The sequence below is a fragment of the Engystomops pustulosus genome, chromosome 6 (assembly GCF_040894005.1).
Source record: "Engystomops pustulosus chromosome 6, aEngPut4.maternal, whole genome shotgun sequence".
Lineage (NCBI taxonomy): Eukaryota > Metazoa > Chordata > Amphibia > Anura > Leptodactylidae > Engystomops > Engystomops pustulosus.
Genome location: NC_092416.1, coordinates 21,823,121 through 21,967,299, shown reverse-complemented (window position 1 = coordinate 21,967,299; position 144,179 = coordinate 21,823,121). Strand labels below are relative to the sequence as shown.

The 144,179-nt window shown below is 43.0% G+C and overlaps 2 protein-coding genes across 2 annotated transcripts; both read left to right on the top strand.

Moving 5' to 3' along the window:
- The first annotated feature begins 30,148 nt into the window (after nucleotides 1–30,148).
- Nucleotides 30,149–98,443, top strand: LOC140134649 (IgGFc-binding protein-like). The gene is made up of 38 exons (XM_072155112.1): nucleotides 30,149–30,236; nucleotides 36,062–36,115; nucleotides 42,433–43,656; nucleotides 43,752–44,098; nucleotides 44,552–44,821; nucleotides 46,012–46,309; nucleotides 46,390–46,985; nucleotides 48,108–48,675; nucleotides 49,580–50,181; nucleotides 51,050–51,620; nucleotides 56,929–57,128; nucleotides 57,228–57,369; nucleotides 58,602–58,960; nucleotides 61,160–61,730; nucleotides 62,442–63,016; nucleotides 63,143–63,707; nucleotides 63,843–64,423; nucleotides 64,547–65,117; nucleotides 65,528–65,727; nucleotides 66,196–66,337; nucleotides 67,403–67,725; nucleotides 68,032–68,602; nucleotides 69,093–69,691; nucleotides 70,484–71,045; nucleotides 71,140–71,720; nucleotides 71,835–72,405; nucleotides 81,845–82,044; nucleotides 82,362–82,503; nucleotides 82,674–83,002; nucleotides 84,869–85,439; nucleotides 85,661–86,259; nucleotides 86,369–86,942; nucleotides 87,040–87,620; nucleotides 87,738–88,308; nucleotides 89,476–89,675; nucleotides 96,070–96,441; nucleotides 96,576–96,865; nucleotides 98,384–98,443. The coding sequence occupies exons 2-38, from the start codon at nucleotides 36,064–36,066 to the stop codon at nucleotides 98,391–98,393; spliced, it is 16,080 nt and encodes a 5,359-aa protein (XP_072011213.1). The 5' UTR covers nucleotides 30,149–30,236; nucleotides 36,062–36,063; the 3' UTR covers nucleotides 98,394–98,443.
- A 3,865-nt stretch (nucleotides 98,444–102,308) lies between these two features.
- On the top strand, nucleotides 102,309–143,925 carry LOC140134651 (IgGFc-binding protein-like). The gene is made up of 12 exons (XM_072155114.1): nucleotides 102,309–102,362; nucleotides 102,817–102,876; nucleotides 111,731–112,957; nucleotides 114,236–114,585; nucleotides 114,670–115,046; nucleotides 115,507–115,697; nucleotides 117,940–118,532; nucleotides 120,378–120,942; nucleotides 121,101–121,675; nucleotides 122,855–123,422; nucleotides 124,108–124,307; nucleotides 143,642–143,925. Exons 2-12 carry the CDS (start codon nucleotides 102,831–102,833, stop codon nucleotides 143,783–143,785), a joined length of 4,836 nt encoding a protein of 1,611 aa, XP_072011215.1. The 5' UTR covers nucleotides 102,309–102,362; nucleotides 102,817–102,830; the 3' UTR covers nucleotides 143,786–143,925.
- The last annotated feature ends 254 nt before the right edge of the window (nucleotides 143,926–144,179 follow it).

Genomic DNA, 144,179 nt, shown 5'->3' with positions numbered 1-144,179 from the left:
GAAAATGCAGCCGCGGGACCCTTAGTAAATAAGCCCCAATTAGTTACTCAGATAACAAGCCCTCATACACTTCTGGAAACGTAAAAATAAAAAAGTTTAGAAGTTTTTAGAAAGAGTAAAAAACAGAAACACAAAAAACATTAAGGGCTGCGTCCTGTAAGGTTAAATCATTCTCGGATCGCAATTATGATGCGATTTGAAGTGACGGGATATCTTCTTCAACTGATCAGTTTCTTGTATTATCTCTGTATTTGAGCATTTATTAATTTGAGCATTAATGATGTCCCTCACATGTTCTCATGTGCTTATCCGTAATTCCCTGGTCGTCCGACCTACATAAATTAAGGGACACCCACAAGTTGCATAGTAAATCACCACAGGCTTCTATCAATTTGCTCACTTGCAGTTATAGACAAATTTCAAAGCATTATCATAGGTGCAAAATTGTAGCTTTCCCCAAGAAATCAAAATTAGTGTCCACACTATACAAATTTCTTCTAACAGAACTCTCTAATTCCCCTCCACATTTCCTAAAGGTGATGGAAAAGGACTTCGGGTATCAGATACGAAACAATACTATATAGTACTTATTTGATCCCCTGTGCACTGTATCGGCCCATAAGGTGCAGAATTTGGGGGCGATGGAGTGTATTTTGGGACTATCCCTCTTTGTTTGTATTGTGTGTCTTACAATTTGGTGCTGGAAGTGAATGTTGTCCAGTTGTCTCCTACCGACTAGTGAAGTTAGGGAAATTAGGCAGGGAAAGCTGGGAAGGGGGTTTAGGCTCAGTGCCCACTTTCTTTGTCTGGCCATTCCCATACCATGCATAACACAAGCAATTAAAGGAGGAAAGAAGGACAGAAGCAATAAAAAATGAAGGAATTAAGTAATAAAAGAAGTAACGGTAGAAAGAATTAGGAAAGCTGCTCTGTTGTTGAAATAATGGAGAGAAATATGGAACGGAAGCAGGTTAAAGTCTTGTAATCTAATTTATTGAATAGGAATATAGAGAGGAGGTGTTATTCATTTTAGTGAAGTTTACTGTATTGCATTAATCGGAAGTACTGATGAGCAAACCTGAACTTTTATGGGTCAACTCCTTACTAAACCTAAGAAGGTGATTGTACTGTATATAGTGTAGATATCCCTCTGTCTGGTCTTTATAAGGTGGTGCTATATGATTTGGATACTGCCTATATATACGGTAGTGTAGATGAGGTGATGCTTGCTGTGCAGCCTCTATGTAAAGAAGACTGTGCCTAACTATCATGTAGATGAGATGAAACCTCGGAAGATGTTATTGTTAGAGAATCATAAACTCATCATGTCCTCATTCCCCGTAATTGGTGTTATTACAGTGCGGTGTCTCTGTGTTATTCTTCGGCATTTCCCCTTCTTGTTCACGGCTTCACAGAGGATTAAAAAGAGGAAAGAAACATGACATGAACAATGTTAGTGTGAAGGATCTGTATACAATCTGTCATTTTGATATACCTCACCTTACCAGAGACTGTGTATACAAGGAAGGTTCAGTCTTAAAGGGAATCTGTCATCAGATAGGTAATTTCAGCGTCTCATAGCTTATGGCAATTTCATTTCAAAAATTCATTTTCATTAATTACTTTACATTACCTGGCTCCCTGCCAGTAGCGCATTGTGAGTCCTGGAGGAGGGCACTGCATGAGCCCTTTTCTTCTTAATCTGTTCTGTGGGATGGCCGTGAGTGATGAATAGTGGGAAAGAGGGATTAAGGAGAAGACAATTTGTGCCTTTTGAACTAACTGCCCCTCCCCTGGGACACTGACCATATCCTGCTGGCAGGGAGCCAGGTAATGTACAATAATCCGCATTGGATTTATCCATATTGCTGACATTAAATGAACATGCCAGAGGCTATGGTAACCTGGCTGCAGGTGAAAATTATTGGTCCTTATGGGGTAATTCTTCATCAGATTGTAAAGTTTAGTGAGCTCTATATAATCGGAGTTATCCAGGAACATTGTAACATGGTATTATTGTTCAGAGAAGAATGGATTTAGATTTTTCACGGTAAAAGCAGCAGTAGTTGTTATGGGTTCAGATGTTAAAGAAGGCAAAATCAAGGGTAACTTGTCTGAACGGAGAACAATCAACTAGCAACTGGTGGGAAACTTGATACAGGCAGTCCCCGGGTTACGTACAAGATAGGGTCCGGAGATTTGTTCTTAAGTTGAATTTGTATGTAAGTCGAAACTGTATATTTTATAATTGAAGTTCTAGACAAATTTATTTCTTTTGTCCCAGCAACAATTGGAGTTTCAATTGTTCAGTTTTTGCTGTAATTGGACCTAGGATTATCAATAAAGCTTCAGTACAGACACCTTACAGCTGATCATTGCAGTCTGGGACTATAGTAATGTAGCCAGAGAGCTTCACCAGAGGTCACAGTGGGCAGAGGGGTCTGTCTGTAACTATGGGTTGTCTGTAAGTCGGGTGTCCTTAAGTAGGGGACCGCCTGTATAACATATATAATCTGGGGTCAATAGTGCAGAATACAAAACAGTACAATAATTGTGCAGTATCAACATCAAGCAACAGAGCAGAGGTCAAAACACTGGAATAATCCTTTGCACAGGACATTATGGAACCTTAATGCTTAGTCACCTCCAAAGGGGTTGAAGATGTTCCTTTAACAACCAGGAATTTGTATAGATTATCCTTACTGCCCAAGAGCTTCTGGCCTGCATTATCAGGAAGGAAGAGGAACCAGACCAAGGAGCAGCAGAGATGGACGGTCAGAAGGAATTTTAATAAATTCCCCTTATACTGTCCTGGGCGAAAGGTATAAGTACCATATTTTTCGGTGCGCCTTATATATGAACTTATACAGAAATGTACTACAGACAAGATGTACTGTACATTTACCAGTGTTTAATAGCTCCATCCCCAGAAATGTCCTGCACCTTCCCACACAGTACACAGGGTCCCTAGCTCCTGAAGTGCCCTGGCAACACAACTAACATTGTGCCCATCCTGCCCTCCCCTAGCACGGAGAGACCGGGGCCGCCATGGTGCCGACCATGAGGCAATCATCATCATCAGTAACCAATCCCCCATACCTGCCAGCCCTGTAACAGGGGAAAGAGAAGGAGCCACAGGGAACCACACAGGAATAACACCCTGGCTGAGGAGGGAAGGAGAAGGGGCAGAGGGAGACCGCTTAACCCCTGCTGCATCACCCTGCATTAACCCCCAGCAGCCCATACCTCTGAGATCGGAGCTCTCTGACACGCTGAAGACAAGTTTCCCGGGAAGTGTAGCTGCTTGAACTGTGCACAGGCCACCTGCTGGTCATTTTTAGGTACTGCATTTGATCCTGCGCCTTATACTCCAGTGCGCCCTTTATATGAACCTAGATGTCTTAGCAGGCCTTTATTAGAGGTGCGCCTTATACTCCGGTGCGCCTTATAGGCCGAAAAGTACGGTAAAGAAGTTTTAGGGTCCACGGATAGAATCGTTAACCAACAAAGTTCTTAATAGAGAAGATGATGTAAAAATGCTGAAAACACCCTACTTACAGACGACCCCTGGTTATAAACGGACCTCTGGATGTTGGTAATTTACTGTACTTAAGCCCCAAGCTATAATAAAAAGCTATAATCGTTATCAAAGGTGTCAGCAGTTAAGCCTTATTATTAATTTTGGTTATTATGACAATCCAACATTTTAAAAATTCAATTGTCACAGAAACCAAAAAAGTCTGGCTGGGATTTCAATTCTAAAATATACAGTTCCGACTTACATACAAATTCAACATAAGAACAAACCTACAGAACCGATCTTGTACGTAACCCAGGGACTGCCTGTATAAATGTTTGATGGAACATCTCTTAGGACATCAAAAAAAGGGATAAGGAAGACAATGGTCTCAAAAGCAAAGAAAGAGTTTTGAAGGAGAAGCGTAGAGTAATGTTATTTTGCATTAGTTGTTAGAAGATCTTTACCACCTTAAGCGACAGCAGGTTTGAGAGTATAGCCGGGGGAAAGCAGCTGCGAGTTTGTTGAAAAGATTATTGGTTAGGAGCTGGGATGACCAATTGTAGTACCAAAAGGACTTTATTGACTTCAGAAATCCATAGTTTATTATGTGGATGGTCTTCTATTAAAATAATAATTCCTTTACTTGAGTAGTGCAAACAGATAATGTAGCGCTGCAGAAAGCTTGCCAGGTCAGTCCCCGTCCCCAATGGAGCTCACGATCTTATCAACCAACCAGTATGATTTTTTTTGTAGTGTGGGAGGAAACTGGAGGACCTGGAGGAAAACCATGCAAACACAGCGAGAACATACAAACGCTTTGTTAATCCCAGGACCCCAGGAGTGCAAGGCTGTAGTGCTAACCACTCAGCCACAGTGCCGCCCTGTATGTTTAAAAGTAGAGGCAGACACTGTGGCGTTATTTTAAGACCAAATTGGAACCATTATTAAGGCCAGCTGCCATGTTTTACTTCCCTATTAAGTGTTTGACCTGAATTATATTGGTGGAAGACAATATTATTGTAAAACCTTTGAACTCCATCCAATTTTGCGTAAAACAAGCAAACAAGTCATTTTCTCTTTCTCAACATCTTGTGGCCGGAAGCAGGAGCACGGGACAGGTGTAGGTGTTATTCATGGTCAACACACCGGGCCTGGAAGTTAGCGGCAACGTCATATTAAATACATTATAGAGATCTCATCTTGTATCTCACATGTCGGGATTTGAAAACATTGGGGCACATTTACTTACCCGGTCTTGTGGCGATCCTGCGGTGCATTGTCCAACGCTGATTCAGGTCTGCCGGGATTCACTAAGGTCCGTGCGGCCGATATCCAGCAGGTGTCGCTGCTGCTCCAAGGTCCGCCGGAGTTCACCTTCTTCGTCCCGGTGCATGTGAGTGCTGATCTTGTTACACAAATTATTTTTTAAATTTCACGTTTTTTCTGAATCCGTCGGGTAGGCCGACGGCCACGCCCCCTGATTTCTGTCCCGTGAAGGCCGGCGCCGATGCAACACAATACGATTGCATGCGGCAAAATCCCGGGGCAATTCGGCGCAAATCAGAAGTATTCGGGAAACCCGACGAAAGTGCGGCGTTCGGACCCTTAGTAAATGAGCCCTAATGGGAAGGGATGAGTAATCTGTAATATTTCAAGAAACATAAAACAGTTATGTTACAAAGGTGGATTTTAAAGTGTAACTGTAAATTTGATAACATTTTTCTTCTAAAGCTGCAGTAGCTAGAAACTAACATTTTTCCAACACACTTTCACCGCCTTATTGGCTGCTAATCCTCTGTTATCATCCTGTCTCAGCCCTCTCCCTTCAGCCTGGTATTCTGGTTGCTAAGGATGATCTGTAGAGTTAAAGTGGAGGGAACAGGAGATGCATCCTACGGACTGAGGGGCCACAGACGGAGGTGGATGTAGGGTTATGAACTTGTGAACAGAATCCAGATATACTTGTTGCTAGTCAGTAGCTGCAGATGCACTCCAGTCAGCTTAAGGTATTAGTAGGCCCCTGGGCGACAGAGCCTTAGTAGGCCCCTTTGCAGTGAACTTACATGGCGGTATTAAAGATACAGACACTAAAATAGTCTACTGTTCCCTAAAATATTCCCTAGCTTACCATACAAAACAGCCCCTCAAGGTGATTTTACATAAATCCCCTCTCATTCCCTATGGATTCAATAATTTGATGAAAAGGCAGCACAAATTAATAAAGTTGAAAAACTGTGTTTTTTTAATCCATAGGTGGCAAAGTATCCACTCTTACAATTACTGAGCCTTTCTCAAGTGAGGTTACAAGTGCTCTGTACTAGTACTATGGATTCATTAGATAAAACCCCCTCGCCCCCATGGATTTTTTTGTGGTCCCCTCCGGCAGCTCTGGGCACAGAATACATTTGGGTCCCAGAGCGAATTAAATTTTTAATGGTTTGACATTCTCTGTCACAAAGGTCCTAAAAGGGCTGTTGAGATCTGGCACATTTATATATGAGAATTATAGTATCAGACTTGGTGGGTGCCGCGCAAACTATCCGTAGAGTAATGGGTAATGAAGAAAGCGTTTCTAAAGGGGTATTCCCATGAAGACAAAATTCCAAAATATACTCAGGATAACAAAATAACAGCAGCAGCCTGATAATCTAAGCACATTGTCAGCACACAGCATCTCAAAGCATCTCACAGTGTTTGCTCAGAGAGTCCCCGCCCACACTCTGGAATTTTACACTCACCATCACTGAATGATAGGACCAAAAGGAGCAACTGAGTACAATTGCAAAGTAAGGGGTTAAATATTATCTTTATTGTTTAAACATCACTAAGATTTGGGCAAACCCCTTTAAGGAAGACGGATTTCTTTTCTTTAGCCATTTCTATTTATAATGATTAGGAAATTTTGCTGGGACCCCCAACAATCAGGAGATAAAGGGGATAATAGTCTATTTGAAAGCATTAAATTGGCAAAAAAAACATGTAGTAGCCACCTCTACCTAATTTTTTTCCAATTTGTTCCCAAAAATAATAATTAAAAATCTGACTGTTTTTAGTTTTCCATTTTGCAGGAAGATGGGTCCTCACACCCTGCCATACAGGTGAAGTGAGTGCCCCTCACATACAGTTTTGCTACTATCGCAATGAGTGCCAGGCCTCAGTGTTGAAAATTTCATTTCATTTTAATAGAAAAAAATTATTTGTCATATTTACATAAAAACCCACTCACGAGGAAGTTACATGCAGCGAAAGACGGAATTACTTCCTCGGAATTGTTTTCTTTCTTCTTTCATAGAATATAATAATCTTGAAAGTGTTTATTTTAATTAACTTGCACTTTTACTTGGCCGACAAATCAGGAATAGACATGAGCGGGTTAGTTGAAATATGGTTTTGATGGGCTCGTCCAAGTTTTGCTACAAAATGCCTTACTTTCCCCCGAACATGAACCCCATGTGGACCTGGATTTTTAACACCCACAAATATCTATAAAATCCGGCTAGTAAGGCCTAGAGGGCTGGAAAATTGTGGAAGTGACAGGGTAATTGTCCTGCCCACAATGGGCTCATGCAAGAACTTGAAATAATAATATAAAAATAATAATAAAAAAATGAACAGGAATCATACAAAAATATGCACTGGGTGTTCAGACCCAGTTAATCATTCTCATAGCGATAAAACAAGCAATGGGAAAACCACACAGCCCTCCCCTCCCTGAGGATAAAGGCGCTTTGGATGTTCAGACCCAGTTATTCAGATTTAATCAATTTTCGAATTTGAAGTTCCATTAATATGGAATTGAAAATATTTTTACATTTTAAGTTTCATTATTTTTAAATCCCATTAATTTGGAATTTAAAACTGTTTGAATTCAAGTTCGATTAATATAGAATTTTAAGATGTTTTCATATTAACACTTCATGGGATCTTCATAGAGGAGTCCCAACCACACCAGAGAAGAATCGGTCTACAATGCTTCTCCCTCTCTGTATTGGGGATTAAGCTCGAATGTTTGGCCGTGTAATAACCAAAAGCAATCTATTTGACAAACTTACTACGGAACTTAATGAATATAATCGGTCACCGATTAATAAAATTCTGACACAGAAAATGGCATGAAAACGTTTGATCCAGGTATTATTCAGCGCTATTCAACGACAACATTGCTTTTCTGATGCACATATTTATATGCAGTCTTCAGAGACAACATTACTTTTCTAATAGTCTATTCATGGACCGGAAGAATTCTGCAGTCTAGGTACGATTGATGATGATTTTGCTGAAGCTGAATACTACACAGGTACAGGACTTTCAAGATTCTGCTCGATGATGTAGGAAATGCTGTCAGGGTCAGTGGTAGTGGATGACATAAGCTAACAACTGGGACCGGAGTCTAAGTGGCACCCGGTTTTCACCAGAGCCCGTCGCAAAGCGGGTTGGATTTGCTGTGGCATGGTACCACCAGGTTGTTCCACAGGAGCGACTTTGTCCTTGCTGGAGGTCAAGGCTTGGTACAGAATCGTAGTCAGAAGGGTGGTCGGGGACAGGGAGAAGGTCGAACCAGGCAGCACAGGATCAGAGATGGGGAGCACAGGAGCGAGGTCAGGAACGAAATCAAAGAAACAACGGGAAATCAGGATAATTGCACAGGGCATCAGGAAAACTTTCTCTAAGGCATTGAGGCACAAAGATCTGGCAGGGGACACAGGAAGAGACTGGAATTTATCACGGCAGGAGGCTGGCCAGTGCCAATTATCGGCACACTGGCCCTTTAAATTTTACGGAGCCGGCGTGCACACTCCCTAGGAAATGGGAAAGTGCCGGGAAAGGTGAGTTGCATGCTGGGGCACACGGAGGTACATTGGTGTGCCTGCGACCCAGGATATGGCAAGGGCAAGTGCCCTTGTCATGCCAATTGCTGCTGTTTCAAAAGTTTCTGGCTGATTAACCCAATAACAAGTAGTAAGCTCTCCCTAGCATTACGTGCTATGTGTAAAGGCGCCTGAAAATGTTGCTAAGCAGTATTGCATTTTTTCCAAACACAGACCTAGATCCCGTTAGTGATGCATGTTTTGATCTACCGGTCCATAGATGCCAAACAAGATGCCAAAATCAGAAATCATGACTGTGAGGATCCCTAACAATCCTAAGAATCATGTGAAGAAGAAGAGAGGAGCATGGCTCTAAGTTCTAGCAAGATTCTAAGATTATAATGAAAATGTGTCAAGCTCCTCCCTTCAGGCCCTGAATCTTGCATTATTCAATGAATTAGCTTTGATTGGAATGTTCTTTTAACTGGGATCATATGAGACATTGGGGAAGATTTACTTACCCGGCCCATTCGCGATCCAGCGGCGCGTTCTCTGCGGTGGATTCGGGTCTTCCGGCGATTCACTAAGGCAGTTCCTCCGATGTCCACCAGGTGTCGCTGCTGCGCTGAAGTTCCCCGAGGTCCGCCGGAATGCACCATCCTATACCTGGTGAAGGTAAGCGTGTGTCCTGCGACACATTTTTGTTTAAATGCGGCGGTTTTTCCGAATCCGTCAGGTTTTTGTTCGGCCACGCCCCCCAATTTCCGTCGCATGCATGCCGGCGCCGATGCGCCACAATCCGATCGAGTGCGCCAAAAACCCAGGGCAATATAGGGAAAATCGGTGCAAATCGGAAATATTCGGGTAACACGTCGGGAAAACGCAAATCGGGCCCTTAGTAAAAGACCCCCATTGCATAAAAGCTTAATGTATAGAAAATTACGGAAGAATGGCCAAGTATGGTGGGCACAGGTGAGCTTCCTGTATTGTAAAATTTTACCTAAGAACCTGATTCTTATGGTATTGTCTCATTTAGATAGTTTCATTATATAGTGTGTATTTATAGTATTAGTGGGGAGATCAATACGTTAATTGAATAAGAAATAATAATAATAATAATAATAATAATAATAATAATAATGCACCCATAATGTTGGATTTGTTGGATTGGTGTAAAACTTACATTATTTTTAGTTCACATGGAGTTAAATGACCTAAATGATAGACACACAGTGATGGATATCTTAGTATAATATATTCAGGCATTAATTACATATTTTAATGTAAATGACTAGGGCCAGATAAGGTATGTACTATGATCTCAATGTAGACTCTCATCATTTGTACGATATGCGCATAACTCTATAATGGGTTGACCTAATTTATGGAGTAAATATTAATTAGTTATATGTTTTAAGGCTTATAAGGCTTTGCTAATGTCTAGGATAGGAAAGGAAGACAACTCTGAGGTGTGAAAATTTGTGCTTATGATATAATGGAGTATTAACACTTATGTCAATGTATACAGTTCATGCAGGACTAATGTACTGTATATAGCAATGTCAGCCTTGTCGTTTCCATACAGCTGAGCCAACCCTTGGTAGTTCGCATGGAGCAATGTCCATTCAGTAATGTTCAGTAGTGGATTATAACCTGGGCGATTTGGGCTGTAGCCTGAGGCCCAAGCCTTCTAGGGGGCCCATGACCACTCTGACCACCCAATGAATTTAAAAATTGAGAAGGGCCTTCACCAATGAAATCCTTGTACACCTGTTCCTGCTCTCAACACACATGTACACAAGAGCCATTTCAGTACTTATGGGGCCCACACAGCTGAATCTAAGCCTGGCAGCATCTGGTGAGGGAAGGGGGGGTCTGTATATAATAGAACAATGAGGGTGCTTTATATAATTAAACTATGAATGGTCTGTATATAATTTAATAGTTTATGAATTTTTATGCTGCCACATGAGTTCACTGCAAAGGGGCCCAATAAGGCTCTGTTGTCCAGGGGCCTACTGAAACCTGGAACCGACCCTGATTGTCTGATCAAGGGGCATAGCAGCCTACTTGTGCACCCATACCGCCAACATTGAGTGACGTGTATTACTTTTACTACCCTGATTGTTTGGACTATAATATTCATACGGCACAGGGTCCATGGCAGTCTTAATCCACCCCTGGTAGTTCTTGTATTATCTATATATTAAAGTGCAGGCTCTGACTGTCCCACAGATGTACAGTTGAATCCACCAGTGGGCCCCTGAGCTCGGCAGACCTGAAGCCCTTGGAGGTCTATTACTTTTACTCCTCAAGGCAAGAGCAAGTGAGCAGCTTACTGGCAGGGTTCCCAGAACAACAACACTTTTGTAGATTACATAGAGCAGTCCAAATCCTAGTAGCGATTATACAGAAGTGCCAGGCCATGCTTTGATTACTATACAGAAGTGTTGGTTCCTATAATGCTCCAGCAGCGTATATCTCTATAGTGCTTATGCAGTAGTGTCAGCTACATTTTCTTATAGCAGTGTCATTACTTGCAGTTTCCATAGAGAAAAATCAGTCACTGTACTTGTACTTGTAGTGCCAGTTCTTGTGGTGACAGCCACTGTAGTGAACGCACTGGAGTTCACCGAGCCGGGCTGAGTGAAGGTACGTGCAAGCTCAGCGACAGATTTTTTTTTCCGATGCACCACAATCTGATTGCGTGCATCAAAATCCCAGGGCAATTCAGGGGAAATCGGCACAAATCGGAAATATTCGGGTAACACGTCGGGAAAACGCGAATCGGGCCCTTAGTAAATGACCCCCAATGTCTAAGATAAGAAAAAAACACCATGTGGTTGTGGTTACAGCTCCATATATAAAGTCAGCCACTGATAGGATACAAATAAATAATCAATAGCAATTTACGGTCCAATACCTCCAAAATATCAATATATACCCCCAGAAAGTTCCATTATATTAACCAGTAAGGGGGGATAAAATACACAATGACCACCACAACAGCATACCGACACGTGTTTCCCTGATGCTTATTGAATTGTATAAACCATTTTTTGAGCATTGGTGGTACCTGTATACTTATATTGGTTGCCAGGCTCATGGTGTAGTGGACCTACTGGACCACCGCAGATGATGACGTAAGCCAACACCTGGGACAGGAGTGTAAGTGGCGCCGGGTTTTCACCACAGTCAGCCGCAAAGGAGTTTGGATTTGTTGCGGCGTGGTACCACCAGGTCGTTCCACAGGTGCGACAGTGTCTACAGTGGCAGCCAAGGTGATGTAAATAGACTTTAGACAGAATAGTAGTCAGGCACTGGCTGGAAGTCAGGACGGGTAGCACAGGATCAGAGTAGGGGACGTAGCAACTGGTCAAGGCAGACGGAACAGGGGTCACAACAATAAAGGCACTAGCCGTGGGTAAAAGCTTTTTCAATGGCTTAGAGCATGAAGATCCAGCAGGGAATGCTGGGAGGGGCCGGCTTTTAACCATATCCTGGAAGGACTAGCACCAGTCAGCAGTGTGCTGGCCCCTTAAATCTTCTGAAGCCGGCGAGCACGCCCTAGGAGACCGGGACACACGCGCATGGTCACAGAGCTGGGAACAGGAACGCGGACAGGTGAGTGAATGCTGCAGGGTGCTGGGGCAAATGGAGGTCCACGGGTGAGCCTGAGGCCCGAGACCAGGGTCGTGGAGCATGCGTGACATTGGTATAGACCATACAGTCCTTGTAGTGCCAGTCCTTGTGGTGACAGTTATTGTAGTGCCCATACAGTACTGTAAGTTCTTGTGGTGCCAGAATCACCCTTTGTAGAACATTACAACAGATCATTCTTGTTCTCTATGTTTGAAAATATTTACAAAAACAAGATACTGGTATAATCTCCGCTTTAATAGTTATGCCACAGGCAGAGTACATAACTAATTTAATTGTCTATCTAACACCCAGGAGGATCTCCGAGATAAAGGGCTGAGGTGTGTACCAGAAGGAAATCCACTTACCATACAATGCCGAGGATCAGATAATATGGAATATTTCTGGGTCACATGGAAAATATAAGACTTATTACCTGGAAGAAATAATAGGGAGGGGTCATCCTGTAAAAAAGCCTCATTAGAAAACAATAGGATTCCTCATTCGTGTACGGTCATCGACCTCGATAATAGCCGAATCAATTACCGAATTAATTACCCATGTCCTGATTTTACATTAGCCAAAACGATCCATTCCAAAAGATCTCTCACTCACCAAACTGGTGCCATGAGGAACAACCTCCTACTATGAGTATTTGTTTTATGGCTGCAAAAGGCAGGGATTAGAGACAATAGGACATTGGTTGTTTGCCCCTAACCACAGAATAGTTGCAGGACACATGCTGAGGCACAAACTCTTGTATGTTGCAAAGATTTTAATCTCAAGTAGGTTGTCCAATTAATTACTTTTAAGCCATTTGGTATAAAATTTAGGAAAGTAATACCCAATTCTTTAAACCTGCCTATTCCTGTTCCACCATTGCCTGGTCTCTTTCTGGTTGGCTTTCTTGTTCCTCTTACATTTTTGTCCCAGGGAGAAGATTTAAGTGGAGAAGTTGTTGGCCATGATATGTTTTTTGTTGATAGTAGTGGGTTACCTGAGAAGGAAGTGGAGATACTGGATACAGGACAAGGACGAGTCAGAATCAGGTAATTACCAAAGGGGTCCTGGGGGTGCTTGGCAGAAGATCTTCTGATACTCACACTGCCCAGAGCATCAGTACAGCTATACCATGATAGTCTCTGATCCCAATCGCACTATGTGCTAGCTGCATGAGTCTCATTCTGAAGCAAATTGACAGGAAAACCTGCACATATTAAGTCTCAGAGGGAATGTTTAGACCAAAAAAATGCATAAAATGCATACAGCAAGTGTGATATTAATCCCACCGATCAACACATTTCGGGGCAACCCATCTTGGTTGTGATCATGAATAAGACACATTGGGGGTCATTTATTAAGGGCCCGAAACGCTTTGCCCGGGTTGCCCGAATATTTCCAATTTGCGCTGAATTCCGCCATGTTTTTGGTGCACGCAATCGGATTGTGTCACATCGGCGCCAGAATGCACTCAACAGAAATTGGGGGCCGTGGCCATCGGAAAACCCGACGGATTCGGAAAAAACTGACGTATTTTAAAAAAAAAAAATGTGTCACATGATACGCACTTACCTGCACCCGACCTAGCTTCGTGAACTACGGCGGACTTCAGTGCAGCAGCGACACCTGGTGGACATTGGGCGCATTGCCTTAGCGAATCGGAGCAAGACCTGAATGACGTCAGAGAACCCACTGCTGGATCGCAAATAAACCGGGTAAGTAAATCTGCCCCATTGTGCTGAAATACATTGATATTTGGGCTTTGCATCTGACTTGCTGTCTGGATTTTAAGCTGAAATAAAGAAGACCTGTAAATGCTCTCTCCGAGACTCAAGTTGTGCCAATCATTATTTTGTGTTATTGAGTACAGCTATACTGGTATTATGAGCAGTGGGATGTGTGAGAGGTAGAAGCACCATGCTTGGGCACCTCCACACCTTTTGGAAGTCGTTACACCTGTAGCCCTGGACCAACCATCCAGGCATTGTGCCTTGGCTCTGTGGTCAGGAAATTCTGCTGTTAAAAAAAAAAAAAAGTAGTTCCCAAAACAGATTCCCCATGTCTCCAGCAGCTGTGTCCCATTTGTCCCCAACTCTGGGATGCAGCTTCTGTAGAATTAATAAAAATGATGCTAATAAATTTCAGAAGCTTCTAGGGGCGTGTAGTAGCCTCAAAGCACTCCAGGGTCGCACGTTACTCCACTCCCCCAGTAGCCATTTCATACCCACCTGCCCCCTCATCATTTAGTTATTTTTGCATATCTTCAGCATCAATCGACCTCTGCAGAAGCAAAATAGCTCTGGTCCTGCTGCCGGAAACGCGCCTGCTGATCATGAACACTGCGCATGCACAGCTGCTCATACATGGCTTCCAGCGGTGCGGCAGCAGTGTGGGAAGTTCTGTGCATGCGCAGTAACTCACACGCAGCAGTCAGATATCCGGCAGCTGGGTAGGAGCTACTGCGCTTATGGAAAGCTCAATTGATGCCACAGATATGCACGAATAACTAACTGAAAAGGGGTAGGCGGGTCTGGAATGGCTACTGGGGGAGTGAAGTAACATGCGGCCCCTGTAGTGCTCTTTGGCTACTACACGCCCCCAGAAGCCTCTGAAATTAATGAGCCTAATCTTCAAATAAAGTTTACTTATGTAGCAGCAGCTGCATCCCACAATTAGGAAAAGGCGGGAAGCAGCTGCTGCAGGCATTGGGGAATCTGCATCAGGAACAATTTCAGAAAGTAGCTTCCTGGTGGTAGATATATAGAGACTGGTGGGACCTGGTAGAATCAGTATCGAAATGCGAGTAGAGAGGGGTATACAAGGTAAGGTAAATGTTCCTGATTGTGAGTTGGGTTAGAAGAATTTATTGACATGGACAATCCCTTAAATTATTTATTGCTGGATAATTAGTGGTGATGACTGGACAATTAGAAAGACCTGTCAGGAGTCTTTCCTTACGTTGTGGGAAATTGTGTGGGTTGGTCTGTCTCTTAGCTCAGGCTCAAAATGTTGGAGTTGGTTAAGATGGTGGAAGGTCATCTTTAAGTGTCTGGTGTTCACTTAATGTGATATTTGTGAGAATAACTTCTTCAGTATTGGTAGATATATTGTGATATGGTGTAATAGAAGTGTCCTACAGTGTTGGGTGTACAATGAGTTAAAGGAAGTGACCTGACCAGAGGTTGCAACATCTACGTTGTGGAGATGAAGGGAGTGAGGACTTAGATCACCACAAAGTGATGACAATAGTATTATAAAGGGTTTTCAAGGTCACTGAGAAATCCTAAGGATTTATGACCACAGTTCAAAGGATATTTTGTGGCCATTGCAACTTTTTGAAAGTTTTTGGACATTGCATTACATTATAGACTCTACTTTTACACCCGGCTAGCTAGGGTCTGCACAGTCACGTCATAATATCTGCTCTACCATAATTCATTCCATGGGCTGGCAGAATCAAATGGAATTCCACCCTTGACTTCAATTACAATAATTGAAATCTATAAATAATAGTAATAAAATCTATTAACATACCTAATTAGTAAATTAGTATGTGGCTTAGTGTTATGTAACATCTAAATGATCAATGTATTGTGTAGAGAGAATTCCTATGGGATACATAGAGAGTAGCTTCATATACATTCATTATGGATGGAAATCGTAGGATGTTCACAAATATAGTAATATCCATGCGGTAAAGTTTTCTGTTTGTCAATGAAGATTTAATACCCAGTACAAAGCTACAGGGTAGGCCATTCTCTCTGAGGAAAAACTCTATGGGGCTCATTTACTTACCTGTCCCGACACGTTCCCCGAAGGTCATGCACCTCATCTTGTGCATGTGTCACTTCCCCGCTCAGGTCCTACAGAGTTCACTTTCTTGTTCCCGGTGCATGTAAGTGCTTGATCTTGCTACGCAATTTGTAGGTTAAATCTCGCCCTCAATCCGAATCCGTCGGATGTTCCGACAGCCCAACCCCCCATTTCTGTCGCATGAAAGCAGCGCAGCAGCGCCACAATCCGATCGTGTGCGACACAATCCCCAGTTAAATATACATAATAGGAGTAGAAGTAATGTGATGTGTCCATATATACAGGATAGGAGTAGTAGTACTGAGCTGTGTCCTTAAATACGGGATATGAGTAGTACTATTGTACTATTGTGCTGAAGTAGTAGTACTGTGCTAACATCCAGGAGGATCTCCAAGATAAAGGGCTGAGGTGTGTACAAGAAGGACATCCACTTACCATACAATGCGGAGGATCAGATAATATGCAATATTTCTGGGTCACATGGAAAATATAAGAATGATGACCGGGAATAAATAATAGGGAGGGGCCATCCTATACAAAAGCCTCATTAGAATACAATAGGATTTCTTATTCATGTAAGGTCACCAGCCTCGATAATAGCTGAAACAGCATTTAATTACCCATGTCCTCATTGTAGCCAAAACGATCAATTCCAAAAGATCTCTCACTCACCAAACTGGTGCCATGAGGAACAACCTCCTACTATGAGTATTTGTTTCATGGCTGTAAAAGGCAGGGATAAGAGACAATAGGACATTGGTTGTTTGCCCCCAACCACAGAAAGGACACATTCTGAGGCACAAACTCAAATAGATTGGTCCATTGAATTACTGTTAAGCCATTTGGTATACAATTTAGAAATGGCATAACCAATTCTTCAACCCCGCCTACTCTTGTTCCACCATTGCCTGGTCTCTTTCTGATTGGCTTTTTGTGCTGCGTCCATACTTAGAGGATAGGAGTAGTAGTATTGTGCTGTACTCATATATACAGAAATGTGTTGTACCCATTTATACAGAATAGAAGTAGTAGTACTGTGCTTTGTCCATATATACAGGATGGGAGTTGTAGTACTGTGCTGTGACTGGCATCTCCTCTTACTGTTGGCCACAGAAACAACTCCACTACATTGCCACAGATTTTTGGGATGCTTTTTTTCATGCTTTCAAGTTACCATGGGGAAACCCTATAGTACAGCCAGAGTCAACAGGAGGCTTGTTGAGAGGGGCTGCAGGACCTGTAATGACTCATCACATGCTTCAAGTTGGCCAATTGCAAACAGGCTGCCCTGCATCATTTGAAAGTACTTAGTTTGATGCAAAGGACCTTCATTGATGTCACAAACATGCTTCATGTCGGCCAATTAAAAACATGCTCTCATCTTCTGGCTTTAGTGGGGTGATCTGGTGTCACAACCAGGAAGTGCCCACCCACATCAGCAATAACTGAATCTGAATCTAATCTTATATGTACCCAATATTTCAGGCTAGGAAGAAGCCAGCAGCATGATACAGGTATCATTGGAATTGCTGTCTCCAGCTGTGCTAACAAACTATTTTTTTCAGTAATTTTACATTTATGCTTCGAACCATATTTAGAGGACAAGGGTCATACAAGAGCCCTCTAGTCTACATTGTCAGAAAGTCTCATCTCTCTCATTAAATCTAACCTATTAGATCACTGGAAAGAGGACAATATATGTTTGTAGCTTATCCTTTGGTTTTTCAAAGGATATTACTATTGGACTATTAATATTGGACCAAAAAATGGTTAAGGGAAGACAGAATTCCTTCAGATTTCAATGGTCATAAATAATGGAAGCTTTATCTTCTCTGGGATAGGCATGTCTAGCAGTGGTCTTCTCTCCTTACCCTACTACCTGGGAGAGTTGGACCATCTCAGGGCTGTATTATTGATGTCTTTTTGCAAGTTGGTCTTCACCACAGTTGACCCATATAAATGTATTGAAACATAAAATATAACAATGGCTTTTGTCACAGCTACAATACATTGAATACAATGGGGTCTACTGAACAGTGGAAGTTGAAGTGCAAGAATCAATTCTAGAAATACAAGTAATGTTGAGTGATGTCTGATACAAATGTAGGTAATCTAGATTAATGGTAAGGGATGGCAATACAGTGAGTAATCTTTAATCTTAATAAATACTCAGCCATTGGGTAATCTCAGTTTATTTCTATTTGTCCTCAGAGTTTAAAGTTCAGAGTCAGAAACTTTAATATCTGGTTCTAAAGCAGACATGTACTTTTGTCTCTCGTCAAGACTTTCAGTAGCCAAATTAATGCCAAGAGGTTGTCTTTTTTATGACAGATCTGTGTGGGAGACATTGGAATACTATCGCATCGCGATCGGATTTTGGCCCATCGGTGCCGGCTTTCACGTGAGAGAAATCGGGGGGCGTGGCCGTCAAACAACCCGACGGATTCGGAAAAACTGTGCAATTTGAAAAAGGATTTATGTTGCAAGATCAGCACTCACAAGCATCAGGAAGAAGAAGGTGAACTCCGGTGGACCTCGGTGGAGTAGCGACTCCTGGTGGATATCGGGCGCACGACCTTAGTGAATCCCGGCAGACCCCAATCAGCGTCGGAGAAGGCGCCGCTGGATCGCGACTGGACCGGGTAAGTAAATGTGCCCCAATGTTAAATCAGTTAAATCGAAAGAGGAAACGGAATGTTGATAAAATGAATACAATTGCTATGTGGTATACAACTAGGGATATTGGAAGAAATAAGACTTGGGTATTCCAGTTAAACTAACAAGCTGTAACACTCTATGTCAAGCCGTAGCTGTAATGCAAGTCATCAGATTATTGACTTTGGCATCTGTTCTTGGTTCACCACATCGGTGAAAGAAAAACACACACCGGATTAACGACTGCTGTATTACATGACAGAGAATGTTTACTTGTGGCTTATTATCGGATCATCTCTTTCCAGTTTATCCAGTTTTTCAACAAACTCTGCAGGATCTAGTATAATACAACTTCAGATCCATAATGAGAAATTCAACCAAGTCCTTTATATACACTCACCGGCCACTTTATTAGGTACACCATGCTAGTAACGAGTTGGACCCCCTTTTGCCTTCAGAACTGCCTCAATTCTTCGTGGCATAGATTCAACAAGGTGCTGGAAGCATTCCTCAGAGATTTTGGTCCATATTGACATGATGGCATCACACAGTTGCCGCAGATTTGTCGGCTGCACATCCATGATGCGAATCTCCCGTTCCACCACATCCCAAAGATGCTCTATTGGATTGAGATCTGGTGACTGTGGAGGCCATTTGAGTACAGTGACCTCATTGTCATGTTCAAGAAACCAGTCTGAGATGATTCCAGCTTTATGACATGGCGCATTATCCTGCTGAAAGTAGCCATCAGATGTTGGGTACATTGTGGTCATAAAGGGATGGACATGGTCAGCAACAATACTCAGGTAGGCTGTGGCGTTGCAACGATGCTCAATTGGTACCAAGGACCCCAAAGAGTGCCAAGAAAATATTCCCCACACCATGACACCACCACCACCAGCCTGAACCGTTGATACAAGGCAGGATGGATCCATGCTTTCATGTTGTTGACGCCAAATTCTGACCCTACCATCCGAATGTCGCAGCAGAAATCGAGACTCATCAGACCAGGCAACGTTTTTCCAATCTTCTACTGTCCAATTTCGATGAGCTTGTGCAAATTGTAGCCTCAGTTTCCTGTTCTTAGTTGAAAGGAGTGGCACCCGGTGTGGTCTTCTGCTGCTGTAGCCCATATGCCTCAAAGTTCGACGTACTGTGCATTCAGAGATGCTCTTCTGCCTACCTTGGTTGTGATGGGTGGCGATTTGAGTCACTGTTGCCTTTCTATCAGCTCGAACCAGTCTGCCCACTCTCCTCTGACCTCTGGCATCAACAAGGCATTTCCGCCCACAGAACTGCCGCTCACTGGATGTTTTTTCTTTTTCGGACCATTCTCTGTAAACCCTAGAGATGGTTGTGCGTGAAAATCCCAGTAGATCAGCAGTTTCTGAAATACTCAGACCAGCCCTTCTGGCACCAACAACCATGCCACGTTCAAAGGCCTCAAATCACCTTTCTTCCCCATACTGATGCTCGGTTTGAACTGCAGGAGATTGTCTTGACCATATCTACATGCCTAAATGCACTGAGTTGCCGCCATGTGATTGGCTGATTAGAAATTAAGTGTTAACGAGCAGTTGGACAGGTGTACCTAATAAAGTTGCCGGTGAGTGTACATCTCTACATTGACTCAGATTTTGCTAATTAAATGCAATTTTAATGTATGGTCATATAATTCTCCACAGATGCCAGCACAAGGTTATACCTAGGTGTGTTTTTTCCACCTCATTGATTATAAGTTCTTGTGAGTGTGGCCCTCGCTCCTATTGTTTTCTATGGCAATGTTAATGTTCTTAATGTGAATGGAAAATAGGTGAAATATGTATATTAAAAGCGAGTGTGCTCCAATTTACAACTTTATTTGATGTACAAAACACAGGCATTAAAAAACATTTTTGGCATTTTTGTATGGTTTCCCCGTCTTTACGGGGATTTCACCGGGGAATGCGTGGCACATGACCGTTTTCACGCAACACAAATTGGGGGTTGGGCCGTCGGACGATGCGACGGATTCGGACGGATTCAAATTGTGTCACAAGACATGCACTTACATACACAGGGAGGAAGATGGTGAACTTCGGCAGACATCAGCGGAAAAGCGACACATGCAGGATATCGGGCGCACGATCTTGGTGAATCGCGCCGGACTTCATCCTTGTCGGACATTCCGGATCGGGGATCGCGACAGGACCGGGTAAGTAAATGTACCCCATAAAGTCATGTGCGAAACACAATGCATGATGACAGTGAAATTCATGCATTTGCTACTTAACCCCTTTGGTCTGAGTGAGACCTGGACTTGGTGTGTGAAAATCTAACAAAAATGAAATGTTGGACTATAGAAGTATATAGTCTATATACCTTATTCTTGATTTGGTGGAATAAAAATAATGTATAGTATATTAGTCACCTACCACAAGCATTTGCAGAGACAGCTACAAGTAATTACATAATAATATCCATGAAAAATGATACCCCTGAGGAGGCCACAATCAAGGCTAATGCGTTGGGTGTAGAGATGAGCGAGCACTAAAATGCTCGGGTACTCGTTATTCGAGACGAACTTTTCCCGATGCTCGAGTGCTCGTTTCGAGTAACGAGCCCCATTGAAGTCAATGGGAGACTCGAGCATTTTTCAAGGGGACCAAGGCTCTGCACAGGGAAGCTTGGCCAAACACCTGGGAACCTCAGAAAAGGATGGAAACACCACGGAAATGGACAGGAAACAGCAGGGGCAGCATGCATGGATGCCTCTGAGGCTGCTTAATCGCACCATTATGCCAAAATTATGGGCAACAGCATGGCCATGACAGAGTGACAGAATGAAGCTAGATAGCATCTAAAACATCCAATAATTGACCCTGACACTATAGGGGACGGCATGCAGAGGCAGCGGCAGCAGCGGAAGGCTAGAGAGTGGCATGGCGACATACCCTAAATGGACTCAGGCTTCAAACCAATGGGTAGCAGAGAGGAACCAAAGAAGGTGAGCAAGAAGCGCTCAAATAATATTGGTACATGATAAAAGTTTGCCAGTATATTTTGTGGATTACACAGCAGGGTGGCGACAAAGTTAACATGGAAGCCATGAAAACAATCCAAAATTCTGCCTGACACAGCTCGTTTGATAAGGGGACGATGTATGGAGGCAGTGAACTAGTAGTAGATTAAAGGTACTGCAGTTAAAACTATGTTAGTTGGTTCTTGGCATGGAGCTGGCGCTCCGCTGCCAGGCGAGCTTTCGCCAATCCAAGCCCCTGTCTCTAGGCTACTCCCCAAACAGCACTTCTAAGAACCTTTCGGATAAGATCAAGTGTAGTAGCGTTCTTATAAGTTTGGGATATGGCGGGTGAGGGGAATGTAAACATCTGCGCAAGAAGCGCTGAAATAATATCCGTAAATGAAAAAAGTTTTCCAGTATATTTTGTGGCTTACACAGCAGGGTGGCGACAAAGTTAACAAGTTTGATGTGGAATGCCCTGCAATAGCTCTTGGGCTTTGTGCCTTTTATCACCTAGGCTCAGCAGTTTGAGCACCGCCTGCTGTCGCTTAGCAACGGCACTGCTGCTGTGCCTAGAGCTACCGACTGATGGCGCCATGCCCACGGATGGTAATTCGGAGGAGGAGGAGGTGGAGGAGGGGTGGGAGGATTTGGAGGTATAGTAGGCCTTTGAGACCTGGACCGAGGTAGGCCCCGCAATCCTCTGCGTCGGCAGTATATGACCAGCCCCAGGGTCAGACTCGGTCCCAGCCTGCACCAAGTTAAGTGTAGTAGCGTTCTTATAAGTTTGGGATATGGCGGGTGAGGGGAATGTAAACAGATGCGCAAGAAGCGCATGATGCGCATGGAGCTGGCGCTCCGCTGCTAGGCGAGCTTTCGCCAATCCAAGCCCCTGTCTCTAGGCTACTCCCCAAACAGCACTTCTAAGAACCTTTTGTATAAGATCAAGTGTAGTAGCGTTCTTATAAGTTTAGGATATGGCGGGTGAGGGGAATGTAAACAGATGCGCAAGAAGCGCTGAAATAATATCCGTAAATGGTAAAAGTTTGCCAGTGTATTTTGTGGATAACACAGCAGGGTGGCGACAAAGTTAACAACTTTGATGTGGAATCCATGAAAACAACCCAAATTTCGGCCTGACAAACCTCGTTTGATAAAGGGACGATGTATGGAGGCAGCTATATGGACGACTTTTGGAGGTAGCAATGGAGACAACGTGTGGAGGCTGCTATGGAGACAATTCAATTTGGATAGTGCCTGTATGTGGCAGTCCAAAAAATTTTTCAAACCAGAGGAGCAGGTAGGTGGCCCTCCAGAAAAATGGAATAGATTGAGTGCCTGTATGTGGCAGTCCAAAAAATTTTTCAAACCAGAGGAGCAGGTAGGTGGCCCTCCAGAAAAATGGAATAGATTGAGTGCCTGTATGTGGCAGTCCAAAAAAGTTTTTAAACCAGAGGAGCAGGTAGGTGGCCCTCCAGAAAAATGGAATAGATTGAGTGCCTGTATGTGGCAGTCCAAAAAATTTTTCAAACCAGAGGAGCAGGTAGGTGGCCCTCCAGAAAAATGGAATAGATTGAGTGCCTGTATGTGGCAGTCCCAAAAAATTGTTTAAAACAGAGGACCGGAAAGGTGGCCCTCCAGAAAAATTGAATAGATTGAGTGCCTGTATGTGGCACTCCCAAAAATTGTTTAAAACAGAGGACCGTGTCGGTGGCCCTCCAGAAAAATTAAATGCATAAAGTACTATACCTAGAGCCAGTGGGCCCTGTCAAAAAACAGCCAGTTTCCTCTGCTTTACTGTAGAAAGAGGAGGAGAAGGAGGAAAATGAGGAGGAGGAGGAGTGGATAAATTATTCAGGTTGAGCTTCCTTCACCTGCTGGAGATTTGAAATTAGGAGAAATCCATGCTTTATTCATCTTGATAAGCGTCAGCCTGTCAGCGCTGTCAGTCGACAGGCGTGTACGCTTATCGGTGATGATGCCACCAGCTGCACTGAAAACCCGCTCTGACAAGATGCTAGCGGCAGGGCAGGCAAGAACCTCCAAGGCGTAGAGCGCCAGTTCGTGCCACATGTCCAGCTTTGAAACCCAGTAGTTGTAGGGAGCTGTGTGATCATTTAGGACGATGGTATGGTCAGCTACGTACTCCCTCACCATCTTTCTGTAAAGATCAGCCCTACTCTGCCGAGACTGGGGACAGGTGACAGTGTCTTGCTGGGGTGACATAAAGCTGGCAAAAGCCTTGTAAAGCGTACCCTTGCCAGTGCTGGACAAGCTGCCTGCTCGCCTACTCTCCCTCGCTACTTGTCCCGCAGAACTACGCACTCTGCCGCTAGCGCTGTCAGAAGGGAAATACTGTTTCAGCTTGTGCACCAGGGCCTGCTGGTATTCATGCATTCTCACACTCCTTTCCTCTCCAGGGATGAGAGTGGAAAGATTTTGCTTGTACCGTGGGTCCAGGAGAGTGAACACCCAGTAATCGGTGCTGGAATAAATTCTTTGAACGCGAGGGTCACGGGATAGGCAGCCTAGCATGAAATCTGCCATATGCGCCAGAGTACCAACGCGTAAGAATTCACTCCCCTCACTGGCCTGACTGTCCATTTCCTCCTCCTCCAACTCCTCCAACTCCTCTTCTTCTGCCCATACACGCTCAACAGTGTAGGACTCAACAATGGTCCCCTCTTGTGTCTCGCCAACATTCTCCTCCTCTTCCTCCTCATCCTCCTCCACCTCCACCTCCTCCGATATGCGCTGAGAAACAGACCTAAGGGTGCTTTGGCTATCAACAAGGGAATCTTCTTCCCCTGTCTCTTGTGAGGAGCGCAAAGCTTCCGATTTCATGCTGACCAGAGAGTTTTTCAACAGGCCAAGCAGCGGGATGGTGAGGCTGATGATGGCGGCATCGCCACTGACCATCTGTGTTGACTCCTCAAAGTTACTCAGCACCTGACAGATATCAGACATCCACGTCCACTCCTCATTGTAGACTTGAGGAAGCTGACTGACCTGACTACCAGTTCTGGTGGAAGTTGACATCTGGCAGTCTACAATCGCTCGGCGCTGCTGGTAAACTCTGGATAACATGGTCAGTGTTGAATTCCACCTCGTGGGCACGTCGCACAACAGTCGGTGAGCGGGCAGTTGGAGGCGGCGCTGCGCTGCCCTGAGAGTGGCAGCATCTGTGCTGGACTTCCTGAAATGCGCACAGATGCGGCGCACCTTCGTGAGCAAATCAGACAGATTGGGGTATGTCTTGAGGAAACGCTGAACTATCAGATTTAACACATGGGCCAGGCATGGCACATGTGTCAGTCTGCCGAGTTGCAGAGCCGCCACCAGGTTACGGCCGTTGTCACACACAACCATGCCTGGCTTCAGGTTCAGCGGTGCCAGCCACAGATCAGTCTGCGCCGTGATGCCCTGTAATAGTTCTTGGGCGGTGTGCCTTTTATCGCCTAGGCTCAGCAGTTTGAGCACCGCCTGCTGTCGCTTAGCGACGGCACTGCTGCTGTGCCTAGAGCTACCGACTGATGGCGCCATGCCCACGGATGGTCGTTCGGAGGAGGAGGTGGAGGAGGGGTGGGAGGAGGAGGAGGCAGTATTCAGGGGATGCAGGATATGTCATAAACACTCTAAGGGTGAGAATATAACGCATGGCCAGGACATAGCGAAGATCCGATGTGATGCAGAGTGCCGCATCAATTAATGGATTGTGTCAATAACTCATAACAGAAATATTAAGTAATATTAAGAAATATTAAATAATAACATAATATTAATGTTAACAGAACATGAAACAGTTACTAAATAATAATGTGGTTATAGGTTATCGGCACAATCCATTAATTCATGTGGCCGGCTGCATCACATCGCATCTCTGCTGTGTCCTGGCAATGGGGCATAGTTTCACCTTAAAAGGGTTTTCCCACAAAATAAAATTTCACATTTCAATCCCCTAGTGATGTTTACACAAAAAAGATCATTTTTAACCCATTACTTTACAATGTTACTCAGTGTTATTGCTGCTATCACTCAGTGATGGTCAGTGTAAGATTCCAGAGTGTGAGCGGGGACTCTCTAAGCAGACACTTCGTGATCCCTCTGAGATGCTGTGTGCTGACAATGTGCTTAGATTATCAGGGTACAAGGTTTATCTACACTTTCATTTATCTTCTTAACATTCACTAGTATCTGACACATAGAAAGAGAAATGAGACAGATCAGAGAAGATGAGATCCATGATGATGGATATAACACACAATGAAACTTTTCAGCTCTTTCTACATCTCTGCTCTCACACTATCAGAGCTGATGTTCCTGCCCCCCCCCCCTCCCCTCCCTGGAAATAGAACTTATCTTCCTGTAGCTTGTATTTCTCCTCTCGCTGCTGCTGTTGTATACCGGCAGGAAGTCAGTGTGTATCAGTGTGAGCTCCCCCTAGAATGCAGGGGTATGGGCCGCTGCACTGAACAGCTCAGCTCCACAGCATCAGACATGATAGTTGCCGACCCGAAAGTCAGAAGATAAAGGATCAGAAACCAGGGGAAACTGAAATTTTCTTGTAGAACATATGCAGCGTCATACAGTATCAGTTAATGGGATTTGGTAAAAGTCACGTAGATGATGCGTTATTTTCCCCCCAAAAAATCTTTTTTTTTAAATTGAAATATACAAAATAGTGAACATCTGTAACAAATCTGAGTCAAGTCCACACCATGCTTCGGAATGTGATGCAGATTCTTTCTTGAAATTACATCAGATCAGGTGAAACTGATCGGGTGGAAAATCTGCATGAAATCTGCAACATGTACAGTGGGGTCTCTCTTTTTCAAGTCAGGTGTATGGCCTTCCTCTGGTCTTGTATACATGAGAATACTCCAATGTTAGGGGCAGAAAGATGGGCAATAGTGGTGGTGTTGGCATTATTGTCAGTTCACAAAAGGGCATTTTACAGTACAAGGTAGAATAGGGGGCATTTTAGAGTATTGTTTGTGTAGTTATCTCTGAATAGCCGTGTTTGGGGGAGCTGTATTAGGGGTAGCAGCAAGATGACAATGTTAAGGGACCACGGTAGAGGGTAGAATGAGAAAATTAAGTGGGCCTGATGGAGAAAGCAGAGAACAACCACAATCCAAGAACACGTCACCTGCTGTCACTTATGAAACAAGTAGGTATTTTATATTATTAGTACTACTGTTGTAAACATGTGCATTTGGGCGTAGAGCACGTAGGTGGACACTACTGAGAATTTGGTAGATATACACTGGGGCCCGTGCCCTGGAGCTTTTGTGTAGCTAGCAACGCCCCTGTATATACGTATATGTGGTGGTGCTCAAACTTAGTAAAAAAATCGCTTTTTCATCATTGAAGAAGAAAGAAAAAGTTGGCCCTCACCACGTCTTTAAAACATCATCTTCTTTATTCTTTACCTCTTAAAAAATAGCATGCGTTACAGGATGAGGAACATTGTTACACAGGAGCGTTATAGGGACGATTCGTTTTGCGCATATCCTAGCGCTTTATCTTGCCTCAAGCGTATCCTAGCGCTTCATCTTGCCTCAAGCCTATCCTAGCGCTTCATCTTGCACTATCTATTCGCTAAACGATTCGTCCCTATAACTCTCCTGTGTAACATTGTTCCTCTCCCTCTAACGCATGCTATTTTTTAAGATGTAAAGGATAAAGAAGATGATGGGGCACATTTACTAAGGGTCCGAACAGTGCATTTTCATTGGGTTTCCCGACTTTTTACAGTTTTGCCCTGAATTGCCCCAGGTTTTTGGCGCATGCGATCGTATTGGGGCGCATCAGCGCCGGCTTGAATACGACACAAATTGGGGGGCATGGACGTCGGAAAACCTGAACAAACATTTGAATTTTCAAACGAAATTGTGTCACAAGATAAACACTCATATGCACCAGCAAGAAGAAGGTGAACTCCGGCGGACTTCAGCAGGGGAAGTGACGGATACAGGAAATCGGGCACACAAGCTATGTGAATCATGGAAGATCCAAATCCTTGTCAGACAACGCACAGTGTGGATCGCGACAGGACGGGTAAGTAAATGTTCCCCAATGTTTTAAAGACGTGGTGAGTGCCAACCTTTTTTTTCTTCTTCAATGATGAGAAAGTGATTTATTAATAAAGATTTGATCTTTTGCTACTTTTTGTACATTTTTTATCAATTTGAATTCTAAGTCTTTCTTACTAACTAAGAAGTTACCATTTATAGTAGGCTGTAGTCATGAATTTAGAGTATGTTCCACTGTGACCAACTAATTTACTAAGTATTAAACTACAATCACTGGAACTGGCAAAAGTAGTAACCAGATGAGATTGAACACTGTTATGTCGTTTCCTATTATATGTCCTTTTACAGATACTCTATGCCAGTCTTACAGCTTTTGTTTTTATTCTTGAAGTATAAACCGAAAGGAGATGAATTACCTATTGATCTCTGCATGTTGGCGCCAAGATGGTTTTAATCAGATTTGTGCAGGGAAATCCCAGAGGGCTGAATAAGGAAGTAATTCTAAGAAGAAAATAAACAAACAATCCTGCTTTCTTTGCCTATATGAGTTGCCTAAAACATACAATAAAAAGTTAGACCATTGTTAAATATTACGCAAGTAATTCTCTCAAGCTGCCAAAAATATTTAATAAAATGCTATTAGTCTCCTAGCCATGTAATATCTATCTGCCTGTCAATCATTGATTGTCTAAGTTGGTCTCTAGTGTTTTATCCGGCATCATGAGACATACTCGACCGTTTTCAGGGCTCGGGGTCAGTCAACCCCCTGGACCCCTGCCGGAGATGACACTAGACGACACCTAGGACCGGAATCTAAGTGGCACCTGGTCTTCACCAGACCCCGCCGAAAACAAAATGGTTTTGCTGCGGCGTGGTGCCACCAGGTTGTTCCACAGGTGCGACTAGATGGTTTGGGCTGGCGGCAGAGGTGCAGAGTCGGAAATGGAGCAGGAGATCAAGGCTGGCAGAACAGAAGCAATGTCAGGGTCAGGTCCGGGGTCAACAACAGGAAATCAAGCAGAAGCAGGAATGGGAATGGAAACAGGAACAACCAGCAAGGGAAGCTTTCTCTATGGCATATAGCTGAAAGATCCGGTGGGATAGATGGGAGCACCGGTTTAAATGCAAATCCAGAAGTGACCAGCGCCAATCAGTGGGGACGTGCATGCAGCCTAGTCAGAATGGGAGCAGTCAAGTGGAGAGGTGAGTGCGGGCCAGGATGGGCAGCGCCACAGAGAGGGGCAAGGGTGTGTCTGTGATCTGAGAGATAAATCGCAGTGACACCCATGACAACTGTCAGTTTGATGTTGAACAGTAGCAGCAGTATAATAATATTGTCTAAAGAAAGCCCTTTTATTTAGAATTTTACAGAAAATTGTCTGGGAGGAAATGCCAGTCTCAAGACCTTCTATGTACCAGAATGTTGCTTATAAACTCTTGCTTTTGTAGAGTTAACCAATCACATATTATCTGCTCCTGATCCAATACAAGGAGTCTTTTTCATTGTAATGCACTAAATCTTGCTTAAAATGAGACCAGCTGCATCTACTACATAAGAAGACTATCAACATACACATACCATGAACCCACTTTAAGGAAATGACTGATACTCCAGACTGGTTGGGAGTCTCCACGGGGTGTATTGCCTTCTTTGTTGAATGATATAGGAAATACTCTTATGCACAAAGCTCAATGTAACTAAATATCTGTGGTGAGGCCTTGCACCTCCAGCATGTTTACTGGGTCAGCAATATAAAGTAAGTGATTAATCAAACAAACATTCAACAAACTCTAACCAAAGGAAGAGAACTGACATATCTGAACCAGAATCTGAACCTGTGCTAAGGAACCCTGCAGTCAAAGATAATTAGTTGAATAATGCATGGTGCAGGGTCTGAAGGGAGGAGTATGACTCCTAGAACCTTGCTAGAGCCTAGAATCATGATCTTCCCTTCAGGCCCTGCACAGGGTATAATTCAATTAATAAGCCATGACTAGAGTGTTCCTTTAAGGATCCCTTGTGTAATTCAACCTTGGATCGATGGAAATATTATTTTGTGAATATGGAGATCAGATGGACCTCTACAATACCATCTTCAAATAAATAGTGCTGAATGTAGACTTGAATCCATAAAACTAAAATCAAATCATCTTAATCAGTATCACCAAAAAACCTGTCTGACTCCATTTCATAATGAAAGTTATATCTCTGGTGGTCAGTGTCAAACTTATATTTGGGGGTCCCAATATACATGACCATCTAAATAATAGACCCAGGTAAGCATCCAAATGAGACTTTTCCTGAACTTTTGAAGTTCTTTGTTGTGTTAGGATCCTCTAATACTCTGTTGGTCGGTCTGACCCCACTGGAGTTTAAGTGGGTGCTCATTTTTTGTTTTGTACTTTTTTGGTAACACCCCAAATTCCTAAAATGTAGAATAATTAGCATCATCTTTATTTGCACATTCTTTCACATTGGGTGTGAAGACTTCTGAAAGCAATCCTATACAGATATCAGGGAAAGATGCAAATTATCATAAGAAGTGTTCCCTGTCACCTACAATAAATCTTTAAGTTGGTCCCCTGCCAATCTCCCTGCACTGAGCTTAATGTGTCTTGCACAATGGTGAAGGGCGGTGCACTGGACGTGCTTTCTTTTTTAAGATATGTAAATTGGCTTTAGAAGTGAGAGGTAAGGATGCAGTAACCTATATAAACATTGCCCTATGCCAAGGTATTCACAGTCCGGGGCAAGAGAGGAGCAGGTAAGGATACTAATTATATATCAAGTCATGTAGCACTTGCTTGTGAATGTTTAAACACCCACCAGAAAGAAAAAGATTTATTCTTAGAATTTTAAATAATAGACATTTCAAATTAAAATGTTTGAAAATTATTTTTTTAAATTTGTAAATGTGGAAACAATAGCACTAAAGATAACTGGCAAACTAAAACATTAAATATCGGTAAATAAATTAAAATAATTAAAAAAAAATTGCATGATGAAACCTCAGTCTAACTGCTTTTGGATGAGATCTTCAGCTTAGAAAACCTACTTTTAGATATCATATTTGATAAGATTTGATTCCATAATGTAGATGTCCAATGAGAGGCAATAACACATATTTCTTTAAAGAGCTACAGGTGGATTTCTTAGACAGTCCAATATTAAATATGCAATACTTCCTTACACTTTTGGTGGTGCTATGGCTAAAATAAACATATGTTACTGGGTTCCCCTATGCTTGAATAATGGGGTTGTCCCAATATGTACTGTTGTTCCCTGTGTACAGATTAATGGAAAATGAACAGATGGCTGGGATTTTCATTGATGTGCACAAGTTCACAGACAAACAAATCCCCATGCAGAACTATGGGATATTAAATAGTCATGATTGTAAGATAGATGTCCAGAAACACCCTTTGTGCCAATAGCTATCTCCCTTGGCTATTCTATATACATGCATGCTTGGCTAGATAAGGCAGTACATGTATGGAGAAGCAAAAATTGAGAGATATTCCTCTGGCAATAATTTATCTCCCAGAGAACTTAAAAATCAGGCAGGTGAAATCTAAGTGTTGCATTATTATCCCCCTTCTACCATTGAGAGAATGATAAGAAGTCCCCAGACACATAAGATTTTCAAATAAACCAATGAAATCTGCAGATTTTTGAAAAACTCTAAACATTTGGACTGATATGGAGTTCTTAACATCCCATCTTAGGTATCTATGACATAAGCACAGAATAGACCATAAGAGTTCAACAGAGTTTAACCCAGATACCTATTTTACGGCCACAGTGAGAGGTTACTGCACTTGTATGGCTCTCCTTTAACTTTTGAATGCTGCCGGTGACTTTGCCCACAGCATCAATCTTGTTAACTACAGCGGTAATTGAGCCGAATTCGGCACCGACCCCAAACTTCTTTTGTGGTTTGGGTTCACCTAATACTAGTAAAATATATGTCCATGCTGGCTTTATACTTAAAAATGCTTATATTAGTCCACAGTAGCTGTTATCTAAAAAGGTATATAATCCAATCAGATATTAATCATCTATATTACATCAACCATGGTCAATGTCCCACAGAATGGTAATGAATGGAGGCCAGGTCTTGGGTTATTAAGCTTATAGAGTAAATGTATAGTGTATTAACCCGGTAAAACCGGATCCTAAAGTTGACTCATGGAATTTTGTGAAATGGAATGTTCCTAATCATGGATCATGAGCTCGTGCCAAGAAAAGAGAAAAACAGGGAACAATGTGAATAAATGCTATTGGGTGTCCCATAATATTGATGCTCTGATTATTGTCACAATGTCAGTAATTCATGATATCAGAAGATTATACAGATATAAAGTGCATACGAAGAGCACAATAAAAAGAAAGGAAATCAACACTCCAAGCAAATCTCATCTACTGTGTATCCAGTATAGATTCTGCTTTTATATGTAATGTATTCATAATTCCCGGGTTGTTAAAAGTATATTAATCATTCATAAGACTTTTTATAATAACATTCACCAATGCAAATGATTGTAATCGTGCATGCATGGAAAAAAAATAACTCATTAAAAAATGCTAATTTTATAAACAAGTAGATTTTATAGAAAGAACAAACTGAAAGTTTGGCATTAATGAATGTAGAGTATATCATTTATACATTGCATGCATACATGAGGAATTAACATTAGGAACTGAAATCAAATTAATGTTACACCCATGTAAAGGAATACAACTATTATAAATCATTCTATGTAAGAGACTACACTTACAATAACACTCTAGTATAATACTGCCCCCTATGTACAAGAATATAACGACTATAATACCGCCCTTATGTACAAGAATATAACTACTATAATACTGCCCCCTATGTACAGGAATATAACTACTATAATACTGCCCTTATGTACAAGAATATAACTACTATAATACTGCCCCCTATGTACAGGAATATAACTACTATAATACTGCCCTTATGTACAAGAATATAACAACTATAATACTGCCCCTATGTACAAGAATATAACTACTATAATACTGCCCCCTATATACAAGAATATAACTACTATAATACTGCCCCCTATGTACAAGAATATAACTACTATAATACTGCCCCCTATGTACAGGAATATAACTACTATAATACTGCCCCCTATGTACAAGAATATAACGACTATAATACTGCCTCCTATGTACAAGAATATAAATACTATAATACTGCTCCTATGTACAAGAATAGAACTACTATAATACTGCCCCCCATGTACAAGAATACAACTACTATAATACTGCTCCCTATGTACAAGAATATAACTACTATAATACTGTCCCCTATGTACAAGAATATTACTACTATAATACTGCCCCTTATGTACAAGAATATAACGACTATAATACTGCCCTCTATGTACAACAGTGATTTTCAACCTGTGTGCCGCGACACATGGTTGAGTGTGCCGCGGGGAGCCCCTGTGTATCGCTGCCGCCGTGCCCCTGTGTTTTGGCCCCCATACTTACCAACAGGCCCCGCGTCGGCGGTCCGTCCATCTTCCATAGCTCCTGCACCGCGCGGCCCATGTCACGTGACTGACGCGACCTGGCGTCAGGTCGCGTAAGCCACGTGACATGGCCCGCGCGATACAGGAGCTACAGAAGATGGGCGGATCACCATTAGGAGAGAAGTTACGCGGAAGAAGACATCAAGGGTAAGTATATAATGTTATTATTTGTATAAGGAAGGAAGCTAGGGGGGTTTTTTCATTAGTAAAGGGAGGCTGGGGCTTTTTATTAGTTAAGGGAGGCCTCTAGGGCCTTTTAATTAGTAAAGGGAGGCCTTTAGGGCCTTTTAATTAGTAAAGGGAGGTCTTTAGGGCCTTTTAATTGGTAAAGGGAGGCCGCTAGGGGCTCTTAATTAGTAAAGGGAGGCCGGTAGGGGCTTTTAATTAGTAAAGGGGGGCCTCTAGGGGCTTTTAATTAGTAAAGGGAGGCCTCTAGGGCCTTTTAATCAGTAAAGGGAGGCCTCTAGGGCCTTTTAATCAGTAAAGGGGGGCCTCTAGGGCCTTTTAACTAGTAAAGGGAGGCCGCTAGGGGCTCTTAATTAGTAAAGGGAGGCCGCTAGGGGCTCTCAATTAGTAAAGGGAGGCCGCTAGGGGCTCTTAATTAGTAAAGGGAGGCCGCTAGGGGCTCTTAATTAGTAAAGGGAGGCCGCTAGGGGCTCTTAATTAGTAAAGGGAGGCCTTTAGGGGCTCTTAATTAGTAAAGGGAGGCCGCTAGGGGCTTTTAATTAGTAAAGGGAGGCCGCTAGAGGTTTTTATTAGTAAAGGGAGGCCTTTTAAGACTGTTTTAGTGTCATTTTGTGCTATTTTGGTTGGTGGTGTGCCCCAGGATTTTCGAAGTATAAAAAGTGTGCCTCGGCTCAAAAAAGGTTGAAAATCACTGACCTATGCACTAGAAAATGTATAATACTGCTCCTTATATACAGGGATGTGACTACAATTATCTCTAGGTTTTGCATATTACATTTGCTTCAGAAAAACTGCATCCAAGACTGTTCTTGGATGCCAGTGTGAGAAAATTATTGTTTTTGTTTTCTATTTAACCTTCTTTTGTCCATTCCATTTCATAAATATTCATGAATTCATCACCTTATGTTGACCCTGTGGCCCCAATTGTAGGATGAGTGTGTAGTGACAGCAGATAAGCCGGGACGTATTGGGAAACAAATGACCTGTCAGTTGTGTTAATGATTTGGCTGGCGGATGATTCCATCTCATTGCGCTCCGCCTCGCTGTGGTTGGACGGGTTTGTACATGACAAGTCTTCTCTCTGGTGGCAGGAGTCCAGACTGCAAGCCGCTTCCTTGTTGTCAGATCACTTACACCATGTAATTGTAGAGGCCGCTCGCTCCTGATCTGCACAACACATGAACCATTCTCCTTACAGACAACTTTACTATATTATAGATAATCTATAGAAAACTTGTCATGGAATGTAACAAATCATGTAAATGGCGAGGCCCTGATGCTTAGCGGACAGGACAGTAGAATAAGGGTAATACTACGGCTGCAGGACCTCATTTGACCACTAGTCTAGTGACCTACAGTACCGTAGATTATCTATAGATACTTGGGGTACAGGATACATTGACATGCTTACACTTGGGGGCATGATACACTGATACTTGGGGTACAGGACACATTGACACGTTTATACTTGGGGGCATGATACACTTATACTTGGGGTACAGGACACATTGACACGCTTACACTGGTGGCATGATACACTGATACTTGGGGTACAGGACACATTGACATGCTTACACTTGGGGGCATGATACACTTATACTTGGGGTACAGGACACATTGACATGCTTACACTTGGGGGCATGATACATTGATACTTGGGGTACAGGATACATTGACATGCTTACACTTGGGGACATGATACACTGATACTTGGGGTACAGGATACATTGACATGCTTACACTTGGGGGCATGATACACTGATACTTGGGGTACAGGATACATTGACATGCTTACACTTGGGGGCATGATACATTGATACTTGGGGTACAGGATACATTGACATGCTTACACTTGGGGGCATGATACACTGATACTTGGGTTACAGGACACATTGACACACTTATACTTGGGGACATGATACACTGATAGTTGGGGTACAGGGCACATTGACACACTTACACTTGGGGGCATGATACACTGATACTTGGGGTACAGGATACATTGACATGCTTACACTTGGGGACATGATACACTGATACTTGGGGTACAGAACACATTGACATGTTTACACTTGGGGACATGATACACTGATACTTGGGGTACAGAACACATTGACATGTTTACACTTGGGGACATGATACACTGATACTTGGGGTACAGAACACATTGACATGTTTACACTTGGGGACATGATACACTGATACTTGGGTTACAGGACACATTGACATGCTTACACTTGGGAGCATGATACACTGATACTTGGGGTACAGGACACATTGACATGCTTACACTGGGGGCATGATACACTGATAGTTGGGGTACAGGACAGATTGACATGCTTACACTTGGGGGCATGATACACTGATACTTGGGGTACAGGACACATTGACATGCTTACACTTGGGGGCATGATACATTGATACTTGGGGTACAGGATACATTGACATGTTTACACTTGGAGGCATTAAACATTGATACTTGGGGTACAGGACACATTGACATGCTTACACTTGGAGGCATTAAACATTGATACTTGGGGTACAGGACACATTGACATGTTTACACTTGGAGGCATTAAACATTGATACTTGGGGTACAGGATACATTGACACGCTTACACTGGGGGGCATGATACACTTATACTTGGGGTACAGGATACATTGACATGCTTACACTTGGGGGCATGATACATTGATACTTGAGGTACAGGATACATTGACAGACTTACACTTGGGGTGACTGGATAGGCTGTGAAATAAAAACACACGTTCCTCTCTGCTGTTTCTTGTCTCTTTGCTGTATAATAATGCAATTTTTATTTCTATGTATTTTCAGAAATGGGGGCCCTCGGGATTGTGCAGTTTTGCGTATTGGGTGCATTGTTGTGTGGTAAGATCTATATATAAGGTCATTTCATACATTCTAATTAAAACCAATCAGAATTGAACAGATTTTCTGAAAAAAGATATTAGATTTCAATAACATCAATATGAGATCATTGGGGCACAACACAACCCCCTCATAAGCGGCTTATATCTGAAACAATGTTACTATACAGATCCAGAAGCAGACACTGTTGTCGTGGCTGAAGTTCAGCTCACTTGTTAGTAAAGTGGAGCGAGCTGCAGTAACATGTTATGGCCAGTAGGGTTTTCTGTCAGCTTCTGACCCATCCCACTGTATAGTAATGATGTGGCTGCTTTTGATACCAACAGAGTATTTGGGGTGCTGTGCATTGCAACCGATCTGGTCTGATATTGACTTTCCAATCTTAAAAATAGGTCATTAAATTTTATCGTTTCCAAACTCTACTCATCTAATTATGTCATGATTGTGCAGAAGAGAAGATAAAGCACCAACACTTCTCTTGTAAAGCACCAAAGATATCTCAGTTAAGTCTTTAATTTCGCTGAAAACCTAAAGAGGACCTGTCACCCGAAAATGATCCCCCTAGGAGCTGCTTACCAGAACATACCAATAAGCTAGGAAATATTGCAGTACATAGCCATGTGAATGCCAGACCAAGCTTACAGTGGTCCAGCGTATTCATGAGGGGGCGATGCGAGGAGCCGGTGACTGTAGCTTGGATCCTGGCAGTCACCTCCAGCCTATGGTGTGGGAGTGGCAGTCAGGGGAAGAATGTGAGGGAAGGGGAACGCCTCGGACCCCCTTCATGAAAACGCAAAACCACTGTAAGCATGGTATGGTGTTCGGAGGGCAATGTACTGCAGTGTTTGCTAGCTTATTGGTATGTTCCAATAAAACTAGCGATCCTGGCAACTTTGATCGTCAGCTGTTTGCATTTGCCAAAATGTAAGCAGACCTCAATGGGGTCATATTGGTTGCTGTCCAAACAAATAACACGCTTGTGCTCTAAATGATAGGTGAACGTGTGAACACCGGTCTGCTTTTTACAAGGCTCTCAATCCTTGCAAAATTGTAACATTTTTCAATAAATCCCAGAGACCGACAGTATATATCAATCCATCCAAAGACATAAAGGCATCAATACATCACCAAACTTCGGAGTGCGTTGCCAAAGTCCATAGAAAAGTTCACACGTTCTCAGCGGTGGCTCCTTACTGAGACAATGAACGTCCGGTGTGTTGTGACGTTTCGGAGGGGGAACTCCTTCCTCAGACATGCGCCGTGGTGACAGGTTAAGGCTTAACCCCTTAGGGATGCAGCCAATTTGTAGCTTAAGGCTCAGTCCCATTTTTTGGATTCTGACTTGCGTCTCTTTATATGGTTATAACTTTTGAACACTGTTACTTATCAAAACGATTCTGAGACTGTTTTTTCCCCACATGTTGTACTTCATTTTAGTGTTAAATTTTGGCTGATAAGTTTTGCGTTTATTTACAAAAAAAAGAAAAAAATGATGAATTTTTAGAAAGATTTGCCATTTTCGTAATTTGAAATCACCGCGTTTTCAGGCAGATCGATTTACCACCTAAATAACTTGCAGAATAACATTTCCCATATGTCTACTTTACATTTTCATAATTTTTGAAATGTCTGGATAATTTATTTTGACGTCACGCGGCCTACAAATCGAATAGCGATTTTCCGTATTTTCAGAATTTACTATTTTGGGGATAAATACTGTTTGAAATTAAATTTTACATATTTAGCATCAAAACCCCCTATATAACCAACCCATTTTCAAATCTGCCCCCCTCAAGCTATCAGAAACAGCATTTACGAAGATTGTTAACCCCTTGAGATCTTCATAGTAATTGAATCATATGTTTTGTTGATAACTTTTTATTGCATTTTTAGTGGGATATAATAGGTAAAAATCATAATTTATGGCGGGTTTTTAAAGTTTTTTTTTTACAGCGTTCATCATATGGGTTCAATAGTTATTTAGTTTTATTCTATGGATTGTTACGGATGCAGTGATACTATATATGTGGGGTTTGTGTTATGATTTAGACTTTTTTGAGCGTTATATGTCTCTTTATATGTTTTGGGGCTTATGGGCATTTTTAGTGATTTATAAAGTTATTTTTTATTGAAAAACATTTTTTTTTAGATTTTTTACTTGATCCACCATGGGACATCAACAAGTAATCGTCTGATTGCTTGTTCATGATAATACTCTGCAATACTCATGTATTGCAGGGTATTAGCAGTGCCAGCCTATGCAGATGCATAGGCTGACACTTTGCCTCTAAGATGACGTCACAGACGCCATCTTAAAGGCACTGCCTTCAGGCTTCTCTGGGGTCCCGATCGGACCCCAGAGGTGCCATAGCAGCGATCGGGCGCCGATCGTGGTGTAAAGACCCCCGGAAGGCATGTTAAATGACGCGGTCGCGTTGACCGCGGCATTTAACGGGTTGAACACCCGCGATCAGAGCCCACTCTGACCGCGGGTGTTAGCCAGGGATGTCAGTGGTAGATTACCGCTGAAATCCCCCGACCCCCGATGCCGGTTCAGCTGCTGTGCAGAGCTGAACTGGCATCGTCTCTGCGCAGTAGCTGTACTGCTCTGAGCGCTATTCGCGGGACTCAGCGCAGTACAGCTACGGCGCAGAGCACTAAGGGGTTAAATGCAATCCGCTTTGCAAACTTTACATATAAAAGTTAAGTACAAAACAGTTAACAATTCACATTTTAAAAACCTGCCTCACTATGATACTACAGCAAGCTAATGAGAGAATGCATTCAATGTCATAAAAACACATTAAAGTTACATTGTTCATTTAGTCCTAGTGGGTATAAGGTATCTAATTGTGTAATCCAGCAAACCTCGCGTTGGAGTAATTTCTTTTTCCTAATCTCCTCATTTTCATGGTTGACATTTTCTTTGCTTCAACCATTGTCTCTATATGTGGACTCATTCTTGCAAAAAATGTAACTAAACTGCCAAATTGCCTTAAAGACACTAACAGTTTTCTTACCAAACTAGAGACCATTGACTGTTCTGAGGTTACCTGGTTGTGTACTCTAGATATTAAGAGCTTGTATACTAGTAATATCCCTTATGAAGAAGGTACTAGGGCAGTACATGAAGCCCTAAAAAATGACTGCTCTTTAACCCCTTAAGGACGGAGGTTTTTTTGGCTCATTTCTCGCTCTCCAACTTCAAAAATCCATAACTTTTTCATTTTTACGTATACAGACCTGTGTGAGGACTTATTTTGTGCGTAACAAATTTTACTTTCCCATAATGTTATTTATTTTAACATGCCGTGTACTGCGAAGCTGAAAAAAAATTCCAAATGTGGAAAAATTGAAAAAAAACCGCACGTGCGTCACGTTCTTGTGGGCTCCGTTTTTACGACTTTCACTCTTCGCTCCAAATAACACGCCTACTTTATTCTTTGGTTCGGTGCGATCGCGGTGATACCAAATTTATATAGGTTTTATTGTGTTTTAATACATTTTCAAAAATTAAACGAATGTGTACAAAAAATACAAAATTTTTTTTGCCATCTTCTGACACTAATAACTTTTTCATACTTTGGCACACTGAGATGTATAAGGGGTAATTTTTTGCGAAATGAGGCAACATTTTCATTGCTACCATATTGTGGTCTGTGCGACATTTTGATCATTTTTTATTTCATTTTTTATGTTATGTAAAAAGGTGTAAAAGTCGCCGTCTTTTAAATGCCGCCGGCGACTTTGCCGGCGGCAACGGGGGGGGGGGGGGGTGTTTAATAGCCGCGATCGGTGCTAGCACTGACCGCGGTTATTAGCGGCGGGGGTTTTATGCATTATGCAAAAACCCCCACCTTTGTATGAAGAGGACTCAGCCCCTGAGCCCTCTTCATACATCCCTTATACCTCTGCGCCGTAGAGCTACGGCGCAGAGCGTTAAGGGGTTAAATAACAGAGATGTACAATTTATCATGACATTGTTAGAAGTGATTTTGAAGAAAAATTATTTCAGGTTTGGCAATGAATATTACTTGCAGCTACAGGGGTCCTCAATGGGGGCCCCTGTGGCTCCAAGTTACGCCAATATTTATATGGCATATTTTGAAAATATTTTCATCCACAATAGTAGATGGTCTGAGTCTGTGTTATTATGGACCAGATATGTGGATGATGTTTGTTTACTATGGAAAGATACAGAACAAAAGTTAGATGAATTTATTGAATACTTGAACCAATGCCACGAGCTCATTAAATTCTCAGCAGAAAAAGACATGCAGATTTTACATTATTTAGATGTCGAAATAAAGAAAGTAGGAAATCAGTTTACCACTACACTTTTTTCCAAAGAAACTGACCGAAATAATTTGTTGAAGTATGATAGTTACCATGCCGCCCAAACATTCAAGGGCATCCCAAAAAGCCAGTCCGTACAGGTCCGTAGGATCTGTAGCAATGAAGACGAATATGAGATTCAAAGAAGAAAGCTAGTTAATACATTTGTAGAACGGGGTTACCCTAAAGAAATAGTAGAGAAAGTGGGACAGGAAGTAGCTAATACATCAAGAGGAGAAAGTAGGTCTAGTAAGACTAAGAAGCCGAGGGACCAAGTATTGTTTATCTCCCAATACGATAAACATGCTAACTTGATAAAAAAAACTTGTAAAATTGGCCAATTTTAATGCACGATCCTAAGTATGGGTCGTTGTTCAAAGATCCTCCTAATTTTATATATAGAAAAGGTCGTTCAATAGCGAACGAATTAATCAGATCAGACATACAAACAAAGAAAAAAACGCGTCTAAAAGAAAGGGCACTTTTCCCTGTTTATCGTGCCAGAACTGTAAAAAGGTGACACATTTAATCACCCCCGACAAGGTACTAGAATTCCGATTAAAGGGTTCTTTACATGTAACACACAATCTGTTGTCTATATGTTAAAATGCCCATGTGGGCTGGGGTATGTTGGGCAGACTAGCAGGGCTATCAAAGTTAGACTGAACGAACACAAATCAAGTATAAGACAATACCATAGCAGAAGTACGGAGGAACGCAGTACCAGCAGTGAAAAGGTTAAACACGAGACGGGCGTTGTAAAACACTTCTATGAATCAAAGCATAACGTTAGCGATCTACGATGGTTAGTACTAGAAAATGTCAACCATGAAAATGAGGAGATTAGGAAAAAGAAATTACTCTAACGCGAGGTTTACTGGATTACACAATTAGATACCTTATACCCACTGGGATTGAACGAACAATGTAACTTTAAAATGTGAATTGTTAACTGTTTTGTACTTAACTTCTATATGTAAAGTTTGTAAACCAGATTGCATTTAAGGCTTAACATGTCACCACGGAGCATGTCTGAGGAAGGAGGTTCCCCCTCCGAAACGTCACGACACACCGGACGTTCGTTGTCTCAGTAAGGAGCCACCACTGAGAACGTGTGAACTTTACTATGGACTTTGGCAACGCACTCCGAAGTTTGGTGATGTATTGATGCCTTTATGTCTTGTTTGAACGATGAAAATATAAAGATGGATTGATATATACTGTCGGTCTCTGGGATTTATTGAAAAATGTCATATTGGTTGCTGTCACGCACTTGCTTTTCTGTATGTTATGATTGGGCCTTAAGACAATTGTAAATCACAATTTTAAATTGTAAATTCTCAAAAATGCTTATGCCCTATACCTGAAATAGATATAGCCTTCCAAATAGCACACCGTGTGGTTGGAAGTAGTATTACAAGCCAATATTTTTAATAATTAACTATAACACAAGTCAGTGTCAATATTAATTTTACTGTATTATTTAATTTTACTGTCATACACTGAAATATTCTGAAATTCCACATGACTACATTCCACTATTCCTTTTCATATTATGTGAGCAGGAGAGATTCTTCTTTCAGGGCCTCGATGCAAACTGCCCCGTCACCATCTTATCTACTAATATTAATAATGTCTTTGAAAAAGTTTTTTGTATTCAGTCAATGGAAGGAGGAGTGTAATTAATTAAGAGTATTTTCTCATGTTTAACCCTAACATAAGGTTACCTTTCTATTGAAGTCTTGGAATGGTGTTAAATGGACATTCTTCTGGTATATCCTCGGTGCATAAGGACTTTAGGCATATATTACATACAAGGAGCTTTCCCTGCTCATGCGAACATGCCCTTAAGTCGTTTTTGTTTATAGGTATTTGCGGGAGACTGAATGTGTCCTACATGACGTAAAATCTCTTGTAAGCAAAACATTATGAAACATTATATAATCAGTCAAATAAAGATTTTTTGAATCTTTTTTTTCCAGATATTGGATGGGCAAGTATGGTTGGAAACGAATTCCTCACAACCTATATGGAGAATGGGTTACCAAATCTAAGTGCTCCAAGCAAGGAGCTCCGAATAACCAGTGTTGAAGAGAATACCAATGTTACTATTGAAGTTTTAGGAGAATCATTCCGCAGAACCTTACCTGTTAGAACTAAAACAACAGTTTCCATGAATGTCCCAGAATCCACTGAGATCAGAGGTAGTGTGTCCTTCAAAAATATAGTCTACATTAATGCTACCGGCCCCATCTCTGTCCTTTCACTAAACTCCAGATACAGAAGTGCAGAGACGTCAGTTGTGTATCCATTGTCTGCATTGGGAAATAAATACTACATATCCACACCAAAAACAGGTTCCTCAGGTTCCTCTAAGGTTGTTTCCATCATTGCATCAACAAAAGAGGCTAGAATTGAAATCAAAACCAAAGGCTCTGTTCAAGTCAATGGTCAAAGACATGCAGCCAATAGTACATTCACCTTAACTCTTCCAGCCTTTCATGGATTCCAAATGTTGACTTCTGATGACATGTCTGGTTCAGAAGTGACTTCTAATAATCCCATTGCTGTATTGTGTGGACATACTTGTGCCCAGAAGAACACACAGTGCAACCATGTTTATGAACAGATTCTACCCGTCTCAAGCTGGGGAGCCAAATATCTTGTCCCCCCATTATCTTTTCAGCAGAACCCAGACTTAATTTATGTTATTGCAGCAAGTAAAACTGAGGTCAACTATTTTTTCAATACAACTCAAAAGAAAGAAACCCTGGAATCTGGCCAGGTACTGGAAATAGAACTATTAAGGATACCATTGAAAATTGAAGCGAGTAATCCAGTACAAGTCACCTACTTTAACACAGGCGGAAGAGGCAAACTGTTCCAATATGGCCCATTTTTTATGACTATCAAAGACATTGACAGTTATTGTAGCTCCTATTTCTTATATGGTCAACGTAGCATTGAAAACTATGCAATCTTCATAGCGGAAACATCTTCAGTGGCAGACATAAGATTTGATGGGAGACCCCTCTATAGAGCAACATGGAATGAAATACCTGAAACGGACTACAGTTATCTTGAATATTACTTTGGAAACAGTCTGACATCTCACAGAGTGGAACATCCCACAAAAAGATTTGGCCTGCAGAGTGTAGGCATTGGGTCGACCTTTAGTTATGGTGCTCCTGCAACATGTGTGAAAGGTAAAAAATTACATACGTATGATATGATAGACTAAATTTATTTGAATAATGTAATTAACTAAACTATTTGAATTTTCTTTATTTTGTTTACCTAGATCCAGGTCCTCCACCACCAACTTGCCAAAATACACAATGTCCTTCACGTCGAGTTTGTGTAATGGAAAACAGACAGCCAAGTTGTGTCAAACCACAGGTGGACTTGTGCTGGGCATTAGGAGACCCACATGTCCATTCTTGGGATAATACATACTTTGACTTCATGGGCACATGCACATATACCTTTGCCACAGTATGTGGAGATGTTGGAGACCTCCCTAGGTTTACAATTCGAATAAAGAATGATAATCGTGGAAATGTTCGGGTTTCCTATGTGGGTCAAGTAACCATCCTAACAGGACCCCATACAATTATGATCAAGAAAGGAGAATTTGGTCATATAAGGGTAAATATTGATAAATATATAACCTAAGGTGTAGTGTATACTTCTGATGAGACTTGATGACTTCACTACTTCAAGAATTGACGTACAAACAAAAGTTCCCCTCCCCAATCTGGATTAAGTTGACTACCATGACCTATTTGACTTCCTATAATTTAGTACATTTCCTACAAGATGTCCTTCAGACATACCCATCTTTGTCTCATATGCAAAATTGTAGCTTCCAGATCATGTGACAAAGTTCCTGGAAACATCCACCACTATCCATGTTCCTAGCACAATTCACAACCGTGCTCCTCGATTAGGGTCAGATTTGCCTATAACGAATGCCAAGAAGTTACTAAGGGTCTGGGAAATCGGTTGGGCCAAATGATAGGTGATTGTGATGCTTATTCTGGTGCAAATTACAATTTAATAGTAAATTTTCTCTACTGTATGTATTTATTTGGCCCTCAGGTGGACAATGCTCTTAAACAACTCCCTATCTCTTTGATGAATGGTACATTGGTTCTTTTCCAAAGTGGGAATTCAGCCATCCTACAGCTGGGGAGTGACATGCAGCTATCATATGACTGGAATCACCTTCTACTTGTGGAACTTACTCGGCAATATGCTGGAAAGATGTGTGGCATGTGTGGAAACTATAACCAAGATCCAAGCGATGACTTCCACACACCAGCAGGAACTTTGGCTCCAAACGCAATTGCTTTTGGTACAAGCTGGAAGGTAAGATAGATATGAATATCCTAAGGTATAGCCTAAGATTTTCATCATATGCAAAGAAAGTCACAGTGACTCATGCCTTCCTTTTGACTAGGATTATGAGCTTTGGATAAACTCAAAACCCATCCTTTTATATTGATGTTATTTTTTTAGCTTCAAGATCCACAAACCTGACATAGTTTGAAAGTTCTCTTATATAATACCATAACAATGTTTTAAGCTACAGAACAGCCCAAGAATGATAGCACCCTCCTCCATCCTCCGATAAGACAAAAACGTATGTTTTCTGCTTGACTGGAGTAGAGGAGAAGATTTTATATGTAAAAAGGGAGATTCATTATAAAAGAAAGCAGTTTAGGAAGGACATTTCATACCCGACCTTAGGGGGTTGCTGTTTTTTTTGGGTAAATGTAGGTGACAGGTTCCCTTTAAGGACAAAAATTAAGAATAAGTTGAAATCCAATAGACAGAATCCTTGTTTCTCTTGTCAAGTGCTGTTATTGGAAAGTCGTGAATCCCTTAAATGGATTAAAGGAATCGTTCATTTCCTTCTGGATCTTTCGATTCCTTTATCAACACCAACTTTTTCCGTTAATTACTACGTGTTTCACCACTGATTTCGGCACAGCTTCATTTTACTCTCTAGCATCCAGCACTTTGGACAATCAATCTAATTAGTTTTGGCACCCAATATATTAATTGAACTATCTATGGTTAGGTTGGCGGTCCTTGGCTCAAAGGACAGTTTGCCACTGGCAACCTGATGTAGATATCCAATATCTAATAATGGGTAATAATAATAATAAATTGGGAATTATTCAAGAAAGAAATTATTCAAATTTGTCAAAATGATTAGAGCGACATTAGGGGCACATTATGGTACTAGAATAAAGCTTCTTTGAGAATTTAGGATGCATCTCTCCTCTCTTCTTTCAATATGGAGATCCTAAAATGCCTCTTTTGTGCATGTGTATTTAAAGCAAGAACAGACTACAAAGATTTTGTGGGTGGAGGTCCATTTCAGTCTAAAATCTGGTGGGTGGTTTTGGTGGACATGGGCCCCAGAACGCTTGGATCTTAGGCTACCACCCAAGCCGTCTATGATGCAGAGATGTGGAGGTGGTCATAATTAATTTAAACAATCTGTGAATTAATTCTGAAGCTTACAGAACTTTTCTTCTTTATATTTGTAGGTAGAAGACAATACAGTTTGTTGGAATGACTGCAATGGACCTTGCTTGAGTTGTCCCCCAACTTCGGCGAGTAAATACTCAACTTTTGAATACTGTGGTATCATCAACAAAAACGATGGTCCATTCAAAGAGTGCCATGCTGTTGTAGATCCCAAGATTTTTATAGAAAATTGTATCTTTGATGTGTGCATCAATGACGGCTACAGAAAGATTTTCTGTGATGCTGTCCAAGCCTATGCCGAAACTTGTCAGCGTGCGGGAGTGGCTATTAAAGACTGGAGAGAGCTTGCAGTATGTCGTAAGTACAAGTCCACATAGAAATAATCATAATTCACTAGTATGATGACTTTTAGTAACCATGAAAGTTTTTATTTTCAGCCATGCAATGTCCTAAGGACAGTTCCTACAAGCTGTGTGGAGCCTGTCCAGCCACATGCGAAGATCCTGAAGGCAAAGCTAACTGCGTAGAGTCATGTGTTGAAGCATGTCAGTGTAACCCAGGGTTTGTTTTAAGTGAAGGCAGATGTATACCTAAAGCACAATGTGGTTGCTCTTACAAAGGCTTCACCTACGCCTCCAATCAAGCATTCTGGAATGATACAAAATGCCAAGAAAGATGTGTGTGCAATGCGAAAACTCTGAAGGTTGAATGCAAGAAAAGTCAATGCAAGGCCCAAGAAGAATGTGCAGTGAGGAATGGGATTCAAAATTGCTACCCTCAATCTTATGGCGTGTGTGTGGCTGCCAGTGACCCACATTACTTTTCCTTCGATGGAACAAAGTTTGATTTTCAAGGTACCTGTATCTATCAGCTTACTGCTGTATGTGACAAAAAAAGCGAATTAACTAATTTTGAGGTCTGGGTTCAAAATCAAAATCGAGGCAACATTAGAGTATCCTACACATCAGTGGTCTACATCAAAGTCTATAACCTGGAGATTGAAGCCAGTAGGCAATCCCCAAATAAAGTGATGGTAAGTACAGCTATGATACATGTAAATTTAAAAAAAAAATCTACTTGATTAAGAAAGATCAAGAAGAACTCAAAAGTTAAAGAGTATGTCCACTAGATTATTCTTCAATCTCCACAAATATTAATTTTGTGTAAAATACATGTGTACTTAGGTGCACTACCCAGAACTTTGACAAAGTCCATCCAAGGTTAAACAAAAAAAAATCCATAAAAACAGCAGCACTCCAAGATTCAAATCCAAAAAAAGTTGTCCTTTTATTCCCACATGTCATGCAACATTTCATCTCCTATGATCTATGTCACGGGTGCTCCCGCAACCCATATTGCGGGTCGCAAGCTCACGCGTGCCCCACATGCCTGCGCTGCTTACCTATCCCCAATCCAGATTCTTGTCCTTGGCCCATACACGCACGTCCCAGTATCCTAGGGCGCGCACGCTGTGGCTTCAGGAGATTTTAAGGGCCAGCACACCGCTAATTGGCGCCGGCCATTTCCAAGAAAGCTATTTAAATCTGCCTCTCCAAATACACCCTGACGGATCTTTGTGCCTTAGAGAAAGCTTTGTCTGATGCCTTACGCTATTATTGTAATTTCCTGTTCCGTTCCTGACTACGCTCCTCCACTGCCTGCCTTGACCTATTGCTACTTCCCTGACACTGATACCGTGCTGCCTATCCTGACCTCCTGCCTGCCCCGACTAAGATATTGCCTGCCGTTCCTGTACTTCGACCTTGGCTGCCACCGCTGTCAAGTCACCCCTGTGAAACGACCTGGTGGTACCACACCGCAGCAAGACCATCCTGCAGGCTCTGGTGAAGACCGGGTGCAACTTAGACTCCGGTCCCAGGTGTTGGCTTGTGTCATCATTTGCGGTGGTTCAGAGGATCCATTTCCTCCCATCCTTACAACATAGAGCTGCTTAACAAGTGGGGATGTCTTGGCTTTGAATCTTGGAGTGCTTCTGTTTTTTTGGGTTTTACCTTCAATGGACTTTATCAAAGTCCTGGGTCGTGCACCTAAGTGTATTTCTTTTTACACATGTGCTGCTTGTTTTTTCTTAATATATAAATTTGAATTTTCAGATGAAAGTAAAGGTTTAGTAATTTCATTTCTCATTTTGCAGATAAACAAGAGGCTCATGAATTTGCCAGTTCAGTCCCCAGATGGACAATTTTCCTTCTATCGCAGCCCTCGCTCAGCTGTCTTCAGTTTTGACTTTGGTTTGAGGGTCACATATGACTATAACAGTATTGTTGTGGTCACTGTTCCTGGGACCTATGCTAATGCTTTGTGTGGCCTTTGTGGCAATTTTAATGGAGTCCCAGGTGATGACTTAACACCTAAACAGGGAATACGGCCCACTGACCCCACAACATTTGGTAAGAGCTGGAAGGTTAAAGAAGTACACAAGTGTAGAGATGATGGGGACGCTGTGTGTACCAACTTGTCATCTGAAGAGAAAAGGCAAAAAGATGGAGCCAGTGAATGTGGTGTCCTGCTGAGTCCTAAAGGTCCCTTCCGTAATTGCCACTCACTAGTGGATCCAGAACCTTACTTTAGGAGCTGTGTTTATGATTATTGCATCCTACAGAAGCGTCAGGCTGTCTTCTGCTCTATGATGACATCATATGTAATGGCGTGCCAAGAGGCAGGAGGGATTGTACATCCCTGGCGAAGTCAAAACTTCTGCCGTAAGTAAAAGAATTAGAATATGTTAAATGTTTTTTTTATACCATTTTTATTTCTATACCGTAGTTAGATTTATAGTTTCCTTTGACCATTGCACACAGGGATGACCAGGACCATGGTAAGAAGCTAGGCTTTGTTTCTCACACAGTTGGACTGGCAGGATCCTTTGTTCTTTTGACTGACTGTCCATATTTGTATAACTTTCAGTAGATGCCAACCACTTTATAATAAACATACCTCATAAGACTTGCTGTTTTGGAGATGCTGTGACCCAGTCATTGTTGTCTCAATTTGGCTGAGACACTTGCTAACCCTTTTTTCCTACTACACTTTGATTTTAGGTTTTGTTGACTTGCTTCTAATTTTACTCCATATTCGGTGTAGGCAGGGCCAGCATTGGGCATTCTGGTGCAAGTGCTGGGCCCCAGAGCTGCTATAGGGGCCCACATAAGGCTCTACATAATGAACCCATGGGGATGAGGGGGGCTATATCAAATGAATCCGTAAGGTGTGAAGGGGGGCTTTATATAAAATACCCAGGAGGAAGCTGTAAATAAAATAAGCATGATGGGCTGTTGGGGTGTATTTTAGGGAACAGGAGGCTGTTTTAGTTTCTAAACATTTAATGCCACCATGTAAGTTCACGGAAAAGGGGCCCACTTAGGCTCTGTCGTCCAGGGGCCTACTGAAACCTGGAGCCGACTGTGGGTGTAGGCCACCTTTTTCAGTTCAACAGAGATTCCTGAAAAAGTAGAGAGGTGGTTCACTCAAGGATCTTGTTTGGTGGTGGGTTCTTTCATTTCATAAGGGTTTTTATAAATTAAACGTATATAGATAAACAGATGAACATATGGCAGATGGATGATAGAGAGACATTGACATTTATTTCATTCCTATGTTTTGCAGCTTTTTCTTGTCCGGCTCATAGCAGTTATGAAGTCTGTGCTGATGCTTGTCCTGTCACCTGCGATGGTCTTTCCACTCCACAGGGTTGTAATGGAAACTGTACAGAAGGTTGTGTCTGCAATGATGGATTCCTTCTGAGTGGGGACCAGTGTGTTCCTATCTCTCAATGTGGATGCAATTACAATGAAGGTTACTATTCAGTTGGTGAGAGCATTTACATTGGGGATAAGTGTTCCCAGAAATGCTCCTGCATGGAAGGTGGGATCATGACCTGCACCACCTCACAATGCTCTTCCAATGAAGAATGCAGTGTACAAAATGGAGTTTTTGGCTGCTTCCCTAGAGCCTCAGCAACTTGCACGGCTGCTGGATATTCCCATTATAAGACATTTGACAATCAATCTTATGATTTTGGTGGACAATGCTCCTATGTGCTGGCTCAAAGCTGTGCAGAAAACACCGGAGGAAGAGATCTAGCGACATTTAAGGTGACCATTGAAAATGAGAAGCTGGATTCTGGTCCAGGATCAATCAGAAGTGTCACTGTAGAGGTCTATCAAAACATCCTGACTCTGAAGCATCGGGAAAGAGGCATCATTCAGGTAATGAGACATTGGAGGCTTTTGTACCTAGTAACAGTTTTTTTTACTTGTGTTTGCATCTAAAAGGGTTGTTCTACTTGAGCCAATATTGTCTTTGTTGTTTGGTTTCTTCATAAGAAGCTGATCAGATGATGCCCTGGTGCCTGAACCTCTAGCCTATAGCCGGGAACCTGACAGCAAGTGTTCTCCTGCAGTGCCTTCACAGTGTAACACTCTAAAGCATCAACTTGTAAAATAAGTAGGGTTGCGGTGTGACATATAAACCTCCTGGTTTCTCCAAAGTTATAGACAAACTTTGTAGTCACTCGTAACAAGGTTGTCCCTAGTTTTATATTATCATTCCAGTCATTTAACACTCTGCTCTTTCTTGTAGTCATATAGCTAGTTTAGGGAGTGGAAGCGTGTTTGAATGACAGACAGGAAAACAGGACTCCATTATCATGCTGTGGGACAACTTCTTAAACTCAGACTCATAGAAAACTGTCTTGAATGGGGGCTCTGTAGGATGTGCACCATCAATGAGGCGAGTTGAGCCTCTTGCCTTAGGCAGTACCACCTGCAGCAAGATGGGGGGAAGCATCAGTCATGCTATAAAGCAGGAACTGATGCCTAAAAGTAGTATCTTATCACAACTCATGTTAGCATGAGTGTGAGACACTGCATGGAAAACCCACGTACTTAAAAATTAGGTATAGGGGGTACAATTCTATAACTCGCCTCGGCAGAAAGGACTTTAGAATTATCCCGGTCTGTAGGTTACTTTATGTATCACAATCCAAAGTTTATCTCCAACATCCCCTGCTTGTTCAGTGTCTGATCTCCCCCATGTTTTTATTTTAATACTTCATTAATGTTTTTGGATTTCTAGGTGAATGGAGTGACCTATAGACTTCCGGTTACGCTTCTGTCTGGGAAGATACGAGCCGAGTGTTATGGAAAAGGTGTAATGATTAACACAACTTTTGGCCTTTCTTTGAAATATGATCTCCAGTCCCTTCTTTCTGTTACTGTGCCGAGTAACTACATGAATGGCATGTGTGGCCTCTGTGGTAACTACAATGGATTGCCCAATGATGATGCAGCCAAAACACCAGAGGAAATAAATACCTTTGGAAACAAGTGGAAAGTGCAAGGACAATCAGGAGAAATATGTGATGGGTGTGGTGGCACAGGCAAACCTTGCCCATCTTGCCAAGAAGCAAAGAAGAAAGTATTTTCACAGCCAATCAATTGTGGGATCATAAGCGACCCCTCTGGTCCATTTGCAAAGTGTCATTCCAAGGTCAATCCTGTACCTTACTTAAACTACTGTGTTTCGAACATGTGCCAGACCAATGGAGAAGACAGTAATGTGCTATGTGACAGTGTCTCTGTCTATGCTGATGCCTGCAAGTATGAAGGGTTCAATAATATAACCTGGAGGACAGAAGATTTTTGCTGTAAGTACATATTGACCTAAGTCTATAAAGAAAGGTTAGAGGGCTGTTGCCACCTTGGAAATGTAACATGTCATAGAACAAGATAAGCTTTCCAAATTCTTATATAGTTCAGTGGAAATACTCTATGGCACAGATTTATCAAGCTGTATAAAAGTAAGAATGTCCTTAGCTGCCCATGGCAGCCCTATATCTTAATTATTCAGTTGAATAAGTGGGTTCTCGTTGTCGTATGGGCACTCGGTCTCTAAAAGGTTCGCCATCATTGCTCTACGGTGTCAATAGGAGATTTAATAGCAGAGCAACATCTACACAACATCTGGCGCTATATACATGCTCAGGAAAATGATGACTTTTTTCTGTAAGAAAGCAAAAACATAGTGCAGAATAGACTTTATCTTGGTCAGCACTTTATTAATAAGTAAGGTAAAGGCATCAGAAATAAAAGAACTGATTTGGTCAGATCACAAACCTTTAAAGGGGTTGTCCGAGTTTTGAAAAAAAATATATATATGTGGCCGGGAGCGGGCTGCCTAAAACAATAAAGCTGTACTTACCTTCCGGTGCCCTCCGGTATCCAGCACTGCTGTCGCTCCGGTCCGGGCGCCATGTAAACAAACATGGCCGCCGGACAGCGCTGCACAATGCTGTGTATAGGTACGGATAGGCATACCCGGCCACGGCCGTCCTGAAGCTGAATGCAGCGGATGGCACCGGAAGGTAAGTACAGCTTTATTGTTTTAGGCAGCCCGCTCCTGGCCACATATATATATATATATTTTTAAACTCGGTCAACCCCATTAACTATATAATTAAGGATAAGAGTCCGGGGATGACAATCGCGGTAATTAAGCGCAAAAGTATAAAAACAGCATAAAGGAAAGTTGGAAAAGTCAGAATATTTTAATCTGAACCAGGACGCAGCATCCTTAACATCAAAATACCTTCAAAATAGTTTTAAAAAAGAGCATGAAGATAAGATAGATAAATCGGCTCTTGAGAGAAGTAAAAGTTCTGGAAAAAGAACATAAAGAAAAACCTTTGGAGTTAATCACGCAGAATGTCTACTTAGCTAGACTTGAACTTAGGTCTTTGTTAATTGGAGATTATGGTGCAAATTTAAAGAAAACTAAGGCCCTCCAATAGGCTTTGGGACATAATTCTGGGAAGATCTTAACCAATAAGATTTAAAAAATTAGACTATCCAATTATATCGGAATGATTCAGAATAAAGAGGGGAATTTATTATATAATCCAGAAGAAATCATAGAAGTATTTCAGGAATTCTATTATGACCTACATAACTTAGAAGAAACTGGGAAAATAAAATCGGTTCCGGACCAGCCATTAGAAAAGTTCCTTGGTAAACTGAATCTGCCGACCTTAGATAGTCAGCAAAATTCGATACTAGATATGCCACTAGCTGAACAGGAGGTATTAGAGACTATAAATTCTTTGAAGATTAATAAGGCCCCCAGACCTGACGGGCTCGTAAATGAATATTATTCTTGACAATTCTCGGAAATCTTAAGCCTACACTTAGCACATCTCACAAATGATTTCAATCAAGGAACTCAAATCCCTAATGAAATGCTTGAAGCTAGAATAATAGTTATACATAAAGAGGGCAAAGATCCAACAATTCCAACTAATTATCACCCAATATTACTACTTCATTCTAGTTTGAAAACTTTTTCCACAATATAAGCTAAAAGAATGAGTAAGGTGATAAAATATTTGATTTCCAAAGACCAAGTGGGTTTTATGTCTGGGCTGAAGGTTAGAAATGCTACCAGACGTATAATAAATTTGATTTAGCTGGCAAATAACATACATACAAGCCACAAGCGCATTTCTGTCTCTTGATGCCAAAAAGGCCTTCGATAGGGTCCATTGGAAGTTTTTCTGTTCAATAAACTTTTATTGAAATTGGCAAATAACAAGGGTCAAAGTAACATCGTTGAATCAAAATAGGGAGGGGAGGGGGGGGGGGCTAAAGGGTACGAGGATTCATCCACTTGATCCTAAGTTATTCCCTGTTCAGTCTATACCCCCTCTATCCAAGAAGCAAAATCCATTGACCTGCGTAAATCTATCCAAGGGGACCAGATCTTAGTGTACCTATCAAACTACGAGTCCGCCAGTCCCTCCATGGCTCTCGTTTCTTCCATCCTCATTATATTGTTCAGGGCTTCTGCTCACTGGGCTCTTGATGGGCACACATTTGACTTCCAGAGCCTGGGAATTATCTGACGGGTGGCAGCAATGCAGTGTCTCAGAAAACCTTTCTCCATTGGTAGTTTTTAAATGTAACCTTGACTAAATTTGGATTTTAGGATAGTTTTTTGAAAATCTATTCTATCTCTATATAGCGATCTCAGGGGTTCTCATCGTTATCATTCAAAATTAATAATGGGACTAGACAAGGATGTCCATTATCTCCCTACATTTTCAATCATGTAATAGAGCCCTTAGCAGAAGCTGTAAGGAAATGCAGTAAAATAGATGGAATAGGACCCAATTCCCAAGACTTTGTCATAAGTCTCTACGCCGATGATATCATGATATCATGCTCAAACCCGTTGGTCTCTATTACCAAATAAATAAGAACTATAGCCTTATATTCAGAGGAATCTTACTACAGGTGGTCCCCTACTTAAGGACACACGACTTACAGATGACCCCTAGTTACAGTCGGACCCCTCTGCCCCATATGACCTCTGGTGAAGTCCCTGGATGTTTTACTACAGTCCCAGACTGCAATGATCAGCTGTAAGGTGTCTGTAATGAAGCTTTATTGATTATCCTTGGTTTTATTACAGCAAAAAACATGTGAAACTCCAATTGTCACTGGAACAAAAAAAAATTGTCTAGAACTACAATTATACAATATACAGTTTCGACTTAGATACAAATTCAACTTAAGAACAAACCTATGGACCCTATCGTTTATGCAACCCAGGGACTGCCTGTATAAGTTAAACATTAATACATTTTAAAAAAATTAATACATTTGGGAGAAAGGCCGACAAGAATTACTAAAAAAAACCCTCCTATTTATACCTATTAAACTCAGTGGAATGGGAGACCTATCCTTTGAACATTATTTTCGGGCGTCAGTATTATAAACGATTAGATATTCATGGAAAACTGGAAAAAATGGCACATTGGAATTATCTAGAAAAAATAATTAATCAAGGGAACACTACCCTCCTAATTAACCAAATCTTTAGACTAGGGGAAATAAAAGCAAATTCAGAAATAACAAAGACTATAATCATTGCCTGAAATAAATATACAAGGTATAATGGTATCACAATAAAGTGGGAAGACTTTCTATTAATATGGAGATGGCCATTCTAAATTTTAAACTCCACACATGGGCAGAGTATGGGATTACATCACTGAATAACATCGTTGTTATCAACAAACTTAAAAATTTTGCAATATTAAAAGTATCTCGTAAAAATCCACAAAAGTTTTGGTACCAAAACAGGCAGATTAGAGAATATCTGAACTTGCGCAATATTCTAATCTATACAAAAAACAAACTGTGATCTCAATGTATATTCAGTTAATTTCTAAGTTCAGATAAAGAGATCAAAAGAGGGATCTTGATTTTCATCATGACCCTAATGATTAGAATGGTCAATCAGAAACAAGATTATGGGGCTTACATAGTAAAGGGCCAAGGATTGCATTTCCATCGGGCTTCCCGTCATTTTCGGGATTTGCGCCGATGTGACAGGGATTTAGTAGGGGATTGTATTTTGGCGTAGCGGCGCCGGCTTTCATGTGACATAAATCGGGGGCGGGTCGTCGGACGATCTGACTGATTCGGATTGAGCTGGGAATTTAAAATTCAATTTGTGTCGCATCTAATGCACTTACATACACCGGGAAGAAGAAGGTGAACTCCAGCAGACCTGAGCGGGGAAGTGACACATGCAGGATATCGGGCGCACGATCTTAGTGTATCACAGCACAGTGCATTGTCGTCGGACAATCCAATTTCGGGAACTCCGAAATTGATCTGCAAACTTGGCTGAAAGCCATGAAAAACACATGCAAACATGTCCGTTTATCAGGGAACTCTGGGATCATGTGTTTGAACTTATATCTAGGGTTCTTAACAACAACATAGCCCCGAACCCAGAACTAGCTCTGTTAAATATAAATATGGATAATATACCATTCAAAATAAGATGGGCAGTTAATAAGATATTTGCAGCAACAAGAGCTAAAATATCCAAAAATCCTGATCCACCAAAAATGGAAACTATAATAACAAGACTAAAGGTTTATCTCCAGTATGAATTTGGTCTAAAAGACAACAGTCTATGAAACTTCGATCTGAGGGGTAAATGAGAATGTTTCAAAGACGTTCTAGAATAAACACATAATGATAAAGACTAGACAGGGAAATAAAGATTAAAATGAATCAGAACCGGAAAAAACTTAATCAGTGATTCCTTAATATTGTTTAAGGAAATTTATAATGGGACAAGGACATTTTTATGTGATATCAATGTAACATATGTTAATCGCTGATGTGTGTTTTTGTAATGTATTTATTTGTAAGAATGTATTGGAAATACAAATCTAATAAGAATAAGTGATGAGCGGACACAGTTCAGCCAAACCCAAATTTTAAAATATTGTTGAGTTTCAGGTACCGAACCCAAAATACAACCAGTAACATTCTCAATTTTGCCAGCAACATTTACAGAGTCAACACTCACAACCGGTTCCCCATTAACCATGTGTTTGGTTCTGAACTTGGCCACACAATTTTAATCCTACACAGCCCCTCCTTCTCCTAACTTACTCTTGAGTAGTGCATGGCGCTTTTCCTTTGTAAATAGCGTCAATTCTCTCTGAAAGTTGTGTTTGGTTTTGTACTTTGAACCTTATTCCATTACTGCAGTTGAGCAGGAAACAACCAATGGGCAAAAGTGGAGTTGTATCTAGAAGAAAGCCATGTTTATTCTAATCCTGGGAGCCCCTTTTAGGGAGCTGGTTTTGACACTTATAAATTACCCATTAGGAATAGATTTCAATTTCATAAGGGGTGGTCTTCATCTAGATCTGTGAGGCCAGTGAATGTGCCGCAATTCCAATCGTGGTTTTATTAGTATTGTATTGGAGAAGTTCAATGTTTGTAGAAACATTTTTAGCCATCCCCAGTTGAAAACCCCGACATCGGGGCTGCATTACTACTATTGTACACATTTCCAATGTTTATGCAGGATATCCATGAAACTGCACCTTGTTCATTGCCATTCCATATCTCGTGTTGATTTCTCCACAGTCATGAAGTGTGGACCTCACAGTCACTACTCAACCTGTGCCGATATGTGTTCCACCACCTGCTCTTCCATTTACGACACATTTGAATGTTCACAACTGTGTGATGAAGGATGTGAGTGTGATGAAGGCTACGTATTTGATGGGAAAAACTGCATTTCCCTAGACCAATGTGGATGCTTTGACAATGGGCGCTACTACCAGGTATGGAAGACTGAAATTAGGGCTCAGAGGATAGTAAAGGACAGAAGAGAATTCACAGTTCTGATAATTGTCAACATGTCCTATTTTTTTTCCACAAAGGCTAATGATATCATTATGAATGATGACTGCAGCGTGAAATGTACCTGCAACCCAATCTCGGGGGTGAGCTGCCTCAATACAAGCTGTGCTGCAGGAGATCAATGCAAAATTGTTGATGGTGTAAGGTCATGCGTAAACACTGGTGAGTCTAACAAAGTATTAACATAGTGTTACATTTTGTATGGAACAGGAAGTTCTGAGGAACACGTCACATAGCTAAAATATCTCATGTAATTGTCTTATTGCTTGTCTAAAATCTTGCCTAAATGACTAAGTTTAACAAGCAGAGGAATGCTGACCCAATGTGTCACCTTACTAGTTTTGCTCAGAAGAATTCATTTAGAGAAGAGTAGACTTGATGTTTGGGTTCAGCCGTACAACCTAGGCATAGCAAATGTGAGGTTCACTCATCTCTAGTCACAATCGGTCTTCACTATTTATCTCTATGCAATGATATGGACTTTGCTATGAAGAGGTCCCAATACTGTTGCAGGCCAAATAATGACTACTACCTCTTGGAATAGTTCTGGTGTAGGTGATACAGTATCTAGCCCAGGGGCATAACTACAGCGGAAGCAGCCATAGCAACTGCTATGGGGCACTTAGTGTCAGGGGGCCCTGGCATCCAATCTGATACTCAAGAATGGAGGATGTGCGCTATTAAATACATATCATGCTGCACATTGTACAATATAATGTATATATAACAGTGCACATCTTCCACAGTACACAGATGCTGGGACAGATCTGTGTAAGTGTATAAAAGTATATATCAGTCCATTAACGTGTGCGCATAAGTGAATAAATATGTATATTTTTGGAGGGAGTAGGTGGACCCTATTCAGAACTCGGCTGTGAGACCCGGCCTCTTCTAGTTATACCCCTGATCTGGCCCATGAGTCAAGCAGAGAATAGTCATAGATAGTCCAAGTCCAGAGCAGGTAGTAGTCAAGCAGAAGCCAGGTACAGGGGGTAGCTCAGGGTGGGCAGGAGATAGACAGAAACCAAGGTACTGGTCAGAGGTCACTGCAATCAAGGTTCTACACAGGACAAAATGCAGAGGGACACATCGAAATTGTACTAAGTAACCAGAGTCAAATACAGGAATGAGTATAATAGTAATAAACCACAACTAATTACAGGATACAATGAAACAAAATGCTCAGGTTTCATTAAAGGTAGGTGCTTTTCATGTGCACACAATGGCAGAGGACACATTTGGTGCAGACACGATGACACTCTCAGTCTAAGGACCTTGTCGTCAGCAGCAACCTGAAGAAGGTCGGAAGCAGCAAGACGGACACCAGTAGGCGGGTAAAACACGGGAAGGAGATTTCCATTTACTAACAAGTTCCTATATTTGCTGTATTTCAGACCCTTGTAAGTCCAGAGAATGTCATACAAAAGAGAAATGCCAGCTCCAAGATGGCCAGGCACATTGCGTTCCAGAATTCACAGGCATTTGCTGGGCATGGGGAGATCCACATTTTGAAGGTTTTGATGGCTTTACCTTTGACTTCCAAGGCACCAATACCTACATTCTTTCTGAGAGTAAGCTGAAGGTTGAGCTTTCTGAGAGTAAGCAGAATGGTGAATCGGATTTGGAACCATTCCGGGTTGTTATAAAGAATGAGAACAGGGGAAGTTTAGCAGTCTCATACATCAAGTACACAGAAATTACTGTCCATGGCATGAAAATTACAATACAAGCTGGAGAATTTCCAAAAATAAGAGTAAGTTTTTCTTTGATCAGTAACAAACACCGGACATCATGAGACCAACATCTGCTTATTGTGTCTAGCAATTTACTGGATATTCTATATGATCTCTTGACCATCGGTGATGCTTTCATCCAAAATATTGTCAGGTGGGCCCATGATTACCTGATATTGAGATGTAAAGATACTTAACAGAAGGACTTACAGCTATGCTCCCAACACATACTTACACAAGGGTCCTGCCAGAAACTTTAAAGGTCATTCAAACGTCCTCAAATTCCAGAACTAAACATAGACTTAAACGACTCCCCTCTTTTCCCAAGTAGCTTGACTCTAGTACCATATGTAGGAAGTAAATGCCAATTAAAAATTGCCCAACAATTTTTATACAGTCCTGGGGTCTTGGCCATCTTAATCAGCCCCTGCTTCCATGTAACTCCTTCTGATTTGTCCTGCCAAACCTGCCTCATTTCTGCATACTCATTCCACCCTGCTGCTGGACCAATGTATACATTTTTAGTCATATGGTTATTAAATATTATATATCCTAAACTGTGAGATACCCAGAAACATCCATTAGTATGAGGTATGTAAATAGATATTAGTTTATTCCGTGTCTCTGTTGCTGCCCTTCCATAGTAATGGCGGTCTATCTGGTAACTATTTGGGGGCTAAATATTTATATCCTCTAATCCAGTGATGGCGAACCTTTTAGAGACATAGTGCCCAAACTACAACCAAAACCCACTTATATGTCGCACAGTGCCGACATGACAATTTAAGCAGTAACTTATTGATCCGTGCTGTATCACAAGTTTCAATCATATTTGCATCCTGAGGACATCAATACAATAATAAGAAGAGGGAGAAATTTGGATTGTAGCTTCCTTTCAGGGTCTCCTGAAGAGGTAAAATCAGGGGACCCAGAGCCGGAGCTCCAATGACAATCCATCTCTATCCACACTTTCTCGCTTCTGCTGTAGAACTGGCAGCCAAGGATTTCACTTTAAAATGGCGCTGAGCATGGCACGTCCTGGGCTGTCTTGGACCACCGGAGCCTTGAGTCCTGTCTGGCAAACTCTGTGCTTGGATAAAGACCTGGGTGCCCACAGATAGGGCGTTGAGTGCCATCTTTGGCACCCGTGCCATAGGTTCGCCACCACTGCCCTAATCCCTTCATGTCCTTTCTGTCTCTGATTATTGAAACTGCTTCTCTATCATAGTGTCTTATAATTGAACATATTGTTCATTTAGCACAGTAGGAAAGCCTAGTACTAGAGAATAGCTAACAAAATCATGAGGTAAACCCACCCTACAGCAGCACAAGACCTACAAGATTTACAAAAAGGATCCGACTTAATATTAATTCCAACATAGCACTTGTGATGCTATTAGCTGTCAGGATTCAGGGGCAGTGGACCCACTGTACCACGTAAGCCGACACCTGGGAGCAGAATCTAAGTGGTATCCGGTTTTCACCAGAGCCTGCCGCAAAGCCGGTCGGTCTTGCTGCAGTAGGATACCACTAGGTCACTCCACAGGCATGACTTTGCTTACTGGGTCCCCAAGGCGAAATACAGAATCAGAGAGCAGAAATGTGGTCATGGACAGGCAGGAGGTCAGGACAGGCAGCACGGGATCATAGTTGTGGATGTAACGGAAAGTCTGGATGGGTGGCAAAGGATCAGAGCCAGGAACATAGTAGAAGGTCACAACGGGAATCACACAGGCAGAATTAAAACACTTTCTCAAAGGCATATAGTATAAAGATGCATCAGGGTTTGCAGGAAGAGGCCGGCTATAAATAGAACCAGGGAGGCCCAGCACGAATTAGAGTCACGCGTATGCCCGAGGAGGCGGGGACGCATGCCGGCCCATGCTGGATCGCGGTAAGATAAGTTTACCTGCGACCCGGGACATGGGACGCAGGAGCAACTGTGACATTATCCCATGCAAATTATTTAAAAAATTGTCATGAGTGGTGTGAAAGAGGGAAAGTGTTGCAATTCCCTGGATGTGTACTTGAAAACTGCTGTAGATGGCACCATAAATCCTCCTTTTGTAATACTATGCTAAAATACACGTGGTAAGGTTTTCTACACATATCTGTGCAACCCCTTTAAATTGTTTTACAAGAAATATTTTACTTTCTAGTGAATTCTTTTAACGGTTGAAATCACTTTTGAGCTGATATGTATCTTTGTCTCTGTGCAGGTCAATGATGAAGTCACCAACTTGCCAGTCGTTTTAGTTGATGGAAAAATGCAAGTGAGACAAAGTGGCTTGACTGCTATTCTTGAAACAAAATTTGGTCTGGTAGTTACTTCTGATTGGAACTGGTACACCACAATTTCACTTCCCAGTAGCTACTACAATGCTGTCTCTGGTCTTTGTGGGAACTTTAATCAAGATCCAAATGAAGACCAAATTACTCCTGATGGAAATCGGGTCAATGATATAGCAGAGTGGGCAGCTTCATGGAAAATCGGTGAGGAAGATCCATTTGATGAAGACCATTCTGGAGGCAACTTTCCTGTTTGTGGTAAAGCGGATTTGGGAAAATATAAAAATGACAGGAGCTGTGGACTCATGTTGAAAAAGAATGGTCCATTCGAAGCATGTGCCTCGAAAGTCAATCCCACCAAGTTCTATGAGGCTTGCCTCTTTGATGTTTGTATGGCTAATGGGGCTGCAGACTTTCTTTGCCAGTCACTGGAGACATATGCAGGTGCTTGCAAGAACCAAGGAGTCAAGATGCTTGATTGGCGGACATCTTCCAATTGCCGTGAGTACAATGTTTCAAAGTAGATCTTCTAATAAATGTGTAAAAAACTCTGAGACAGATTTTGCTGTTGAAAATAGAAATATAATGTGAATTAGAAGCTCTAGAACCTCTATTAATTACAGTATTACAAAAATGAATTACATGCAACCGATGCAATTATAGGCAAAGAAAGAAAGTGTACTTATCCTGGTCCAGCTCTATAATACCAAATTGTATCTCCCAGTTGGTGTAGTATAGTGTGGAAGAAGGTGCTCACAGGATCACCGTGGCCAATCAGAGGATCTCGATGACATCACGTTTCATAGCTGCCCCTTAACCTTGCCCAGAATACTTCTGACCCAGCCAGGAGAACCCAAAAAAAACCCCAGGAGATGCAATAAAGGGAACCGTTGGATCGAGCTGCCCTGGGACCCTTAGGTCAAATGAAAAAACATGAAAAGGCTTTAGTGAGCCTTGAATAACAAGGGATTTCTGCCAAAAAAACTATGGAGGTCTCTGTTTGGTTGGACAAAGACTTTCAGCGTACCCTTCCATCGAATAGTTAGTGCTAAGGAGACAATTTCTTCCCTCTGAAGGAGAGACAATATCTTCCCTCTGGAGGAAAGCAATTTACATAACAACACTATTTATAAGAATTACAGTAAATGTATCTCTGAAAAGAGAGCTTTCCCCATAAATACATTGAATTTTGTTTCCTTGAATCTATTTCAGCTATGGCATGTGAGGACCCCAACAGCCACTATAACGCCTGTGGAAATGCTTGTCCGGCCAGTTGTTTTGACAAAAAATCTCCAGAGAAATGTACAAAGATGTGTGTAGAGATGTGTGAATGTAACCAAGGCATGGTCCTTAGTGGTGACAAGTGTGTGCCCATCTCCAGCTGCGGATGTCCATACAATGGACGCTATTATGAGCCTGAACAGTCCTGGTACAATGAAAAATGCAGCATCCGGTGTAAATGTGACTCGCTACTGGGCATAGTAGTTTGTGAAGAAACAAAATGCAAAGACAGTGAGACTTGTATGATAAAGAATGGGATACAGGGATGTTATCCAACCAAGCACTCAATCTGCTTAGCCTCAGGGGATGGTCACTACACCTCCTTTGATGGCAGGAAAATTGAATTTATGGGTACATGTATCTACCAGCTAGTTGGCGTGACTACCCCATCACTGACAGGTTTCACAGTAAAGGCCCAGAATGACCACTATGGTAACAATGCTGTCATCTTGGAAGTTTACAACACAACAATAACCATGAGTAAAGATCACCCACAACAGATCAAGGTATGGAATTCACAATTATTCAACCAAACAGAAGTCATGATAGAGTAATGGTAGATTGTTTGATAATGTATAATCTGAATGACTAACATTTATTAGTATTTATAACTATGGGCTGTCTTTTGACAGGTCAACGAGCAACTTGCGGATTTGCCCTATTACTTAGAGCCTTCAAAAATCACAGTCTACATTTCCGGAGCAAATATAATCACTAAGACAGATTTTGACTTGCAATTGACTTTTGATGGACAAAGTTATGCACGTGTTATCCTTCCAAGCACCTACCAGGGGACTGTCAATGGTTTGTGTGGAAACAACAATGGAGACCCTAGTGATGACTTCAACATTAAAGATGGAGTGGCAGCCAAAAGCCCAGAGGAGTTTGGAAAGCATTGGAAAGTTGGAGAGGTGGAAGGATGTCAAGAAACTTGTTCAGAGTGTTCTAAGTGCAATGAGGCTGATACGAAACCTTATAAGAGTGACCAGTATTGTGGGCTTCTTCTTAAGCCTGATGGACCCTTCAGTCAATGTCATGCTTCTATCAACCCAGAGCCTTATTTTGATGACTGTGTATCTAGAGCTTGTTCACACCAGGGTCATCAGTCTGTTTTCAGTGCCAGCATTGCATCTTATGTTTCTGAATGTCAAAGAAATGGTTCTCTGATCAAGGAATGGAGGACACCATCTTTCTGCAGTAAGTATTCTCTCACAGTGGGTAACCATCATCTCTGTGTTCAACTCTTCAAATTAACCATTATCATACAATGTCCGATACATAGTCATTCTTCCCAGATTTTGTATTGATAAAATCCCATCTTTGTGTTTTCAGAACTCACCTGCCCCCCGAACAGTAGCTACAAACTCCTTGGAGATGGATGTCCCACTACCTGTTTTGGTCTAATACCACCACCAACCTGTGTTAAGTCCTTCACTGAAGGGTGTTATTGTAATGATGGCTTTGTGCTGAGTGGAGACAAATGTGTGACCATTGCAGAATGTGGCTGTGTCTTTGAAAACAAATATTATAAGTTGGGTCAAGAATTCTTCAAAGACAATCGGTGCCAGAAGAAATGTACTTGTGGAAGCAATGGCGTTGTCACCTGCCAGGACCACAACTGTGGCATCAATGAAGAATGCAAAGTGGTAGATGGCAACTTAGGCTGTCATGGTAAAGAGTTTGGCCAATGTATAGCTTGGGGAGATCCCCACTATATCACCCTTGATAAGCTCTACTATGATATGCAGGGCATCTGTAGTTACATCCTTTTTAAAGTCAACATCAGTGGAATCCTCATTGTGGTGGCAGTGGAAAATGAGCCATATGGAAATGTAGCAGTCACTAAGTCAGTCACTGTAACCATAGGAAAATACATAATATACATGGAAAGAGAAAAATCATGGAGTATTGAAGTGAGTATTAAATTTACATCTTGAGAAAATACATCCTTAAATTGAATGTACACTTTTTTATTGTGTTTGTTTCTATATCATTGTTGAGTCAGCAGCTGAGATTTTCCCTTTTGATTCTCACAGGTCAACAATGAAAGATACAACGTTCCATGCCGATCCCGAAATCATCCATTCTGGATCAATACAGAAGGAAATAATGTGTTTATTTATACCATATATGGCATTACTGTTCTCTATGACCATTGGTACTTTGTCTCCATCTGGGTACCCAGCTCCTATGCTGGAATTACTGAAGGTCTCTGTGGAAACTATAACAAAAACACGAAAGACGATTTCCGTCTTCAAAATGGCACCATAGTTACGGATGTGGCAGTATTTGCAGAGTCTTGGGCAATGGGTGAACAGAAAGCAAGCTGTCGTGGGTGTTCGGGTGATCATTGTTTTACCTGTGATAAAGTGAAAACTATCGAGGCTCAGTCACCCACCAAATGCGGATTGATAAATGATGTTCAAGGTCCCTTTAAGGAATGCCATGCATTGGTACCTCCAAAAACTTATACCGATAGCTGTGTATTTGATGTTTGTGCCAGTGGGAAAAGCCAGGATGCATTATGTGCCAGCCTACAAACATATACAACATTGTGCCAAGAGAAAGGAGCCAAGATAGGAACCTGGAGAGATATTGCTGGTTGCCGTAAGTCATCTTCTCTTAATTATACATAAAGTAGAGTAATTCTGGTGTCAACAACCTCCAGTACATGTGTATTAGGAGAGTAGATAAGGCCACGCCAGACTCTTCCCAAGACCAAAAGGATTGGGCATGTAAAATCAAACACCTTCCATCTCAGGAAGAGTCAGGAGGTCTCCATAATGATTAGATGATCTTCTAACATGCATTGTTTATGCCAATGTCCAAGCATTAGTGGATGATCTTTCAACACCCTGTTTATTGGTCAACTCTAATCGTCTTATCCAGACATATCTCAACAATGATGCTCAGTCAACAATATTTTTGATAACAAATCCATTGCATCTCTTAGGTTAGATAGATCGATACATAGGCCTTTGAACTAAGCTGTAATTGTTCGTTGTGTTTCCTTCTAGCACTTCAATGTCCATCCAACAGTCATTATGAACCATGTACCAAAACCTGCAGCTCCAGTTGCAACACTCTTATGGCTCCAAGTACTTGTAGTAAAAAATGCTACGAGGGCTGTGTGTGCGACAAAGGATATATGTTTGACCGAGGGATCTGTGTGCCGTTGCGTAGTTGTGGCTGTAACCTTAATGGACGGTATCTCAGTGTAAGAAAATATGATGCAACGTTTTTCCAGGCCTCATTATACTTGTAGCTTATATATGTGAATATTATTCTTATGTACAAGATTGATATTTAACTAGTCTTTATGTTATATAGTCATAGTTTCATTTTTTTTCTAGTCCCCACTGTTCCCAACTAATCAGTGTGTTTAGTTTTGGCAACCAATATTCTGATTAAGTTCTTTATTTAGTTTTATATTAAGCTTTAGTGTCAGGTGGGTGGACCCATGTTTCATGGTCCACCAATCTGACAGTAGGGAGCCGAAGTGAAGTAAAGGATACTGAAACTAATGGTATTTATTGCTAAGGAACGGTGGGGAGGGGGGTGGGGGGAGGCAGAAAAATTCCAAGTCTGCTGCTTTCAGTGGGGCGCCAACTAAGTGTAGGAGATGGTGAAACATCCTTAAACAGAGACACTGAGCCTACATGCCAATGTTTGCTTCTTATTGCAGGCTAACGAAAGTGTGGTAAGTGATGACTGCAGAGAAAGATGTACTTGTAACCCTGGAGGTGGAATGACATGCAGTTCTATGAGCTGTGCAGAGGATGAGATTTGTGATATCTTTGGCGGAGTTCGAACTTGTGTTAAGAAAGGTGAGTCTAACAAGTTGGTCAAATTATTAAAGAGGGTTTACAAGAATTATGGAAAAACCCTCTAAGAGCGGTAAAAAAATTAAATAAAGGCCCACATGTAGATTGTCTACATGAAAATGGCACATACTCCACTTGCCCAAAGTGCATGAACTGAGTGCACCAGATGTGTCAGACTTTCGATGCAAATGTGCACTGCCCCTTTCAAAACAGCAATGTATCGTGGTATGCATACTGCATCCGTGACACCATACTAGTGCAAACATTTCATAAATACATTTCCAAGCAGTTTTCTGGTCCAGACTGTGTAGTAAATCTGGTCCAAAGTGTACTTAACATGCACCGGCCCCTGATCTAGTGGCTAATTATAACATTGGCTGCTTAGGTGTTTACGAGGCCCCAAGCCTTCTAGGGGACACATGACTACCCAAACCACCCGCCAAATTTTATACTCAGAAGTACCTTCACCCATGATATTCTTATACATTTGTTTATGCTCTCACATGTACACAAGAGCCATTTCAGGACATTGAAGGTCCTCCAAAGTTCCGGTAACTGTAGATTGAAAGCAGCAGAAGGGACACATCCTCCATTCCTCAAGAAGCTTATTCCAGTACCAGATGTAGGAATCAATTCAAGACTTTTAGGGGCTATAATATTCATACAGTCCAGGGCCCATGGCAGTCGCAGTCTTAATCTGCCCCTGCTTACAGTATGGCACCTGCTTTGACCCTGCCTAGGGTTTCAGCAGTCACTAGAGTCTACTAAGGCCATTGATTATATACAACAGCAAGTCTGTGATCACCAACAATAATGATTAAGGAGAGAGTGTCAGTCAAGCAACATCAGTCACAACTCTGGAATCCCAGCCCCATTTAGTTTTCTGAAATTCCATAACTGTATTTACCTTTCAAATACATTAGTAACATTTGACTGTTTTAGGATTTTACTTAGGATATCTGAAATGAATTTGACACAACCTGCCTTTCGGAAAACATAGCTAAATTCTTATCCATATTGTATTTAATTGTTTGCCCTAAATAAACAGTATTTTATTTAATCATTTAGACCCATGCAAGAGGAAACCATGTCATTCAAAAGAGACTTGTGAAGTCCACGATGGCGAAGCAGTGTGTGTACCAAATTTCACCGGCCTGTGCTGGGCTTGGGGAGATCCTCATTTCCATTCCTTGGATGAGTACGACTTCAGCTTTCAAGGCACCTGCAGCTATATTCTCTCACAGTACAATGGTAGTGATCTGGTTCCATACCAGATCGTTATAAAGAACGACAACAGAGGAACGGAAGATGGGTCATTTGCCAGAAAAGTGGAAATGACTATTTATGATATGAAAATCGGCATTGAAGTTGGAGAATTCCCTAAAATACGAGTATGTTTCCTAAACATGAATGTAGACATTAAAAAATGTAGGAAAATTTATACTTGAAATTTAGAGGTCAGTTACTCCATTAACTCTTCTGTAGCTCTAGTTAGTAGCTTAGTAGTGGCAGGCGTACAATGCAATAGAGGGTTTGTGGGACCACCTGTTCCCCTGACGGGTGGGGAGCCAGAAAGTTTAAAGCCAGAAAGTTTGGCAGAAATTCTCCCTTATATAAATGTAAGGAACTAATATTCTAAATTGTTATCAAGTGAACATGATCTAAAGCATCTTGTTTTTTTCATTTTTTTCCTACAGGTTAATGATGAGATAACAAACCTGCCCGTAAGTCTAGCTGAGGGGAAAATCACCATAACGCGCACTGGACTGACAGCAATTTTGGAGACTGATTTTAATATGCAGTTTACTTTCGACTGGAATTCAGAAGTTACATTATCCATTCCAAGTACTTACTACAATTCTGTGTCTGGTCTCTGCGGAAACTTCAACCAAGATCCAGTTGATGATCAACAGTCCCCAGAAGGAAAGCTGATAAACTCCACTATAGAATGGGCAGCTTCATGGAAAGTCTACGATCGTGATCCTTTCTGCTTCCACTTTTGTCCTGGCATATGTCCATCTTGTGAAGAAAGCAAGAAAAAACTTTACGGAGGAAATGATTATTGTGGCATCTTGTTCAAAAAAGATGGACCTTTCCGAGACTGCATCTCCAAAGTTAGTCCAAATAAGTTTTTCGATGGTTGTCTCTTTGATACCTGTATGAATGATGGAGCTAAAGTCATCCTTTGCCAAGCTCTGGAGGCCTATGCAGACACTTGTATGAGTCAAGGGATAAAGATCTATGATTGGAGAACATCTTCTGACTGTCGTGAGTACAATAAACTTTTGTAAAGGGAATACTTTTAGACAAGTCCAAACAGCCAAATATGAGACTTACTGAATTCAGGGTAAAGTCTTGTGATTTCTTGTAGAAAAGTAGAGATATGTAAAGGTAAGCAGAATAGACTACAGGGCACTCCATCCTTCAATCATAGAGATTAGTTTTGAAAAATGAATCCTTACATGGACACTTATGGGGTGTATAAAACAGTACCGCACCCTGTAAAGGGAGACGTGTAAAAAATGGCTTCCTGCGGTGGACCCCAAAAAGTAATTGCTAATTGTTGGGTGCTAGAGCAGCTCATTTTGATCAGCAAACCTTTGAGTTGACTTGAATCTAAGTCAAAATGTATCATTCCTTAATGTTTTGTAAGCCACAGTATTTATAAGTGCTTCACAATATGGTATTAGTGTAATACACAGATGTTGACTAAGCGCCTTAGTTAATGATGATTCCACAATGTTTTTGTTTATTATAGCAAAAATTTGTGAAGATCCAAACAGCCATTACAATTCCTGTGGAAATTCTTGTCCAGCCACTTGCACCGACAAAGGTGCACCAGAAAAATGCACCAGACCCTGCAAAGAAACCTGCGAATGCAATAAAAACATGGTCCTTAGTGGCGACAAGTGTGTTCCCATGACAAACTGCGGATGTCAATTTAATGGAAGATATTACGATCACAACCAGACCTGGTACAATGAGAACTGCAATGTGCAATGTACATGTGACCCCGATCGGTCCCAGGTGGTCTGCCAGTCATCCAGATGCAAAGAAAGTGAGACCTGCCTGATTGTCAATGGGATACGAGGCTGTTATCCTACAGACTATTCCACCTGTACAGTTTCTGGTGATCTTCACTATACCACATTTGATAGAAAAGAAGTAGACTTTATAGGAAATTGTATTTATCAGATGGTGAATGTTACATCAAATGACCCATCATTGACACAATTCTCACTCAAGGTTCAAAATGACCATCACAGTAACCTAGCGGCGTTCTTCACTAAAAAAATCACATTGGAGGTCTACAATAAAACAATAACCATGAGTAAGGATCAACCGCAACAGATTGAGGTAAACAATATTGCAGTTTAAAAAAAGAAAATTGTATTGATAAGATTACAAAGCTAATTTTTTTGATACAATGAAGCATTTGACTAGATTTTGTATGGAGACAGGTTCTAATGGTAATACCATCACCTATTTAAAGGGAACCTGTCACCAGGAGAGCCATTTTTAGCACTTCCCCAGTCCCCACAGAGCATAGTACATACACTGCCAAAGTGTTTTTGTATAAAAAATTGGTTCTACAGAAAAAAAGATATGTTATATTGTACCTTTCATTAGCATCTGCTGTGTGACTAGGCAGTTGCCTTTTGGGAGGATCCTTGGGAAACATGTGACCTTTTCAAATATATGAATAACTCCCCTCACTCGGGATTGGCTGTAGAGGAGCAGTGGGCGTTGCTAAGCCCAGTGATGGGTGTTTTCATATATTTGAAAAGGTCACATGGAGTAGCTGTTCCCCAAGGGTGGGGGGGAAACTGCTCCTTTCCAGCTCCTCCCAAAAGGCAACTGCCTAGTCACACTGCAGATGCTAACGAAAGGTACAATATAACATATCTTTTTTTCTGTAAAACCTATTTTTAATACAAAAACACTTTGGCAGTGTATGTACTATGCTCTGTGGGGACTAGGAGAGTGCTAAAAATGGGTCTCCTGGTGACAGGTTTCCTTTAATATTCCAAAAAGATCAGCAATATTTTAATCCCAAAAAAACCCCTTAAAGATAGATCTTATGTGCTATGATAATACTGTATTTGATATCTTAATTACACATATATAACTTTCAAATCTCTTCATTAGGTTGATGGACGTATTGTGAACCTACCCTACAATTTTGAGTCGACAAAGATCATTATCTATATTTGCGGAGTCCATACAGTAGTAAAGACAAATTTTGATCTGACCATACGTTTCAATGGTTTAAATCACGTTAGTGTAAAGCTGCCAAATACATACAAAGATGCTGTCAATGGTCTATGCGGAAACAACAATGGAGACCCTGAAGATGATTTGACCCTACGAAAAGGAGAAAAGGCCATTACACCAGAAGAATTTACAAAGCACTGGAAGGTGGGAGAAGTAGAAGGATGTAAAGATGAATGTACAGATTGCCATAAGTGCAGTGAGGCTGAAAAGGAAGTTTACAAGGGTGATCAGTATTGTGGACTTCTCACCAAACCTGGACCCTTAAGTCAATGCCATAATGTTATTGACCCATCTTCTTTCTTTAATAATTGTGTAGCTGATGCTTGTGCCTCCGAGGGATGGCAATCTTTTGTCTGTGCCATCATCGCATCTTATGTTTCAGAATGTCAGCAAAATGGTTCTATGGTCAAGGAATGGAGAAAGCCATCATTTTGTAGTAAGTTTTTCTTCGAGCTTCATAATTGACACACAAAAAATTAATGTTTTTTTTTTGCACAGTCTTTTTTAACAGTCTAAATTTCTGATTTTAGGACTCAATTGCCCTCCGAACAGTCACTACAAACTTCTTGGAGATGGATGTCCCGTCAGCTGTGTTGGTCTTATATCTCCACCAACCTGTGTTAAGTCCTTCACTGAAGGGTGTTACTGTAATGATGGCTTCGTGTTGAGTGGAGATGACTGTGTGCCTATTCAAGAATGTGGTTGTGTCTATGAAAACACATATTACAAGTCAGGTCAAGAATTCTTCAAAGACAATCTATGCCAGAAGAAATGTACATGTGGAAGAAATGGGGTTGTCACCTGCCAGGACAACACCTGTGGCATCAATGAAGAATGCAAAGTGGTGGATGGCAACTTAGGATGTCATGCCAAAGAGTTTGGCCAATGCATAGCTTGGGGAAATTCCCACTATTTCACCTTTGATAAAGTCTACTATACCATGCAAGGCATCTGTAGCTACACCATGTTCAAAGTTAGTTCCGGGAAAACTAAATTTGAAGTCAAAGTGGAAAATGAGCCGCGTGGTGTTGTAGCTGTCACCAAATCTGTCACAGTGACTGTAGGAACCAATGTCATAAAATTAGAGGGAGGAAGAACATGGACATTTAAGGTTAGTTTGACTCTTGTGCTACAACTCTAGATCATATGTAAAATTTACCTAGGTAAATTTAGCTTATGAAAAATTATCCAAAAACAAATTTGTTTTTTATTCTTTCATTACCAGGTGAACAGCGAGAGATATAATGTCCCATGCAAATCGCAAAAACAGGAATACTGGATAAGCCAAGAAGGAAACAATGTGATCCTGCAGACCATCTATGGCATTACGGTGCTATTCGACCAGCAATACTTTGTTTCAATCTGGGTACCAAGTACATTTGCCGGTATCACTGAAGGCCTATGTGGCAATTTCAACAAGAACCCAAAAGATGACTACCGTCTTCCAAATGGTACAATTGTCACAGACATGAACATGTATACTGCATCCTGGACAGTGGGTAAAGATGGATCAACCTGCAAAGGATGTGCTGGTAGTCAGTGTCCTACTTGTAGTGGAGCTGCTTCCAGTGAAGCTAAATCTCGCACTAAATGTGGGGTCATTGAAGATCCTCAAGGTCCATTTAAGGATTGCCATGCCTTAGTACCTCCAGAAACATATATTGACAGCTGTGTATTTGATGTTTGTGTCGGACGTGGTGGCCAGGATGCTCTGTGTGCAAGTCTACAAGCCTACACTGTATTGTGCCAAGAAAGGGGAGCCAAAGTTCAACCTTGGAGAGAAATCATCGACTGTCGTAAGTCATGTTCCTTGTTCTTTCTTTAATGTTTATCTTAGAGGGGTGAAGACTTTTTTCCCCTCTATCCATGTGTCTGGTATGAGTAAGCCATATGTGATAAATAGAGATGAGCGAGCACTAAAATGCTCGGGTACTCGTTATTCGAGACGAACTTTTCCCGATGCTCGAGTGCTCGTTTCGAGTAACGAGCCCCATTGAAGTCAATGGGAGACTCGAGCATTTTTCAAGGGGACCAAGGCTCTGCACAGGGAAGCTTGGCCAAACACCTGGGAACCTCAGAAAAGGATGGAAACACCACGGAAATGGACAGGAAACAGCAGGGGCAGCATGCATGGATGCCTCTGAGGCTGCTTAATCGCACCATTATGCCAAAATTATGGGCAACAGCATGGCCATGACAGAGTGACAGAATGAAGCTAGATAGCATCTAAAACATCCAATAATTGACCCTGACACTATAGGGGACGGCATGCAGAGGCAGCGGCAGCAGCGGAAGGCTAGAGAGTGGCATGGCGACATACCCTAAATGGACTCAGGCTTCAAACCAATGGGTAGCAGAGAGGCACCAAAGAAGGTGAGCAAGAAGCGCTCAAATAATATTGGTACATGATAAAAGTTTGCCAGTATATTTTGTGGATTACACAGCAGGGTGGCGACAAAGTTAACATGGAAGCCATGAAAACAATCCAAAATTCTGCCTGACACAGCTCGTTTGATAAGGGGACGATGTATGGAGGCAGTGAACTAGTAGTAGATTAAAGGTACTGCAGTTAAAACTATGTTAGTTGGTTCTTGGCATGGAGCTGGCGCTCCGCTGCCAGGCGAGCTTTCGCCAATCCAAGCCCCTGTCTCTAGGCTACTCCCCAAACAGCACTTCTAAGAACCTTTCGGATAAGATCAAGTGTAGTAGCGTTCTTATAAGTTTGGGATATGGCGGGTGAGGGGAATGTAAACATCTGCGCAAGAAGCGCTGAAATAATATCCGTAAATGAAAAAAGTTTTCCAGTATATTTTGTGGCTTACACAGCAGGGTGGCGACAAAGTTAACAAGTTTGATGTGGAATGCCCTGCAATAGCTCTTGGGCGGTGTGCCTTTTATCACCTAGGCTCAGCAGTTTGAGCACCGCCTGCTGTCGCTTAGCAACGGCACTGCTGCTGTGCCTAGAGCTACCGACTGATGGCGCCATGCCCACGGATGGTAATTCGGAGGAGGAGGAGGTGGAGGAGGGGTGGGAGGATTTGGAGGTATAGTAGGCCTTTGAGACCTGGACCGAGGTAGGCCCCGCAATCCTCTGCGTCGGCAGTATATGACCAGCCCCAGGGTCAGACTCGGTCCCAGCCTGCACCAAGTTAAGTGTAGTAGCGTTCTTATAAGTTTGGAATATGGCGGGTGAGGGGAATGTAAACAGATGCGCAAGAAGCGCATGATGCGCATGGAGCTGGCGCTCCGCTGCTAGGCGAGCTTTCGCCAATCCAAGCCCCTGTCTCTAGGCTACTCCCCAAACAGCACTTCTAAGAACCTTTTGTATAAGATCAAGTGTAGTAGCGTTCTTATAAGTTTAGGATATGGCGGGTGAGGGGAATGTAAACAGATGCGCAAGAAGCGCATGATGCGCATGGAGCTGGCGCTCCGCTGCTAGGCGAGCTTTCGCCAATCCAAGCCCCTGTCTCTAGGCTACTCCCCAAACAGCACTTCTAAGAACCTTTTGTATAAGATCAAGTGTAGTAGCGTTCTTATAAGTTTAGGATATGGCGGGTGAGGGGAATGTAAACAGATGCGCAAGAATCGCTGAAATAATATCCGTAAATGGTAAAAGTTTGCCAGTGTATTTTGTGGATAACACAGCAGGGTGGCGACAAAGTTAACAACTTTGATGTGGAATCCATGAAAACATCCCAAATTTCGGCCTGACAAACCTCGTTTGATAAAGGGACGATGTATGGAGGCAGCTATATGGACGACTTTTGGAGGTAGCAATGGAGACAACGTGTGGAGGCTGCTATGGAGACAATTCAATTTGGATAGTGCCTGTATGTGGCAGTCCAAAAAATTTTTCAAACCAGAGGAGCAGGTAGGTGGCCCTCCAGAAAAATGGAATAGATTGAGTGCCTGTATGTGGCAGTCCAAAAAATTTTTCAAACCAGAGGAGCAGGTAGGTGGCCCTACAGAAAAATGGAATAGATTGAGTGCCTGTATGTGGCAGTCCAAAAAAGTTTTCAAACCAGAGGAGCAGGTAGGTGGCCCTCCAGAAAAATGGAATAGATTGAGTGCCTGTATGTGGCAGTCCAAAAAAGTTTTTAAACCAGAGGAGCAGGTAGGTGGCCCTCCAGAAAAATGGAATAGATTGAGTGCCTGTATGTGGCAGTCCAAAAAAGTTTTTAAACCAGAGGAGCAGGTAGGTGGCCCTCCAGAAAAATGGAATAGATTGAGTGCCTGTATGTGGCAGTCCCAAAAAATTGTTTAAAACAGAGGACCGGAAAGGTGGCCCTCCAGAAAAATTGAATAGATTGAGTGCCTGTATGTGGCACTCCCAAAAATTGTTTAAAACAGAGGACCGTGTCGGTGGCCCTCCAGAAAAATTAAATGCATAAAGTACTATACCTAGAGCCAGTGGGCCCTGTCAAAAAACAGCCAGTTTCCTCTGCTTTACTGTAGAAAGAGGAGGAGAAGGAGGAAAATGAGGAGGAGGAGGAGTGGATAAATTATTCAGGTTGAGCTTCCTTCACCTGCTGGAGATTTGAAATTAGGAGAAATCCATGCTTTATTCATCTTGATAAGCGTCAGCCTGTCAGCGCTGTCAGTCGACAGGCGTGTACGCTTATCGGTGATGATGCCACCAGCTGCACTGAAAACCCGCTCTGACAAGACGCTAGCGGCAGGGCAGGCAAGAACCTCCAAGGCGTAGAGCGCCAGTTCGTGCCACATGTCCAGCTTTGAAACCCAGTAGTTGTAGGGAGCTGTGTGATCATTTAGGACGATGGTATGGTCAGCTACGTACTCCCTCACCATCTTTCTGTAAAGATCAGCCCTACTCTGCCGAGACTGGGGACAGGTGACAGTGTCTTGCTGGGGTGACATAAAGCTGGCAAAAGCCTTGTAAAGCGTACCCTTGCCAGTGCTGGACAAGCTGCCTGCTCGCCTACTCTCCCTCGCTACTTGTCCCGCAGAACTACGCACTCTGCCGCTAGCGCTGTCAGAAGGGAAATACTGTTTCAGCTTGTGCACCAGGGCCTGCTGGTATTCATGCATTCTCACACTCCTTTCCTCTCCAGGGATGAGAGTGGAAAGATTTTGCTTGTACCGTGGGTCCAGGAGAGTGAACACCCAGTAATCGGTGCTGGAATAAATTCTTTGAACGCGAGGGTCACGGGATAGGCAGCCTAGCATGAAATCTGCCATATGCGCCAGAGTACCAACGCGTAAGAATTCACTCCCCTCACTGGCCTGACTGTCCATTTCCTCCTCCTCCAACTCCTCCAACTCCTCTTCTTCTGCCCATACACGCTCAACAGTGTAGGACTCAACAATGGTCCCCTCTTGTGTCTCGCCAACATTCTCCTCCTCTTCCTCCTCATCCTCCTCCACCTCCACCTCCTCCGATATGCGCTGAGAAACAGACCTAAGGGTGCTTTGGCTATCAACAAGGGAATCTTCTTCCCCTGTCTCTTGTGAGGAGCGCAAAGCTTCCGACTTCATGCTGACCAGAGAGTTTTTCAACAGGCCAAGCAGCGGGATGGTGAGGCTGATGATGGCGGCATCGCCACTGACCATCTGTGTTGACTCCTCAAAGTTACTCAGCACCTGACAGATATCAGACATCCACGTCCACTCCTCATTGTAGACTTGAGGAAGCTGACTGACCTGACTACCAGTTCTGGTGGAAGTTGACATCTGGCAGTCTACAATCGCTCGGCGCTGCTGGTAAACTCTGGATAACATGGTCAGTGTTGAATTCCACCTCGTGGGCACGTCGCACAACAGTCGGTGAGCGGGCAGTTGGAGGCGGCGCTGCGCTGCCCTGAGAGTGGCAGCATCTGTGCTGGACTTCCTGAAATGCGCACAGATGCGGCGCACCTTCGTGAGCAAATCAGACAGATTGGGGTATGTCTTGAGGAAACGCTGAACTATCAGATTTAACACATGGGCCAGGCATGGCACATGTGTCAGTCTGCCGAGTTGCAGAGCCGCCACCAGGTTACGGCCGTTGTCACACACAACCATGCCTGGCTTCAGGTTCAGCAGTGCCAGCCACAGATCAGTCTGCGCCGTGATGCCCTGTAATAGTTCTTGGGCGGTGTGCCTTTTATCGCCTAGGCTCAGCAGTTTGAGCACCGCCTGCTGTCGCTTAGCGACGGCACTGCTGCTGTGCCTAGAGCTACCGACTGATGGCGCCATGCCCACGGATGGTCGTTCGGAGGAGGAGGTGGAGGAGGGGTGGGAGGAGGAGGAGGCATAGTAGGCCTCAAACACCTGGACCGAGGTAGGCCCCGCAATCCTCGGCGTCGGCAGTATATGACCAGCCGCAGGGTCACACTCGGTCCCAGCCTCCACCAAGTTAACCCAATGTGCCGTCAGAGATATATAGTGGCCCTGCCCGGCAGCACTCGTCCACGTGTCCGTGGTCAGGTGGACCTTGTCAGAAACGGCGTTGGTCAGGGCACGGATTATGTTGTCTGACACGTGCTGGTGCAGGGCTGGGACGGCACATCGGGAAAAGTAGTGGCGGCTGGGGACCGAATACCGAGGGGCGGCCGCCGCCATGAGGCTGCGAAAGGCCTCGGTCTCTACTAGCCTATAGGGCAGCATCTCCAGGCTTAGCAATCTGGAAATGTGCACATTAAGGGCTTGGGCGTGCGGGTGGGTTGCACTATATTTGCGTTTCCGCTCCAGCGTCTGGGGTATGGAGAGCTGAACGCTGGTGGATGCTGTGGAGGATCGTGGAGGTGACGATGGGGTTTTTGTGGCAGGGTCCTGGGCAGGGGGCTGACTATCAGCTGACACAGGGGAAGGAGCAGTGGTGTGCACGGCCGGAGGTGAACGCGCTTGTTGCCACTGAGTGGGGTGTTTAGCATTCATATGCCTGCGCATACTGGTGGTAGTTAAGCTAGTAGTGGTGGAACCCCTGCTGATCCTGGTTTGGCAAATGTGGCACACCACAGTCCGTCGGTCATCCGGTGTTTCCTTAAAGAACCTCCAGACTTCTGAAAATCTAGCCCTCGCCGCAGGAGCCCTCGCCACGGGAGCTTCACTAGTTGACACATTTGGCGCTGATGCACCAGCTCTGGCCCTGCCTCTCCGTCTGGCCCCACCACTGCCTCTTCCAACCTGTTCTGGTCGAGGACTCTCCTCCGTCTCAGAAGCACTGTGTTCACCCGGCCTCTCAACCCAGCTTGGGTCTGTCACCTCATCATCCTCCGATCCCTCAGTCTGCTCCCCCCTCGGACTTCCTGCCCTGACAACAACTTCCCCACTGTCTGACAACCGTGTCTCCTCATCGTCGGACACCTCTTTACACACTTCTTCCACTACGTCAACAAGGTCATCATCACCCACAGACTGCGACTGGTGGAAAACCTGGGCATCAGAAAATTGCTCATCAGCAACCGGACAAGTGGTTTGTGACTGTGGGAAGGGTCCAGAAAACAGTTCCTCAGAGTATGCCGGTTCAAATGGCAAATTTTGCTGGGAGGGGGCAGACTGGGGGGGAGGAGGCTGAGGTGCAGGAGCTGGAGGAGTGCCGATTTCGGTGACATGGGTGGACTGCGTGGAAGACTGACTGGTGGACAAATTGCTCGAAGCATTGTCGGCAATCCACGACATCACCTGTTCGCACTGTTCTGGCCTCAACAGTGCTCTACCACGAGTCCCAGTAACTTCAGACATGAACCTAGGGAGTGTAGCTCTGCGGCGTTCCCCTGCTCCCTCATAAGCAGGTGGTGTCTCACCCCGCCCAGGACCACGGCCTCTGACCCCTGCAGTAGTTGGACGCCCACGTCCCCGCCCTCGTCCTCTACCCCTAGCCCTCGGGTTAAACATTTTGAAAATGTGAGTTATAACTTGTATTTTTTTTTAACTTTTTTTTTTTTTTTTTTTTTGTGTTTTTTAGTTTTTAAAACCAAACGATGCTATCCTATTGCTATGGCTATTTTCTAGCCAAGTATTACAGCACACTACTATGCCAGATGAGATGACGCTGAGTTATGAAAAAAATAAACGTAAAATAAAAAAGGAAATGGCAGACTGTGCCTAGTTGAAATACAACCCCGGGCCCTAATAAATTTTCCCACTTCGGTCTTTGCGATGGATATGTGCGTCACTAAAACACAGTGGTCGCAAGTCTGACTCCAAATTGCTCCCAATTTGATAGTAGATGCACTGCAGCAAGTACAGCCACCAGCAGATCAACCAGAAATCAAATATATATAACGCTACTGTAGGCGTAATTAAGACGTTTGTATTCTCCTATGGCTATTTTCTAGCCAAGTATTACAGCACACTACTATGCCAGATGAGATGACGCTGAGTTATGAAAAAAATAAACGTAAAATAAAAAAGGAAATGGCAGACTGTGCCTAGTTGAAATACAACCCCGGGCCCTAATAAATTTTCCCACTTCGGTCTTTGCGATGGATATGTGCGTCACTAAAACACAGTGGTCGCAAGTCTGACTCCAAATTGCTCCCAATTTGATAGTAGATGCACTGCAGCAAGTACAGCCACCAGCAGATCAACCAGAAATCAAATATATATAACGCTACTGTAGGCGTAATTAAGACGTTTGTATTCTCCTATGGCTATTTTCTAGCCAAGTATTACAGCACACTACTATGCCAGATGAGATGACGCTGAGTTATGAAAAAAATAAACGTAAAATAAAAAAGGAAATGGCAGACTGTGCCTAGTTGAAATACAACCCCGGGCCCTAATAAATTTTCCCACTTCGGTCTTTGCGATGGATATGTGCGTCACTAAAACACAGTGGTCGCAAGTCTGACTCCAAATTGCTCCCAATTTGATAGTAGATGCACTGCAGCAAGTACAGCCACCAGCAGATCAACCAGAAATCAAATATATATAACGCTACTGTAGGCGTAATTAAGACGTTTGTATTCTCCTATGGCTATTTTCTAGCCAAGTATTACAGCACACTACTATGCCAGATGAGATGACGCTGAGTTATGAAAAAAATAAACGTAAAATAAAAAGAAACTGGCAGACTGTGCCTAATTGAAATACAACCCCGGGCCCTAATAAATTTTCCCACTTCGGTCTTTGCGATGGATATGTGCGTCACTAAAACACAGTGGTCGCAAGTCTGACTCCAAATTGCTCCCAATTTGATAGTAGATGCACTGCAGCAAGTACAGCCACCAGCAGATCAACCAGAAATCAAATATATATAACGCTACTGTAGGCGTAATTAAGACGTTTGTATTCTCCTATGGCTATTTTCTAGCCAAGTATAACAGCACACTACTATGCCAGATGAGATGACGCTGAGTTATGAAAAAAATAAACGTAAAATAAAAAGAAACTGGCAGACTGTGCCTAATTCAAATACAACCCCGGGCCCTAATAAATTTTCCCACTTCGGTCTTTGCGATGGATATGTGCGTCACTAAAACACAGTGGTCGCAAGTCTGACTCCAAATTGCTCCCAATTTGATAGTAGATGCACTGCAGCAAGTACAGCCACCAGCAGATCAACCAGAAATCAAATATATATAACGCTACTGCAGGCGTAATTAAGACGTTTGTATTCTCCTATGGCTATTTTCTAGCCAAGTATTACAGCACACTACTATGCCAGATGAGATGACGCTGAGTTATGAAAAAAATAAACGTAAAATAAAAAGAAACTGGCAGACTGTGCCTAATTGAAATACAACCCCGGGCCCTAATAAATTTTCCCACTTCGGTCTTTGCGATGGATATGTGCGTCACTAAAACACAGTGGTCGCAAGTCTGACTCCAAATTGCTCCCAATTTGATAGTAGATGCACTGCAGCAAGTACAGCCACCAGCAGATCAAACAGAAATCAAATATATATAACGCTACTGTAGGCGTAATTAAGACGTTTGTATTCTCCTATGGCTATTTTCTAGCCAAGTATAACAGCACACTACTATGCCAGATGAGATGACGCTGAGTTATGAAAAAAATAAACGTAAAATAAAAAGAAACTGGCAGACTGTGCCTAATTGAAATACAACCCCGGGCCCTAATAAATTTTCCCACTTCGGTCTTTGCGATGGATATGTGCGTCACTAAAACACAGTGGTCGCAAGTCTGACTCCAAATTGCTCCCAATTTGATAGTAGATGCACTGCAGCAAGTACAGCCACCAGCAGATCAACCAGAAATCAAATATATATAACGCTACTGCAGGCGTAATTAAGACGTTTGTATTCTCCTATGGCTATTTTCTAGCCAAGTATTACAGCACACTACTATGCCAGATGAGATGACGCTGAGTTATGAAAAAAATAAACGTAAAATAAAAAGAAACTGGCAGACTGTGCCTAATTCTACTCAAACCCCTAATAAATTTTCCCACTTTGGTGTTTGAGGTGGATATGTGTGTCACTAAGAGCTAAACACAACGGTAGCAAGTCCCCCTGCTAATTCCTCACAATATGGTACTAGCTGCAAATAAAAAAAAAAAAAAATTATAACGTTATTGTAGCCCTAAGAAGGGCTGTTGGGTTCTTTAAGAATCACTTCTGCCTAACAGTAAGCTAATAGAACACCCTAACGCTTTCCCTGAGCAGCAGCAGCTCTCTCCCTAGCGGCATCCAGACACAGAATGATCCGAGCAGCGCGGGCAGCGGCTAGTCTATCCCAGGGTCACCTCAACTGGCCAGCCAACCACTGCTATCTACGTGTAAGGGTACCACGTCATGCTGGGTAGAGTGCAGAGTCTCCTGGCTTGTGATTGGCTCTGTTTCTGGCCGCCAAAAAGCAAAACGGCGGGAGCTGCCATTTTCTCGAGCGGGCGAAATACTCGTCCGAGCAACGAGCAGTTACGAGTACGCTAATGCTCGATCGAGCATCAAGCTCGGACGAGTATGTTCGCTCATCTCTAGTGATAAACCATTGGCAAACACTGACAGTATCTCAAATTTGTTAAAGGACTAACATTTTTAATTAAGCTAATATGGAGACACACTAAAGAGGTCTACAATTAAAAAAAAAAATAGATAAATGATGGCCATACATCCAGATATTACTTGGCAGTAAGAGAACACAAGGCTATATTATCTCCAAAAGCATTTTGTCACATCTGAATATCTTCACTCAAGAAAACATGAGTGAGTGTCATCTAATGATGGCAGACTTGCATTAGAACAGTCTAACTCTATCATTTAAAGCTTAAACTTTGTCAACTTTCCTCCATTTCCCTTAATTTTTTGTATCTCCTTTTCTATTCTCAGCATTTACATGTCCAGCCAACAGTAACTATTCTATGTTTACCCGAACTTGTGGATCCACCTGCTATGACCTCCAAGCTACAATCTCTTGTACTGACAAATGTTATGAAGGATGCCAATGTGAGCGTGGATATGTCTATGATGGAAACCGCAGTGTGAAAATGAATAATTGTGGATGTTTGCACAATGGAAGGTACCTTAAGGTAAGATTTAAAATGATAAAGTAGTACTTAAAGGGGCTTATGAGGAATTCTGGAACAAAAAAACCAGGGTAGGGGTAAGAAAAAATTGAGCGTGCGTGCAATGCTCACTCTCCTGTAAATTGTTTGTCAACGCTCCCGGCTGGGTGCTCAAAACGCCCACTGAAGCTACTGATTGATTTCAGCTTGCCTTGTGATTCCCAAGATTTCCATTTAAGGCCGGGAGTATTGGTGAGCAGGTGGCATATGCCTTCGAACATATGGGTCGAAGACCAAAATGAATATTTTTGTTTAGCATACAATGTTGCGTTTATTTCTAGGCCAATGAAAGTGTGCTGGACGAGAACTGCCTTCAGGAATGTACTTGTGATCTCCAGAATGGACTTACCTGTTACAACAAAACGTGTGCCAAAGATGAGAAATGTCAACTTCTAGATGGTGTCAGGTCCTGTGTCAGCACTGGTAAGGGCAGTAAGGATCTATATGAACTCTTTATTGGTGAAACTGAGAGGTGATACATTGCTAATTCTGGGCTATAGTAGGAGAAGATATTATCTGATTTCTTTTGTAAATATTCAATCGAATTTCCAAAAATATATAATTTTCTTCCCCCACTTTTTACTCAATTCCAGATCCTTGCAAGTTTACGACCTGCCGTTTGATGGAGACCTGTAAAGTTCAAGATGAAAAAGCAGTTTGTGTACCACAATACACCGGCCTGTGCTGGGCGTGGGGAGATCCTCATTTACAATCTTTTGATAAGTTGGAATTCAGCATCAATGGTACCTGTAAATATGTGCTTGCTAAATCAACTGGTGGTGACTCCAACCTGGAACCATTCCAGGTCAACATAAAGAATGACAACAGAGGAACCCAAGCAACATCATTTGTCCGGGAATTAGAAATGTATATCTATGGCATGGAAATCAGTGTTCAAGTGGGAGAGTTCCCAAAGATTCGAGTAAGAGTTGAATTTTTTTACTAGTACTTTAGCAAATATAAGTTGTTTTTTCTGGAGTCAGGTATCTTTGAGTGTTCCACATGAATGGAGAGCTGGTGTGTAGGTTTGACTACCAACACATTGGGGCACATTTACTAAGGGTCCGCACACCGCATTTTTCCCATCTATTTCTGATTTGCACTGCATTTAGCAGGGGTTTATGATGCACGTGATTGGATTTTGGTGCAATCGTGCTGACTCTCATGCGACACAAATTGGGGGTGTGGATGTCGGACAACCCGACTGATTTGGACAAAGCACGGGATTTACCATTTAAATTGTGTCGCAAGACATGCACTCACATACACCGGGAAGAAGAAGTTGAACTCCGGCGGACCTCAGCGGGGAAGCGACCAATGCAGGATATCGGGTGCACGATCTTAGTGAATCACACCAGACTTCATCCTCGTCGGATAACTCACCTCGGGGATTGCGACAGGACCGGGTAAGTAGATGTGCCCCATTCTGTGGGACTTCTGTGGGACTGAAGAAGCTACTAAAGTTGTCTTTGAAGCTTCATAGATGTGAATGGAGTACTTGTTGAGCATAACCAAATACACTCAATGTATATGAAGTATTTGGATGCATTTGTAGGTCACTTAAAAAAAAAAAAAGATTACACACAGGGTTATGCAAACAGTATTTATGGATCTTGTCTTGTTAGTATTCATGTTTAAATCTATTCATTGGGGGTCAAAATATAGTATACGGCTCATACTATTTTTTGGTTATAGAGAACCTGTCGTCATGAAAGGCATGTATCAGTGATGACAGGTTCCAAAAAAGAATGTAATGCTCAATATAAAATATTGTTTTGATGAGTCCCTAAATCGTTTTACTTCTTTACAATCATTTAGCTTATGTTACCTGGCTCCCTGCCAAAATCCTGTGCTAAATCGCAAAAAGGGGGAGTTCAAATCTAAATGGTCATCTGCAGGAGGAGGGAGGAGAAGAGAGAGAATGTGGGAGGGGCTGGTTTAAATAGGAATAAGGAGCAATGCTGAAGGAAGGACAGCACCCCTGGGACCCTGGCACAGGATTCTGGCACATTGCAAGGTGTGATAAACTAAAGGATTATAAATAAGTAAACAAAATTAAGGACTAAGCAAAACATAATTTATATTGAGCATTACATGGCATTTTAAAGCTGTTTCCACTGAAAATTGCCCTTTTAATTTGAACAAGAAAGTAGTTGTTTTAAATATCTTCTAAGAACCACAACTTGTCTAAGAGATCTACTCAACCACACCCACAACTACTCAACCACATCCATTATCAGTTCAGGTAGGTCCTTGGATTGGCAAAATGTAGAACCTCTAGGCTCATGTATCTTGTTTTTCTCCTGAGTGTGTCCTTTTGTGGCACAGCTGGAGTAGGCATCATGCAACCTAAATTACGGGGCATTCCGCTGCTCAGTCGGACCATGCAAATTATGACAGAAGTGTGTTGCGAGCCCTATGTTAAAGGTGCACCAAATAAAAATTAGTTTTTTTTGGTGGGGCAGTGCAGATTAATGAAGAACGTGTGCCAGAAATCCCGAATCTGATCCCCCCCCACCTGCACATTACACAGACAAACCGCATTCAGTGCAGTTTGCCCTGTTCTTAGTAAATGTGCCCCTCTATATTGGGTCATCGGAAAGCAGTGGATTCTATAATTTTGTTCAGGGGGGATTTAAATATTTACAATCTTAGCATTTCTTGGTTCTTCCAGATAAAATCTCATTCATTGAGATCATAGTGTTTGTGAGGATCAAGCCCAGAGCTTGAGCAATGGTTACTCCATCTCTACTATATTCGCTTAATTAACTGTAACCTCTCCACATAGGTGAACAAGGAATTGACAAACTTACCAGTAAGTCTTTTGGAAGGGAAAATAAAAGTCCAACGCAGTGGATTGAAAGCAATAATCGAGACAGAATGTGGTGTGATTTCATCTTTTGACTGGAATTGGTATGCTAGAGTAAGCATTCCTAGTAGCTATCACAATGCTGTGTCTGGTCTTTGCGGAAACTTTAACCAAGATCAAAATGATGAGCACAAATCTCCTGATGGAGCTAATATCAGCTCCCTCGTAGAGTGGGCAGCTTCATGGAAAGTCTATGATCGAGATCCATTTTGCTTTGACTTTTGTGAGGATAAATGTCCAACTTGCGAAGAAAGCAAGAAGAAGCTTTATGGAGGCGATAACAACTGTGGCATCCTATTCAAAAATAATGGACCTTTCCGAGAGTGTATCTCCAAAGTCAGTCCAAATAAATTCTTTGATGCTTGCCTTTATGATTCCTGTATAAATAATGGAGCTAAGAATATTCTATGTCAGACATTGGAGACGTATGCAAGTACTTGTCTGAGCCAAGGACTCAAAATCTATGACTGGAGAACACCTTCAGGTTGTCGTAAGTAATGACTTTTTGTTCTTTATCCCAAAAAGTTACGAGAAGAGGATATTTCTAATCTATACTGCATGCTATCCAATCTTTAACTGTGTCCCTCTAACGCTCTACTGTGTCCAGTCGTTATTCATTTAGTTGAGATTGAGATTGTGTTATGTTAGTTCTTTCTTTAGTTTTGTTCTATGATGTTCAACCCCATCAACACTTTTTGTTTTGCATTTCAGCTAAGGTGTGCGAGGATAAGAACAGCCATTACAATGCATGTGGCAATGCTTGCCCAGCCAGTTGTTCTGATAGAAACTCTCCAGCAAAATGCACAAAGCCCTGTGTGGAAACATGTGAATGTAATGCAAACATGGTCTTCAGTGGGAACGCATGCGTTTCCATCTCAAGCTGTGGATGTCAACACAATGGCCGATATTATGAGCCCAATGAGTCCTGGTCCAATGAGAAATGCAGTATGGTCTGCAAGTGTGACCCAATTCTGGGCATCATGAACTGCCAAGAAAACAGTTGTAAAAATAGTGAGACATGCATGGTGGTCAACGGGAGACGTGGCTGTTATCCTACCGAGTATTCCACTTGTGTAGCTCATGGAGATACCCATTTTAAGACATTTGATGGAAAAAAATTTTCATACATGGGTAGCTGCATTTACCAGTTGGTATCCAAGACATCTAATGACTCATCCTTGACCGAGTTCACAATTCATGCAGAGCTTGATCGCCGAGGTAACAATACTGTGTCCCTAACCAAGAATGTGATATTAAAGGTGTACAACAAGACATTAGTCATGAGCAAAGACCACCCACATCAGATCAAGGTATGATTTAAGGCAAAATGTATCACATTTAAACAAGACAGATAGATTAAAATAATATATGTTATTTTGTGGGTCAGTTTTTGTGATAATTATCCTATTTCGGCTTTAGGTTGACGGCCGACTCACAGAATTACCTTTCTATCACTATAATGAGTCAAGAGTACAGATATCTGCTTACCCTTCAGGATCTGGTGTGGTATTGAAAACTGAGTTTGACCTCACAATAACATATGATGGTTGGAACTTCCTACGTGTGGTTGTGCCCAGCACCTACAAAGCAGCCATTAATGGTTTGTGCGGTAACAACAATGGAGATCCCTCTGATGATTTCACAAGTGATGACGGTAAAATTATGGAAACTCCAGAAAAATTTGGAGAACTCTGGAAGGTAGGCGATGGTGATGGATGTTCAGTTGAATGTCGTGATTGCCACAAGTGCAGTGAGGCTGACAAGGACGCCTTCAAAGGTAATCAGTATTGTGGACTACTCATGAAATCAGATGGACCCTTCGCTCAATGCCATAATTCTGTCGACCCATCTCCTTTCTTTGAAGCATGTGTATTTGATGCATGCGCTTACAAGGGTTATCAGCCCTTCATCTGCGACAGTATTGCGACCTATGTTTCTGAATGTCAAAGAAATGGATCATTGATCAAAGAATGGAGGACGCCATCTTTCTGCCGTAAGTCTTTTTTTAGCCATTGGCAAAAATTAGATGAGACTTTTTTTTATACAAACTTCAATATTTAATGGATCATTTTCTCATTTTGTCTCTACAGAGAGAACTTGCCCCATTAACAGTCATTATGAGCTTAACGGCAATGGATGTCCTTCCACCTGCTATGGACTTACATCACCTTTGGTCTGTGAAAAATCCCCCACGGAAGGCTGCTACTGTAACAACGGCTTTGTACGCAGTGGAGAAGACTGTGTGCCCATGTCAGAATGTGGCTGTGTTGTTAAGAACACATATTATACGTTGGGCCAACAGTTCTTCATGGATGATCAGTGCAAGAAGATATGTACATGTGGACAGCATGGCATCGCCACCTGCCAGGACCATACCTGTGGCAACAATGAAGAATGCAAAATGGTGGAGGGATACTTAGGCTGTCATGCTAAAGAGTTCGGCCAATGTATAGCTTGGGGAGACCCCCACTATATCACCTTTGATAAACGCTACTATGTTATGCAGGGAGTTTGCAGTTACATTCTTGTCGAAGTCAATATCACTGGAATCTTTTTTAAGGCGACTGTAGAAAATGAGCCTTATGGTAATGTAGCCGTCACCAAATCTGTCACAGTGACCATTGGAAACCATGAAATAAAACTGACAAGAGGAAATACCTGGAGCACTCAGGTTTGTATTAAATTTTACAAGGTTTTATAAATGACTGGCCTTAAAAATGTTCTCCTACTTGATACATCCTGAATACTATGAACTACAATTATTTTTTTTATTATTTTTTAATATTAGGTCAACAGAGAACACTTTAATTTGCCTTGTAAGTCACAGAAACGAGACTACTGGATAAACCAAGAAGGAAATAACATGATTATTCAGACCATACATGGCATTACCCTGCTATTTGACCAACAGTCCTTTGTGTCAGTCTGGGTACCCAGTACATTTGCCGGTCACACCAAAGGTCTCTGTGGAAATTACAATAAAAACCCAAGCGATGACTTTGGTCTTCCAGATGGAACAGTTGTCACTAACATAACTGTGTTTGTTGAGTCCTGGACAGTGGCCAGAGGTGGATCACCCTGCAAAGGATGTTCTGGTAGTCAATGTCCTACCTGTAGCGAAGCTGCAGCTACCGATGCTAAGTCTTCCACCAAATGTGGAATCATTGCAGATCCTCAAGGTCCATTTAAGGATTGCCACGCCTTGATACCTCCAGAAACATATACCAATAGCTGTGTATATGATGCCTGTGCCGGACGTGGTGGGCATGGAGATCTGTGTGCCAGCCTACAAGTCTATGCTGCATTGTGCCAAGAAAAAGGAGCCAAGGTTTCTCCATGGAGAGCGAACATGAGCTGTCGTAAGTCACCCTTGTTGATTAGATGTAGTTTCCTATGTTCTTATGACTCGAGGTTAGACTGGTCCTTTGTCTTTTGTGTTTTGTGGGGGTTTGTTTTACCCATAATGATTTAAACTAGAATTTTGACTTTAGACCAGGGATGTCATTTCTCCTCTCCATCAGGGGTCACATCAGCCTCGTGGTTCCCCTTAAAAGGACCAAATGTAATTTTATCACTGCATAAATGTATCTACTTGAGCTGTTAGCTCATTACATTTATACAGCATTATCATTACAATCGGCTATTTATGGGCCACTACAAAGCTGCACACGCTGACACATGGCCAACAAGTGTCCCTTTAGTAGCCAAAGGTCACAGTGACCACCCCATAGTTGCAAATAGTCAAAGAGTCACCACACAGTAGCAAATAGTCACAGTGTCAGCCAGTAGCCATTTGTGTCAGTGTCCCCAATAGTCACAGAGCCCCATCATATCTTCTGGATTCAGAGCTGTGTACAGTCACCGCAGAGAAGAAGACTGCTGGCGATTTAGGGAAATGGGAAAAGGTGAGTATCGGAGTATCCATTGTCCTATGCCAGTCTCCTGTCTACCGTAGGATTGAGGCAGGGAGACAGTCCAGATAATAGAAGGCCGGGACCCAGATTTGGTGTGCAGGCTCTGCAACCCACAAACCAAAGTAACTATCTGGTCCAATAAGGTTTTAGATCTTCTATAACAGTGCTCAACCCAACAAATACCATTCAATGGGATCAAGTTTTCACCCTCTTTAACAGGTTTTACTGACATCAATAACTATATCCATATAGTTTGACACCCAAGCCCAATCTTCTGACACCGGAAACGCAAAGCAGGACTAAGAATGTACAGTGCTGCTTCCTTGTAATGGCGGAACCAGGTAACTGCAGCTCAGGTCTCCTTGAAGTAAGCTGTAGTTCCCGGGAACATAGTTGGTCTTTCCGCCCTCTTCTAGATGTTGACTAAGAGTGACCCAACCCCCAACCCTCTAATAATGTAATTAATATCATAAAGGCAGTGAACACAGTTGACCAGTACCTAGTTATATGTAAGACTGGACCTTCTCCAGAACATTGTGGGAGTCCATGTAGCAGTTTACAGGTTTTATTAAGGCTCGTAATTAATAATAGCCTCTTTTCATTTCCTGGCAGCTCTTTCATGTCCAGCCAATAGTCATTATGAACCATGTACCCAGACCTGCGTCTTCACCTGTAACAGGCTCCTGGCTCCAAGCACTTGCAGTGACCAATGCTATGAGGGCTGTCAATGTGATTCTGGATATATGTTTGATGGAGGGAAGTGTGTTCCATTGAACAAATGTGGATGTAACTATCATGGAAGATATATCAAGGTAGGACAAGATATTGATTATTGATGTATTAAGGATTTTCCTGATTTGTGGGTACTTGAATCTACCTGTAATGGGGGACTGTAGATGTTGATGTGCAGCTGCATCAGGCATTATGGCAGCAGGGGATCCCGTGTCACTCCTAACTTCAACTCCATTTAAATGCAGGGTCAATAATAGTCTGCCTGTGTATCTCTTCTGTATGTGTAACATATCCAGTATAAGCACAGTACTTCTACTACTCCAAACTTGTATATATGGACAAAGCACAGTACTACTACTCCTATCCTGTATACATGGGGACAACACAGTACTACTACCCCTTTCCTGTATATATGGGGACAACACAGTACTACTACTCTTATCCTGTATACATGGGGACAACACAGTACTACTACTCCTATCCTGTATATATGGCACAGCACAGTACTACTACTCCTTTCCTGTATATATGGGGACAACACAGTACTACTACTCCTATCCTGTATATATGAGCACAATACAGTACTGGTATTCCTATTCTGTACATATGAGATCAGTACTACTACTCCTATGTTGTATATATTGGTACCGCACAGTACTACTACTCCTATCCTGTATATATGGGTACATCACAGCATTACTAGTCCTATCCTGTATATATAGGTGCAGCACAGTACTACTACTCCTATACTGTATATATGGGCACAGCACAGTACTACTACTCCTATCCTGTACATATGGGCACAGCACAGTACTACTACTCCTATCCTGTATATATGGGCACAGCACAGTACTACTACTCATATCCTGTATATATGGGCACAGTACAGTACTACTACTACTCCTATCCTGTATATAGCACAGTACTACTACTCCTATCCTGTATATATGGGCACAGTACAGTACTACTACTACTCCTATCCTGTATATATGTGCACCGTACAGTACTACTACATTACAGATTAGGGCAGAGGCAGCAGGAGGAATCTACCATCACATCTACATCTAATAGTAGATTCCTCATGGTAGGTTTCCCTTAAGGACGTAGCCAGTTCATAGCTTAAAGGGGTTGTCCACTTTTAGCAAATAATTCATATTATTTGTGTATGGAAAAGTTATACAATTTTCCAATATACTTTCTGTATCGATTCTCCACTGTTTTCTAGATCTCTGCTATAGGAAGCTTCCATATTACTTCCAGTGGATAGAAATCTGTCCATGGTCGCACAGGTGCACGGCTCTAATTACTCTCTGTGATATAATGAGCTCCGCCCCTGTGTGACCATGGTCAGATTTCTGTCCACTGAAAGTAAACACAATGGGGGACATTTACATAAAGTGTCGGTGTCTGCATTGGCTTTTTTACCGACCTGCTCTCGGTAAGAAGACACACATTTAATATTTTGGAGCTGTGCAGATACATTTCTGGCGCCGAGACCATTTTCTGTCCCTGGGACCAAAATCTGTCCCAAGCACCAGAAATGTGTCCAAACATTTGGAGAACAGGCAACTGTGCAATAGCACTGTTCTTTGTCCCTGCTAGACCAAAATTTTTTTGGTCTACTTTCCGCCAGTTTACAACACCCAAAAATGGCTTTGGCACATATTAATTGTGTCTGAGTTTCCACTCCGCCAAAGCCCCGCCCCTTTTCAGAGAAGAGTCGGAGCAGGCGGAAAAAGTAATTTTTTCTGGCGCCGCCACCTAATAAATAGGTCGGAAAGCAGAACATGCGGTGAGAGCGCCACAAAACGCCATAGTAAATGTACCCCTAAATATTTCCTATGGGAGGACAGCAAGCAGAGATCTAGAAAACTATGGGGAATGGATACAGAAAATATATTGGAAAATTGTATAACTTTTACTTACAGAAAACCATATCAATTATTTGCTGAAACCCCTTTAAGGCTCAACTGCATTTTTTGTATTCTGACTTGTGTCGCTTTATATAGTTATAACTTTTGAACACTTTTATTTAGTTGCTGCATCTGCTCAGTGGGTTACAGCCGTGTACTGCTACGAGGCAGTACCTGGCTCCCGGAGATGGATTGGGCAGCTCTGGGGCACTGGCAGACCCCAGGGCTGCCATCAGAGCAGTGGACCCCCCCTTCCCTGGTATGTGGGAGCGTCCGATTCACTTGTGATGCTGCTTGACCGCAGCGTATGAGGGGTTAACACCTGCGATCGGAGGAATCCTGTGAATAGAGCTCACTCCGATCGCGGGTGTTGCTGAGGGATGTCAGCGATAGATTACCGCAGATATCCTGTGACTCCCGATTTCGTCCCTAACTAAGTACTTATAGCAGGACTAAGGGGTTAGGGAGCGCTAAGGGGTTAAATAGATATTGGGGCAGATTTACTTACCTGGCCCGTTCGCGATCCAGCGGCGCGTTCTCTGCGCTGGATTCGGGTCCGGCTGGGATTCATCAAGGTAGTTCCTCCGCCGTCCACCAGGTGGCGCTGTTGCGCTGAAAAGCATCTGAACGCGCTGGAGTTCACCGGGCCGGACCAAGTGAAGGTAAGCGCGTCCCAAGCGACACATTTCTTTTTTTAAATACGGCGGTTTTTCCGAATCCGTCGGGTTTTCGCTCGGCCAGGCCCCCCCCGATTTCCGTTGCGTGCATGCCAGCCCCGATGCGCCACAATCCGATCGCGTGCGCCAAAAATCCCGGGCAATACAGGGGAAATCGGCGCAAATCGGAAATATTCGGGTAACACGTCGGGAAAACGCGAATCGGGCCCTTAGTAAATGACCCCCATTCTGTTTATTGAATATAAATGATACAAAAAGGCTGCACACAAAATCAATAAAATCAATGTAAAAGGTGAAAACTCATCAAAAGACACCTCTAGGGAAAGCACAACACGTGATAGTGTGCAGACCGACCACCTGGACAATGACCAGAGAAACAGGAGATAAACAACTGTGTATATTTTGGCTCAGCGTTCATGGGATTGTAAACTATTACATAGTGCGGGTGCCTGTGCACCCCTCCCACAGGAATCACAGTGCACACGCTCGCCATCTAGTAGCAAGATCATATAATTACAAGACTGAATAGAAAAACATGCATGGACTCAAAGTAACCAAAGTATAAACATTATTGAGTGCAATACAATAAAAATTCACCTTTCATTAAACACTCACTCATGTTCATGCGCCCATGACACCTGCAACACATTATGCCACTAATGTATATATACATATATATCTCCCCAATACCCCATGTAAATTTAATTCAGACATTAAAAAGGGACAAAAAATGTATAAATACATAACACACACACACATATATATATATATAATATTTACAAGCCCATCACTACAAAAGAAAGGTGCAAATTGTATAATATTCTATTCTAAAAGCTATATATATATACACAAATAAAGACATCACAATTACAGATATACACCATCATAGAATCATAGAATCCTCAATCAAAAGTTGAGCGGATACAAGTATCCTAGTATGAAGCTGTGTGCCACATAACATGAGAAAATAATGCACACACACACACACATATATATATATATATATATATATATATATATATATATATATATATATATATATATTAAACCCAAATTGTAATACCATGCTTTACCATCAGTCTATCACCTACTATCAGGTATTTAACAAACAGATATACAATAAGAAGATATTCAATACATCTATTTACGTTACATGTGGCATGTCCTAGGTTTTCTCATTTATTTTGAGTATTGCTGGTCCTAAGGTTCTTTATTCTAAGATAACCAGATTCAGGCTGCCTTCTATAATAATAATTCCTTTATTTATATAGTGCACACAGATTACATAGCGCTGCACAGAACTTCCCAAATCAGTCCCTGTCCTCAATGGGCTCACAATCTAATCAACCTACCAGTATGTTTTGGAGTGTGGGAGGAAACCGGAGGACCCGGAGGAAATCCACACAAACACAGAGAGAACATACAAACTCTTTGCAGATGCTGAACCTGGGACATATCCCACGACGACCAATCTAACACCATAGACACTAAGGCCTCTTCCACACTAGCGTTGCGTTTCACGTCAGGGTGCAATGCGTGAAAAACTGACGTTTTTGGCTGCGTTTTTGTTCCATTTTTCCTTGGAGTAATTAGCGTTTTTGCGTTTTTCACGCGCGTGTTGTTAGCGTTTTTTTTGCGTTTTCGGCACATTTTTCACGCGCGAGTCAATGGGAGAATCGAGCATTTTTCAAAGGGACCATGGTTTGGGATTAAAATGTGTTATTTAATTAAAAAATAATGTCTTCTGATAAGTTGCAAACATCTGCGATCTATTCTTCACTGTTCCGCGCGTATATTATCTCCCGACAAGTTAGCAGATGTGAAGAACAGTGAAGAATAGAATAAAACCAGTGAACACAGTGAAAACAGTGACCACAGGATCATTTAAGAAGAAAAACAGTGCAGAACACAGTGCAGAATAGATTACAGATGTTCGGCACATCTGCTTACTTGTCGGGAGATACGCGCGGAACGTTGTGGCCAAAATAGCATGTGAAGAACAATATATATGTGTGAAGAACAAATTGCAGATGTTTACATACATCTGCAATGTGTTCTTCACACATATATATTGTTCTTCACATGCTATTTTGGGCGCACCGTTCCGCGCGTATCTCCTGACAAGTAAGCAGATGTGCCGAACATCTGTAATCTATTCTTCACTGTGTTCTTTACTGTGTTTTTCTCTTAAATGATCCTGTGGTCACTGTGTTCACTGGTTTTATTCTATTCTTCACTGTTCTTCACTGTGTTTTTTTAATTAAATGATCGTTCGCGAGCAGGGGAAATACTGTTATTCTGGTCACCTAGCAACCCTTACGTTTAAAACGCATTGCACTCGCATTGCACTTGCAATGATTGCGAGTGCAATGCGTTCTTGATGCATCTCCATAGACTTGAATGGGGCGTGAAAATTGCGCGTGACTCGCAAAAATAGAGCATGCTGCGATTTTGACGCGCGTGCAAACGAACGCAAGCACGCGCGTCAAAAACAACACTAATGGAGAAAGAGCCATTGAATACAATGGGACAGAGTGCAATGCAAGTTCTGCGCGTCAAATGCACGCGCAGAACTCGCGCGTGAAAAACGCCAGTGTAGAAGGGGCTTAACTGAGATGGTTTCAGCACCCAATAAGCTTATAACGATCTCGAATGTCAGAGTGGATGTCCTGGGATGGAACATACATCTTGGCTCCACCCATCTAACAGTATCCAAAAACATTGATTCCATTGGTTTGTTAGGAGCTGCCGAGAAAATTCAAATGATGCAAACATCTAGGGGGACATTAATCATAGGTCTCAGGTTCGCCTGTTTTTGCGCCTGGTTTGCTCTTCTTTTTGGCTCCTGATCTATGATGGATCTAGTTCTGCCTTAGTAAATGCACTTTGGAATTGTCGCATGTCCCATTCATTTGCACCTAAATTTGCACCAAATTTTGCTCAAATTGTTAGATCTCATTTGTGACAAATAATGAAAGGAGACTGAGAAAATGTGACAGAACGTTCAGGGCTTCATCTCTGCACAAAAACTATCATTGTGATGTAACTGCAGGGACTAAAAGTGACAGAGATGGAAAAAAAAAATTCTTGCTGAAATGAGTCTTTGCCTTTGTTATTATAATTTACATGAAATGGAGACTGATAATATTCTCAGATCTGTACAATAAGACAATAATCACTCCCAGAGAGGATCCCATAGACAATGATGAAGTCGTTACTGGAGAAATGTTACATTTTAAAACTGCTCCAAAGTATTTTCCATGTTGCATAGAGGGAATTCTTCATTTGGGAACCTAAAATTTATGTTTTTGGTAATGTAAAGTGATTTTTTTTGGAAGTGCAGCTGCTCAGAGGAGGTGCATTTTTGCACCTATTTTGTGCCTTTTTAGGTGCACTTTTGTGATAGATCCGGTGCAAACATCTGTATAGGACGCACTCACTATGTCAGATAAGGCGCAGGGACTCAAAACCACTAAGTGCCGGACTGTGCAGTGCGCCAGAAAATGGCGCATAAATTAGTGAGATGCACCAGATTTTTGCGCTAAAAAACGCTCAAAACAGTCTAACAGACTATGATTAATGTCCCCCCTAGACTTGACAGAGTTGATTGACGTGGTCCTCTTTAAACCCAAAATTTCTTTCTTTCCATTATTAGGTATATTTTACAAAATGAATCAATGTGATTTACCTCTTTAAATTCATACTTGCAATACCGGCCCATAACACAAGGGGCAGTTTTAATTGAGTAGTGTCGAACTCTGGCTTTGAAGGCTTTCTTAGAGTTGACATTATTTTGAAGATTTTATATTCGCAGCAGAGATTTTTTTAATAAATATCATGCACTAAACATTGGTACCAACATTTTTTTGGTTTTTAAATTTCAGGAAGGTGAATCTGTGGTTGCGGAAGATTGTGGAGAACGATGCACCTGCCACTCAGGAGTTCTGTCCTGTGTAAACTTAGGTTGTGCCAAAAATGAGACGTGCCAAATAAGAGAAGGAATTCGCAGCTGCCAACCACTGGAATCTCCTTGTGTACTAAGACCCAACCACAACTTTGTTACTTTCGATGGGGTCTCTGGCCAATTCCCAACAGATGGGTCATATGTGATGGCATCGTCTTGCAGTAACAATGTCAAAGACCCGTTCATGGTGGTGGTCCAGATAAACAAGTGTGACGGAACACAAGAGGGAAGACTTCTACATATCTTCACGCCCCAAGGACTGATATCTGTAGTTGGACGGCAGAACATCTGGGTGAGATTATCATTTGCATTTTTTGAATATAGTTCATCTTCAATATCTGTTTTTGAAGGGCAAAGCATAAAATAATCTTGATTCAAAATTTTCGATTTTCGACAGTCAAAATTGTTTTCCATTTTCTCCTGTAGTGGAATGGTTGGGAACTTGAAGAACCAAGAAGTCTTGGAAATGGTTCCATCAAGATCCAGATGTCACAGTCTACAACGAGTGTAGAGATATACAACCAGATGACTGTGATATCGACCAGTAATGGTGAGATACAGATTATCGCTAAGGAGCAGCTATCCGGAAAGATGTGTGGATCTTGTGGAAACTTCAACCGAGACGCTGATGATGATCTCCGTCTTAAGAGTGGTGAAGCATCAGCAGATATCTCCTTTACTATTAGCTCTTGGACTGCAAAACACATGAGCCCATGGTAAGAGCATTTAAATATGATACATGTGTGATAGGTGAGGTATTGACTGTTTCCTGCCAACTGTTCCTTTCAACTGTTCTTGTCGACCTCCATTCAACAGGAGAACAGGGGTCTTGTTCCTCTGTGTGAAGAGAGCAAAGTTTGAACAGACCTTCTGTAGATCCATTCATTGTTATTCTATGGGATTGGCAAAGAGAAGCTGAAAACATTACTTAATAATTACAAAAATTCCGTTATTTATATAGCGGACACAGATTCTGCACAGAGCTTGCCAAATCAGTCCATGTCCCCAATGGGGCTCACAGTCTAATCAACCTACCAGTATGTTTTGTAGTGTGGGAGGAAACTGGAGGACACAGAGGAAACCCACACAAACACGGAGAGAACATACAAACCCTTAGTAGATGTTGACCCTGGAACTTTTTTACCCATGGTAGCCCCATATAGCAAAGTGGCTTATCTGTGCAACCCCATTACTTAATATGAAGATCCAAGGATCTCCATATGGGAGGAGCTGTGGATGGAACTCCACCAATGAAGCACTTATTTCCTATACTGTGAATAGCTGATGAGGATTTGACTTGGCAAACGCCGTTTTTGAGACTATTAAATTATTGTTTTGCTTCAACCCGAGTTACCCTGACTTGTATCACTTCAGTGTGAGGCTGGGGGGGTCTTTGAGCATACCAGGCAAAATTATTCTAGGGGACCACCTTCTCTCAGATATTTTTTTAGTAGGAGTGGAAGTAAAATATTATATTATAAATTATATATTATAAATTTTGCTTTACGTTTTATGATTTTTTTTATAGTATTCACCTTATGGGTTATTTGACATTTTACTTGTTTAAATATTTTTTTTTTTTGGGGGGGGAATGTAGTTGTAGTCATGGTGATACCAAATGTGATTGTTTTTTCTTAATTTTTTGCCATTTTACAAAATAAAAACAGGCATTGTGTGTTTTTAATAGATTTTTAATAATTAACCACGGGACAAAATTTTCACTTACTCCAACTCACTGCTTTCCTTTGAAGGCTTTAAACCACTTCACTCCACTCACTTTTATCTCTAGCGCTCACCATTGCTGAGCAGTCAGTGCTGTTAGCTTTAGACCCAAATATGCTAATGATGTCATCTACTGATAAATGGGTGGTAACAAAAAGCTTAGAACAGTAGAGAGATTCAATGGCCCATTGGTTGCCGAAACTAATGACACTGATTGTTTATATATTGTGGAGACTAGAGATGAACAGACCTGGCGTTCAAGTACCGGTTCGGTGTTCGGGTTTGGCTATCTGAACCAGAACTATTGCCGGATTAGTGGAACACCGCCAGGGGAACACCGAACCCAAACTTGGACATCGAGAACTCTTATCTTTTGTGGGGGGGGGAAGAGAAAAAATTCCAGTTTTTGGGCAATCCATGTAAGAATGTCTCTGAAATGGTGCAAAAATGTTGTAGAGTAAGTTTAATAAATAACAGTACAAATCCTGAATTTTCTATTTTTTTTCCTTTAGTGTTGTATGAGGAGTTACATTAAAACTTACGAACCGGATTCAACATCAAGTTATTGTACAAAAACACAAATTCGGTTTTACATCCAAAAAATTAGGATCTATCCTTCGTGTATGAAAGGCTCACGGCCAATTGGCCACTGTATGAAAATGATATCACATCGTGACATAGAAATTTAATATAACTCAATGTAAAGTCCTGAAAAATATTTGCAGAAATTTTTGTTTTTCTTAATTATTTTTTGTGCACATATACATACAGATACTTAGTTATCACCTTCCATGTAACAACCATTTATACCACTAATAATTCTGCAACTATGGATATACAGTAAAATCTGCACTAATTCCACCTGTGCAAACCAGAACCATTAACCAATAAATATTTTCAAAAACTCAATGTGTAAATTTTGTGCATCTGTATGGTACTTAATTTTATCAATTTAAATACAAAAAAATTAATAAAAAAAACAACTCTGGTCATCAGATTGTTGTTGAAGGGTTTGTCCATTCCCAGCAACTAATTGTATAAAATGTCATGTGATGTCATGTGCATGGGTCGTTATATCCCTGGTCATGTGATGTCACACAGGTGCATGGGTCGTTATATCCCTGGTCATGTGATGTCACACAGGTGCAGTGTTATGTCACTTGGCTCGTTATAGTGTTGTGTTTTTATATCAGACAGCTCTGATTACTGTCCTTGATACTAGTCCGTGTTCATGTGTAACATCACATGACCAGGGATATAACAAGCCATGCACCAGTGTGACATCACATGACCAGGGATATAACAAGCTGTGCACCAGTGTGACATCACATGACGAAGGATATAACGAGCAGTGCACCTGTGAGACATCACATGACCAGGGATATAATGAGCCATGCACCTGTGTGACATCACATGACCGGGGGTTTTGACAAGCCGTGCATCTGTGTGACATCACATGACCGGGGATATAACAGGATGTGCACTTGATTGGCATTACGTGACCAGGTATTTAAGCACATGTGTGACATCACTTGACCATGGACCATTTTTAATCCATAGTAAACAATGAAGCTTCCAACAGAATGACAGCAAGCACAGATATAGAAAAGCGAGGAATTTATACAGAAATATATTGGAAGATTGTGCAACTTTTCATTATACAAACAATGGGTCACATTTATCACTTTTGTGCGCCTAAGTGGCGCACTGTTTTCCTGCCTCTTATTAATCACTTTACTTTAACACAGTTTAGGCGCAATTTTGGCGCAGTTTAGGCGCAATGTTAGATTCAGGCACTTACATGTGATCCTGGTACAAGCTCCTCTCTGCTTCTCCCACATCCCAGCATGAAGATAACACTCACATCAGCACCCAGGTGTGTGACACCCAGCACCCAGTGATCTCCTCAGCAGTGGCTTCTCCTGGAGGGGATCCCCCAGTGCTGGTCTCCTGCTGCACCCCTGTAATTCTGCACAGTATCCCCCTCAGACACTGTGCAGAATTACATGGGGGACACTTGTATGTAGTATCTGCAACATTCTGCAAAGTTCTCAGCTCTTGCTTTGAGCTCAGGATTCTGCAGAATGTTTTGTAAATAGAAGGTGATGAACTGTAAATAGAGTCTGCAGCTCCTGTCTGCAGAGTATCTCATATATCTATTATATGTACTAGTGTCTGCAGAGTATCTAATGTCTGTATTATATGTACTAGTGTCTGCAGAGTATCTAATGTCTGTATTATATGTTCTAGTGTCTGATTGAGCTTTGCTGCTAGAAATGAGCTGTTCTGCAAAGGGGCTCAGTGCTTTCTTCTCAGATAACGCCACCTTCGGGCTGGAGTGTTTTTGCGCCTGTTTTTGTGCCTAAATGAAAATGTTGCAAGTGATGAATATCATTAGGCACAGCAAAACATCTGGATTAGTAAAATAGATTGGGGAAAGCTGGTTATTTTTGCTGCACGGCAAGTTTGACGTTTAGTCGCAAAAATGGCGCAAAAACGGTGCACCTGAATGAAAAGGCGCAAAAACAACAGAAAAAACGAGTGATACATGTGGCCCAATATCAATTATTTGCAGAAAGTGGACAACCACACAGTGATGTCCACTAAGACAAAACAAGCATAGCTGTAGAAATATTGCCAGAACAAAGCCTTTTCTATCCAAAAAGACTTTGACATGGTTACATTTAGTAAATCTGAACAAATTACAAGACTTCTGGAACAATGGTGGGGACAAGGAAAAATAATATTGTTCTGTCTCTCCGCTCATTGGTGTTGCCAGTCACGTGACCACCACAACCAGTCAATGGTCCTGTTGCAATAACCGCTGTTTGGTCGTAGCAGTCCTTAAAAGCCAACACTTCCGGCCCAGCCAACAGGGTGGACAGTACAGTGGTGGGCCATGGCACTGGAACAGGTAACCAGTAAGTAAGTACCGGTAAGGGTGAGGGGAGCTCCATCCAGAGCATCCAATACCTCTTGAAGTTCTCCCGTTGTTGGTGATACTTGATAGGATAGAAGCCATGGAGCATAGCACTATGATACACGGAGGGATGAGGGTGCAGAGTAATCTGAGGTTAGGGTAGCCACAGCTTGTGCACAAAGTCCAGGTATGTAGGAGGAACACACCCAGATGAATATTAAGGTTCAGGGGGTCTACCGGCTTCCTATAGTTTGGAAAAGTAATACAAAAAAGTATTTGACCCCCTCCTTCAAAAAAACTTGATTATCCTTGAAAAATTAAACTAACAGAAATCTCACTTGGGAAATAGCATCAGGTTTGCCATATATTTGGGAACAGTTCAGTTTAATTGATAAATATCTGATTTGTGCTCCTGCCGTCCATTCTCTACCTCCAGACCGGTCAGTGATCTCTGTTTATCTTGGCTCTGGGGTGTAACAATGAATCATTTATCACTCCACCGCTGTATTGTTAGTCTATGCATGACGGATAGAAAATAATTAGAAAGTTAATTTACCAGCAAGAAATATATTACGGATACTGCACTGGAAACATTTGTCCCTTTCATGACGCTGAGTTTATGTAGAAAAGATCTGGAATTTTTAACTTGCGATTAGTTTGACCACATTGGGGCCCATTTACTGAGGGTCCGAACGCCGCACTTTTGACGGGTTTCCCGAATATTTCCGTTTTGCGCCGGAATTGCCCCGGGATTTTGGCGCATGCGATCGGATTGTGGCGCATCGGCACCGGCTTTCATGCGACAGAAATTGGGGGCGTGGCCATCTGACAACCCAACGGATTCGGAAAAACCGTGGAATTTAAAAAACTATTTGTGTCGCAAGAACAAGCACTCACATGCACCGGGAAGAAGCAGGTGAACTCCGGCGGACCTCGGCGCAGCAGCGACACCTGCTGGATATCGGGCACACAATCTTAGTGAATCGCGCCGGACCCGAATCCTCGTCGGACAACACACCACGGGATCGCGACTGGACCGGGTAAGTAAATGTGCCCCATTGTGTCACCAAATAAATCCATTACCCCAGGGATCTCTGGGTCTTCACCGTTTAACCCCCTCTCTGGTATCTGTACCCTGCTGCAGTGGACCACAAGGTTACTATCTCTTGAAGTATTCCCGGTGATGGTGACAGCCGGACATGGAAGGACTTTACAGGTTCAGGTTAAGGTTTTAAGACATGTCTTGATATTTCCTACGCAGTCTTATCTTGATGAAGTAACATATTCTCCAGGAAACTGATATTCCCAACTAGGTGCAACATCATTAACGTTCTGCTTCAAGCTCTGCTGAAAAGCAGGTCATGGAACAATTAACAATGGTCTTCTAGATCAGGACACTCTCCGGAGATGGATGAATCAATCCATTAACGAGGAACATGGACAATTAGAACAGCTTAGGAAAAAAACACTAAGAATTTAGAACCTGATTTCTACTGATAATAATTATATGTAACACCCCTCTATATAACCAAGACCAGAGAGGTAGAGAGGAGGAAACACAACTCATGCCGGTATCTATCTATCTATCTATCTATCTATCTATCTATCTATCTATCTATCTCATATCTATCTATCTGTATATCTATCTATCTATCTATCTATCTATCTATCTATCTATCTATCTCATATCTATCTATCTATCTATCTCATATCTATCTATCTCTATAATTATCTATCTATCTCATATCTATCTATCTATCTATCTCATATCTATCTATCTATCTATCTCATATCTATCTATCTATCTATCTATCTATCTTTCTATCTATCTATCTATCTATCTATCTATCTATCTATCTCATATCTATCTATCTATCTATCTATCTATCTATCTATCTATCTATCTATCTATCTATCTATCTCATATCTATCTATCTATATATCTATCTATCCCTCCAGATACTTTCTTTCTTTCCTTATGTTTCTATTTTTAAGTCCACATACATTCTTCTTTTTTGCATTTAGATGTTATCTCCACAATGACATCCAGCACCTGTATCCTAATCTCTCTACTTTTTATGACAGGTGGGTGATTTGCTCCAATATCTATTTTACTTGTGTATTGTTTTTATTTTATATTTTATTTTATACATATTGGGCCACATTTATCACTTGTTTTTTCTGTTGTTTTTGCGCCTTTTCGTTTAGGCGCACCGTTTTTGCGCCCGTTTTGCGATTAAACGTCAAATTAGCCGCGCAGCTAAAATAACCACCTTTCCCTCATCTATCGTTCAATTCCAGATGTTTTGCTGCGCCTAATGATATTCATCACGTGCGACTTTTGCATTTAGGCGCAAAAACGGGCGCAAAAACACTCCAGCCCGAAGGTGGCGTTATCTGAGAAGAAAGCACTGAGCCCCTTTGCAGAAGAGCTCATTTCTAGCAGCAAAGCTCAGCCAGACACTGGAACATATAATAGATACATTAGATACATTACAGACACTGGAACATATAATAGATACAATTAGATACATTACAGACAGGAGCTGCAGACTCTATTTACAGTTCATCACCTTCTATTTACAAAATATTCTGCAAAACGCTGAGCTCACAGCAAGAGCAAGAGAAGTTTGCACAAGTTTGCAGAAGCTTGCAGATACTACATACAAGTGTCCCCCATGTAATTCTGCACAGTGTCTGAGGGGGATACTGTGCAGAATTACAGGGGTGCAGCAGGAGACCAGCACTGGGGGATCCCCTCCAGGAGAAGCCACTGCTGAGGAGGTCACTGGGTGCAGGGTGTCACACACCTGGGTGCTGCTGTGAGTGTTATCTTCATTCTGGGCTGTGGGAGAAGCAGAGAGGAGCTTGTAGCAGGATCACATGTAAGTGCCCGAATCTAACATTGCGCCTAAACTGCACCAAAATTGCACCTAAACTGTTTTAAAGTAAAGTGATTAATACGAGGCAGAAAATTACCTTATCACAGATGGTTGTAGCTTGTGATAATTCTGGCAAAACAGTGTGCCAGAATTTAGGCGCAACTACTACACTTAGGTGTACAAAAGTGATAAATGTGGCCCATAAATCTTAATGTCGTAACCTTAAATACAGATGAGTGCAATAGTCTCTTCACAGCTTACAAAACAGTTGTACTTTCTAAAGGTTGCAATCATGACATTGAGGCGAAACCAATCAAGGTCAAGTCTTGTCGAGCTCTATCATAAACATATTAAATAACTTACAATTATTATAGCTGTCACGAACCCGACTCACCGGAGTTCACACACTGGGATAACTACTCTATGGAGTCCCAGAATTTAGCCCTTAAGCTCCGCCTACTTCCACAAAATGGCGTCCTTACGCTAAATTTACTCCACAGAATCCGCACTGCCACCACCCACGAGTTACTTATGCAAAGAAGGCCGTAGGCACCTCAACCACACAGTCAATGCACCCTGATGATAACTCAGCACATGCACTCACTACTTACACGATATTACAATTATAAATTCACACAGAACATGCAATCGCTTACTACATGGACTATGCTAATAACGACCTCTGGTAACGTGATTCCCTTTAGAGACTCAGATTCTTTAAGGCTACAAGCAGAGGCTTATTAAAAAGTTTAATTTACATAAAAATGCAGTACACTCAAAGAATTAAATTGTCAGATAAAATGAAAAAAGGATTAAAAACAATACACATACAATACTTACAAACAGTTATGGAAGTAGAAACAAAAAATTCTTGCTAGTGGAATAGGAAGAAATTCTTTGGCCCGAGGACAGGGCATAAGCATCGATCCAGCCTTCTATTGTCATAGAGTCACCCAGACTGAACACTACTATGTGGCTGCTTCATTCATTTAAGCCCAGGTGATTTTTGACCCCCACCCCTGGCTGTGATGTCACTGTGAGGGGGATTTTTCTATCCCCCTCCCATCAGTGAGCTACTTTTTGGGTCTGGGTTTTTATCAGAACCCCATAACTTTTGATTGGGAGATGGCACAATTGTGCCATGGCTTCCAACCAAACGGGCATGTTATTCCCATTAACCCCATACCAAACTCGGGGTGTCTTAGCCTAATATCAGGGGTGTTCTGCTATTGGCTGCCTTCCATTGCAGCTAATGTTCTGATTTTCAGACCAGGAGTGTGTCTAGACCCCATAACTGTCCTGTGTAACTTGGGACCTATAATTATGAATTATGTCCCAGTTATGGGCAGCTATGATATTCCCCTTTGTCTGAATTTGGAGGGAAAAACATGTAGTCTGTGGCTTCTTTTCATCCCCCACTAACTAGACTACTCTGGCCGAGAGGTGTTAATTTTACCACTTAGGAAGACCATGCTTCTCTGATCAAGCATAGACTCCCTGGTGTTTTATAACCACCCTGCCAGGCTCATCTTCTGGCTGATCTTAAACAAATAGAGCCTAATGATTTATAACAGGCAGAATGAAACAACACAAAGAAAGAATAAAAAAAAAATATATATATACAACAAACAAACTGTGGAGGAGTAATATTATTATCACACCTCCCTCCAGAGATATGGCATGGGATTTTGATATTCTAATCAATATCCCAAGCCATTGTCTGCCGGCTCTCCCTGCCGTGACAACCCGTCCGCATTCCCATGTTCACTGCCCTTCTTGTGTTGAATGGTAAAGTCATATTGCGGTAGGCCTAGACTCCATCTCAGCAGCTTTCCGTTATCCCCAGATACCCGGTGAAGCCAACTGAGAGGGTTGTGGTCCGTTACCACGGTGAACTTTCGGCCATATAAGTAGGGCTGTAGTTTCTGTAGGGCCCACACAATGGCAAGGCATTCTTTTTCTATGGTGGCATAGGCCACCTCCCTGGGTAAGAGTTTCCTGCTTAGGTATAGGATGGGGTGCTCATCTCCCTCTGGGTTGACCTGGCTGAGTACCGCACCCAAGCCATAGGCGCTGGCGTCAGTCTGGACTACGAACTTGCGGCTGAAATCTGGACTCTGTAAGACTGGAGAGCTAGTCAGAGCCAATTTCAGAGCCGCCATGGACCGCTCACAATCGGCAGTCCAGCTGACTACCTGTGGTAGTTTCTTCTTTGTGAGGTCTGTGAGGGGCTTGGCCAGGGTACTGTAGTTAGGGACGAACTTACGGTAGTACCCAGCTGTTCCTAGAAATGACATCACCTGTTTCTTCGTTTTGGGGGTAGGCCAATTTGCAATGGCCTCTACTTTCCCTGGCTCGGACTTAAGTGTCCCCCCACCTACCAGGTGTCCTAGGTATTGCACCTCAGACATGCCTATCTGACACTTCCCAGGCTTGATGGTGAGACCGGCTTCCCGGAGGCGCTTGAGCACCTGTGACAGGTGGGTCAAGTGCTCCTCCCAAGTCTGGCTAAACACTGCAATATCATCCAGGTATGCCACAGCAAACCCTTCAGACTTACTTAGCAGTTTGTTCACCAAGCGCTGGAATGTGGCAGGGGCATTCTTCATGCCAAAGGGCATGACTTTAAACTCATATAGTCCAAAGGGGGTGATGAAGGCGGACTTTTCCTGCGCCTCCACTGTCATGGGAATCTGCCAATACCCCCTACTTAAATCCATGATGGTGATATACTGGGCGCTGGCGAGTTGATCCAAAAGCTCATCTATGCGGGGCATTGGGTAAGCGTCAAAAACTGTGATGCTGTTCAGCTTCCTGTAGTCCACACAGAAGCGTGTGGTCTTGTCCTTTTTGGGGACAAGCACTACAGGTGATGCCCACGCACTTTGAGACTCTTGGATCACCCCCAGTCCCAGCATTTCCTCCACCTCCCTCTTAATGTCAGCCCTTACTTCCGTAGAAACCCGATATGCACCCTGTCTGACTGGTGGGTGTTCCCCCGTGTCTACATGATGAGAGGCTAGTGGGGTTTTTCCTGGTTTACTGGTGAAAATGTCAAGGTATGGGTTGAGTGTCTCTCTCAGCTGGGATTTCTGAGATCCAGAGAGCTGGGCGCTGACTATGGCATCCTCAATGGACCCTCCCTCATGTGCGGATGCCACTAAATCAGGCAAGGCCTCCCTTTCTCCCTCCTCTGGTATACTGCAAACTGGCAGGACGCACGTATCCCTATCATGATGAGCCTTGATCATGTTGACATGAAAAACCTTGTGCTTCTTGCGAACATGGTCGATCGTGACTACATAGTTCACGTCATTTAGGCGTTGATGAATGGGATATGGGCCTTCCCACGCAGCTTGGAGTTTGTTTTGAGTAGTGGGGATCAGGACCCACACCTTCTGGCCCACCTCATACACTCTCTCCCTGGCGTTCCTGTCATACCACCGTTTCTGGTCGGCCTGGGCTTTAGTCAGGTTCTCCTGCACCATCCCTGTCAATGCCTGCAGTCTGTCCCTGAACTTCAGAACATAGTCAACTACAGAGACCTCTGGTGACCCTAATTCTCCCTCCCATGACTCCTTCATGAGATCTAGTGGGCCACGTACCTTCCTGCCATAGAGAAGCTCAAAGGGAGAGAATCCAGTCGATGCCTGCGGTACCTCTCTGTAAGCGAATAGCAGGTGTGGTAGATAACGATCCCAGTCCTTCCCATGGGTATCCGCAAACGTCCGGAGCATCTGTTTGAGGGTCCCATTAAACCGCTCGCAGAGTCCATTGGTCTGCGGGTGATAAGGACTGGCTACCAAGTGCTGCACCTGTATTTTCTTACAGAGGCACTGCATAAGGTGAGACATAAACTGGGTCCCCTGATCTGTGAGCATCTCTCTGGGGAACCCTACACGAGAGAATATAGTGAGGAGCGCATCTGCCACCTTGTCAGCCCGGATGGATGACAATGCCACGGCCTCTGGGTAACGTGTGGCATAATCCACAACCGTCAGGATGAAGCGTTTACCTGAGCTGCTGGTGACATTCACAGGGCCTACAATGTCAACAGCAGTTCTCTGGAAAGGCTCCTCAATTATGGGTAAAGGGATGAGGGGTGCCCGCTGGACCTGGCCGGCCTTCCCCACCCTTTGACATACTATACAGGAACGGCAATATTCCGCCACATCATTCCCCATATTGGGCCAATAGAAATTCAGCTTCAGTCGACTTTTGGTTTTACTTATCCCCAGATGGCCTGCTAGTGGTATCTCGTGGGCAACTCTCAAAAGCTGCTCCCGGAAAGGGCGAGGTACCACCAGTTGCCTATCAAGGGATACATCCTGCTGGGGGTCAGTGTGAAGGCTCTGTCTATATAGCCTACCCTGGTCCCATGTAATACATTCCTTGCCCCCCTCCTCAGGGGTCTGACCAGCCCTCTCACGTAGCTTGTGTAGACTCTCATCTGAGTGCAGGGCGTCCAGAAACTGGCGACGCTCTGACTCTGTACTGGTTAATAGTTTAACCCTTTGACTGGTCTCAGCCACTGGTGACAGGCTGTCAGTCTGCTCCTGTTCCTCTGTAACCCGGACAGCAGGAGGTTCGGGACTCAGGCAACGGTGAGCTTCCTGAAGACTCCGACTGCGAGTTACAGCGGACACGGACACACCACACTCCAGTTTTTGGCACAGAGCTGTGGGTGTTAACATACTACCACTCTTAGCCACATTATTAACACAGTTAAACTCTACATCATTACTATGCTCACATTCATGGTCTATGGCATTAAAAGCTAGGTTAGAAACAGGTAAATGGTTACTACACATTTCAACAATATCACATGATGCATCATCGTCACAGTCCACAGTAGGCATGGTCCCAACAATATCAGATGTTAACTCACGTGGGGCACCAGGGATGCCTGTGTCCTCATTGGCATCCTGGATTACATATCTAGAGACCAGACGCCCCAGGTCGGTCCCCAGCAACACATTGGTGGGAATTTTATCCGTTACACCCACGTCTGTCATCCCTCTCCCCGCCCCCCAATCCAGGTACACCCGGGCCATGGGCAATGCAGGGGTGAGGCCTCCAACTCCAGCAACTGTAAGAGTCCGTCCTGGGATGAGATCCTCCGGCTTGACAAGTGAGGGGTGCACAAGGGTCATCTCTGCACCAGTGTCCCTCAACCCCATTGTGACATTGTCACCCACAGTAACCTCCTGTAGGTTGTCACCAACCACCCGCTTACTCCCACCCACAAACAAAACAGATGGTGAAGACAATGTTGGTTTGGTCAAAGGGGTGGTCTTCCTCTTCTCAGGGCATGTAATGCTGATGTGCCCCGATCTGTTGCAAACAAAACACCTGCGTTGGTCTCCCGCTGGCTTAAATGCTGAAGAAGGGGATGCCCCAGAAGCTTTGTGGGAAACTGTAGAAGAGTTAACAGGGGGCTTACCCCCCTTCCATCCTGCAGCTGCAGGTTTCCGTGCCTCGGGCACTCTGCTGGCAGCAAACACATCTGCCAGCTGGGCAGCCTTTTCCAACGATTTTGGCTCCCGTTCTCGTATGAACTGTCGCACCTCCGCTGTACAGGTGTGAATAAATTGGTCCATGGCGATCAGGTCATCCATCTCCTCTAGAGTGGTCACACCCCATCCTCTGGACCATTGTTTCACCAGGTTTAGCAGTTTCCTGGCAAACTCGGCATAGCTATCCGTATCTGTCCGCCTGACAGTACGGAAACGCTCCCTGTATACCTCTGGAGTGAGGTTAAAACGCTGTATCAGAGCCCTTTTGATAGCCTCATAATCGTGCTCCACAGAGGCAGGTAAGGCTACAAACGCCTCCAGTGCTTTGCCTTTAAGTCCAGGGGTAAGGTATCGGGCCCATTCAGCAGGCGGCAGTTGAAATTGCCTGCAGACCCTCTCAAATCCTTGCAAAAAGACATCCAGGTCCCCATCATTCTCCAGGACAGGAAAACGATCCAGGCGGGGCCTAAAAGAAACACTGTCCATGGACTCACTCTGTGATGATGGTGAAGTTCTTTGCTGTTGTTGGAGCTGTATCTGGGCCATCTGCAGCTCATGCTCCCGCTCTGCTTGGCGTTCAGCAAACTCACGTCTACGTTCCTCAGCCGCCCTCTCTGCTCGGGCAGCTTCCAGCGCTGTTTGGCGTTCAGCAAATTCACGCTTTGCTTGTCTCTCCCGTTCTTGCATCAACAGCTGTATCCTAAGGCTAGGATCACAGTCACCGATCTGCTGGAGAATTAGAGAAAAAGAAGTGTCCATACCGCTGGCGCCGCCATGCCCAGCCGGTTGCTGCAAGACATCTCCTATCGGTTCCTCTGAGGCTGGAGGTCCCTGGTCCGGTTCCGCAGAAGGATGGAACTGCACATCAAACGCCACCAGCGTTTGAATTATCTCCGCCTTGTTCTGGCCCGTCGTTATTAGCCCTCTCTCCGCACAGAGAGTCAGCAGATCAGCCTTGGATCTGTTTCTGTATACCTCTGCCATCGTAGCAGTGGTCTCACTAAGCAAACAAAAGATAGAAAAGAAAAGAGGGGGAGGGGAACTGTTTTGCACGTATGTATATTGACTGACAAGTTTTGAGTGCACTGAGTCTCTTGCTTGTGGAGTGTAGTATTAGGAATACTTCAGCCCTTAAGTGAAAGGGTTAATTGCTTAAACCAAACACTTAAAGCCTTAACAGTGTAATAAAAAATTATACACTATCCCACCGCTATGCCACCAATCTGTCACGAACCCGACTCACCGGAGTTCACACACTGGGATAACTACTCTATGGAGTCCCAGAATTTAGCCCTTAAGCTCCGCCTACTTCCACAAAATGGCGTCCTTACGCTAAATTTACTCCACAGAATCCGCACTGCCACCACCCACGAGTTACTTATGCAAAGAAGGCCGTAGGCACCTCAACCACACAGTCAATGCACCCTGATGATAACTCAGCACATGCACTCACTACTTACACGATATTACAATTATAAATTCACACAGAACATGCAATCGCTTACTACATGGACTATGCTAATAACGACCTCTGGTAACGTGATTCCCTTTAGAGACTCAGATTCTTTAAGGCTACAAGCAGAGGCTTATTAAAAAGTTTAATTTACATAAAAATGCAGTACACTCAAAGAATTAAATTGTCAGATAAAATGAAAAAAGGATTAAAAACAATACACATACAATACTTACAAACAGTTATGGAAGTAGAAACAAAAAATTCTTGCTAGTGGAATAGGAAGAAATTCTTTGGCCCGAGGACAGGGCATAAGCATCGATCCAGCCTTCTATTGTCATAGAGTCACCCAGACTGAACACTACTATGTGGCTGCTTCATTCATTTAAGCCCAGGTGATTTTTGACCCCCACCCCTGGCTGTGATGTCACTGTGAGGGGGATTTTTCTATCCCCCTCCCATCAGTGAGCTACTTTTTGGGTCTGGGTTTTTATCAGAACCCCATAACTTTTGATTGGGAGATGGCACAATTGTGCCATGGCTTCCAACCAAACGGGCATGTTATTCCCATTAACCCCATACCAAACTCGGGGTGTCTTAGCCTAATATCAGGGGTGTTCTGCTATTGGCTGCCTTCCATTGCAGCTAATGTTCTGATTTTCAGACCAGGAGTGTGTCTAGACCCCATAACTGTCCTGTGTAACTTGGGACCTATAATTATGAATTATGTCCCAGTTATGGGCAGCTATGATATTCCCCTTTGTCTGAATTTGGAGGGAAAAACATGTAGTCTGTGGCTTCTTTTCATCCCCCACTAACTAGACTACTCTGGCCGAGAGGTGTTAATTTTACCACTTAGGAAGACCATGCTTCTCTGATCAAGCATAGACTCCCTGGGGTTTTATAACCACCCTGCCAGGCTCATCTTCTGGCTGATCTTAAACAAATAGAGCCTAATGATTTATAACAGGCAGAATGAAACAACACAAAGAAAGAATAAAAAAAAAATATATATATACAACAAACAAACTGTGGAGGAGTAATATTATTATCACAATAGCAATTTTCTTTGTGAACATCTTTTGTAGGTCTGAGCTCTTCTCTTCACACTGGCCAAGAGTTCATAACTGCTTTCCTTCAAAATGCCGATTCTTCGTTGCCTGATGCCAAATTCCAGATAATCATCACAGCTTTCAGCAACTTCACATCGGTTACAGTGTCAGTGAATGATAGGAACCTCAGTTGGTCATTGCATCTCAATGACAAGGATTCCCATACAATACATTTACCGCCTGATGTTGAAATGATTGGCTCTGGCACCTTTAATTCCTCCATCTTGATAAGTTCGACTCATGACATCTCGGTGTTGGCTATGAGTTCTAAGACTAACTCCACTGCCCGTATTCTGGTTCTTCCAGTTCACCAACTAGACAACCAATACTACATTATTGCTCCTAATGAGGAAAATTCTCAAATCGTGAAACAGTTTGCAGTGATCAATTATGACTTGCCATCTAACATCCAGATCTTTCCAAAAGGTTGGACTATAATGAACGGTGGAAACTATTCCTCCAGCAATCCACTCACCATGGAACTTAGTCCTTATCAAATCTACCAGTTTCAAAGTCATGAAGAAATTTCAGGGACTAGAGTGCTGTCTAGTAACATTGTGGCCGTACTCAGTGGACACACCTGCTCTTGGAAGAACGACCATTGTGGCCATATCTACGAACAACATTTTCCGTTGACTGGCTGGGGAAAACAATATTATGTGAGCCCCTTTCCCTTACAGTATGGGACCGATATTGTGTATGTGATGGCTTCCCAAGACACAAAAGTCAAATATATCTCAAACATTCAAAATGGAAGCCTTGAACTCCATGAAGGTCAACTTTCCAAATTTTTCATCCGGTATCATTCACCATTGATGCTTTCTGCAAATGTCTCCATCCAAGTTATGTTTTACTGCACTGGTGGAACAGCTGAAAAAATTCCTTTCGACCCCTTTTTTATTTCTGTTCCGGATATTTCGAAATTTTGTACCAAATTTCAAGTTTATGGTCTTCAAGGATTCATTAATGCTATATTGATTACTGCCAAGACGTCAAGCATTGCCGGCATAAAGTTTAATAGGCTAAGTTTAGGGGGTATAAGGTGGAAGAGCATTCCTGGCACCGAATATTCTTGGGCTCAGTATCGCTATGGACGTCAGTGGAAATCTCACATTATCAGTCATCCATCATCTGTATTTACGGTTATGAGTGTTGGAATCTCACCGCAAAACAGCTATGGATTGTCTGGAATTTGTTTCAAGGGTAAGTTGATCTATGATTGATCTAGATCACTACTGTGGAGTTAATAATAATGTGGCAGCCATATTTGTAGACAAAGCAAATACAAATGAGTTAATTATACTGCCCGGTAGTCCCATATTGTACTGAGATATTATTGCAGACAGTTTAAATATAACACTGTCATACTTAAAGAAGATGTGGATCTCCACTTGGGACTCTCTCACGGCACTGTATGAGTTGTCCACTGGTTTTAACCCTTTAAACAGTTCCCCTTATTAAACGGTATGCATAGGCTCCACCATTCCAGAGAAATCAATGGTACACCCAGTATGCTCCTGTCAAGTGGGAGGTATTGGGCTGCTTCAGCTTCAGCCCAGGACCACCCACCAGGACAACTTAAATTGGAAATAGCATATTGGGTGCTGAAGCTAATGCAAGTGATTTCTCAAGAATAGTGCAGGATAACAAAAAAAAAAATCTAACTATATCAAAATTGGATTAATTAAAAAATTGGAGTTGGTGGAGTATGTGAAAGGTCATATTTACCCCTATAAGTAGATTGATGCAATAAAACGTTCAGGTCAGTTCTGCTCGGAGTAGACATCTTGCTGAGGAGACACCAACACATGATATCAAAAGGAGAGGAACAGATGAGGTCAGACATCAATCCAAGTTCAGAATGGGAAGAGTTAATCCAGTGTAGCATACAAGTGAGGTCAATAGGTGAATAGGTTCAGGTCAGAGAAACAAGTCAAGGTGGGAGCAGGCGCAAAAAAAAGTTACAAAATAGCAGACAAACAACTTTACAGGAGCGAGCAGGTGGAAACCTTATTGGTCAGGGTCTTTAATGAGAAGAAATATCTCCAGCCTTAATGTGCTGGAGATTGGTTATAAGCAGACTGTTGAGTTGGGGTTTCTTAAATAGTCAGGATACCCTGCAGATAAGAACTGAAAGATAGCACCTGTGACCAGGTAGAGTAGCATGTAGAGAGTGGGTACCAATGGCTGCGTCCAGATGGTGCTACACAATGCTTATATATATAACAGTACAACATTTCTGAATACTATCGCTAGGAACAGTTACAGTGTCAAAGAGAACCCAATAATGTAGGATCTGGGTAATCTTCTCGTCTTCCCATGTCAAAATCTAGTTGAGTTGAAGGATCCATCAAAGTTAAGAATCTTTGGCGTTGTTTATCTGACTCATCACTTTGTGACACATCTACCATCTCATGAAATTGTAATTTTTCTTCTTTTATATAATTATTCTGTTATATTAATATGTATTTTTGTACACAGAGGCAGACTCTTGTGCGAATACACAGTGTAGGAAAAAAGAGTCTTGCCACATGGTCAAGGAGAAGCCAACATGTATCCCTGATGCCGAGGCCATCTGCCAGATTTGGGGAGACCCTCATTATAAAACTTTTGATGGCTTCACCTACGACTTTCGAGGAACCTGTAGCTATATTCTTGCTAAGACTTGTATGGGCCTCAGACCTGGAGGAGATCCTACATTACCAGAATTTAGTATTGAGGCAAAACATTTTAATCATGGCTCTTACCAAAGCTCCTACGTTGACATGGTTACTGTACATATTCATGGATACAATATCACCATGGTCCATTCTGAAGTTGGCTTTGTCAGGGTAAGTGACTCCATGGATTTTGGTGATCCTGGTCAGCTGTATTGTAATGGATCTGGTGGTGACTTAACGTTTTTCATTTAATAGGTGAACAATGAGAGGTGGTCTCTTCCTATACTTTTAGATGATGGAAGAATACATATCACAACTTCAGGTTTCCATGCCTTGCTAGAGACCAGTTTCATTCGAATTCGATACGATTGGAATGTCTTCCTTTTCATCAAGATCCCAAGCAGTTTTTACGAGAATGTCTGTGGATTGTGTGGGAACTATAATGGCATCAGAGATGATGACTGGGAGACTATTGAGGGGGTCCCGATTACTGATATGGTGGAACTTGGAAGGAACTGGAAAGTGAAGGATGAGTATTCGACCTGTTGGGACGACTGTAATGGAAAATGCATGGCCATCTTACCGGGAGATGGTCGCCAGTTCATATATACTAATGGATGTGGGATAATGAGGTAATACGCAACTAATGGTCCATATTTAACTTTTTAAACTACCACATAGGTCCCAGATACATGCATAAATCTTGGAGTCCCATTGATGGATAAAAATAAAAAAAATTATAATAAAACAATGGCATTAAAAATAATTAGTTTTTTAGAACATAAGTTATGGAGTTGAGTGCCGAAATAACAGTTTGCCTTTGGATCGTGCAGAGAAGATTGTTGTATATTGGGGCAGGGTCTTCAATAATTTGGTGTCCCCTGCACTGATCGGGAAGTGTGTGCCATTTTTATTTTAGGTGCACCATTAGCATACAGCATAAATCACAATTCTGTCGAGTTGGTGTAGTAAATGTGGCACCGGTTCCGAATCGGCACCAGAACGTCCCCTTAGGTGCAAAGCCTTCTGCCGTGGAGGACACATGCCGATGATATTAATACAATTTTTTTTTTTTCTATTTTTTTAATGCAGCCAGATATTTGGGCCCTTCTTCAGGTGCCAAAAAGTTGTCCCTCCCGAAATGTTTGTGAAGAATTGTATCAGTGACATGGTGAGAAACAACGGCTACAGGAAGACCCTCTGCGATGCCGTGTCAGTTTACCTTGTAGTGTGTCATGTGCAAGGAATTCATGTGGGGGAATGGAGATCAAAAGTTGGGTGCGGTAAGAGAAGTTACGGCCTATTTTCACCTATATCTAGGCAAAAATAATCAATGACTAGGTTTCTATTCCCTTTCATTTTCTATTTTTTTTTTCTCTGAGGTTTTATACGAATGCATTACTTAGAAGAGAACACAATTTATTTGTAACCTGTCAACTTTTTTCTACTCTTCTTTTTGGCCTATTTATGATCTCCTGTAGGATTTGATAATGTGCTACAGTATATCTGTATTTCAATATATTATGGGTCTCTCAAATTGATTATTCAAGCAGCAGGTGCATTGCATGGATAACCAGCAATCGGACCTCTTGAATTACGGCTGTCGGAGTCAAACCAGCCCATTAGATGGCAAGGCCACTATTAAAGGGAAAATGGAAGCCCCTTTTCTGCCCACCTACCCATGTCCCCATACAGAATAGTGTATATATTGCCAAAGACTGGCCCACCCCTCACTGGCCACTCCCAGGGGACTAGGGACACCGCTCTGCATACAGAAAGAAAAACTGTCATCTAACTTATCTTTGGTAAAAGCCAGTTTTACTATAAAAACTCTATGTACACTATTCTCTATAGGCACATAGGGGAGCCAATAAAAAGGCTCCTGATGACAGGTTCCCTTTAACCATAACATCCAAGATTAACGGTTAAATGGCTGAAGCGGCCCTGATCTAAGTTACTTTTTTTGAGGCTTTAAGGTTTCTTACAAGTTCTTGCATTCTGTCTAGAGTATCCTAGTCATGTGTTTTCAAAAATATTGGGTATTAAATATTCCTGCTAATATGTCGCTGTCTAACATTGCCCCCAATGTATCACTTGCTGTATAGTGAGCCTTGTGGTCGGATAGTTTGATCCAATCTTAGACCATCATTTGATAACCCTGTAATTAACTGCACATGTAATTAGGTAATGCATGGTACACCAAGGCTTCTAGATACCCTTACAGGAAGGAATCAAGTTAGTAAAGAGAATCTGTCACCAATTAAACAACCATCATCACGGGGTATTTGATATCCTTTGTAACCTTCCCTGTTTCATGTTACAACTCATGCAAACAAATTGGGGGTCATTTACTAAGGGCCCGATTCGTGTTTTCCCGACGCGTTACCCGAATATTTCCGATTTGCGCCGATTTCCCCTGTATTGCCCCGGGATTTTGGCGCACGCGATCGGATTGTGGCGCACCAGCGCTGGCAAGCACTCGACGGAAATCGGGGGCGTGGCCGAGCGAAAACCCGACGGATTCGGAAAAACCGCTGCATTTTAAAAAAGAAATGTGTCGCTTGAGACGCGCTCACCTTCACTTAGTCCGGCCCTGTGAACTCCAGTGCGTTCAGATGCTTTTCAGCGCAGCAGCGCCACCTGGTGGACGGCGGAGGAACTACCTTGATGAATCCCAGCCGGACCCGAATCCAGCGCAGAGAACGCGCCGCTGGATCGCGAACGGACCGGGTAAGTAAATCTTCCCCATTATGTTGGGCATTAGCGATTAAACCACACACCTGGTGTCATTTTATAGAGGAGAATATCAGCTTTATAAGTGCATCAGGAAGAGGGGCAGATTTAGATTTGCCACAGGCCCTGGGCTGTATAAAAATTGTGCACCCTAATCTCTCTACTCAAAGATATAGGTCAGTCAGATAAGTTTCCATAGATAACAAAGGGCCCAGCGCCATATTCCGTCGAAAGATATGGCGGTCTATGGGGGATGTATATACGTCAGCCGTATATACACCCCCCATACGTTCATGTGAATGTAGCCTAAGAGTAATGATCCTCAGTATTAGCATCAACCTAGTGAGTGGCTTTGATGGCCATGGACCCCTGGATATGAGGACCTTAGACAACTGCCTAAATTGTCCATGCTATAATCCACTAATGATCAGGATTGTAGTTCTGTGGTGTACAGAACCATACATATCAGGTACTTAAAGCATTTCTCTTAAAGCAATTCTATTTTTTTTTAAATAACACCAGGAGCATTGATTAAGGTGCTACAAAACCCAATATACCACTCACATAATGCTCGGTGTGACTTATCTCAGGTACCTTTAGAGTCCTGTCAAGTAATGACCAATGAGATGACCACTTAGGTCTATGCTCAAGCTTTGAATCATAAATTATTATAATACTAATAATGTAGGAATGATTGATGCCATTCACAGTTGTCAAATAAGGAAGAACGACCTAAAGTAACAATTTTTTTTTCATATCTTTTTTTATTGGGTTTTTCACTTTGACTTGCAGAAATTGTATGTCCAGAAAACAGTCATTACAGTCCGTGTGGGAATCCGTGTCCTGAGACCTGTGCGGGGCAGCCATCTTCCTGTGACATGCAATGCATGGAGACTTGTGAATGTAATCCTGGCTTTGTGTTCAGTGAAGGAGTTTGCATTCCAAAGACAGACTGTGGTCACTTCTGTAATGGCAGATATTATCCTAAAGGGAAAGAATTTTGGGGGGACAATGGCTGCCAACAGCGATGTACCTGTGATCCAGACTCAAGCAAAGTCAACTGCCGCTACACTGAGTGCCAACATGGAGAAGAGTGTGCAGTAAAGCGAGGCATCAGAGATTGCTATCCGGTCAACTACAGCCAATGCATCGCTTTCGGAGACCTCCATTACGTTACATTTGACAAAATGTGGTTTACCCTCCACAGCTCATGTACCTACCTGCTCTCACAATTGTGTAATAAAAGCCTCGGATTGACAGAATTTTCTATTGAGATTTCCAACAAGAAGAGAGGTGTCCATGATGTCTCCTTCGCCAGGTCTGTATTAGTGAGAGTCTATGGTGCGGAGATCCTGCTCAACAAAAAGGACCCTGGAAAAGCTATGGCAAGTAAAAGAGGAATGAGGTTGGATTCCAACTTTTTATACATTGGTCACAGAATCTCTATAAGTAATAATATGTAATAATATTGTCTTGCCAAAGACAAAATAATGGATACAGAATGCCTTATACTGTACCTATAGGGGGGAGAAGACCAGTTTATGAAAGCTTTGTGATTTTTGGTTTGCAGCATGCCATCACTTTAACTGCTTGATTCCCAGTATGGCACTTTTCTAAATCCTAGTGTCCTCAATCCCCTAGTATGGCTCAGCATCCATTTTTTTTACCTTAATCATAAATCTACTTTCAGTCCTGCCCACTAGCATGGTTTCTCTCCATTCTTGGTTCTCAGCATGATCACCTGTAATATTTGGTTCCATAACATGGCTTCCCTCCATTCCTGGTTCTCAGCATGGGTCACCTCTAATATTTGGTTCCTAACATGGTTTCCCTCCATTCTTGGTTCTCAGCATGATCACCTCTAATATTTGGTTCCATAACATGGCTTCCCTCCATTCCTGGTTCTCAACATGGGTCACCTGTAATATTTGGTTACATAACATGGCTTCCCTCCATTCCTGGGTCTCAGCATGGGTCACCTGTAATATTTGGTTACATAACATGGCTTCCCTCCATTCCTGGCTCTCAGCATGGGTCACATATAATATTTGGTTACATAACATGGCTTCCCTATATTACTGGTTCTCAACATGGGTAACCTCTAATATTTGGTTCCATAACATGGCTTCCCTCCATTCCTGGTTCTCAGCATGGGCCACCTCTAATATTTGGTTTCTAACATGGCTTCCCTCCATTCTTGGTTCTCAGCATGATCACCTCTAATATTTGGTTCCATAACATGGCTTCCCTCCATTCCTGGTTCTCAACATGGGTCACCTGTAATATTTGGTTACATAACATGGCTTCCCTCCATTCCTGGCTCTCAGCATGGGTCACATATAATATTTGGTTACATAACATGGCTTCCCTATATTACTGGTTCTCAACATGGGTAACCTCTAATATTTGGTTCCATAACATGGCTTCCCTCCATTCCTGGTTCTCAGCATGGGCCACCTCTAATATTTGGTTTCTAACATGGCTTCCCTCCATTCCTGGTTCTCAGCATGGGCCACCTCTAATATTTGGTTTCTAACATGGCTTCCCTCCATTCCTGGTTCTCAGCATGGGTCACATATAATATTTGGTTCCATAACATGGCTTCCATTTATTCCTGGTTCTCAGCAAGGGTCACCTCTAACATTTGGTTCCTAGCATGGTTTCCCTCCATTCTTGATTCTCAGCATGATCACCTCTAATATTTGGTTCCATAACATGGCTTCCCTCCATTCATGATTCTCAGCAGGGTTCACCTCTAATATTTGGTTCCTAGCATGGTGTTTCTCCATTCTTGGTTCGCAGCATGGGTCACCTCTAATATTTGGTTCCTAGCATGGTGTTTCTCCATTCTTTGTTCACAGCATGGGTCACCTCTAATATTTGGCTCTGCAAAACAATCCTGTTTGCCAAGTATTACTGACCCCCATTCCCTGGTTGCTATTACGGTTCTCTTTCTCTTTTCTACTTCCCAGCATAGCTCTCTTTCTCAATTTTAATCTACATTGCTAACCTTGCTACATCAAAAAAATTCTACCTGTCACCCAAGAAAAGAAATGTTCCATTCGCTCTCTATGCTCTAAAGGTGCTTCCCATTTTTCTTCCCAGATGATCCTAGTTGCTTCCCTTTCTGACAGCAATTTTTGTTACTGATATTGTACCAACAGGAACCTCCGCCATCTTGAATTTTTTAAAAACAACAATAACAATATTTCAAATATTTTATGTTTAAGGTAAATGGTGTGTTAAACAATCTTCCCATTAACCTGTACATGGACAAGATTCAAGTATTTGTAAAGTCGAGGAATGGGGTCATCTTGACAGAATTTGGCATGGAAGTGACATTTGATTGGCACAGTCGAATCTCAGTTACTCTTCCAGGCTCCTATGCTGGTGCTGTGTGTGGCCTTTGTGGAAATTTCAATGGCATTATTGATGATGAGCTAAAGTCGAAAGATGGAGAAGTGAATAATGATATTGTAGCGTTCGGTAAAAGTTGGAGGATAATGGACAGTCGTCAGGAGTGTATAGAACATATTCCACTACCTTGCGGACAACTTTTGGGCAAAATTCAGAGGATCCTCCTGTCTAATTGTGGGATTATGCTGAATGTCAAGGGTCCTTTTCGAGACTGTCATAGTCTAGTGAATCCAGAATCCTTCTTCGAAAATTGCATTCATGACTTTTGTTACCAATTTGCCAGGCAAGATGTCTTCTGTAAGGTGATTGAAGCATATGCTATCGCTTGCCAGGAAGCAAACGGAATAGTCTATGAATGGCGGGATAATAACTTTTGCCGTAAGTAACTTAACAATATTCATCAGTTGTCTACCAGTAATCTTCTAGTAAGACCATGTTCACTCATGTAGAAGAGAACATAACAATATAAAGTTGTGGCTCTAATTACACATTTTTTTCCATTTTTAATATATACTTTATAATATTTTCCTTTTTAGGGCCTTGGTGTCCAGAAAATAGCAACTACATGCTGTGCTCCTATGACTACCCGAAGACCTGCAGCCACCTAAACCTTCCTTCCAGAGGTGTTGACTACTGCAGAGAAAACTGTGATTGTGAAGACGGCTACCTTCTTGAAGGGGATCATTGTGTCCACCGAGCTGAGTGTGGCTGTGTCCATGATGGAATATATTATAAAGTCAATGAAGTTTTCTACCCCACACCAAACTGTGACAAGCAATGTATTTGCCAGTATGGGGGTTTGATTAGGTGTTCTCCATTTGCTTGTGGTCCACATGAGGTCTGTAAGATAAAAGATGGTATCAAAAAGTGTCATGCAATGGACGTAGCCTTGTGTTCAGTACTTGGAGGCTCTTACTATTACACTTTTGATAGGGGGATATATCATTTTCAAGGAAACTGCTCCTATGTTCTCACAAAAACATGCTTTCGGAACAGAAACTTGCTGGTCAACTTCTCAGTTGTCATGTCCACATCTGCTCCATCTAAGGTTGGAATTTTTGTAAATGATGTTCGAATTATCATGACTGAAGGCAAAAATGGCACAGTTCAGGTAAATAAAAATTAGAATTATGGTGTTTATCTTTCTGTATTTCAGGGGACATTGCCCTGAAGACAACGATTCCATTGGATTTTTCTAGAGTAAAAATTTTTGACTATAAGATGGAATCCAGATTGGTAGAGTAAATGCATATGTTATGACTGGTTCAGAAGATCTTCTGCTAGGTACTACATAGGTCCAAGGGCATACCTTGAGTGTGGGCAGAGGGTCCAGTTGCCACTGGGCCCAAGAGGCCTAGGGGGCCCATTCGGTGTATCTTTTCAACTATAAACAATACATTATAATTGGGGGCATGACACACATTTTGCACTGGTGCCTCACAGCTTCAAATTAAGCCAATGTATAGGCCTCATTATTCAACTTAAAATTACATGATTTGGAGCAGAGTGGAGACGGGTTTCAAGCCTGAACCGTGCTTGTCCTGGACTGTGGAAGAACCCGGTTCATTCTCGCAACACGTCTCCACTATGGATATAATTGATATTGTATCTTGAGCACTTTTTTATTGTAATTATTTTAGTAATTCATTTTTAAAAATATATATATTTATCTTACGGCTGTGTGCCAAACTGTATTTTTTGTGAGAATTATGCTCAAAACGTCCATTGGATATAAGATCACACCATCCAGAATCCGGATATTGGGTCACCAAGGGCTGCCCCGGGGATTGACCACAAGAAAAGTCCAACTAAGTGGTTGTGACTTTAACACAACCAGAAAAGTTGAGCATACTATTCATTGAAACAAAGAGAAATTCTGCTGTATGTACAACACTATATCAGTGCTATCCTATGTTATTTGCATGAATACTTTTTTATAGAACAAAGAGGGAGGGTTTCTACTATAAATTATTTAAAATATTTCCTTGGAACAGATCATAGTGGTTGAGATCCAAAAACAAAATCAGCTCAACCGAGAATGAAAACTGAAACAGGCAGTATTAGTCTCAATGTGATAGACTGTAGATCAGCTCCCATTCATTAAAATGGGAACTAGGTTGCATTGACTTTGAGGCTGGCCACCTCACGGAGTATGAAGCTGTCTACTTTGTCTTATTCTTTTTCTATATCTCTAATTCTTTGTGTCTTCTAATCTGTAGGGGTGTTGCATTCTCCCACCGCCATTCTGTTATTGAAGACCAATATTCACTTCTAGACTTGTGTCTCCTAGGTAAATGATGCTTCTTTCAACCTTCCACTTCATCTTCAAGACAGTGATATCTGGATTTGGCAACATGGCATTAACCTGCTGCTCACTACCAAGTTTGGACTTGAAGTAATTTATGACCTGTCCTTACAGACTATTATAAAGATTTCTAGTAGCTACTATGGAAAGGTGTGTGGATTATGTGGAAATTACAATGGTGATGACGAGGATGACATGACCAATCAGGATGGAAGACAGGTCATTGATGAAACTGCATTTGGTGAGGTCTGGAAAGACAAGAGGCTGGGAATGACCTGCGAATATCATTGTCTGGGTGACATTTGTCTGCCATGTGAAGAAAGGAGCTTGTATGAAGGGGAACATTTCTGTGGCCTGCTGAATGCAGAAGAAGGCTTGTTCAGTTCTTGTCATGACCTCATAGATCCTACAGGATACTTTGACCAGTGTGTTACAAACTTGTGCCGAGAACAAGGAAACCCAAGAGTTCTGTGCAACAGTCTACAGAATTATGTGGCTATGTGCCAAAATGTTGGCATTACCAACATCACATGGAGGAGTGAAACCTTGTGCCGTGAGTTTGAAATGGGGTTGTTGACACTTCAGGCTAGGTCAGAAGGGTTGGTGGTCTTGTGATTGCAGCAGCAAATCAGTGACCACAGTGGTCGAAAAAAGCCATTAAAGACATGTCACCGTGGATTGTGATAGTTACAATTCCTGTATCAGTGATAGACTGCAGTGGTCACACAATCATCAACACTTTGGGCTTGTCAACATATGGAGGGGAGTCCATGCCAATTGTTGAGTAGGGCAAGATGCTAAAAGGATTTGCAAAGTTTTAACATTAATGGGATTCCCTAATTAAAGACTTTTTCTGGGCCCTTGAACTTCTAAGATTTGTGGAGGTCTATAACATCAGATGGAGGTCTAACCCATGACAGATGGTGGAAGGGGAAATGGTTCTCCAGAAGCCATCACAGCACTGTATACTGTGCAGTGTCTGAGAAGGGTATCACTGTTCCATCTAAGGGGTTAAAGAGATAGGAATGATATTATCATCATACCAGCTATTAAAATGAACCCATGAAATCAGCTTCTGAGCCCTCGCCACAAAGAGGTGTATGGGGATGCAAAATGGGGTTATATATGGTCCATCAATGAACTAAAGACCCTTTACATGTTCAAAACCTGCACAATTGATTGGAAATAAGTTGTTAAATATTATTTATAGTTCATGTCTATGAAATTCTTTGCACCAGGTTTGGACTGTCCAGGTCACAGTCACTACGAGGTAAACACTGATGCATGTAGGACGACCTGCAGCCGAATCGATGCACCTGAGTCTTGCACCGGAACACACTCAGAAGGATGTCAGTGCGACAATGGCTTCTTCCTTGATGTAAATCAGTGTGTACCGTTTGGCAGATGTGGATGTGTTGTTGAGGGAAAATACTACACAGTAAGTAATAGCTTTGAAATGTCCATTCATCCGAAGAAAAGCCCAAGAGAAGTTTAGCAGTGTCACTTGCATGGTCTGACTTCAGAGTAAATTTGTCTATGAAAGTTATCTGGAGACATAAATGTTTTCCACTTGTGAATATTCTGTATCATGTAAAATGACGAACTTCAAATTGTTTAGAAAACGGCCTATGTCCCTTCCCAAATTTATGAGCAGTAGAAATGTTTTCTCTAAGGCCATTGTAAAAGACTTTCCACCATTGTAAAAGACTTTCCCCCTTTGCATTCTGTTAACATACACCTGAATGTTCCAGACCAACAAACTGCTGAAACCTCTGCTATTATAGTGGTGGTTGTACTTGCTGATGGTCAATTAATCTAGTAAAAGGGAATTTCAAAAGAAAAACCTGGTTGCTACTTATCCTCTTAATTATTATAGAAGATATAAGCGGAAACTTATTTTTCATATACTGCTTCTACTTTTTGCTAATTACGTTTAGACACTGTATACAGTACATTTCGAAGTGATTTTGTTCATATGAGATTTTCTTTGCCTAAATGTTTGGGCTAAAAATAAACATGAAGAACTGGTAGTGGTAATAGCAGAAGTGTTGAGTGGACTTGAACCACAAAGAACTTCATTAGAAGTTCTGTTCCGGTTTTGGCTTCACTCCAAAGGCTTTAAAACATTTGCAAATAAGCCTGAAGGGCTCCAGGTTTCTTATGTATTAATAAGGCCTGGCTCTTCAGGCTCATTTGTATAATTTTAAAACTTTTTTTTTCTTAAAAACAAGCACATAAAAAGCTGAAAGAAGGATGGATCTTGCCATAGGTGGCACACACTATTATGTCAATGTGCTTGGTTTACAATCCTTAATCCTGGTGGTAGATTTTATTTAATACTAGCACCAATTGCAAATGTTAAAGAAAACCTACCACCACAGATCTACCTATTAAGGTAGATCTGGTGGTAGGTGGCTGCAACGTATGTAAGGATAGTCCTTTTTAAGGCTAATCCTTTAGCCCCCTTTATCTTTTTAAATAATTAATTGTGGCAATATGCAAATTTAACAAAGAGGCTACTGAGGAATAGCCGGAGCTGAGGCTACATGACGCGGCTACTCCATGCCCCAGTAGCCTCCTTGATCCTCCTACCCAGATATCTTCAGCGCACAAGGAGCTGCAAGCCCTTGTCTGCGAAGCTGGAGTTCTGTGCATGCGCCTCAGTAGCCTATTTGGTAAATAAGCATATTAATGTTTAAAATAAATGAAGGGGACTAAAGGATTAGCCTTAAAAAGGGCTATCCTTACATACGGTAGAGGCACCTACCACCGGATCTACCTTAATAGGTAGATCCGTGGTGGTAGGTGTCCTTTAACTCTGAAAATGCCTCTGGCAAAGTCATCAGCGAAGGTTGCATGATAGGTGAATGGGGGGTAGACCACGGTTTCCACCCTTCATTTATGTGAATGAAGCTTTGCTCTATTTTTACTGAAAGCATTTTTTGTTATCTTGTTTTCATCTACTAAAGTGATTGAATATTGTGTAACAAGGCCGGAGGCCGACATGTGAGAGGATATCATACCACTATCTAACAGATTTGTGCCAAATGTGTTATGCTACTAACAGAGGAAGAAATTAGGCTGGGAGGTGTCTGAAGTGTAGGGGTTAATTCCAAGCATTTCACAGACTAAAGTATGAGCGGAAGCTACAAGAGAAATTATATAAACGTGACAACTCCTAGGATGAACCAGACTGAAAGATTATTCATGTCGCTCTAGGGATTTGGACTCCACTGTGAGGAAGAAGCAGAAATAGTCCCAGTTATATAATGGTTAAAGACTAGAGATGAGCGAACATGCTCGTCTGAGCTTGATGCTCGGTCGAGCATTAGCGTACTCGAAACTGCTCGTTGCTCGGACGAATACTTCGCCCGCTCGAGAAAATGGCAGCTCCCGCCGTTTTGCTTTTTGGAGGCCAGAAACAGAGCCAATCACAAGCCAGGAGACTCTGCACTCCACCCAGCATGACGTGGTACCCTTACACGTCGATAGCAGTGGTTGGCTGGCCAGATCAGGTGACCCTGGGATAGACTAGCCGCTGCCCGCGCTGCTCGGATCATTCTGTGTCTGGATGCCGCTAGGGAGAGAGCTGCTGCTGGTCAGGGAAAGCGTTAGGGTGTTCTATTAGCTTACTGTTAGGCAGGAGTGATTCTCAAAGAACCCAACAGCCCTTCTTAGGGCTACAATAACGTTCTACTTTTTTTTTTTATTTGCAGCTAGTACCATATTGTGAGGAATTTGCAGGGGGACTTGCTACCGTTGTGTTTAGCTCTTAGTGACACACATATCCACCTCAAACACCAAAGTGGGAAAATTTATTAGGGGTTTGATTTCAATTAGGCACAGTCTGCCATTTACTTTTTATTTTACGTTTATTTTTTTAATAACTCAGTGTCATCTCATCTTGCATAGTAGTGTGCTTTCATACTTGGCTAGAAAATAGCCATAGGAGAATCCAAACGGCTTACTTACGCCTACAGTAGCGTTATATATATTTGATTTCTGGTTGATCTGCTGGTGGCTGTACTTGCTGCAGTGCATCTACTAGCCAATTGTGAGCAATTTGTAGTGAGACTTGCGACCGCTGTGTTTTGCGCTTAGTGACGCACATATCCATTGCAAAGACCGAAGAGGGAAAATTTAATAGGGGTTGGATTTCAATTAGGCACAGTCTGCCATTTCCTTTTTTATTTTACGTTTATTTTGTTTAATAACTCAGCGTCATCTCATCTGGCATAGTAGTGTGCTTTCATACTTGGCTAGAAAATAGCCATAGGAGAATCCAAACGGCTTACTTACGCCTACAGTAGCGTTATATATATATTTGATTTCTGGTTGATCTGCTGGTGGCTGTACTTGCTGCAGTGCATCTACTAGCAAATTGTGAGCAATTTGTAGTGAGACTTGCGACCGCTGTGTTTTGCGCTTAGTGACGCACATATCCATTGCAAAGACCGAAGAGGGAAAATTTAATAGGGGTTGGATTTCAATTAGGCACAGTCTGCCATTTCCTTTTTTATTTTACGTTTATTTTGTTTAATAACTCAGCGTCATCTCATCTGGCATAGTAGTGTGCTTTCATACTTGGCTAGAAAATAGCCATAGGAGAATCCAAACGGCTTACTTACGCCTACAGTAGCGTTATATATATATTTGATTTCTGGTTGATCTGCTGGTGGCTGTACTTGCTGCAGTGCATCTACTAGCAAATTGTGAGCAATTTGTAGTGAGACTTGCGACCGCTGTGTTTTGCGCTTAGTGACGCACATATCCATTGCAAAGACCGAAGTGGGAAAATTTATTAGGGGTTGGATTTCAATTAGGCACAGTCTGCCATTTCCTTTTTTATTTTACGTTTATTTTGTTTAATAACTCAGCGTCATCTCATCTGGCATAGTAGTGTGCTTTCATACTTGGCTAGAAAATAGCCATAGGAGAATCCAAACGGCTTACTTACGCCTACAGTAGCGTTATATATATTTGATTTCTGGTTGATCTGCTGGTGGCTGTACTTGCTGCAGTGCATCTACTAGCAAATTGTGAGCAATTTGTAGTGAGACTTGCGACCGCTGTGTTTTGCGCTTAGTGACGCACATATCCATTGCAAAGACCGAAGTGGGAAAATTTATTAGGGGTTGGATTTCAATTAGGCACAGTCTGCCATTTCCTTTTTTATTTTACGTTTATTTTTTTAATAACTCAGCGTCATCTCATCTGGCATAGTAGTGTGCTTTCATACTTGGCTAGAAAATAGCCATAGCAATAGGATAGCATCGTTTGGTTTTAAAAACTATAAAACACAAAAAAAAACAAAAAAAAACAAAAAAAAGTTAAAAAAAAATTAAAGTTATAACTCTCATTTTAAAAATGTTTAACCCGAGGGCTAGGGGTAGAGGACGAGGGCGGGGACGTGGGCGTCCAACTACTGCAGGGGTCAGAGGCCGTGGTCCTGGGCGGGGTGAGACACCACCTGCTTATGAGGGAGCAGGGGAACGCCGCAGAGCTACACTCCCTAGGTTCATGTCTGAAGTTACTGGGACTCGTGGTAGAGCACTGTTGAGGCCAGAACAGTGCGAACAGGTGATGTCGTGGATTGCCGACAATGCTTCGAGCAATTTGTCCACCAGTCAGTCTTCCACGCAGTCCACCCATGTCACCGAAACCGGCACTCCTCCAGCTCCTGCACCTCAGCCTCCTCCCCCCCAGTCTGCCCCCTCCAAGGAAAATTTGGCATTTGAACCGGCATACTCTGAGGAACTGTTTTCTGGACCCTTCCCACAGTCACAAACCACTTGTCCGGTTGCTGCTGAGCAATTTTCCGATGCCCAGGTTTTCCACCAGTCGCAGTCTGTGGGTGATGATGACCTTCTTGACGTAGTGGAAGAAGTGTCTAAAGAGGTGTCCGACGATGAGGAGACACGGTTGTCAGACAGTGGGGAAGTTGTTGTCAGGGCAGGAAGTCCGAGGGGGGAGCAGACTGAGGGATCGGAGGATGATGAGGTGGCAGACCCAAGCTGGGTTGATAGGCCGGGTGAACACAGTGCTTCTGAGACAGAGGAGAGTCCTCGACCAGAACAGGTTGGAAGAGGCAGTGGTGGGGCCAGACGGAGAGGCAGGGCCAGAGCTGGTGCATCAGCGCCAAATGTGTCAACTAGTGAAGCTCCCGTGGCGAGGGCTCCTGCGGCGAGGGCTAGATTTTCAGAAGTCTGGAGGTTCTTTAAGGAAACACCGGATGACCGACGGACTGTGGTGTGCAACATTTGCCAAACCAGGATCAGCAGGGGTTCCACCACTACTAGCTTAACTACCACCAGTATGCGCAGGCATATGAATGCTAAACACCCCACTCAGTGGCAACAAGCCCGTTCACCTCCGGCCGTGCACACCACTGCTCCTTCCCCTGTGTCAGCTGATAGTCAGCCCCCTGCCCAGGACCCTGCCACAAAAACCCCATCGTCGCCTCCACGATCCTCCACAGCATCCACCAGCGTTCAGCTCTCCATACCCCAGACGCTGGAGCGGAAACGCAAATATAGTGCAACCCACCCGCACGCCCAAGCCCTTAATGTCCACATCTCCAGATTGCTTAGCCTGGAGATGCTGCCCTATAGGCTAGTAGAGACCGAGGCCTTTCGCAACCTCATGGCGGCGGCCGCCCCTCGGTATTCGGTCCCCAGCCGCCACTACTTTTCCCGATGTGCCGTCCCAGCCCTGCACCAGCACGTGTCAGACAACATCATCCGTGCCCTGACCAACGCCGTTTCTGACAAGGTCCACCTGACCACGGACACGTGGACGAGTGCTGCCGGGCAGGGCCACTATATATCGCTGACGGCACATTGGGTTAACTTGGTGGAGGCTGGGACCGAGTCTGACCCTGCGGCTGGTCATATACTGCCGACGCCGAGGATTGCGGGGCCTACCTCGGTCCAGGTGTTTCAGGCCTACTATGCCTTCTCCTCCTTCCACCCCTCCTCCACCTCCTCCTCCTCCGAATTACCATCCGTGGGCATGGCGCCATCAGTCGGTAGCTCTAGGCACAGCAGCAGTGCCGTCGCTAAGCGACAGCAGGCGGTGCTCAAACTGCTGAGCCTAGGCGATAAAAGGCACACCGCCCAAGAGCTATTACAGGGCATCACGGTGCAGACTGATCTGTGGCTGGCACCGCTGAACCTGAAGCCAGGCATGGTTGTGTGTGACAACGGCCGTAACCTGGTGGCGGCTCTGCAACTCGGCAGACTGACACATGTGCCATGCCTGGCCCATGTGTTAAATCTGATAGTTCAGCGTTTCCTCAAGACATACCCCAATCTGTCTGATTTGCTCACGAAGGTGCGCCGCATCTGTGCGCATTTCAGGAAGTCCAGCACAGATGCTGCCACTCTCAGGGCAGCGCAGCGCCGCCTCCAACTGCCCGCTCACCGACTGTTGTGCGACGTGCCCACGAGGTGGAATTCAACACTGACCATGTTATCCAGAGTTTACCAGCAGCGCCGAGCGATTGTAGACTGCCAGATGTCAACTTCCACCAGAACTGGTAGTCAGGTCAGTCAGCTTCCTCAAGTCTACAATGAGGAGTGGACGTGGATGTCTGATATCTGTCAGGTGCTGAGTAACTTTGAGGAGTCAACACAGATGGTCAGTGGCGATGCCGCCATCATCAGCCTCACCATCCCGCTGCTTGGCCTGTTGAAAAACTCTCTGATCAGCATGAAGTCGGAAGCTTTGCGCTCGTCACAAGAGAGGGGGGAAGAAGATTCCCTTGTTGATAGCCAAAGCACCCTTAGGTCTGTTTCTCAGCGCATATCGGAGGAGGTGGAGGTGGAGGAGGATGAGGAGGAGAATGTTGGCGAGACACAAGAGGGGACCATTGTTGAGTCCTTCACTGTTCAGCGTGTATGGGCAGAAGAAGAGGAGTTGGAGGAGGAGGAAATGGACAGTCAGGCCAGTGAGGGGAGTGAATTCTTACGCGTTGGTACTCTGGCGCATATGGCAGATTTCATGCTAGGCTGCCTATCCCGTGACCCTCGCGTTCAAAGAATTTATTCCAGCATAGATTACTGGGTGTTCACTCTCCTGGACCCACGGTACAAGCAAAATCTTTCCACTCTCATCCCTGGAGAGGAAAGGAGTGTGAGAATGCATGAATACCAGCAGGCCCTGGTTCACAAGCTGAAACAGTATTTCCCTTCTGACAGCGCTAGCGGCAGAGTGCGTAGTTCTGCGGGACAAGTAGCGAGGGAGAGTAGGCGAGCAGGCAGCTTGTCCAGCACTGGCAAGGGTACGCTTTACAAGGCTTTTGCCAGCTTTATGTCACCCCAGCAAGACACTGTCACCTGTCCCCAGTCTCGGCAGAGTAGGGCTGATCTTTACAGAAAGATGGTGAGGGAGTACGTAGCTGACCATACCATCGTCCTAAATGATCACACAGCTCCCTACAACTACTGGGTTTCAAAGCTGGACATGTGGCACGAACTGGCGCTGTACGCCTTGGAGGTTCTTGCCTGCCCTGCCGCTAGCGTCTTGTCCGAGCGGGTTTTCAGTGCAGCTAGTGGCATCATCACCGATAAGCGTACACGCCTGTCGACTGACAGCGCTGACAGGCTGACGCTTATTAAGATGAATAAAGCCTGGATTTCTCATAATTTCCAATCTCCACCAGGTGAAGGAAGCTCAACCTGAATAATTTATCCACTCCTCCTCCTCCTCATTTTCCTCCTTCTCCTCCTCTTTGTACAGTAAAGCAGAGGAAACTGGCTATTTTTTGACAGGGCCCACTGGCTCTAGCTATAGTACTTTATGCATTTAATTTTTCTGGAGTGCCACCTACCCGGTCCTCTGTTTTAAACAATTTTTGGGAGTGCCACATACAGGCACTCAATCTATTCAATTTTTCTGGAGGACCACCTACCCGGTCCTCTGATTTAAACAATTTTTGGGAGTGCCACATACAGGCACTCAATCTATTCAATTTTTTTGGAGGGCCACCTACCTGCTCCTCTGGTTTGAAAACTTTTTTGGACTGCCACATACAGGCACTCAATCTATTCCATTTTACTGGAGGGCCACCTACCTGCTCCTCTGGTTTGAAAAGTTTTTTGGACTGCCACATACAGGCACTCAATCTATTCAATTTTTCTGGAGGGCCACCTACCCGCTCCTCTGGTTTGAAAACTTTTTTGGACTGCCACATACAGGCACTCAATCTATTTCATTTTTCTGGAGGGCCACCTACCTGCTCCTCTGGTTTGAAAACTTTTTTGGACTGCCACATACAGGCACTATCCAAATTAAATTGTCTCCATAGCAGCCTCCACACGTTGTCTCCATTGCTACCTCCAAAAGTCGTCCATATAGCTGCCTCCATACATCGTCCCCTTATCAAACGAGGTGTGTCAAGCAGAAATTTGGGTTGTTTTCATGGATTCCACATCAAAGTTGTTAACTTTGTCGCCACCCTGCTGTGTTATCCACAAAATATACTGGCAAACTTTTATCATTTACCAATATTATTTCAGCGCTTCTTGCGCATCTGTTTACATTCCCCTCACCCGGCATATCCTAAACTTATAAGAACGCTACTACACTTGATCTTATACAAAAGGTTCTTAGAAGTGCTGTTTGGGGAGTAGCCTAGAGACAGGGGCTTGGATTGGCGAAAGCTCGCCTGGCAGCGGAGCGCCAGCTCCATGCGCATCATGCGCTTCTTGCGCATCTGTTTACATTCCCCTCACCCGCCATATCCCAAACTTATAAGAACGCTACTACACTTAACTTGGTGCAGGCTGGGACCGAGTCTGACCCTGGGGCTGGTCATATACTGCCGACGCAGAGAATTGCGAGGCCTACCTCGGTCCAGGTCTCAAAGGTCTAGAATACCTCCTCCTCCTCCCACCCCTCCTCCACCTCCTCCTCCTCCGAATTACCATCCGTGGCCATGGCGCCATCAGTCGGTAGCTCTAGGCACAGCAGCAGTGCCGTCGCTAAGCGACAGCAGGCGGTGCTCAAACTGCTGAGCCTAGGCGATAAAAGGCACACCGCCCAAGAGCTATTACAGGGCATTCCACATCAAACTTGTTAACTTTGTCGCCACCCTGCTGTGTAATCTACAAAATATACTTGCAAACTTTTATCATTTACCGATATTATTTCAGCGCTTCTTGCGCATCTGTTTACATTCCCCTCACCCGCCATATCCTAAACTTATAAGAACGCTACTACACTTGATCTTATACAAAAGGTTTTTAGAAGTGCTGTTTGGGGAGTAACCTAGAGACAGGGGCTTGGATTGGCGAAAGCTCGCCTGGCAGCGGAGCGGCAGCTCCATGCCAAGATCCAACTAACATAGTTTTAACTGCAGCACCTTTAATCTACTACTAGTTCCCTGCCTCCATACATGGTCCCCTTATCAAACGAGCTGTGTCAGGCAGAATTTTGGGTTGTTTTCATGGCTTCCATGTTAACTTTGTCGCCACCCTGCTGTGTAATCCACAAAATATACTGGCAAACTTTTATCATGTACCGATATTATTTGAGCGCTTCTTGCTCACCTCCTTTGGTTCCTCTCTGCCACCCATTGGTTTGAAGCCTGAGTCCATTTAGGGTATGTCGCCATGCCACTCTCTAGTCTGCTGCTGCTGCCTCTGCATGCCGTCCCCTATAGTGTCAGGGTCAATTATTGGATGTTTTAGATGCTATCTAGCTTCATTCTGTCACTCTGTCATGGCCATGCTGTTGCCCATAATTTTGGCATAATGGTGCGATTAAGCAGCCTCAGAGGCATCCATGCATGCTGCCCCTGCTGTTTCCTGTCCATTTCCGTGGTGTTTCCATCCTTTTCTGAGGTTCCCAGGTGTTTGGCCAAGCTTCCCTGTGCAGAGCCTTGGTCCCCTTGAAAAATGCTCGAGTCTCCCATTGACTTCAATGGGGCTCGTTATTCGAGACGAGCACTCGAGCATCGGGAAAACTTCGTCTCGAATAACGAGTACCCGAGCATTTTAGTGCTCGCTAGAGATGAGCGAACATGCTCGTCCGAGCTTGATGCTCGTTCGAGCATTAGCGTACTCGAAACTGCTCGTTGCAGCTCCCGCCGTTTTGCTTTTTGGCGGCCAGAAACAGAGCCAATCACAAGCCAGGAGACTCTGCACTCCACCCAGCATGACGTGGTACCCTTACACATCGATAGCAGTGGTTGGCTGGCCAGATCAGGTGACCCTGGGATAGACTAGCCGCTGCCCGCGCTGCTCGGATCATTCTGTGTCTGGATGCCGCTAGGGAGAGAGCTGCTGCTGGTCAGGGAAAGCGTTAGGGTGTTCTATTAGCTTACTGTTAGGCAGGAGTGATTCTCCAAGAACCCAACAGCCCTTCTTAGGGCTACAATAACGTTCTACTTTTTTTTTTTTTTATTTGCATCTAGTACCATTTTGTGAGGAATTAGCAGGGGGACTTGCTACCGTTGTGTTTAGCTCTTAGTGGCACACATATCCACCTCAAACACCAAAGTGGGAAAATTTAGTAGGGGTTGGATTTCAATTAGGCACAGTCTGCCATTTTTCCTTTTTTATTTTACGTTTATTTTGTTTAATAACTCAGTGTCATCTCATCTGGCATAGTAGTGTGCTTTCATACTTGGCTAGAAAATAGCCATAGGAGAATCCAAACGGCTTACGCCTACAGTAGCGTTATATATTTGATTTCTGGTTTATCTGCTGGTGGCTGTACTTGCTGCAGTGCATCTACTAGCCAATTGTGAGCAATTTGTAGTGAGACTTGCGACCGCTGTGTTTTGCGCTTAGTGACGCACATATCCATTGCAAAGACCGAAGTGGGAAAATTTAGTAGGGGTTGGATTTCAATTAGGCACAGTCTGCCATTTGTCCTTTTTTATTTTACGTTTATTTTGTTTAATAACTCAGCGTCATCTCATCTGGCATAGTAGTGTGCTTTCATACTTGGCTAGAAAATAGCCATAGGAGAATCCAAACGGCTTACGCCTACAGTAGCGTTATATATTTGATTTCTGGTTGATCTGCTGGTGGCTGTACTTGCTGCAGTGCATCTACTAGCCAATTGTGAGCAATTTGTAGTGAGACTTGCGACCGCTGTGTTTTGCGCTTAGTGACGCACATATCCATTGCAAAGACCGAAGTGGGAAAATTTAGTAGGGGTTGGATTTCAATTAGGCACAGTCTGCCATTTGTCCTTTTTTATTTTACGTTTATTTTGTTTAATAACTCAGCGTCATCTCATCTGGCATAGTAGTGTGCTTTCATACTTGGCTAGAAAATAGCCATAGGAGAATCCAAACGGCTTACGCCTACAGTAGCGTTATATATTTGATTTCTGGTTGATCTGCTGGTGGCTGTACTTGCTGCAGTGCATCTACTAGCCAATTGTCAGCAATTTGTAGTGAGACTTGCGACCGCTGTGTTTTGCGCTTAGTGACGCACATATCCATTGCAAAGACCGAAGTGGGAAAATTTAGTAGGGGTTGGATTTCAATTAGGCACAGTCTGCCATTTGTCCTTTTTTATTTTACGTTTATTTTGTTTAATAACTCAGCGTCATCTCATCTGGCATAGTAGTGTGCTTTCATACTTGGCTAGAAAATAGCCATAGGAGAATCCAAACGGCTTACGCCTACAGTAGCGTTATATATTTGATTTCTGGTTGATCTGCTGGTGGCTGTACTTGCTGCAGTGCATCTACTAGCCAATTGTGAGCAATTTGTAGTGAGACTTGCGACCGCTGTGTTTTGCGCTTAGTGACGCACATATCCATTGCAAAGACCGAAGTGGGAAAATTTAGTAGGGGTTGGATTTCAATTAGGCACAGTCTGCCATTTGTCCTTTTTTATTTTACGTTTATTTTGTTTAATAACTCGGTGTCATCTCATCTGGCATAGTAGTGTGCTTTCATACTTGGCTAGAAAATAGCCATAGCAATAGGATAGCATTGTTTGGTTTTAAAAACTCAAAAACACAAAAAAAAAAAAAAAACACAAAAAAAAGTTAAAAAAAAATTAAAGCTATAACTCTCATTTTAAAAATGTTTAACCCGAGGGCTAGGGGTAGAGGACGAGGGCGGGGACGTGGGCGTCCAACTACTGCAGGGGTCAGAGGCCGTGGTCCTGGCCGGGGTGAGACACCACCTGCTTATGAGGGAGCAGGGGAACGCCGCAGAGCTACACTCCCTAGGTTCATGTCTGAAGTTACTGGGACTCGTGGTAGAGCACTGTTGAGGCCAGAACAGTGCGAACAGGTGATGTCGTGGATTGCTGACAATGCTTCGAGCAATTTGTCCACCAGTCAGTCTTCCACGCAGTCCACCCATGTCACCGAAATCGCCACTCCTCCAGCTCCTGCACCTCAGCCTCCTCCCCCCCAGTCTGCCCCCTCCCAGGAAAATTTGGCATTTGAACCGGCATACTCTGAGGAACTGTTTTCTGGACCCTTCCCACAGTCACAAACCACTTGTCCGGTTGCTGCTGAGCAATTTTCCGATGCCCAGGTTTTCCACCAGTCACAGTCTGTGGGTGATGATGACCTTCTTGACGTAGTGGAAGTGTGTAAAGAGGTGTCCGACGATGAGGAGACACGGTTGTCAGACAGTGGGGAAGTTGTTGTCAGGGCAGGAAGTCCGAGGGGGGAGCAGACTGAGGGATCGGAGGATGATGAGGTGACAGACCCAAGCTGGGTTGAGAGGCCGGGTGAACACAGTGCTTCTGAGACGGAGGAGAGTCCTCGACCAGAACAGGTTGGAAGAGGCAGTGGTGGGGCCAGACGGAGAGGCAGGGCCAGAGCTGGTGCATCAGCGCCAAATGTGTCAACTAGTGAAGCTCCCGTGGCGAGGGCTCTTGCGGCGAGGGCTAGATCTTCAGAAGTCTGGAGGTTCTTTAACGAAACACCGGATGACCGACGGACTGTGGTGTGCAACATTTGCCAAACCAGGCTCAGCAGGGGTTCCACCACTACTAGCTTAACTACCACCAGTATGCGCAGGCATATGAATGCTAAACACCCCACTCAGTGGCAACAAGCCCGTTCACCTCCGGCCGTGCACACCACTGCTCCTTCCCCTGTGTCAGCTGATAGTCAGCCCCCTGCCCAGGACCCTGCCACAAAAACCCCATCGTCGCCTCCACGATCCTCCACAGCATCCACCAGCGTTCAGCTCTCCATACCCCAGACGCTGGAGCGGAAACGCAAATATAGTGCAACCCACCCGCACGCCCAAGCCCTTAATGTGCACATCTCCAGATTGCTTAGCCTGGAGATGCTGCCTTATAGGCTAGTAGAGACCGAGGCCTTTCGCAACCTCATGGCGGCGGCCGCCCCTCGGTATTCGGTCCCCAGCCGCCACTACTTTTCCCGATGTGCCGTCCCAGCCCTGCACCAGCACGTGTCAGACAACATCACCCGTGCCCTGACCAACGCCGTTTCTGACAAGGTCCACCTGACCACGGACACGTGGACGAGTGCTGCCGGGCAGGGCCACTATATATCGCTGACGGCACATTGGGTTAACTTGGTGGAGGCTGGGACCGAGTCTGACCCTGGGGCTGGTCATATACTGCCGACGCCGAGGATTGCGGGGCCTACCTCGGTCCAGGTGTTTCAGGCCTACTATGCCTCCTCCTCCTCCCACCCCTCCTCCACCTCCTCCTCCGAACTACCATCCGTGGGCACGGCGCCATCAGTCGGTAGCTCTAGGCACAGCAGCAGTGCCGTTGCTAAGCGACAGCAGGCGGTGCTCAAACTGCTGAGCCTAGGCGATAAAAGGCACACCGCCCAAGAGCTATTACAGGGCATCACGGCGCAGACTGATCTGTGGCTGGCACCGCTGAACCTGGCATGGTTGTGTGTGACAACGGCCGTAACCTGGTGGCGGCTCTGCAACTCGGCAGACTGACACATGTGCCATGCCTGGCCCATGTGTTAAATCTGATAGTTCAGCGTTTCCTCAAGACATACCCCAATCTGTCAGATTTGCTCACGAAGGTGCGCCGCATCTGTGCGCATTTCAGGAAGTCCAGCACAGATGCTGCCACTCTCAGGGCAGCGCAGCGCCGCCTCCAACTGCCCGCTCACCGACTGTTGTGCGACGTGCCCACGAGGTGGAATTCAACACTGACCATGTTATCCAGAGTTTACCAGCAGCGCCGAGCCATTGTAGACTGCCAGATGTCAACTTCCACCAGAACTGGTAGTCAGGTCAGTCAGCTTCCTCAAGTCTACAATGAGGAGTGGACGTGGATGTCTGATATCTGTCTGGTGCTGAGTAACTTTGAGGAGTCAACACAGATGGTCAGTGGCGATGCCGCCATCATCAGCCTCACCATCCCGCTGCTTGGCCTGTTGAAAAACTCTCTGATCAGCATGAAGTCGGAAGCTTTGCGCTCGTCACAAGAGACGGGGGAAGAAGATTCCCTTGTTGATAGCCAAAGCACCCTTAGGTCTGTTTCTCAGCGCATATCGGAGGAGGTGGAGGTGGAGGAGGATGAGGAGGAAGAGGAGGAGAATGTTGGCGAGACACAAGAGGGGACCATTGTTGAGTCCTTTACTGTTCAGCGTGTATGAACAGAAGAAGAGGAGTTGGAGGAGTTGGAGGAGGAGGAAATGGACAGTCAGGCCAGTGAGGGGAGTGAATTCTTACGCGTTGGTACTCTGGCGCATATGGCAGATTTCATGCTAGGCTGCCTATCCCGTGACCCTCGCGTTCAAAGAATTTATTCCAGCACCGATTACTGGGTGTTCACTCTCCTGGACCCACGGTACAAGCAAAATCTTTCCACTCTCATCCCTGCAGAGGAAAGGAGTGTGAGAATGCATGAATACCAGCAGGCCCTGGTGCACAAGCTGAAACAGTATTTCCCTTCTGACAGCGCTAGCGGCAGAGTGCGTAGTTCTGCGGGACAAGTAGCGAGGGAGAGTAGGCGAGCAGGCAGCTTGTCCAGCACTGGCAAGGGTACGCTTTACAAGGCTTTTGCCAGCTTTATGTCACCCCAGCAAGACACTGTCACCTGTCCCCAGTCTCGGCAGAGTAGGGCTGATCTTTACAGAAAGATGGTGAGGGAGTACGTAGCTGACCATACCATCGTCCTAAATGATCACACAGCTCCCTACAACTACTGGGTTTCAAAGCTGGACATGTGGCACGAACTGGCGCTGTACGCCTTGGAGGTTCTTGCCTGCCCTGCCGCTAGTGTCTTGTCCGAGCGGGTTTTCAGTGCAGCTGGTGGCATCATCACCGATAAGCGTACACGCCTGTCGACTGACAGCGCTGACAGGCTGACGCTTATTAAGATGAATAAAGCCTGGATTTCTCATAATTTCCAATCTCCACCAGGTGAAGGAAGCTCAACCTGAATAATTGATCCACTCCTCCTCCTCCTCATTTTCCTCCTTCTCCTCCTCTTTGTACAGTAAAGCAGAGGAAACTGGCTATTTTTTGACATGGCCCACTGGCTCTTGCTATAGTACTTTATGCATTTAATTTTTCTGGAGGGCCACCGACCCGGTCCTCTGTTTTAAACAATTTTTGGGAGTGCCACATACAGGCACTCAATCTATTCAATTTTTCTGGAGGGCCACCGACCCGTTCCTCTGTTTTAAACAATTTTTGGGAGTGTCACATACAGGCACTCAATCTATTCTATTTTTCTGGAGGGCCACCTACCTGCTCCTCTGGTTTGAAAACTTTTTGGGACTGCCACATACAGGCACTCAATCGATTCCATTTTTCTGGAGGGCCACCTACCTGCTCCTCTGGTTTGAAAACTTTTTGGGACTGCCACATACAGGCACTCAATCTATTCTATTTTTCTGGAGGGCCACCTACCTGCTCCTCTGGTTTGAAAACTTTTTGGGACTGCCACATACAGGCACTCAATCTATTCAATTTTTCTGGAGGGCCACCTACCTGCTCCTCTGGTTTGAAAACTTTTTGGGACTGCCACATACAGGCACTCAATCTATTCAATTTTTCTGGAGGGCCACCTACCTGCTCCTCTGGTTTGAAAACTTTTTGGGACTGCCACATACAGGCACTCAATCTATTCTATTTTTCTGGAGGGCCACCTACCTGCTCCTCTGGTTTGAAAATATTTTGGGACTGCCACATACAGGCACTATCCAAATTAAATTGTCTCCATAGCAGCCTCCACACGTTGTCTCCATTGCTACCTCCAAAAGTCGTCCATATAGCTGCCTCCATACATCGTCCCTTTATCAAATGAGGTGTGTCAGGCAGAAATTTGGGTTGTTTTCATGGATTCCACATCAAAGTTGTTAACTTTGTCGCCACCCAGCTGTGTTATCCACAAAATATACTAATAAACTTTTATCATTTACCAATATTATTTCAGCGCTTCTTGCGCATCTGTTTACATTCCCCTCACCCGCCATATCCTAAACTTATAAGAACGCTACTACACTTGATCTTATACAAAAGGTTCTTAGAAGTGCTGTTTGGGGAGTAGCCTAGAGACAGGGGCTTGGATTGGCGAAAGCTCGCCTGGCAGCGGAGCGCCAACTCCATGCCAAGATCCAACTAACATAGTTTTAACTGCAGAACCTTTAATCTACTACTAGTTCACTGCCTCCATACATGGTCCCCTTATCAAACGAGCTGTGTCAGGCAGAATTTTGGGTTGTTTTCATGGCTTCCATGTTAACTTTGTCGCCACCCTGCTGTGTAATCCACAAAATATACTGGCAAACTTTTATCATGTACCGATATTATTTGAGCGCTTCTTGCTCACCTCCTTTGGTTCCTCTCTGCCACCCATTGGTTTGAAGCCTGAGTCCATTTAGGGTATGTCGCCATGCCACTCTCTAGCCTGCTGCCGCTGCCTCTGCATGCCGTCCCCTATAGTGTCAGGGTCAATTATTGGATGTTTTAGATGCTATCTAGCCTCATTCTGTCACTCTGTCATGGCCATGCTGTTGCCCATAATTTTGGCATAATGGTGCGATTAAGCAGCCTCAGAGGCATCCATGCATGCTGCCCCTGCTGTTTCCTGTCCATTTCCGTGGTGTTTCCATCCTTTTCTGAGGTTCCCAGGTGTTTGGCCAAGCTTCCCTGTGCAGAGCCTTGGTCCCCTTGAAAAATGCTCGAGTCTCCCATTGACTTCAATGGGGTTCGTTATTCGAGACGAGCACTCGAGCATCGGGAAAAGTTCGTCTCGAATAACGAGTACCCGAGCATTTTAGTGCTCGCTCATCTCTAGTGCTCGCTCATCTCTATTAAAGACAACCGAGGGGATTTATCATGACACATTCGACAAAGCCAAAGACCATAGGGAGAAGGGAGAAACAGTTTATTACTGCTTCTGCCATCTCCATTATTCACTGCATAGCATTGAAGTAGTTGAAGTAGCTCTATGCAGTGAATAGCAGAGCTGGCACTGCCACCGACTCTACGGACCTGGTGGTCACATGATTGCCGAGTCTGCAGGTGTTATCAGAGCTGCTAGGTCAAATCAGACATATCCCCCCCCCCCCCAGGGGATTGTTTCCCCCTTCAACTGGGGCTTTTATAGAAGTGAAAACTGAAAAGTGGGGAAAAAATTAAAATGTTAAAAAAAATATAACAGTGGACATGTCCCCTGGGGTCTTTTTGACCTCATGGGTGAAATATAGAGTAACACACGCACACGCAAAATATTATTAAAAATATCATTCAACATATATCAATATACATTTATTTTTCCCAATTAAAAAAATCCCCCGCTACACTATAAATAAACTGTGCCATAGTTGCCCCGTTAGCCCAAAATAACACATATTGGGGGTCATTTACTAAGGCCCGATTCGCGTTTTCCCGACGTGTTACCCGAATATTTCTGATTTGCGCCGATTGTACCTGAATTGCCCCGGGATTTTGGCGCACGCGATCGGATTGTGGCGCATCGGAGCCAGCATGCGCGCAACGGAAATCGGGGGGCGTGGCCGCACGAAAACCCAACGTATCCGGAAAAACGGCCGCATTTAAAAACCGAAAATGTGTCGCTTGGTCCAGCTCAGTGCATTCCGGCGTGTTCAGATGATTTTCAACGCAGCAGAGCCACCTGGTGGACGGCGGAGGAACTACCTTCATAAATCCCGTCCGGACCCGAATCCTGTGCAGAGAACGCGCCGCTGGATCGCGCACGGGCCGGGTAAGTAAATCTGCCCCATTATATATCAAATAGGGAATGAATTTATAATAACATAATAACATAATTTTAAGTTACTTTGAAAAAGGAAAAAGTATAAACTATAAATTAATATATATATATATATATATATATATATATATATATATATATATATATTGTTTTCTCCAGCTTTGTATCTTTAACTCCCCCCTCCCCAGCAAAAAAAAAAAAAAAATGTAAAGAGGTCCTTTAACTTTTTTTTTATGATTTATTACCTTTTTTTTTTTTTTAACTCTCTCAATGTGTCACATAAACAAATACCACAAACATTTTTAAGGTAGTGCACAAAAAAGGGAAGTTATGGCCCTTAGACCAAAAGGTATAAAAATTCACTAAGTATTATACAATCATTAAAGCTTTGTAAGACCTGGTCAGAAAGGGGTTAAGCCTCCTGGTGCACTAAGTGCCAAAAATGGGGCTCTGGTGTCTGAATGAATTATTTTCCATAGCCCCAATGTGTCCCACCCCATGCCCCACCCATCACGCCCACTACAGCATAGGAGGGGGGGGGGGGGTTACAATTCCATTAATAGAGGTGGAGGTGTAGTCTGTGGTCAAGTCAGAAGGGCAATGCTAAAATTATAACCTGCAAAATCAAGAACAGGTTTGAATAGAGAAAAACGACTACAGTCAGGACTGGATAAAGTGTTGGCAAATGGACTCATAGACAACTTTGGATAAACTATTCCCATGGGACATGTACCGTATTTTTCGGACTATAAGGTGCACCGGATTATAAGGCGCAGCATCAATAAATGGCTGCTAAAACGTCTAGGTTCATATATAAGGCGCACCTGATTATAAGGATGAATGACCAGCAGGGGGCAGACCTGTGCACAGTTCAAGGCAGCTGTTGTCTGTAAGTACGGTTCATATATAAGGCACACTGGACTATAAGGCGCACCTTTGATTTCTGAGAAAAACAAAGGATTTTTTTGTGCGCCTTATAGTCCGAAAAATACGGTACTGTAAATATATATGGAAGGTTAGAAGAAGGTTGAAGCGGAAGGTAAATGTATGTGCTATGCTAAGAAGAGCACAGGTAAGGAATGACGTATATTCCTTACTCAGAGTCCACTATATAATTTCTACCTACTATAAGCAGTCCCCTACTTAAGAACACCCGACTTACAGACAACCCTTAGTTACAAACGGACCTCCGGATGTTGGTAATTACTGTACTTTAGCCTTAGGCTACAATAATCAGCTGTAACAGTTATCACAGGCGTCTGTAATGAAGCTTTAGTGTTAATCCTGGTTGTTATGACAACCCAACATTTTTAAAATTAAAAAAAAAATTGTCTGGATCTACAATAACAAAATATACAGTTCCGACTTACATAAAAATTCAACTTAAGAACAATTCCACAGAACCTATCTTGTACATAACCCGGGGACTGCCTGTGTAAGATCATTGGCCTATAACTTACCTAGAAGTAGACGTATATACTTATAGAAGTAAAGCTTGGTCTTTGCATCTTTCTTCAATCTTATCTTCTTTGATTATATGTTTTGTAGCACAAACTGAGCTAAAAATTTTTTAAAAAAATCAATTATATCCATTATTTCTGCAGATAAATGAAAACTTTCTGGGAGATCATTGCTTGCAGCTCTGCACGTGTCATCTAGGGGGCGCTATAACCTGCATGGCCCATCAGTGCCCAGAAGATACAACCTGCAAAAGGGTGCTGGATAGAACATTCATATGTGTGAAGTGAAGAGAGGATATCCCGTGTGTAACCCCGCGCTTGCTGGTGTAGCGTGATTTCCATTGTGTAAGATGATGAAACTCTGTCTCCCTTCTGTCTTGGAACATGTTTGTATTGGCGAGACTTTTATAAGGTGTAATAAAAGTGAATTCATGAAAGAACATAAAAACGTATTCATTAGAAGCCTCTAATAATGTAAATGAAGCTCTAGGGGGCTCCTTCTAGTAAATCCCCAATGTAATAGTGTCACTATAGGGGTCTTACAGATACAGCATTGATGGCACCAATAGGACAGGGGGGAAAGAAAGTCCTCTAATAATCCTTTCATCTCCATGGATGGTTGGCAGATGTTTGGGGAGGAAGTGGAGACCTGTTATGCTCATTGTAACAGCCTGTAAAGCTA

Excerpts from the sequence above, each read along its gene's own strand:
- LOC140134651 (XM_072155114.1), top strand. The coding sequence starts at position 102,831 with ATGACATCCAGCACCTGTATCCTAATCTCTCTACTTTTTATGACAG. Across the intron at positions 102,877-111,730 it reads CTCTCTACTTTTTATGACAG|GTCTGAGCTCTTCTCTTCAC; the intron begins GTGGGTGATTTG and ends CATCTTTTGTAG. Across the intron at positions 114,586-114,669 it reads CTGAAGTTGGCTTTGTCAGG|GTGAACAATGAGAGGTGGTC; the intron begins GTAAGTGACTCC and ends TTCATTTAATAG.
- LOC140134649 (XM_072155112.1), top strand. The coding sequence starts at position 36,064 with ATGGGGGCCCTCGGGATTGTGCAGTTTTGCGTATTGGGTGCATTGTTG. Across the intron at positions 44,822-46,011 it reads CTTTTGGTACAAGCTGGAAG|GTAGAAGACAATACAGTTTG; the intron begins GTAAGATAGATA and ends TTATATTTGTAG. Across the intron at positions 88,309-89,475 it reads GAGAGCGAACATGAGCTGTC|CTCTTTCATGTCCAGCCAAT; the intron begins GTAAGTCACCCT and ends ATTTCCTGGCAG.